The following is a 133245-nucleotide window of genomic DNA, read 5'->3' on the forward strand; positions in this document are numbered from 1 at the left end:
TTGGTGGGAGTGTAACTGTCGCCACTACATGTTGCCAAGTTCATAATTATTTGATTTATATATGACAAAGTTCATGATTGTTATTTTCCAAGTTCATACAGTAATTAAGAAGGTTAAAAGGTCAAGTTCATAAGAAGGTTAAAAGGTCACGTTTATGTACAGTATTTCATGTTGTTTAAGTCAAGTTGTTGTAATACGTTTACTTTGAAGTGCTAATGTTGGTTTCATGTGTCTCGTTTGGTCTGTTCTCACTAGCCTTACTTAAAAGGGTTTACACAGGACTTTTGCATTAGGCAATTAAGCACTCGAGCCACAAGCAGCAAGAGCAGTGTTGCCAGACGTACGATAATTATCGTATTTGTACGATAATTTAGCCCTCTGTACGATGTACGATCAATAATTCTAAAAAGCCCCAAATGTACGATAATTTCGACCTTCCCGACCAAATGTACCACAGCGCTGTATACACCCGTTTCCTGGCTAGACCGGATGCAAACGGCAACAATAAATGACCCAGATCACCACGAAATCGGGGCCCAACCACGGTCGTGTTGTATATTTCCGTTTCCGCCGTTTCCGCCTGTGTCGTCACTTGTGCCGGTCTGCTCTGCACTCTGCACTCTGCAGAGGCATTATGGGTGGCGGCGTGGCGCACACTACACAGCTGTGTGTACACTGATGAGCATGAGCAAACAAACAAACTAACATAACATGACGGCAGACAACCTGTCCTATACCGAAAGAAGGTTTGTTTAGATTTTATTTTGTTAAAAGAAACACAAGTAATCAGAATATATCTTAAACTCAGGATTAACACATTAAAGGTAATGAAACTCTATTGTTTATTTGTTTCCAATATTGTTAGGCAAGGGCTTCTACCTCGACTGCGCCTGTAGCAGGGGCTCAGCAACAGGCAGACGACAGCGACTCTGAGGTTGAATTCATTTAGGTAAGCACTACGTAGCAATATTACTACAACACTTTATTTGTATTTATTTAGATACGCCTAGCAGTGGGTATTTATTAGCCTAATGGTGGCCTTTTATTCGTTTTATAGGGCCAAGAAATGCGGTCCAGGAGGGGAAGTATAGCCATGCTATGAAGATCATCACAAGAACTGTCTGCGTAAAAAAAAAAAGAAGAAAAAAAAAAAAGACTTTAGCCCACAATACCGCAAACAGAGACTCTGAGACACTGCGTTAAAAAAAAGAAAGAAAAAAAAAAGAAGAAAAAAAAGACTTTAGTCCACAATCCAGAGACTCTGAGACACTGTTGACGGTTTATTTGTAAGAGTCAATACTTTAACACGTTTGTTGTTTACAGTACAGTGTACAGTCAAAAAATGTCTTCTGCGGCCTTGCATTCTGTTAGCAGCGTTCAGCAACACTGGCCGTTACCAGTCGCTTTTTGAGCCTTTTGAAGCGACTGAAATGCTACAAGTTCCCATGGAAATCCTGGAGGATTGTTGTTTACAGTACAGTGTACAGTCAAAAAATGTTATGCTTAAAGAATAACATGAAAAGCCCCTAAGGGAGGGGATCGTTTACATTGTGTAGATATTATTTTGTATTTTATTTAATTTTAATTTATTTTAGATTTAATTTATTTTTTGAAACACAAGGTATTGTTTTATTCTTGAATAGCAATAAACCCTTGTACTGATTTATGGACAGTTTTGTACGTATATTTATTCAACCTGTATAACAATACAATAGCTTAGACTTGGTGGCAAATCCACAGGCTAGTTGTTGTTGCCCTCTTGTGGTTGGAAGTATTAACAACTCATATAATGATCACAACAAGAGACCAAGCACACAGCACACTCGGCCACGGCCACAGAGCGATCTACGAGGCGACATAAACAGCTGGCTGTACACATATTGGCTGCTTCACGGTTGGATTTAATGTACGATAGTTTGGGCCAAAATACGATAATTTTGAGGCCCCCGTACGACCATTTTCAGCGTCTGGCAACACTGAGCAAGAGAGAAGCAGCAAGGTGCAGAAGCTCTGTGTTCTGTGCTCTGGTTACAAGAAGAGACTGTCTAAAATTACAAGTTATAAGTAAGAGTCATAAGGACTGAAGACTAAGTAAAGTGTCATAAGGACATGAAGACTGAAGAAATTCCCTTTTGTGTTGCACGCAGCCAACGAGGTATTTGTTTGTCTGTATTTTACTTTGGTGAAATGTTTGTATTTACATGCTGTGCATGGTGTTATGTATATTATTGTGATGTGTCTGTTTATGATTGTTTTATTTAGTTTTCACGGTGGATTGGAGGACCAAGCCTTCCAATAAATCAGTATCAAGGAAACTGTGTCTGTCCGTGCCTAAAGGGAGTTACAAAACCTGAAGGCCAAATTATCATGTGAAGCTTGACCAATCCTCAAAGTATCCATTCATCTGACCGGGAGGGACACCGCACACATATTCTGGACGTACAGGACAGATAAAGCCTATTCATTCTGAACTGAAATGACCATAGACATGGGACACACATTTTGCTTTTTGAAAAAGCCTATTCATTCTGGACTGATATTTTGCACGTACGGGACAGAAAAAACCTGTTCATTCTGGCCTGGAGTGACCATATATGGACATGAGGTGACATACATTGTGTTTTTGAAAAACCCTGTTCATTCTGGACTGAGATCACCATATGGTAATTAAACGGACATTCTGTTTTTGAAAAAGCCTGTTCATTCTGGACTAAAATGACCATATATGGGCGTGATACACACAAAGCCACTCATAGGAAGCGGTTTTCACTGCTTCAAAAAGAAAAGGAAGTGAAAGTAAGCATGCAGCAGAACACAGATGCTCACTGTGGTAGGCTATGTGTACCATGGTCCAGTGCTATACACAGAGAGAGAATACACTAACTAACACTACATATAGGCCTGCTGCCCTATAAGCCAGAGTGCAGTAACTACCATCTTTGATTTGTGTATCCCAAAGGTCAAATTAGCCTTTATGATATTGGAGGATAAACAATTACAATGAGTGTAATATCACTTGTATTCCTAGATCTCGTTTGGCTGAGCTTTTTTCAGACGCCTTTTTGTTCATAGTTACTGAACTCTGACTTTCTAGGGCAGTATTGTATACTAATGTGGCACTGGAACATTCAAGATTAAAAATAAAAATAAAAATACAAAAATAGAAGACTTTTGATAGCATACTATGGTTACAGCAAACTAGGGCTTTCACATGTTATTAACATTAATCAAATGACAATTTGATGAACACTATCTGGGTTTATACTGTTATGATGAACAGTACCTGAGTTACTGTTATGTGTTATCGTCCCATTATGACAATCATTTACCATGTTATCCTCTCAGTCAGTGTGGGTAGGAGTGTTCACCCTCACATACAGTACACACACACACGCACGCACGCACGCACACACGCACACACACACACACACACACACACACACACTGTTATGGCAGATATTAGGACTGTCATTGACCTCATGATTGCGACCGTCAGGTCGCAGTTACTATCAAAACCTTCACCGGCTAACTGTCTGTCTGTCTGTCTGTCTGTCTGTCTGTCTGTCTGTCACGTCACGTCACACTTTTCCCCTACTATATCTCTGCCCCTCATTTATCACATGGCCCACTTCTAGCGCCACCATGAGGCCGATTCTTGCAAAACACATTTTTGGACACTGCTCCTACAGATTTTGCCCTAAAATCACGCAAATCGGTGTATACATGCGACCTGACGGTCGCTTATCTCCCGATTAGGGAGTCTTACTGGTTATATGCATATTAGAAGTTGCCACTGACAACCACTGTTGTCGGTTTCCTGACAGGATACCAGACCCGACCTGATAAGACTGGCCCTGTGGCGAGACACACACACACACACACACACACACGCACAGATGTGATATACAGTATTTGCACGTCGACTCCCAAACATCTGCTTTACGTCACATCAGGCCATATAACACGTGTGTTTACAGTAAGTGAAAGTGAAAGTATTCAGAAGCGGCGTTTCCTGGTTTGGGATGCAGACGTACATGTCGTGTATTTGAACAAAAGTCTTTATTCTGTTTACTTTTGAAGTTATAAGTGAAGGGAAAATAATACACAAGCCCACACATCTTGTGTACACGAGACAGACAGAAGGTTCAAGGTTCAAGTTCAAGGTTCAAGGAGAAGGAAGGACAGAAGAAGACAGACGGACAGTGAGCAACAGAGGGACAGAAGACATTTTGTTGAGCGACTGAGTGATTGAGTGAGTAAAAAGAAAATATCTTTCAAAACTAAAGCATGGGAATCTCCCTGAATACACGAGAGTCCACTGAGTCCACTGATACTTTTTAACAAAGCGTTTTCTTAATTATTCTTGGGCCTTTTCTTTGTTCTACTGTGTGTGTGTGTGTGTGTGTGTGTGTGTGTGTGTGTGTGTGTGTGTGTGTGTGTGTGTGTGTGTGTGTGTGTGTGTGTGTGTGTGTGTGTGTGTGTGGTGTGTGTGTGTTAAATTATTCAAATGTGTCTGGTGGATTAATAACACACTATTCTGTGGTGTGACACAAATTGAGGATGCATACGTAGGCCCCTATGGTATTATGACATTATGTATTACTGTTTTACAGTAACTAGAAGCTGGGCCGCCCTTCGGGCGGCCCAGCGTCTAGTCGGCGACCTGGCCAACTCGGAACAATGTAAATAGGGAATGAATGCCCCGCCCTTTAATGCAAACCCCATTATACCTGTTGTCATAGGACCCGTTTTGACCATCTGTTTGCCTGTGTCCATTTATGCCCATATATGGAGATATCTGTTATCTGTCTGTCTGTCAGCGTCCATTTTATGTCCATATATGGAGATCACTGCAGATATAGTTCTGGGTCCATTTTATGCCCATATATGCCCATATATGGAGATATCTGTCTATTTGCGTCCATTTCACGCCCATATATGGAGATCTCTGAATCTGTCTGTCTGTGTCCCTTTATGCCCGTATATGGAGATCTTTGTGATTCTGCGTAAATTTTATGCCCATATATGCCATTTGCGTCCATTTTATGCCCATTTATGGAGATCTCTGTATCCGTCTGACTGTGTGTCTGTCTGTGTCCCTTTATGCCCGTATATGGAGATCTTTGTGATTCTGCGTAAATTTTATGCCCATATATGCCATTTGCGTCCATATAGTTCTGGGTCCATTTTATGCCCATATATGCCCATATATGGAGATATCTGTCTATTTGCGTCCATTTCACGCCCATATATGGAGATCTCTGAATCTGTCTGTCTGTGTCCCTTTATCCATTTTATGCCCATATATGGGGGCATTCATTTTATGCCCATATATGGAGAACGCGCGTGCCCGTGGGACGAACGGTTCTCATATGGGGGCATTCATTTTATGCCCATATATGGAGAACGCGCGTGCCCGTGGGACGAACGGTTCTCGAGATACGCGGATTACCTACATACATACACACTCAGAGATTTTTTGTTGACTCATGTGGCGTACGTGATGTCAGAGCCTTTTATGAAGTGATGTCACAATGAGTCAGAGCTTTCGCCGATTTCCTCAGAAACAGCCTGATGTCAACAATCAACCCCGCATAAGGAGATTCCGAACGTTTCGCGCCGGTTCGGGAAAACCGCGCGTCGGGTCGGGTCGAGACCCGGCACTGCACTCCGTGCCGCGGCGGGGAACGCGCGTGCCGAATCTGAAGCCGGTGGGACGAACGGTTCTCGAGATACGCGGATTACAGACACACACACACGCAGAGACTTCTCGCATTTATAGATAGATGTAGGGTCTGTGGGTGTGTGTGTGGTGCATATAATTATGCCAGATGTGGACAGTATGTGTTGAAGAAAGGAGGACAGTAGTTAAAGATGCATTTTAGACACAGCCTATGTTTCAACTTTAGATTCTATCACAAACACTGTTTTCCTGGGTCAGTTTTATATTATCAAACTCTTAAAGCATGGAGGAATATGCATGTGTACAGAAGCTACAATAGAACATTAATATTGTCACAACTAGCACCGCTAGAGGAGACATGCAGTCCAAGGGTTTTATTTACTCTACAAGGGCGGGAAGGGGCGTGGAGGCGGTGTGGAGCAAAGCTAATGTAGCTGGTGAGGAAGAGATTAGCTATTAATTATAGTTTATCTTTATTTCTCTTTCTCTTTATTACACACAGAGGTCCATATCACAAAATTAAACATACATAAGAGACAGACAGCATGGAAAAAGAAAATATAAAGTACAGATTAAATGTTGGGAAGATAATAAATGGTTTATTGAACCACTGACTTCAAATAAAGTTTGTGTTCTAAAGCGTTAAGAGAACGAAGATGTGATTTTAACCTCCTGCATGTGTTTGTACCATGCAGGAATCAACAATGACGACACTTAGAGAAAGAATCAACGATACACTGCAGGAGCTGGGAGAAGAAGAACTTACGAGCTTCCAGTGGCAACTCCAACAGCCTAACCTTGACGGACAGAAACCAATAAAAAGAGCCATTATGGAGAAGAACAAGACCACGATGCTAACCGCCGATCTAATTGTGTCTTCATATGCCGGCAAAGCTGAGCAGATGATGGTGATCGTTCTGGAGAAGATGCAGAAGCCTGAACTAGTGGAGGCGTTTAAGAAAGTAGGTAGATATGTTTACAAGTTAACACCTGCAGGGGACCTCTGACAGTGTGGGGACAAAATAGTAGGTCCCCACAACGGTTAGGTTTAGGGCTAGGGTTAGGTTTAGGTTTAGGGATAGAGGTTAGGGTAAGGCCACAGGACTTGCATAAAAATGAATGGATGGAAGTCTATGTAATGTCCCCACAAGTGATGTATATATAGAGTGTGTGTGTGTGTGTGTGTGTGTGTGTGTGTGTGTGTGTGTGTGTGTGTGTGTGTGTGTGTGTGTGTGTGTGTGTGTGTGTGTGTGTGTGTGTGTTAAATTATTCAAATGTGTCTGGTTGATTAATAACACACTATTTTGTGGTGTGACACAAATTGAGAATACATACGTAGGCCCCTATGGTATTATGACAGTATGTATTACTGGTTTACACTCCTATGGTATTATGACATACAGTATGTATTACTGTTTTACAGGGTTAGTAAACATAGGCTATAGGCTCCTATTGGTATTATGACATTATGTATTACTTACTGTATTATGGGTTAGTATACATAGGCTCCTATTGGTATTATGACATTACGTATTACTGTATTATGGGTTAGTATACATAGGCTCCTATTGGTATTATGACATTGTGTATTACTGTATTATGGGTTAGTATACATAGGCTCCTATGGTATTATGACATACAGTATGTATTACTGCTTTACAGGGTCTGTGATGTTAGACCACCAGGAATCAGCATAGTCGATGAAAGTGTTGTATGCCTCTTCAACCTTCACAGAAGTCCAGGACAGGATCTGCAAGCGCCTACAACATTCTGCTTCTGTAACACTGAATTGAGTGATGTTAATTTGTCATTTGTGTACACATTTTCTATACGTATTGCTGCAAGTGAGATTTATTTGTGAAAATAAGAATTTAAATGGCTCTGTATTCCCATCTCTCAATTTCCCTCTCAATGTGTTAAAATAAATGTCCATGAATGAGCGGATCTTTGTGGGGTTCTTGGATTAAATTTGTAACCCAACTGATAATGTATGTGGGTATGGGGACCCCCAGGGTGGTTCCCATCATATTGATTGATATTAAAACAAATGGACACACATTTTTAACTCTGACAGTTGTCTAAAAGACTGGGCTTTTAAATCAGCGTTTCAACCCTGTTTTCCCTTAATTTTAGATCAAGCAGAAGTACTGCTTAACACATTCCCCGCCATTTAACAATACCTTCGTACTCTATGGTGCCTCTGGTCCCCATAGACTTCCATGTAATTCATAGTGCACGGATCATGCACACCCATGCCTAGATAATGCACCACGTGTGTCCACATTGCTCACAGCTTTCAAACAAAAAAATCCGAATGGAAATCCGTTCAGGCATTCATGAGATACAAGCCATTGTGTTTTCCTAAAATGTAAACAAAGATGGCTGCCATGTTTGATAGATGGGGTTGCTATGGGGGTTAAACATGCAATTTCGCGATTTCTATCATGCCTACTACATTTTTTGGGGTCCAAATTTTTTTTTGAAAAAAACTTTTTTTTTTTTTTTTTTTCAAAATGGCGGAAATTCTCGGGACTATCGGGCCTGGCAGGGAAAGACATTAAAATAATCTCGGGACTATCGGGCCTGGCATGCAATGAGTTAAATGCTGGATGCAAAATATTATTTGTGGGTTGTTGAGGGCAGTTTAAGGCTAAAGGTGAAGAGAAATGTACAGACAGATTACCACACACTTGCATCCTGTTATGTAGAGACACCCAATGACATGGGGGAAATTTGGTTGAAATGGAAAACAACAAATGCAGAAGTAACTTGGGCACACTTATGGGGAAGTGAATTCAGACAGTTGTCTGGCAGAGGTGTATATTATATACTCTCCCCTTCAGAAGGAACATTGGGCTCTCTACCCCAGCAAGAGGTTGCACGCCCAAAAGACCTCTTGCAGCAATCTGACAGAGAGAGAGCCTCCAGGATTAACAATTTTAATTCTGTAAAAGAAAGTATGGAATGGAAATGATCAACCGGTTGGTGCATCTCTAACCTTTGAAAGGGTAATAAGAATTTATTCTGCTTTCTTATTCTTACTATGATGATTATTATCGTGTAAAAATGGAAATGATGATTTAGACTAAATTGGGAACATTGAAATGTACTTTGAATGCTTTCGCCTTTTTCTATTTCTGTAAAAGCCTTTATTTCTTTAATAAATTTACCTGTAAAATAAATCATTCTAAAATCAGATTTTTATAAGCATCATTATGAAATGTATAACCATAGAAATCTGCTTAAATATGGTGTGTTGAACCTATAATCTAAGTGTGGCCTAACTTGTTGGGATATTGATTAGAAGGTTTAGTTAATATTCAAAAACACCTCCTTGGATCTAATTATCCTAGATTCAAAATAACTACTCTGATATTATAACCAACAGTCAGATCCAGCAGCGAGCTACAGTTAATCTCAGGTTACAGAGGAGGACCACTGCATTGGGTCATAGGCAGAGGTTTCTGATGTTGAAATTAGGAGGGACTGAGAGATGGATGTAGTTAGATTTCAGAGCGAGTCATTGCAAATATACGCTTAAAGAGGTCTATTGTTATTTAGACTTCTAAAACCTATTGAAATGGATAGCGTAACGCCATCCTGTATGGGATTGCGTGGATTAATAACACAGTTACTAGTGGAACCAAATTAACCCTTAAAGGTTTGGTTCCATTTGTACACTGTCAAAGTTATGGGGGTCCTTGAAATTAAAAACGTTGGACCACTGCTCTAGCAGCAATGGGTTCAAGTTATGCACTGGCAGCACCTTTATGAGTTTGATAGCATAAGTAGCTGATAGATACAATTATTACTGAAGGATTTGAATAGTTTAAATCACTGCAATAGTGAATTAAAGTATGACTTTTCCTGCACACTGCTTGTTTTTATTAGAAACTGTTAGACATAACTTCATGACATGAGTAATATAACGGCTCAAGTGATCAAAAACAGCAGTAGAACTGAAGATTAGAGTTAAACTGACTCACCGTTGTCATTGAAGATACTGCGCTGATACTGTACTGTTCCAGACAGCAATCGTGAATTTACTCAATGAGTAAAGGCCAGCTAGCTGCTGGTTAATTCACAGTACACAGTGCTATGTTGTTTACAGTTCACACTCATCCAACGGGGGGGGGGGGGGGGGGAATGTGGCGGTTTGGGAATAGTGTGTGTGTGTGTGTGTGTGTGTGTGTGTGTGTGTGTGTGTGTGTGTGTGTGTGTGTGTGTGTGTGTAGTGTGTGTGTGTAGCCACTGCACCTGTAAACAGAGCTAAACAAATTTTAAGTCCTTTTTTATAGTTCTTAAAATCACTTTCAGGAAAAATGCTGCATTGGTATACTGTAGGTTTTCTCATGTCTCAATAAACCTAATTTACATAGGTCCAAGCCATGCCCATCCACACACCCACCACAGGCGAAGAGGCGGGCCATGCCGGAAATGAAACGCAGCGGCCGGATTTGAAACGATGGGCCCAGGCTTTTCAATATCCGGGGGCAGAGGCCGTTCACGGGCACACCGGGCCGCGCCGGTGCACCGGGCGCTTTTCCCGGGCCTGGGGCGCCAGTGGTCCGGGGGGGCTGCAAAAGCGGGCGCCTCGGAGGCCCCCGGGGGGGTCATGCGGGGGCAGGGGTCAAAAACCCGTAGAATGAGCGGGGTCCTTAGAGCTGGGGTGGCCAATGATCCGTGGGTTGGCGGTTCACATCCCGGCTACTCCTGTCTACATGTCGAAGTGTCCTTGGGCAAGACACTGAACCCCACGTTGGCTCCAATGGTGTTAGCTTGTCAGTTGCCACCATTGGTCTGTGAATGTGGGAAGCGAGGACGCTGGCGTTGACTGTTCGCCGCTTCACTTCCCAATGTATGAATGAATGGACCATTGTAAAGCGCTATGAGTTTGCAACTTGCTTATAAAAATGCAATCCATTATTATTATTCTACAATACTCCACACACTGTAAGTATAGAGTTCTACAATCCTCCACACTGTAAGTATAGAGTTCTATAATCCTCCACACTGTAAGTATAGAGTTCTACAATCCTCCACACTGTAAGTATAGAGTTCTATAATCCTCCACACTGTAAGTATAGAGTTCTACAATACTCCACACACTGTAAGTATGAGTTCTCAACGAATTAGCATAACAAAAGAGTTATGGTGAAATGTACGTTTCACTGGGGTCATGTGGGGGAGGGGAGGGGAGAAAGGTGACTTCGTTTGCAAACGGGTCTGAGCTGCGTGTATCTATTCTGCATCTAGCTTAATGCAAGACCCAAATGCAAATCTTTGCGTCTAGGGGTCCCTGGAACAAAATATTTTAAGATGGGGGTCCGAGGCCAATTACAAATCCTTTTGGGGGTCCTTGACATGAGAAAGTTTGAGAACCACTGTAGGCCAATTCTACAAATGTCAATTTTCTGAGTGTTCTCAAACCCTTTTCATGTCAAGGACCCCCAAAATGTATTTGGCCCCTGAAGCAAAGATTGGAGTTAAAAATGTTCACTCTGAATTTGGGTCTTGACAAATGCTAGAAGCAGAATAGATTCACATGTTGCCAGCATAGCTTTCTCTGTAATTACCTTCCTGTGAAAACATGTGTGTTACAAATGCTCAGGTATTGTAGTTCTGCATACAGCATCCTGCACTACAACCACAGATCAGAAAATGGTGTGTGTTGCAGAGCTTGATTAATGGAGCAATCTATCTTCTCTCATGGCCGTGGGCAGATGGGTAATGGTATCCAAGCATCCAACATACTGTTCTACGTACAGGTCCCTAGGACCTGGTACAACAACATACTGTTCTGGTCCATATTAAACACACAGGGCCCCTATAGGACCTGGTGGTGGTACAACATACTGTTCTAGTCCTTATTAAACGTACAGGTCCTTATAGGACCTGGTGGTACAACATATTGTTCTGGTCCATATTAAACATACAGGTCCCCTACGAGTTTCTGGTCCACGTTACACTGATAAAACTAGATGCGTGCGCAGGGTCCGTACCAAAATTAGCCAATGAAACCAGCGCTCCCCAAAACAACAGGTTTGGGGATCTGCTGTCTGTCAATAAAAGCATAAAAAGCCCCCAAAATATCTTAAAAGAAAAAAAAGTGAGAGTAAGCAAGCAGCAGAACACAGATGCTCACTGTGGTAGGCTTTATGTGTACCATGGTCCAGTGCTATACACAGAGAACACACTAACACTACATATAGGCCTGCTGCCCTATAAACCAGAGTGCAGTAACTACCATCTTTGATTTGTGTATCCCAAAGGTCAAATTAGCCTTTATGATAGTGGGGGATAAACAATAACAATGAGTGTAATATCACTTGTATTCCTAGATCTCGTTTGGCTGCGCTTTTTTCAGACGCCTTTTTGTTCATAGTTACTGAACTCTGGCTTTCTTGGGCAGTATTGTATACTAATGTGGCACTGGAACATTCAAGATTAAAAATAAAAATAAAAATACAAAAATAGAAGACTTTTCATAGCATACTATGGTTACAGCAAACTAGGGCTTTCACATGTTATTAACATTAAACAAATGACAATTTGATGAACACTATGTGGGTTTATATTGTTATGATAAACAGTACCTGGGTTGCTGTTATGTGTTATCGTCCCATTATGACATAATCATTTACCATATCCTCTCAGTCAGTGTTCACCCTCACATACAGTACACACACACACACACACACACACACACACACACACACACACACACACACACACACACACACACACACACACACACACACAGTTATGGCAGATATTAGGACTGTCATTGACCTCATGAATGTGACCGTCAGGTCGCAGTTACTATCAAAACCTTCTCCGGCTGTCAGTCAGTCTGTCTGTCTGTCTGTCACGTCACGTCACGTCACACTTTTCCCCTACTCATATCTCCGCCCCTCATTTATCACATGGCCCACTTCTAGCGCCACCATGCGGCCGATTCTTGCAAAACACATTTTTGGACACTGCCCCTACAGATTTTGCGCTAAAATCACGCAAAGCGGTGTTATACATGTGACCTGACGGTCGCTTATCTCCCGATTAGGGAGTCTTACTGGTTGTATGCATATTAGAAGTTTGACACCCACTGTTGTCGGTTTCCTGACAGGATACCAGACCCGAGCTGATAAGCCCTGGGGCGAGACACACACGCACACGCACGCACGCACGCACGCACGCACACAAACACACACAGATGTGATATACATATTTGCACTCCCAAACATCTGCTTTACATCACATCAGGCCATACACACGTGTGTGTTAAGTGAAAGTGAAAGTAACCGTTTTCAGAAGTGGCCCCTCCCTTTGCCGTTGTAGTTTGTACTTCAGTTGGTGTTTCCTGGTTGGAGATTCAGACATACATGTCGTGTATTTGAACAAAAGTCTTTATTCTGTTTACTTTTGAAGTTATAAGTGAAGGGAAAATAATACACAAGCTCACATTATCTTGTGTACACAAGACAGACAGAAGGACAGAGGACAGACGGACAGTGAGCAACAGAGGGACAGAAGACATTTTGTTGAGTGACTGAGTGAGTAAAAAGAAAATCTCTTTCAAAACTAAAGCATGGGAATCTAAGAGTAATAATACTAATAATAATAGCCCACGATGGCTTGTAAAAAAACACATAATACAGTCCACTTCTGTGGAATGCCCTCCCTGAACATGAGAGTCCACTGATACTTTTTAACAAAGCGTTTTCTTAGCCTTTTCTTTTTTATACTGTGTGTGTGTGTGTGTGTGTGTGTGCGTGCGTGCGTGCGTGTGTGGGGTGCATATAATTATGCCAGATGTGGACAGTATGTGTTGAAGAAAGGAGGACAGTAGTTAAAGATGTATTTTATACACAGCCTGTTTTCATGGGTCAGTTTTATATTATCAAACTCTTAAAGCATGGAGGAATATGCATGTGTAGAGAAGCTACAATACTGTAGAACACAAATTTTGTCACAACTGGCACCGCTAGAGGAGACATGCAGTCCAAGGGTTTTATTTTCTCTACAAGGGCGAGAAGGGGCGTAGAGGTGCTGTGGAGCAAAGCTAATGTTGCTGGTGCCTTGCATGGTTTCCTCTGCCACCGGTGTGTGAATGGGTGAATGTAATGCACAAGTAAGGCGCCTTGGATAAAAGCGCTATATAAATGCACCATTTACATACAGAGGTCCATATCACAAAATGAAACATATAATAAGAGACAGACTGCATGGAAAAAGAAAAGATAAAGTACAGAATAAATGTAGGCTACTACAGTGCAATCCTACATAATCAGCAGGCCGCTGAACCAGTGCTTTGCCTGGAGGTGAAGCTGCTAACAGCTCTTTGTAGGGTGTGTTAGTCCTACTATAATGAAGCAATAAGCCACAAGAGGCGAGTGGTTACCTGGTATTTTACACCGGCTGAGAGGCGTAGGGAGACACGATCGAGGCACAACACTGTGGAAAGAAATAACACACCTGGGTTTGATATAAACTGATTCAAGGTGTGGGTTATAGTCTCATATACCACAGCAATTAAGGGAAACCAGCCAATCAGAATCAAGGAATGGAACTAGCCGTTTTAGACTGTGTTATTTACCTGCTAACAGATCTTTGTAGGGTGTGTTAGTCCTACTATAATTTGTTATTTGACACCTCCCAGCGCTGCATATAATTGTACATGAGTTGCCTTAACAGTGATTCACAAGTGGGCACACCAACAGAAGTGAACAATTGACTGGCACTATGCCACCTAGGAACACAGAGAAGTAACCTCATGGCATTGTTGCCACTCTATGCCTTTGCCCTTTGCATGGTTTTCACTCTGTAATAGGACCATAGATGAGCTGCATATGATTGATTGAAAACACTTTCCATTCATTCATTCTCAGCTTTCCAACTGTCTGTCTCACCTACACAGTCTCTCAGCTTTCTGTCTGTAATGTTTCTCCCACTCACTCTCTCTCTCTCTGTATCTTTCTCTGTATCTCTCTGTATCTCTCTGTCTCTCTCTCTCTCTCTCTGCTGTAATAATACTGTCTGTCCCTCATCTGTCTCTCCTACACTGTCTTCCTCTCAGCACATCTTATCTTATCTTTCTCCAATAAGCCTAAGGGCTCTATTATGATCCAGGTCTTATGCCTTAACTTCTTTGCCTTTTTTTTACTATATAGACATATTTTTTTTAAATATTTCAAATAGCTGATCTGCAAGCTCACAACGTGCAGATGTAGATCAGCATTTGAAGTATTTAAAAATGTTTTTCAAAATAGTAAAAAAAAAATCAAACCTTGTTCGAAGTGGAGCGGTGAATTTAAGCAGTTCCAGGTCTATGTTTTAGATTCTATGTGTTCTAGATATCTGAATTCTGTGTCTTAGATCTATATAACGCAGTATGTTGCAGTATCCCATCAGCCTCCATGCATCCGGGCGGAGGGGAACTCAATTCGATAGGTACCGAAATGTTGTGTGTGTGTGTGTGTGTGTGTGTGTGTGTGTGTGTGTGTGTTTGTTTGTTTGTGTGTGTGTGTGTGTGTGTATGTGTGTGTGGGTGGTAAAATCGCGCATGTGCAGATCCTCTTCAAACTTGACTGGACAGACTCGTACTAGTGAGGACAGACACACTCGTACTAGTGAGGACAGACACACATTACTGCCTATAGCGGAGCTGCTGTGTTACACACACCGCTCCAAAAAAGGCAAAGCAGTTAAGGCATAAGGCATAAGACCTGGATCATAATAGAGCCCTTGTCTTTATTTGTCTCTCTCTCTTAATGTTCTCTCTATCTCTCAGGTGGTTTAGGTGCGCTCTCTAGTGGACATTCAGTGGAACTTCTCAAGCTTTTTTTAAAGTCAATTCCAATTGAAAATCCAATTATTCTAAGATCCCCAGACTGATTTAATGCACTGTTCCCATTCTGATGCTACATTGGGATAATAAATGGTTTATTGAACCACTGACTTCAAATAAAGTTTGTGTTCTAAAGCGTTAAGAGAGATGTGATCTTAACCTCCTGCATGTGTTTGTAGCCTACAATGCAGGAATCAACCATGACACTTAGAGAAAGAATCAACGATACACTGCAGGAGCTGGTAAAAGAGGAACTTGAGAACTTCCAGTGGCAACTCCAACAACCTAACCTTGACGGACAGAGACCAATAAAAAAGGCCATTATGGAGAAGAACAAGAGCACGACGCAAACCGCCGATCTAATTGTGTCTTCATATGCCGGCAAAGCTGAGCAGATGATGGTGATCGTTCTGAAGAAGCTCCAGAAGCCTGAACTAATGGAGAAGTTTCAGAAAGGAGGTAGATATGTTTACAAGTTAACACCTGCAGGGGACCTCTGACAGTGTGGGGACAAAATAGTAGGTCCCCAACGTTTAGGATTAGGGTTAGATTTAGGGATAGAGGTTATAGGGTAAGCCACAGGACATGCATAAAAATGAATGGAAGTCTATGTAATGTCCCCACAGGTGATGTATATATATAGAGAGAGTGTGTGTGCGTGTGTGTATGTGTGTGTGTGTGTGTGTGTGTGTGTGTGTGTGTGTGCGCACGCATGCGTGCGTATGTGTTAAATTATTCAAATGTGTGGTTGATTAATAATAACACACTATTCTGTGGTGTGACACAAATTGAGAATACATACGTAGGCCCCTATGGTATTATGACATACAGTATGTATTACTGCTTTACAGGGTTAGTATACATATAGGCTCCTATGGTATTATGATATACAGTATGTATTACTGCTTTACAGGGTCTGTGATGTTAGACCACCGGGAATCAGCAGGTGCTGTCCCACCACAGACGACTTCAACAGGGAGTGGAGTCACTGCTGCTGAAGGTGAGCTGACGCTATATGAGCAGGTTCTGATGACATGGTCTAATAGTCTGTTCACACTGGGTTTACCTGCACTCTGTATAGTTTCACACTATTGATTACAAGGGGTTACAAGGTGGTCTTTCATTGTTATGTCTTGTGTACAGGTAGATAAGAGAAACATATTAGTTTGGCTGCTCAGACATTGTAGCATTAGTAATAATAATTGGTCGGCTCATACACACACACACACACACACACACACACACACACACACACACACACACACTAGAGTTCTCAAATTCTGCCCGAACCCGACCATACCCGAACCTGACCCGACATTTAGGGTAGGGTAGGGCCTAAAATGTATGCTAATTAGTCGGGCCGGGTAGGGCCTCGGGCTCAATGAAAAAAGAAAATATATATTTTTTATTATTTTATTAACATTATTCTGTGATAGAGTAATGAGAACCCGACCATACCTGAACCTGTAGGGCCTAAAATGTATGGTAACTAGTCGGGCCGGGTAGGGCCTCGGGCCGACCCAGTTTGGGCCCAGTTAGGGCCGGGCCTTAATTTTCAGGCCCGTTGAGAACTCACACACACACACACACACACACACACGTATGTGTGTGAAACACACACGTATACAGTATAATCTTTATTTCCTGGTATTAATACCCGTATATATTCTATGTCTCCTAGGCTCTAATATGGTCACAGAGCAGCAGCTGAGGCAGGTTGCTAATAAAATTGGAAGAACATGGAAGAAGATCGGCACAATGCTGGGTATCGATGACGTTAAGATCCAGCAGATTGAGGAGGACTATCCACGGGACCATGGGGACAGAGTTTACCAAATGCTGCTCTACTGGAAGAAATGCCAGAAGAAAAATGCCACCGCTGCCTACTTACACTCCCAGCTTGAAAAGTTAGACCCAGACCTGGTACCTGATGACATAGACTTCCTACTGGAGTAGGATTGAAGGCCTCAGTGCCCGATACCAGCTCCTCATGGATTTAAATCAAGGCTTTTGGACATTTATCTATATACAGGGTTCCCACGGTCATGAAATTCCTGGAAATATTTTGAAATTAGACAAATATTTTTCCTGTACTGGAAAAGTTTTGGAATTGATCAAGGGTCCTGGAAGGTCCTGGAAAAAAATAGCTATGCATCGTCTTTGGTTATTGAATTTGTTAATACCTCTGAAATGACAAATTAAACATTGGCCAAATTGTCAAATATTAGAGGCAGAAACTGTGAAAATAGCCGATCTACATGCTCACAACGCCTCGCAACGTGGGTCATGGCCAGAAAAGGTTGAGAACCACTGCCATACACTACCTGTCTTTGGGCATTGCGCATAGGAGTAAGCGACTCGTTATTGAGCTGAATTATTGTTATATAGGCTTGGAAATCGGGTTAAATATTCTGGAAAGGTTTTGGAAAAGTTTTGGAAATTAATTGGTAAAGATGTGTGGGAACCCTGTATATATAACACAAACACATGCATTCCAGAGATACTTCATTCCCCATTTAGGGTGGAAGTATTTCTTTATACCAGCGTTTTTTATGGTTGCGCGACTTGCAAGTGAATATCCAGTTTTTATTTTTATTTTTTTAAACGTCCCAAAAATAATTCTAATAATAAGCTCACATGGATTCAAATTCATTATGTCTTTTTGGAAGATGGGGGAGACACCAAATGTATCTTTTTGGTCTCCAGCTGAAAACCTTATACTATTTCTACAGCTTCATTGATGTTACTTATTTTTCTTAGTTTTTCATGGAATAACTTGTATGCTCATAATTTACATTGTTGTGTTAAGGGGAGACAGGTGAAAACATGTAAAAATTCAAAATAAAAAAAACTGTGATTTTTTACTATTTTGCTTCCTAAATGTCTTCTTTCAAACTAATGCAAAATAAACGTTCAAAATACACATATAGATGTTCATTAAATTTTCATACGTGAAGGTGCCGAGTTAACAGCATTTGTTTATACATTTTTTATAAAATAAAGATATATGTAGACAATAAAAAATAAATAAAAGATGAATCAAAGAAACATGGCCCCCTCACGAGGGCAGTATGAGTCACCAGAACCGAGGACAGGTGTTTTTGATTAATCTAACATGATTAAAATGGAGTTTGAAGTTACAATTGGTTTCTATAGGATGGGTGTCTGATCTTTAAAGGCTGTTTTTTTCCTCATACTTAGGTACAAAAATCTCCACTTCAGTTGCACAAACATACACCAAACCTTCCAGTTTTATTCTTATCTATATCTCAAAGATGTTTACAGAAGGATTTGTTGATATATCATTCATAGCCTGATTTACATATTTATTCCTAAAAACATGGCGATTTTTCTTTTGATTTTTTTTTATGCCTGTTGACACTATTTTATGATTTATGGAGTGATAAAAAGAGATATCTAAAATCCCCTCTGTAATTTGTTTTGTCTCTAATATGTCAAGAAAAGGAAACAATAGTTTTGAATCTGGCATTATCTAATCTTCAGATTTATGTACCTGAAAAGTATGCAAATTGGGCATTATTAGCGCATATAATGCCTAATTTGCATATCTAAACATATAATTTCAGAAAACTTGTAATTAAAGAATTCTTAGTCTTGATGTAAGTAATCAACTGGAAAAGTTTCATTGTGGTATAGCTATTATTATTATTATTTTTATTTTACTCTATTCACCTGTGTCTCGTCTTAAAATCCTCTGCTTCTCTGATATCTATTGATTCATGCTGACTGTTCTCACAGCCATAGCATCAGTTCCAGGCTAAATGAGTTCTCACGGCCATAGCATCAGTTCCAGGCTAAATGAGTTCTCACAGCCATATAGCATCAGTTCCAGGCTAAATGAGTTCTCACAGCCATAGCATCAGTTCCAGGCTAAATGAGTTCTCACAGCCATATAGCATCAGTTCCAGGCTAAATGAGTTCTCACAGCCATAGCATCAGTTCCAGGCTAAATGAGTTCTCACAGCCATAGCATCAGTTCCAGGCTAAATGAGTTCTCACGGCCATAGCATCAGTTCCAGGCTAAATGAGTTCTCACGGCCATAGCATCAGTTCCAGGCTAAATGAGTTCTCACAGCCATAGCATCAGTTCCAGGCTAAATGAGTTCTCACAGCCATAGCATCAGTTCCAGGCTAAATGAGTTCTCACAGCCATAACATCAGTTCCAGGCTAAATGCAAGACTGCAGCATTTTAGATTTAGTAAAGCCCGGATCATAGTCGGGTCCGCGGTGGAACTGGAAGGCTATCTACCGCGGTGTAGTCTTTTCGAGTCTTTTTGAGTCATGAAACTACAACATTACATCATTCCTCGCGGTGGAGAGCTTTCCACCGCGAGTCCCAACACATCTCTCTGTTTTTACTATCAGACAGACAGGCTCTACACCCCGTTCACTGATTGGTCGACCTGAACCGGTCTAGACGGGGTAAAGGACTTCACCATGGGCCGTGACTATGGCCTGCACTTATTTTCTGACTTGAGGTGGAAAGCTTTCCACCTCAAATTTGCGGTGGATAGCTCTCCACCGTAGACTCTGATCCGGGCTTAACATTGCATTGTTCTTGTTTTGATCATAAGACCCAATAGATTTTGGACAGTGGCTCTCAAACGATTTCACTTTATTTTCAAGGACCCCCATAAATGTCAGAGTTCACAACATCGACCCTATATGGCAAAATAAATAATTTTGAAAATATGAATTGAGGGTGAGTGTTCTACTTTGAGAAATGTGTAAATATTTGTTTGGTTTATTTTTGCTGGAATTGTGTATCCTACGTTTTAAACTGCAGGGGAGACAAGGTGTAATGTAAAATATGTTATCACATGTTGGCCTCAAGAGGGCGTCTGGAGCCTGGTTAAACAGCAGGACTTGCCTCAGGTTGAAAATCCCTGCTTGCATAGAATACATCTGCCAATTTAAATTAATTCACTTTTGCAACTTTTTTGTTTTTCTAAACCAAAAACATTATAGTCCATGTGGTGAGTGAGTGCACGTACATAAACATTATAGTCCATGAGGTGAGTACACTATTTAAAGAGAGAAAAATAAAATAAAGAAATAAGCGACTATTCGACTTCGGTGAACAATGTCGAATAGTGACTTTGATAAATTCAAATGCTCTGTGAATGCCCTTATCTGAACACGATCGACTTGGCCTCAAATAACAGTTGGCTAGACCAGTGGTTCTCAACCTTTTTAGGCCGCGACCCCCAAAACAATCATATTTAAACAGGGGACCCCCACATCCCGCACAAGCACTTGATATTGTAGGTGGTGGCATTACATTTAGTTTGAAAATAGCCGATCTACATGCTCACAACGCCTCGCGTTTTGCGAGGCGTTGTGAGCATGTAATTGCGAGGCGTTGTGAGCATGTACAGTAGATCTTCTATTTTTACAATCTCTGCCTCTAATGGTATATGCACATATGTCATTTTGTTCTACTTTCGGGTGTCTTTCGACTTCCTTCACAGGTGTTTCTGATGATACTAATGAAGGCTCTGTTCCATTCTGGTCAAACAGAGTCAGGGTGCTGCAGCTGCTATTGTGCATGTTGGCTCACTGGAAACACTCTGCTACACCAGTGGGTCTCAAAGTGTCCTTGAGTGGGTTCCAAATGTCCCCATACAGGTGTGTAACTCTGAGAGTGTACAAATGGATGCAAATGGACCTGCAAGGATCCATTTGCTTCCATTTGTTGATTCCGTTTGTACAGAGTTTATGGGGGTCCTTGAAATTAAAGAACCACTGTACAATAAATCAAACGGAGCCTTAATTAGTATCATCAGTAACACCTGTGAAGGAAGTCGAAAGACACCCGGAAGTAGAACAAAATGGCGTATACTAAAAAGTACCATCTGAAACTGTTTTGTGCCAGGGACCCCCATCTGAAACTGTTTTGTGCCAGGGACTCCCAGATACTAAACTGGTGTTAAAAATGTTCACTTCATACATAAATATTCAACAATTAACAAAATAATTTTAGATTTTTCAAAAATAGCAGATATATATATTTTTTTTTTGCCAAAGTGTAAAGCATTCACTTTCCCCCTGTGTTCTATCAAATACTGTTCCCATTGATTCACCCCCTTAAGCCCCATTTTATTTAGTTTGTAGCTCTGCTGTTTTGATAGTTTTTAATTATTATTTTTTTGGCTATGATGACACGCCCAAGATAGTGTATTTAAACAACGGGGGGAAATTGTACGTTTGCCATTTAAAGCCTCACTGTGTAACTTTTTATTATACATTTAAATTTCCTGTGTAATCTGTATGGCAGATGGTAGCGCAACAATTAATCATCGATAATTGAATTAGTTGCCAACTCATTTAGTAATCGTAATCTAATTGGTAACTAATCACTGGAATTTGTAGTAATACCGTGCAGGATATAGATTTTTAAATGACCTTTTTGAAAAGAGTACCGTCACCCTTTATCCTGCCAAATGTTTGTAGCTATTCTCTAATCAAATTTAATCAGTCAGAAAAGGGTATTAGATTGTCTTTTATTAGCAAGCTGAGCAAACTGTAATAAATGATGTATTCTTTCATGTCTAAAAGAACCTCAAATCTAATTTATAAGGGTTAAATAAGTGCAATAATACCATTAATCAATGAATTAATCGTCAGATGAAAATATTTGTTAGTTGCAGCACTAATGGCAGAGTATGCTATAATACAATATAGACTTATGGTCTCCTTGCTACGCTAGAGACATTTAGATGGTTTCCCACTGAAAAAGCAGCTCAATAGTAAAGAGTTCAGCACTAGCAGGAAACCAAACCGGGTTCAAACCTAGGGTAGACGAGGTAGTTTAACTGTTAAAACTAAAACCTATACATGCTTCACAGTTCAGTTTAATTTAAACCCCTGTCTATACATGCTTCGCAGTTCAGTTTAATGGATAAAACCTGTCTATTAGGGGTGTAACGATACATTTTAATAGCGATTCGATACATATCACGATACATGGATGACGATACGATACATGGACGATATTGGTTCATTCATGGCGATACGATTCGATTCTATGATTTAAAATCGATATAGTAACTATTTAGCAAAGACATTAAATCTGTGTGAAAGGTGAGGATAGTGCATGTTTTTAAGGGAAACATGTATTATTATGTATATAAATAAGTAAATACTGTTATTATCTGCCAAATACATGGTCATTGTATATTGACAAACCTGCACCTTGACATTAACCCAGAGATTACACACATTTATCGATAGACCAGTGTAGCTATATGGAAAGGAAAAGTAATTAAACACCCCCTTTTAATTTTTTCTTCTTAAAAATGCTAAATAGTATTACAATGCACAAGTAGGTAGTATCGATACAATCGATTCTTTGCACTGCCGATTCGATACGATACAAATTCAGACGATACGATTCGATTAGCTGTTTTCATTGCGATATACTTAGATTTTTTAAGTTAACAACGATATTTCGATGTAGTTACTATAGTTACACCCCTGCTGTCTATACATGCTTCAGTTCAGAAACAAAAACAAAACAGAAATCACTTAGAACTGATAAAACCTTTTATTTCACTTTAAATGATTTTACATTTTTGTTTTTCCTGATTATAACATGAAAGGTAAGAACCTAGAACTGGATTTTTTTTTTTTTTACCTTTTATTTATTTTGTACTTTTTTTTAAAGACAACACAAATCTAATATTACGGCAATAAACAGGTAAGAGGTGTGGGGGGGATGGGTATTCTTTTGTGTGTCATTTTATTTATTTGTTTTTTGTCTTTAAGCTAACTCTAAAAAATGTCATAACCACGTGGCGCTAAGCAATAAAACCGTCACAGAAGATGCTTTTTTTTTTTCATTTGTTTTTCTTTTAAGCAGAGTACTGGTCAGTATAAACAAAAACAAAACAAAAAGAAATTAAGAAAGAAAGAAAAAAGCAATTCTAGAGGTACCAGATATACAAACATTCACTACTGCATGGGACTGCTGAGTTTCCCCCTCTTATCAAGCTAGAAGAACACAAGAATGGCCTTGTTGTTTTGTTCGGCTAAAGAATAAAAAGTGTTTTCTTTTTTTTCTTTTTTTGTGCGTGAAAACAGTTGTCCTCAACTAAACAGAAATGACAGAGACAAATGATGAGGGGCTTTTGTCTAACACACCTCAGTGTATGGCGGAATGTTCCAGGCTGGAAAAACAACAGGATATTATTGAGACACTGAGTACGTTTTAATATTAAAAAAAGAAAAAAAAAAAGGAAATGCATCGACTGCATCTAAAATTCAAGGCTCCGTGTATGTCTCTCTCTCGAAACCACAACTCACGACACCCCCGTCCTCTCCCAGTTAAACCCTACAGTATTTAGACCAGAAAGACATCTTGTGGTTCAGCTTTGCTCAGGATTTTGAAAAAAAAAAGAAAAGCAGCAAGAAAAAAGTCAATGGTTCTGTGGTCATTCTTAAATGACCACAGAATGAGAAGAGCATGATCTGAACCAACCAGACTTCAACCATCATGTTCTACACCAGGGTTCCCCGATTTGTTTTCCCCAAGGGCCAAATTATGTCTAGGGTATCAAGCCACAACATTGAAGGGGGCGACTGTGGCGTTCCCTCTACTCCAGTGACAGTTCAGATATTGTCGTTGTCGGGTGAAAATCCTGTATGTCCAAAACCGTTCGTTTTGCATTTATCATTTTTAAAATGATTTAAACTAGTGAAAACAGCCGAGGTGCGGTGCGAGGCGTTGTGTGCTTGTAGATCTGCTGTTTCCACTACTTTTGTGTGACGGCCTTGTTTGATGAAGCAGAGCTTTACTTTGCGAAAGAACGTACACATTTTGAGATACAGGTTTTCCACCCGACAATGACGTTATACTAGTGTTGTTGCTGCTCTTATACCACCATTATTACTGGGGTTGGTGTGGGCCAGACAGTAGCCCCTCGCGGGCCGCCTATATTGGGGAACCCTGTTCTACACCATGTGCCCAGTGGTTACTTTGAAATGACTGTACTTTCAAGTTCAGCTCATGGCCGCTTCTATCATCTGACTAGAACTCCATATTTGGTGGTTCTACCATCGGACTAGAACTTTTCTAAAACGCTGTGGACAAAGCACTCGCCCTCAGTACGTAAGTGAAAATATAGATAGTCCTGGTCAAAATATTATTGAAGATTTTGAAAATAGCGGATCTACAAGCTCACAGATTTGTAACCCATTCAGTTTTGGGGGCTTAAGGAGTTATTCCATAAGGTTTGGATCCTGAGAGTCCCTTCCTAGCAATGCAGTGGAGTCAATAGTGCAATATTTGTCTACGAAATGTAAAATGGACAGCTTGTAGATCGGCTATTTTCACTATGATTGAAAAGAATACTTGTGTATATTCTCTGTTCACCACTGTTCAGAAGGCTGTGGAGGAGCGTTGAGTCCCGGGACCACCAGGGGTCAAAACGGGACCACCAGGGGTCCAGACGGGACCACCGGGGGTCCAGACGGGACCCCCGGGGGTCCAAAAGGGACCACTGAGGGTCTCTGTATGAATGAACACTGGGGGGTTTACACTAATATTGGGGTCCCAGAGAGGTCTGTGGTCTAAGTCTAACTGGGGGTCCTTGAAACGTAAGGTTGAGATTCACACGAGCAGCGTTCTAGACTTGTGGGTTTGGGATGGACTCGTAAATTAAACAAAACAAAAAACAGATGAAATGCAACCGTTTCTTTGCAAGCAGGGTCGGAGCTAAACAACATCCAAAAGGTATTTTTGTTTTTCATTTCCAAAAAGGTAAGTTTTACAGTTAGAATTCTAAAATGTTTTACAATTTTACAGTATTCAAGAACAAAAACCTAATTGTTAATTTTCTTGCGTTAGAAATGACAAATTATATTAAATAAAAAGATAAACATATGATGTGGTTAACAACATGGTTGAAAGCATGGCGGGTTCAATGGAATGTTTGGCCTTTTATTCTAATTCAACCAATCTTGATTTCCAAACTGGAACGGCAGACAAAAGAACTGTTGGGTCCTGTTTATGATCCAAAACATCCATTTAAGCACGCATTCTGATCCCACTTAAGCCGGATTTATACTTGGTTGCATGCCTCAAAGCATAGCCCATCTATAAGCGCACTGATAGCTTATAGATGGCCTATTTCTGGCACGCGACACCACTACACACACACACACACAAGTAATATCAAACTCTTTATGAGCTCTGCCAAATAAACCAAACCACACCCACAAAACCATGAGAGTTGATGACCGACTCCACAGCCGACGCATAATCAATTCACTGCGGGTTCATTTGGTCAGTGTCACAATACAACCTCGTATCGACCGATCCGTATTATTAAGCTCAGCAGAATGGCACTGCCACTCAAATAAAAAAGAAAGAAAGTAACGTTTTGACATTGTGTCCCCCTGAAACGTTGAAAACCCTCCCACGTCAAATCAAAAGCAATTTATTAGTCTGGGTTTGATCCAGACTCAAGATGGGTGGAGAATGAACTAAACATCACAGTGTTTCGTTTGAAAATAAATGAAAATTTAATCAACTTTTCTTGAATGTTTTCTTGTAAGTAGAATAAAACCAGACATTTTTTATTTTGCCAGTACACTAAGAAAAAGCAGAGAGGAGAAGAGGGGACAACGCTATGAGTCACTAGAGAGAGAAAACAATGGATTCCAAAATGTTAGGAAGGAGGAGGAAACAAGGAAAGGTTTGAGAATCCAGAAGCGAAGGTTTTTTTTTTAAAGGGTGCACTGGACAAAAAAAGAACAACAAAATTAACAAATGTATCGATATTATGTCTGGCTTTAACCGTAAATGAACAGAAAACAAGCGCCCCCTCCCTGGGTATCATGTATAAGACTTATGCTGAATTTATACTTCGTCTGATTCAAACATTTGTCGTAGGCTTTTGACAAACTTTTTCCATATGATAGCAGTTGTTTTGTTGCGGCCATTTGTTTTCCGCTCGGTTTAAGTATCAACAGCAGCGCCTCAGATGACTGAAATAAAAGTCTCGAGAGAATCTCCCTGCTCATTTAAAGCCTGAATTATTCTTAAGTCGTGCATCGCAGCGCTATGCCTCGTGAGCTTGTAGAACAGATTTTTTTTAACTAAATATGAAACGCTTCCCACAACTGAAACAACCGTATGCAGCAACAAACTGCAGTTTTACTGGTGCTGCCTCTCCTTGACATTGAATGACATGACATGAAGGGCGATCATACCATGAATAAATTAGGCTTTAGGGAAATCGATAACGGCCTTCCCTGGACTGACAGAGAAGGAAGGAGGGAGCGAACGAACAAACGAACGAAACAAGGGCGGTGGGGAGAGGAGTGGGATGGGGGCGGGGTGGTGAGGGTCAGGCATGCTTCATGCCGGTGTTTCATACAGAAGACTGGAAGGTCAGAAAAACAAGGAAGAATGGAGGGATGTATGGCAGGGCTGTGTGAGGAAGAGGAGAAGAGAGAGAGAGACAGAGGGGAGGAAGAGGAGGTTAAACAGTGAGGTCTAGTTCTCTCCCTCGGCGGGGTCGGCCTCTTCGCCCTGGTTTTCTGACGTCCACAGCTGGAAGAGACACACAGGACCAGCAGTCAGTCAGTCAGTCAAATAAACCAACAATTTGATGTGTCAGTTCTCTGGTGTCAGACAGAGGTTAACATACAACGCTTTCTATATTCGACTATTTGAATACTTTGAGGTCGAATAATTCGAATACTAAAAATCACTATTCGTGAATGCCCTATCTCTCTCACACACACACACACACACACACACACACACACACACACACACACACACACACACACACACACACACACACACACACACACACACACACACACACACACACACACACACACACACACACACACACAAGCTTTATGACTACTTCCATTAGACTCTTTCATGCCCGAGCTAGCTCGGGTGCTTAATCCTATTTATTACTTTATTTATCTATGGACATTTTAAGTATACTTTCACATTCATACAAATTAAGTTCTTAATGGATAAATGAAGTTATTTTGAATTTTGAATTGAATCTGTAATGTCCGACCCGAATCGATGTCCGACAATTAATTATGAAAATGCGTCCGGCCCGGGCCCGAACCCTCGGGTTCAGACGGGCCTGCGGGTTTTCGGTCAGGTATCCCAGTGTGTGTGTACACGTACATACAGTCAGGTTATCTCTAAGTAACTGCATGATAAGGGTTCTGTCTGTGTGTGTGTGTGTGTGTGTGTGTGTGTGTGTGTGTGTGTGTGTGTGTGCGCGCGTGCGCGCGCGCATGTGTGTACATACATACAGTCAGTCTCTTAGTAACTGCATGATAAGGGCGTTTGTGTGTGTGCGTGTGCGTGTGTGTGTGTGTGTGTGTGTGTGTGTGTACATACAGTCAGGTTATCTCTTAGTAATTGCATGATGTTTGCGTGTGCGTGTGTGCGTGCGTGTGTACATACAGTCAGGTTATCTCTTAGTAACTGCATGATAAGGGTGCTGTCTTTGTAGGAATCCTCGTTCAGGGTGTCGAGCTCGGCGATGGCTTCATCGAAGGCCTGCGGGGAGGAAGACACAAGGACGTTTAGTTGGCTCACCGGACAGACGTTGCCTGGTCAAACAAGGAACATTCCAGACCTGGGCTACAACACTTGTTCTTCAATCCTTCAGAATGGGCTCCGTTGATGAACAGTAAATGCAAACCATTCACCAGCCAAGCCAACATTAACACATCAACCAGTTTTCATAAATTAACAAAAAAAAGAAAGGAAACTTCAATTCGGTCCATTATATCTCCCCTTTAATAATACCAATTTATATTGCGTTTTATATCATTTTTATCGTTGATTCGTCACCTTTACAACGAGGTACAGTTTGTAAGCATCGGACATTCATGGAATGAGCACAACAGCCAAACGTGTGGGTAGCGCCTAGGGATGGCCAACGGCTAACCGTTACCGTTAAACCGATAAGAAATTGGTTACCGGTAAGCACTAACGGTCAATTTTGACCGATAAAAAGAAAAGAAAAAGGAAATCAACCCATGTGTCACACCAAAAGCCCCGTACACCAATATCTACGCAACATCAAGTCATCAACCAATGACAACCATGCAACTATACGCGCTGTGGTCACACATTTCTGGGACACAAATGTCTGTGTAACATCCATGCATTCACTTCACGCAACTGCGAGTCTGCGACGCGAGTCGTACACGCTGACTTGTTCAACAAATGCTCCGTCGTCGATTGGATTTTACAAAACAGACCCCGTCACATTGAATCCCGTTTAAGAAGAGCTTAAAACACAACTTTCTAATGTTACATGTTGATGACGTGAGGAACGCTAAAGTCGTCTTGGTTACAGAGTAGGATATGCGAAAATAACAAAGCTGAGCTCAGAGTCGCAAATTCAATGATCGCTGCATCAGCACACACAAAACACGGACGAGAGAGAAGAAAATGAATGAAATGGACATCACGTTTAGCCGATTCAACCATTCCAAAAGTCATACGATTGAAAGTTATTGCTCTACATACGAGCATCTCGCTGCGGCTGTTTTGTTAGGCGAAAGCCAGGGAGTGCACAGAATGTTAGAGAGGCATGGGCTGAATGGCATTTTGGTGGACAATTCTGTTGATAAAAGTTAAGGGCTCCAGCCCCCTTTGCTGTATGTGCGCACGTGCCTGGCGAAAGCGTATCACATTACAGACTGATCATTTCAATGCCACCGTTTCTTTGCAAAAACACATTTCTTTTAGAAAACATTTGTATTCTTGTTTCTCCTAGTTTTATTGTTTGTAATGTGTAAATATGGCACTTTATTATGGGGAAAAACGGGTGTATTTTCCTTTTTTAAATCGCTAAAATAGCGCATTTTTGAACACATTTCCTTAACGCATTTTTGAAGACATTTCCTTAACGGTTAACGGTTAATTAACTGATAAGGCCTTTCGGTTATCGGTTAAGAAAAAATCTCCATTTGGCCATCCCTAGTAGCGCCGACCCAATATTTGCCAACATTCGGTCCATTATATCTCCCCTTTAACTCATTAGAGGTTTACAACGTGCCAACGCACCAATCCCTTTGATGTCCCTGTGTGCCCGTAACGTGCCAGTAAACTATACTGTACTGTAGCTACTGAACCAGGCTACTGTGGTGACGAAAAACACTCCATTTCCCAAAATGCTGTGCAAGATCACGTGAACGGGAAGTGCCGTCTCCCTCGTAGACATGCATGTTACGCTGCTGCAGAAAAGTGCATTTTTCTCCTAATCTAGATTTTAAATCACCTTCATGTTTAAAACACAGCCTTTTCTACCGGCCGTTACAAACGCTCTGTGACCCACGATTGTTTAAATACTTGGATTACATTTACTCTGATTGCTTTTTTGCCAGGAGGACCTCAAAGGTATGTAAAATGGCGGGTTGCCATGGGCACCTGCCGATTAAATGTTGAATAATCCTGGGCACCCACTGTGTTAATTATGCCAAATGTGTATGATATCATTATCATCGTTGATTCGTTACCTTTACAACGAGGTACAGCTTGTAAGGAACTGGCACTCGTGCAATGAGTAACACAGCCAAATGTGTGGGTAGCGCCCCTCCAAAAATTGGCCAAATTGGCCTGGCAGGCCTGCAATACTGTTCTTTTGGTGTTCACCTTTGTTGCACCCATGTTAGCAATACCCTAAATGCATTTACTATGGGCAGCCATTGGAGGGCAGTATAGCCTGTCCAAAAGAAATATGAAAAAAATAAATACATATATGTATTTTTAATAACACATTTTTTATGCTAAAACGACGAGTCATGCGTGTACGTACCGACTTGGCCAGGCTGCAGGCCTGGTCTGGCGAGTTGAGGATCTCGTAGTAAAAGACAGAGAAGTTGAGCGCCAAGCCCAGCCTGATGGGATGTGTGGGCTGCATGTCCTTCTTACTGATGTCAAACGCCTCCTGGTAGGCTCCCTGGGAGTTCTCCACCGTAGCTACAGGACACACACACACATACAGAGATGTTTAGCTTGGAGATCTGTTCTTTTAGAGCAGTGGTTCTCAACCTGTGGGTCGGGACCCCAGGGGGATTCCCACATGATTATCTTATTGTCAAATAAATAATATAAGAAAGAGGCATAAAGTGTAAAAACATCTCGCAATACGAGGCGCTGTGAGCGTGTAGATCTGCTATTTTCACAACATGTATCTTGTCAGGGTGTTGGGGGGGGGGGGGGGGGGGGGGGGGGGGGTTAACAGTTTTACTGCCATAATTATGTATTATTTATTTATTTGTGCTGCCATCAAAAAGTAGCTTACCTTTGCGATGTTATAGAAAATTATCTATGGATGATTTCCAGACAATCGTTTTTAGTGGACACATATATGTGTACTGTAGCCAAACTGACGGCAGGGGGAAGCCTTATGCAAGGAATGGATGTGAAATGGCCCTCTCCAACTTTCCGTCATTCAGAGCATGGAAATGCATAATCTAGATCAGGTCCACAGAGAACAGCCAGGAAGTGAATTGGACATGCATTGATGTTTACGTGTGGTGGAGATTTGAAAGCAGCATTACGGGAGATGTTTTTACTGTACACACCCGCGCGACCTCTCATGAGCTTACAGTCATCAAACAAGGTAAAAGAACGGCCGTTCGTATTGGCAACGCGCTGCCGTCAGAATTGAGACGAGCGTTAACATTCGAAGCGGTAAAAGAGTTCATGATTAATTTCTCATGAGGGACTAATTAAGCTTCAGGTGGAGTCAGACCTAAAGCGCATGCATTCCATTATATGTCTTCTAGCGTTCCTCAGGAGTCTGATTACAGACAAGCAGCACTTATTCAAAGGATGCTTCAAAAGACTCTCCCATCTACCAATCCATGCAGACATAAACAACTTCCATCCAGACCACCCCCCCCACCAGCTGACTTCACCATCCAATCAGCTTGGAAAAAGGAATGAGAGTCCAAGGAGATCCCAAACAAACACCTGGTGTCAGACCCCAACCAACACGTTTAGGTCCCTGGCACCAACCTCCCAAGGAGACAGTGGTCTAAACTCAATCCATTCAGGACTGGACATCATGGCCCTCTAGGGCAGGGGTTTTCAAAGTGGCACCCTGGGGTGCCGCAACAGCAGTCCAGTCCAAAATTATAATGTAGGGGTGCCTCGGATTAAAAAAATATTTATGAGGTGCCCTGAGACAAAAAAAAAATTGGGAACCCCTGCTCTAGGGTAGGGTTAATGCATAACAAACTGGGGGCCCTTGAAATAAATTAAAACATTACAAATTCACTGTTCTACAATAAAAAAGGTTGTGAGCCACTGTTGGTCTTCTGGTTAATAAAGCTAGAGAGACGCTCCTGAGTCATCAAAGAGACAAAGTGCTCTTTCATTCTTGTGAACATGAACACGTCGTCTGTTGAAGACATGTTTATAAATAGAGCAGTGAAAAGACTTCTCCACAAACAGAGGCAGCTTCTACTCCTCCTGGGAATAACAACACAATATCCTTCTGTTTAGTAATGGATTTATTCCCCTGTTTACGGTTTAAGCGTGATTACCAGCACTTTATTTAAGCATAGTGTGTTGGGTGTGTGTGTGTGTGTGTGTGTCTCCTTTGAAGTTACTGAGACCGTGTGTGTGTGTGTGGTTTGCGGCCCAACAGGAGCGGAATGGGAGTGGAGGACAGTCTTCGCTCAAATGAGCGTTGCGCTCGTTCTGGCGCATTTTAAAACTACTTTTTTTTTAAAGGTCACCATTAACTGTTAGAGCTTGCCGATAACCAAATTCCTAACGGTTAAACAGTAACGGTTAACTGTTGGCGATCCCTAGTGTAGAGTAATGGATGTGTAGGGTAATGGGTGTGTAGAGTAATGGGTGTGTAGGGTAATGGGTGTGTAGAGTAATGGGTGTGTAGGGTAATGGGTGTGTAGAGTAATGGGTGTGTAGAGTAATGGGTGTGTAGGGTAATGGGTGTGTAGGGTAATGGGTGTGTAGGGTAATGGGTGTGTAGGGTAATGGGTGTGTAGAGTAATGGGTGTGTAGGGTAATGGGTGTGTAGGGTAATAGGTGTGTAGAGTAATGGGTGTGTAGAGTAATGGGTGTGTGAGTTACTCACTCTTCTTGGAGTCTCCCGAGGCGACCTCTGACAGGTATCTGTAGTAATCTCCTTTCATCTTGAGGTAGAACACCTTGCTCTCTGCCTGGCTGGCGTTGGCGATGAGGAAGCTGTCAAGAAGATGCTGAGACACAGACACACACAGACACAGACAGACACACACACAGACACACGAAACTGTAAACTGTGGTGTCATTGTTCAACTCTGTTGTCATGTGACTGATGCTGAGCTGTCAGTGTCACTCAATGATACACCTCCATCCCTTCTCTCTCTCTCTCTTTCTGTCCTTGAGGTTCATGTCCTCCGTCTCCTCCCCATCTCACATACTTCCAGGTCAAAGGTCATGCATCCATTTATGGATCCTGGGCCTCTCTGTCTCTGCTCCCCCCCTCCCCCCTCACCCCTCCCTCCTTGTGTGTCTCAGCTCATGCAGGGCTCCAGGACCACTAGTCCATCTTTCAAACATGGCAGCTAAGGCTGGGAAATATATATCGAAAATGTATCAACATGCGAGGTATACATATCGGCGAAGACCGACATATTGGTGTATGTGTGTGTGGTTATTTCAATAAAACCATTGTTGGAAATAAGACATTTAATGTCTTTATTCTATGTGTACTGTGCAGTGTGCATGCATGGATATGCGGTATGCTGTTCATTATCTAGGTTAGGCAGGCAGTGCACCTAAAGCAGAAAAACATTAAAAACCATATAATGCAATCTATACCTCGATCTCATGCCTGAACGGATTTACAAGCAGATTCTTTGTTTGTTTGAAAGCTGTGAATGGCGTGCAAACGTGTGGCGCATAATCCGTGCACCATCATGCACTGCACATTAAAAGGTAAAATGTTGGCAATTGAAGACATAAGTTGCTTTTTAATCCTGGCAACAAGTGTATTAAGATGTTATAAAAAGCTCTATCATGTCTCTGTTGAGTTCTCCTTGCTATGCCTTCTGACCACAACGCTTTCATGATCTGTCCTGTGCATCATTCCATAGTTGACTTTAGGAACATGATCTGTCCTGTGCATCATTCCATAGTTGACTTTAGGAACATGATCTGGGTTGCGATGTTGAAGATAAGATCACGTTAAACGGAACATAAACCTGTTTTACTTTGCACCAAGCACAGACATTTTCTTTTTACAAAGGGACTCGTTTGAATAGAAGACGGGAAAGGGAAACAATTTGATGTATTTTTTTTGGCCATATCACCCACCCTACAATCAATAAAAAGTCTATCTCTGATTTGAATCAACTCAGCCGGAAACGTATCAAAAGGCCTTCACGTCACTGATGCTTTCCTAACGCCGCCATGGTTAGAGAAGCACAATAAGGAAATGGTAGAGAATGCACAAAGCTAGCTGACAGTCAGTCAGTCAGTCAGTCAGTCAGTCAGTCAGTCACCCACAGTCATCATTATACGCTCGTCACCAGGGGTGTCACACCAAATTCTGGGCTCTGGGTACTTTAACTACCGGTATTGAAAAATAGCAGATATACACGGCGTGAGCTTGTAGATCTGCTATTTTTGAAAAATCGTGAAAACTTGAATATTTCAAATCCTAAGGTTTTTTTTTTCCTTTTTTTCAAAAACCTATGTTTCTATGTCAGTGGTGCTCAACATTTTTCACGTGAAAGACCCCCAAAATGATATGCATTTGGCTACGGACCCCCATCTCAAAATATTTACTTCCAGGGATACGAAAATACGTATATTCAAAGATTTGCACACATTTTCACGACTTTTCAAAAAAAGCAGATCTACAAGCTCGCTTGTAGATCAAGCTCGCTTGTAGATCTTGTATATCTTGTATATCTGCTATTTCTCAATAGCTAAAGTATATCAAATAATTAAGGTCCCTCCACGTTGGGCCCTGGGAACTCAGTCCCATTTTCCCCTCCCCTTGTGACACACCCCTGCTTGTCAGACCCTCTCTTCTCCTCATCCATCCATCCTTTGCCCTGAAAACTAAGCTCCAAACAGCCCAAAACAAACTAATTAGGGTCCTGCTTAACCTTCCCTATCAGACTCACCTCACCGCTACTCACCAGTTAAGAGTGGGGTGACTCAGAGTAGATGACGGAGTACAGCAACTTGCAATGGGCCTGGTGTACAAGATACACTACACCACTATGATACCCAAGTACCTGGCAAAATACTTTATAAACGTTAAGGACGTCCACAATTACAACACCAGAGGCAGCGCCACAGATCACGTTCAACCCAAAGTCAACTCAAACAAAGGGTCAAACTCGTTCTTCTGCTATACAACCAAAATGTGGAACGCCCTACCGAAGGCCTTAAAGGAGTGTGGTTCCCTAGCATCCTTTAAAATCGCCCTGAAAAACCACTTACAGGCGGCAGCCGTTCGCAACTGGCAATAACGAACCTAGCCCAGCCTCCCCTGACCCCTCTTTGTATTTACCTACTGTATATATTTTTTGCACTGTTTATTTTATTTTTATTTACTTTTTTTTTTACTATATCTACTGCATAGTACTGTGTTCTATCCGTCTCTCATTCAATGTTATATGAGATACTTTAAAGGACAACTTTGTTTTTTTACAACAAGGGTTCATATTTTAGATTGTAATTAGAGAAAAGAAAGTGTTAAAATGTTTTCATTTGCTTCGTTCTATTGTTTTATCGCGTTTACCATGCTAAAATGTGGGGCATGCGTACGCATGGGGGCATGCGTACAAGTGGCTAAATATGTCTTTGTAGACACAATAAGCCAGCAGTTTCTTTATTGCTATTTACAGTAACACTTCTAGCCCCCACAAGTCACATCCAACCATGAAAGGTTGCGTTGTATCTTGGGAATGGGCTTATTCTGTGTAAAATGACATATTTAGCCACTTGTACGCATGCCCCCAACCACTGAAATAATAATCTCTAAAACAATAGAAAGAAGTAAATGAAATCATTTTAACACTCATCTTTTATATTCTTTAATTACAATCGAAAATATGAACCCTTGTTGTAAAAAACTAAAGTTGTCCTTTAATGGTTTCCTATGGAAATAAGCTTAGTCTTTTCTAGGATCTCCTTTTAGTTGACCTTGTACCAGTGATTTGTACATGTCATGAAACTGTACCTTTTTCTGTGCAACCTTCTAATAAATTCTTCAATCAATCAATCAATCAATCATCATCATTGTCTATCCATATCCATGCACTCTGCTCACCAGCACGTCGTTGCAGATGTCTTGTAGCTCTGTTTCGATCTTCTCTCTGTACTCGCGGGCCATCTGCTGCTTCTTCTCACTGCCCTCCGTCTTCTGTTCGATGCTGGAGATCACACGCCAAGACGAACGCCGCGCACCCACCTGACGCACGCACGCACGCACACACACACACACACACACACACACACACATCTGCAGCTTAGATCATGTGCACGCTATGCTGTAGCGGGTGGAAATGTGAGCAGTGAAGTGCTTGTACAACAAGTGTGACAAAGAATGAAAATACAATAGAGGACAATCAACGAATTGCAGTGGTCTGGATCAGTGGTTCTCAACCTGTGGGTCGGGAGTCGGGACCTCAAATTATTTTGGGAGGTCCCCAGGTGATTAGCTTAATGTGCAACATTGTTTTCTCACTCAACAGTAAACAAACCCACATAAAGTTTAAGTTGTATAGAGGGTATCTGCACATTTCTAAAGTGACAATTTAAGGACTTTTTATTACCTCTAAAATCACAAATTAAACATTGGCTAAATTCTCAAATATTAGAGGCAGAAATTGTGAAAATAGCAGATCTACATGTTCTACATGCTCACAACGCCTCGCGTTAGATCGTCTATTTTCACAATAAAACCGTCAGGGTGGGTGGGGGTCCCCAGTTAAAATATGATTATTTTTACCCCCCAGGATTACATAGGCAATTGGCACTGGGTGAAAAAATCACACCCGTGTGAACTGAGCGGTGGTTTACCCAACCAACCCCCCCCCCCCCCCCCCCCCTCCCCTTGGGCCGCAAAAGTCTAGAGTTCAGGCCGCTTTGTGTGTGTGTGCCTGGTCTGGCCTGGCCTGAAAACAGCGCCCCTCCCTTAACATGTGTGGTCAGAAAAGGTACTACACCACAGGCTTGAGGCTACATACGGACGGACGCACCCACCCACATACATACACGTACGTCTACACACACGGCCACGTATAGGAGCGGCGTGACCACCGCTCAAAAATGGGTTGCAAATTCGTGGGATAAAAATTTGAGAAAAAAATTAAAAATAAAATATGATTATTTTGGGGGTCGTGGTCTGAAAAGGTTGAGAACCACTGATTTAGATCACAGCCTGTGTGTGTGTGTGTGCGTGCGTCCCCTACACACCACGTTCTTGTAGGCCACAGACAGCAGGTTGCGCTCCTCGTTGCTCAGCTCCTGACCCTGTTCCGTCACCGCCTTCATGGCGGCCGCCATGTCATCGTAGCGCTCCGCCTGCTCCGCTAGCTTAGCCTTCTGGACCAGATCGTTCTTATCCATCTCTGCACTGGACGGACAGACAGACAGACAGTTGGTTATGTTAGATACCAGGGTGTAGATAGAGCAGGGGTTCCCAAACTTTTTTGTCTCAGGGCACCCCATGAATATTTGTTTTAATCCGAGGCACCCCTACATTATAATTTTCACTCCCAGCACCTTATATTTATAGCATATCGTCGTTGTCGGGTGGAAACCTTGTATGTCCAAAACCGTTCGTTTTGTATTTATCATCTATAAAATGTAGTAAACTAGTGAAAACAGCAGATCTACAAGCACACAACGCCTCGCATCGCGAGGCGTTGTGTGCTGTTTTTGTGGGCTGTTTTTACTATTTTTGTGCGACAGTCTTGTATGATGAAGCAGGGCATTGCTTTACCAAAAGACGTACACATTTGAAACTTGGAGATACGAGGTTTCTGCCTGACAGTGACGATATTTTAGTGATTATGTGCGAGGAAAACGTTGAGATAATAGCCATTTTGGTTAGAACTGACTGAAAATAACTTTGTACTTCAAGTTTAAAATGATACTAAATATTTTTTCAAGTGTCCAAATCAAATGATCTCGCGGCACCCCTGGACTGCAGTCGCGGCACCCCTGGGTGCCCCGTCACCTACTTTGAAAACCCCTGAGATAGATATATGTGATCTCTACAGTAATGACTAGATAGATATCGTCCGATGCCAGATTTCTGACTGCCATAGACCAGAGCTTCTCAACCTTTTCAGGCAGCGAACCCCCAAAATAATCATAATTTGAACTGGAGACCCCCCATCCTGACGAGAACTAAGAGTTGAGGCATTACATTTTAACACTGTTCTATTGTGAAAATAGCAGATCTACATGCTCACAACGCCTTGAAATGGCTATTGAATTTGGCCAATGTTTAATTTGTTTAAAGGTATTAAGAAAAGTCCTTAAGTTGTCACTTTAGAAATGTGCAGATACTCTCTATACAGTATACACTTAAACTTTATGTTGGTTTGTTAACTGTTGAGTGAGAAAACAATGTTGCACATTAAGTTAATCATTTGGGACCCCCCATAATAATGTGGGGACCCCTCTGGGGGTCCCGACCCACAGGTTGAGAAGCACTGCCCTAGACCACCGATTTGGTTAACACTTATGGTGCCAACCCCGAGTTTCCCAGACTTGGCAGTTTTTTGCACAAAAAAAAAAAAAAGGAAAAAGAGTAGGCTCTCCCAACTCTCTTTACTTCCAACTTCCGGTTTTGCCATGATCGCGATCACAAAATGCATGTTTGACTCCCAGAACAGCCCATGGCAGCTCCCATGGCATCCCTGTTTGTTTACATTTGAAGAAAACACTATAGCCTGTACGGATGTCCGAACGGATTTCCAAGTGGATTTCTTTTTGTTTGAAAGCTGTGAATAGCGTGCACACGTGTGGCGCATCATCCATGCATGACCCGTGCATGACCCTAGCTCTGGTCCATCGCGTCACCTCCAGTGACGCTCTGACAGACCCGTCGGCAAATGAATAGACCGCGATTTCTCAGCCCCTACGAGTGCTCAACTTCAGTCTAAATAAACAAGACTACTTCACTACTCACCAAACCAAAGGTAGTTTTGCGTTGTTGAAAGTCTATTCTCCGCGGTGGTGAGCTCGACCGCCACTTATTTCCGGGTTGTGAACCATTGTATCTGCGGTGGCCGCTGGGTGGCTCAAGGTGGGTGCGTTTTATTTCATGACAAAAATAGTGTATTTTACAGAGTGGGTGGGGTGTTGAGGGTCTCACCACCGCGGAGAATAGACTTTCAACAACGCAAAACTACCTTTGGTTTGGTGAGTGGTGAAGTAGTTTTGTTTATTTTGACTAAAGTTGAGCGCTCATAGGGGCTGAGAAAACGCGGTCTATTCATTTGCAGACGGGTCTGTCAGAGCGTCACTGGAGGTGACGCGATGGACCAGAGCTAGCATGACCTGTGCACATCGTGCACATTGAAAGGTAAGAACCTAAAGATTCTGGCAAAGGAAGACATTGAAGATAATACATTAATATTCTGCCCAAAAGTGCCACATTTTCTAATCATATAGAAAAACAAATCAACTACTTTCAACCTGGAATTTCTACAAGCTTGCAATGTGAGCGACATGTTGTGGGCTTGTAGATGTGCTAGTTTTGAAGGTTTTTGAGTAGGGTTTAATTACATACACTTTTACATTAGAGATGTCTAAAACCTCAAAGAATGTCAGATAAATAAATGGTAAAGCCAGGCCTCCATGGCTCCATCACCGACAGACCAACAGATACAAGGAAGTGACAATCTGACAATGTTAAGGAAAAGGGTGATATAGATTTTTTTTTTTACAGGTGAACTTCTCTTCATTTGAATGAAAACCACACAAGGCAGTAGAGATATTTAATCACATGGGCCTGAGCATCCCTTTTCTAAGGGCAAATATTCTAGGCAAACTACTGTAGCAGATTCATAAAACTAGACGTCAGTGGCTGGAAGGTGGGACTGACTGGGGTTCATTTTCTTGAAGAGTTCAAGTAATATTTAGTGTGTGGTTTTCTAAAATGTAAGGCACCTGTCACTGATGTATTGGCCATTAGAAGAAGCACTATCATTTCATCATGAGTTACTCATGTTATAGTGCACGATATGAGACTGCATATAGAATATATTTTTAAGTTACTGTTACGCGACCGCATATTTCCCGGTGAACCTGTGCGCAAAGGTGGGGGCCGATGGGCAAGGAGGGTTGCGAGCTTATGAGAAACAACTAAAATAAGACCTTAAAACCTGGCAAAAACAGTTGAGTGCATTAGCGCAAGATTAGATGAGGATAAAGGAAAAACATTAAATGGAAAACATTAAATTAACTTCTGAAAAGGCTTCTAAGCCTACACTATAATAGCCTACTAAAAACTAGTGAACCGCGATCTTGCCACACGTGAATAATTGTGGTTGTAAACAATAACACAGACAATATAAATCCTTAGTCTAGTAGTGGGAAGAAGAGGTTATCATGCCCCCAAATAACTTTTAAATATCTTGCAATTGGCGACGAGTCTCTTACTAAATCGGCAAGAGTGCCTCTCATTCTCAATACATAAAGGCCTCTCCATCATCAGCAATAGTCAGTGGCAGAGCTCACTCTGGTCAGTGGTGCGTGTTCCCCACACTCCCAAGCCCCCACCGTTGCGCTCAGGTTCACCGGGAAATACTTGGTCGCTACTGTTACAATTGTGATTTAAATAACACTGTAAACACAAAGGCAGTGATAAACAACCATGGATCATCAGAAATGAATAATGTCAGGCCATTCTTAACTCAGGGAAAACAGAGCCAACGCAGCAGCCTCTTAGCCCTGCCTTAAGACTGCTTATACTAGTTGGTTATACTAGTTGCCCTCCAGTATCGCACACTGAAAATAGACGATCTACAAGCTCACAACGCATCATGCTGTGTCGTGTGCTTGTGGAACAGCTAGTTGCAGGGAGCTTTATACTGCCTTGTACCTTTGGATAAATTGACGATAGCGTTGGTTCTTTCATTGTGTCCAGATAAGCGGTGGCAGTGTGTTTGTCTGACTAGACTCCTATCAATGGTTCATGCAAATCTGGCACAGCCACACCTGGCTTAGAGTTCCTGCCACTTCTTCTGGGATGGCTTTGGACTTGTCAACATTTACCACTGTAGCAGCAGTCAATCGTTTCATGAATAGCAATTTCATAATGTATTTATGACAACTTTATTTACAAGTGGATGCATTTTAGATTTCAGACAAGAAACAAACAGACTTAAAGATATGATTCTTAATAACTACAAAATGAAGGAGGCAAATTAACCAAATGAACCCTAGTGTTCCTACTCTCAGGAGTGAACAAATCTACAAGCTCACGAGTCATGTTGCGAGCCCAGAAAAGATATTGCGATGGTAGTTTGTGTAGACCAGGGGTGCCCAAACTTTTTTCAAAGGGGGCCACATTAGAACATATTAAAACACCCTCGGGCCAACTATCTCCTGACCATAATAAAGTCACATACATATGCATCGCAATTACAATATTTTATTTAACTATCATCATCAATATTTATTTAATATGTGTGTCAGGTGTGTGACTCACATTACCAAATGTAACCAGACGTGCAAGGTAAAAAATACTATAAAATAAAAACTTTTTATGGTGCTGGCGGGCCGTTTATAGGCCGCATAAAATTTGTCATCTGGCCGCATTTGGCCCCCGGGCCGCACTTTGGACACCCCTGGTGTAGACTGTAGAATAGATTATTAACGTCCTCTGGGAACCTCTGGTCAACTCAGTATATAGGGTTTAAGTGGCTCAATCTCTGGTGCGTACTGCGTTGATGTATGGGTGTGTACATTAATCTCGGGTGTGTACTGCGTCAATGTATTGCTGTGATTTCTACTCAATAGCTGGCACGGAGACTCAAGATTCATTTCTTTTTTAGCTTGCTTTCGTTTGTGTGACAGAATAATCACGGAAATCCGTTCCCAGTTCACAACCCTTAACAGGTAGATCAACAACTGTGCCCAACAATCACACACACAAACACCCACGTATTTAAGACCGGCGATTTTCAACCTTCAGAATTTCAGCGATTCTCAACCTTCACAATTTCAGGGGTCCCAGTTTGAGGCCACGGACCGCTTGTTTGATACAGGTTTAATGTCTAGTAACCCAATCTAAACTGTAACACATTCATTTAAATCTCAGAGTAACATCCACCTGGACCGCTGAGTCTAGACTCATATGTTGTCGGTTATCATTTTCCTGTTACCAAGCAAACACTTCATTACCGATCACCATCCTGTAAAACATTACTAAAGGTCACTTCAGAGTTTCAACGACTCTCTGATGGGTGTTCCCTCCCCTCCCCTTCCCAAACAAGTCTATGAATCTATCTATTAAATCAATTTCATACATGGGGGTCCCTGCTGTATCTCCCTCTGAGCTAAGTGGTCCTTGGCCTGAAAACATTGAAGACCCCTGATTCACGCCTAAATACACCCTATGGTTATGGGAAATGATGTTAGTATTTAGCATAAATGTTACGCACAGCCCATCTATGCGCTTAGCCCTGATTGATGTGTGTGTGTGTGTGTGTGTGTGTGTGTGTGTGTGTGTGTGTGTGTGTGTGTGTGTGTGTGTGTGTGTGTGTGTGTGTGTGTCTTATTTTTTTCTAACATTACATTAACTGTTCCCGTCAGCCATATTTAGATCATGGGAACATAGCGTCTAGTTGTTGTGCCCTGTGCGGGGAATGTAGTTAAGACGCGGTGACAGCTACCACACGACAGGCTGCTCTGATTGATTGAAGACTTTATCAAAAGTCTGCATAGAAAAAGGTACAGTTTCATGACAGTACAGTTCACCGGTACAAGGTCAACTAAAAGGAGATCCTAGTACGCTTTTTGGCTTATTTACACAGGAACCACTTTATGTATCTCATATAACATTGAATGACTGATGGATAGCTACTAACGACCCATACAGTGACTGACAAAACAGATCCCGTTACCATGCCAGACCCCACCACCCACTCCACCCAGTTAGCAGCCCTAAAAACTAAGCTCCAAACAGCCCAAAACAAACTAATTAGGGTCGTGCTTAACCTTCCCAATCAGACTCACCTCACCGCTACTCCCCAGTTAAAGAGTGGGGTGGCTCAGAGTAGATGACAGAGTACAGCAACTTGCAATGGGCCTGGTGTAGAAGATACACTACACCACTAAGATACCCATGTACCTGTCAAAATACTTTATAAACATTAAGGACGTCCACAATTACAACACCAGAGGCAGCGCCACAGATCACGTTCAACCCAGAGTCAAGTCAAACAAAGGGTCAAACTCGTTCTCCTGCTATACCACCAAAATGTGGAAAGCCTTATCGAAGGCCTTAAAGGAGTGTGGATCCCTCACATCCTTTAAAATCGCCCTGAAAAACCACTTACAGGCAGCAGTGGTCCGCTCACTATCCCGATGGGCCGCTGTTCCGACTAGCGTCGGCAGGTTAGTTACTGAGGTACGGTTACTGAGGTTAAGTTTAGGGTTAGGGGTAGAGTTAGGGTTAGTTTTAGTGTCAGAATACCGGCCCGTCGGCACACTGATGCGGACCCCAGGCAGCAGCCGTTCACAACTGGCAATAACAAACCTAGCCCAGCCTTACCCTCCCCTGACCCTTCTTTGTAAATATTTACTGTATATATTTTTGGCACTTTTTTTTCCTGACTATATCTACTGCATACATAGTACTGTGTTCTATCTGTCATTCAATGTTATATGAGATACTTCAATGGTTTCCTGTGTAAATAAGCCAAGTGCTTTCTAGGATCTCCTTTTAGTTGACCTTGTACCAGTGAGCTGTACTGTGACTGTACCTTTTTCTATGCAAACTTCTAATAAAGTCTTCAATCAATCAATCAAAGCCAGACCCCTCCACCACCACCCAGTTAGCAGACCCCAGCACCACCCAATCATAAAGGGGAAACGGCATCGCCTCACGTAAAGCAGCTACACCCAGCACCACCCAGCCCCGTCCCAACCATGTAAGCCAGGTTCACCTGCTTTGGCTGCCTCTCCCCATTTACAATCCATCAATCCATCCAACAATCTATATGCTAACTGGGCTAGCGACACGGTGCCATGGCATTGGTCCGAAGGTTCATTATGCAATAATGCAAAAAGATGTCATTTTAACCTAGCCTAGCGCAGCTAGACAATCCAACCATATTAAAACAAAGTGCAGTTAGGGAATGTACGTTAATTATCCACTAGGGGGGGCTGGTTGACAAGTTATAGCATTTAATTCTTTTTCCTTGGCCCCCCCCAAACGCTTCAAAAAAAATTGTGACCCCCCCTGCGTGACTTGAGGAAAATGCATGGCCCCCCCTCCCTCCCAATAAACAATAGGCTTATGTTTTAAATTCACACCAACAGTAGCAGGCAATAACATGAATGCTGACCTATTAATATAGCACCCTATTTGACAATTGATTGATTAATTGAGGGTACAGAACAGTACAGTTCATTGATACAAGGTCAACTAAAAACGACCCAAAGAAAGCCTTTGGTCTTAAATTTGGGTCCCTTTGTACTCAACTCATACAGAAAGGGTCCATTTGGTTCCATAGGTGGCCTCTTGGGGTTACAACAACACCCCAAACAAAAGAAAGATTGAGCAACTGTGAACTATTTTCCATGATAATAAATCTAAATCATAGTTTAAATATGCTGTTTCTCCTACCTCCTTCCCAGCCGGCAGCCTCCAAATCAGTGTAACCAAATGGACCCATCACCCTGATTCACCCAGCCTCGAGCTGGAGGGTCCATTTTGTGCCTTCTCTGGGTACAGAAACTCCCAAAGCAGTGGCTAGTTTCAGAGCCACCTGCTATTCTCGTTTAACATAAAGTGATAGTTCGCCTATGTTTTAACCAAAGCTGTATGAAATACTTGCCAGACCAGTAATGTAGTTGTTGGAAGGGCATGAATCGGTTATGATTCCCGTGGTCAGACTTAGTCATTTTTGTGCTGAATAAAAGTAGTTCCATTGAGTTGGCTGGCCCTAAATGTTATAATAAACTAATCCACAAAACTGCCATCATTATCATTGTTGACATATTTCTACTATAGAGCGAGTTTCGTTCAACTTTGACCACTCTGTCACATGGTACTATTTCTTGTGTCGAGTAAGATCACTGCGCCCTATCACGGCGTGTGCTTGTTGTGCTGTGCTGCAGCACACGCCCCCATAACAAGTGGTTGCATGCAAAGTTGCAAACCAGCATGGAATAGTCTAGCGCAGCTGCTCTATCTGACGTTGCTAACACAAGGGAGATATATTATCCAGAATATCCACGCCTTACTGGATAAAGGAAAAACCTCTTCCACCGTTTCCCCAAGGATAAGGACACCAGACAAGTTTGGCTTTTTGGAGCCTGTGGGTTTTCCTGTTCTTTTTAGCTCTGGTCCCGTAGCTAACGCTACGCTATGTCACTGGTGAGCACTTGCGCACAGAGCCGCGGCAGCCCAGGCTGCTCAGCCTCTCGTCTGTAGTAAAAAATAAAATATATACTTTCACTACTCACCAAAACAAAGACGGTTCTAAGATGTTGAAAGCCTACTTTCCTTAGTGGCAACACTCGTAGCCCCCCACCTCACGTCTAAAATACACATTTGGTGCAGAAAAAGAAATATTTCACTGGAAGTTTTAGCTACTCCACACCGCCCTCTACAGATATTGTCAATAGAAAAGTCCATTGACCAGATTTTGCCTTCCGGTGAAATATTTTCTTTTATGGCGAAAAGTTAATTTTTAGAGATGAGATTTAGACACAGATTGCCCCCACTACGGAGAGTAGGCTTTTTACTCTATGAAGATGTCTTCGTTTTGGTGAGAAGCGAAACTGTACTTTGTATTTTTACTACAGACGAGAGGGTGGGCAGCCTTTCCAACGGCGCAAGGGCTCATAGGTGACATAGCACTACGCACTACTTCAGTGCACTACGCTATGGACCAGAGCTACTGTGTTCTTACATTGACGATTGACGAGGGTAAAACAACGTAGGACTAATACTAATACATAACATATATTGTCTGTACCATTGGTTCTCAAAGTGGGATCCGGGGACCCCCAGGGCAGGGTCTTTGAGGGAATATAAGGGGGTCCCCAGCTAAAATTATAGTTAGGACCGAAGGCGAGATTTTGTTTTTCGCCCGGTGGTGCACTGCGCCGGCTGCGCCCAATGAATGCGCTCCTTGTGAGGACTACAGAAGCGGAATATACCAAGTCAAGTCACCATCAGGGGGAACTTGATAAAGATAGGGGAGTAAACACGTATGGAAAATAACAAAAGAAAACATTTTTTTAATACAAAATTCAACAAATTAAAGTTGCATGACCCCCCCTCCAGCCAAAATAAAAACGTAATGGTCCCCCCTATTGCTCAGATAAATATTTGATATCCCCCCCCCGCTATGGACCATACCAACCTTAAGTATTAAACGAACAGTCCCTTAGTTAGCTGCATTAGTATATAGGCTGGCTATGCCAGGCTAATTTTAACCCACAGTACACACACACACACACACACACACACACACACACACACACACACACACACACACACACACACACACACACACACACACACACACACACACACACACACACACACACACACACACACACAGTGCATGTTAACTTGAGAGGCTGAGCTGTCAGAACATGGACAAACTTCACCATCATCACACAACACCACCTTCCTTTTAACTCAACATCAAAGCCTCCTCAACGCACGGTTTGTCGATATATCGCAAAAAGCAACGATATAATGACGATATGAACACCCTGGCCTACACAACAGAACCTCCTTCCTACCCAGTGCTCCAGTACAGTAACCAAGTACATGTTAGGTACAAATCCAATGTAAAGTATCTACAGTACTTCATCTGTTCTTTAGCCTATTTACCTACTGTTTTTTTTATCCTTTCATTTTTATGTAAGTTTCTCCAGACTATATCTACTGCATATTAGAACTGTGTTCCATCTGTCTGTCATTCAATGTTATGTGAGTTACATATCTATCATAGTACTGTGTTCTGTCTGTCTGTCTGTCTGTCTGTCTGTCTGTCTGTCTGTCTGTCTGTCTGTCTGTCTGTCTGTCTGTCTGTCTGTCTGTCATTCAATGTTATATGAGTTAAATATCTATAATAGTACCGTGTTCTATCCGTCTGTCATTCAATGTTATATGAGATACTTCAATGGTTTCCTGTGTAAATAAGACAAGTGCTTTTCTAGAATCTCCTTTTAGTTGACCTTGTACCAGTGAACTGTACCTTTTCCTATGCAAACTGACAATAAAGTCTTCAATCAATCAAACTGGAGCGTTTCAATCCTTTCACTTCTACTCCACTACATCTCTGATCCAGATTATTTTACTTGTACTCCTCTAAGAAAGGTTTAGTTACTAGTTAGTTACATTTGGATTAGCCGCAAATTGCAACACTAGATTTTTTTATACTCGGATGAATCTAGGGTTGCAATACCTCCCATAGGCAGCCAATGCATCAAAACAGTTTTTTGCTATCTGATTGTATTAAACGGCATCAAACTCACCAATATTGGGGCTGTATGGAAAGCCAAGTTAGGAGCTACTTTCTATCAAGAAATTGGCTTCAGGTGATAATTTTTTCTAAGTGCTGGAGTTTGGAAGCGCTTGTGGGAAGTCACTCAGCGGTCATGTGTTCCACCTGGTTCTAAATGTCACATAATGCAGGTGGCAGCGGGACGCTGCGTAAATAGAAGACGAGCGCTTCCGAAGTTCAACACTTAGAAAATAAACCATGTCTGCTCGGATTTCTTGACAGAAAATAAATCATAACAATTCTACGGTGGATTTTTCTGAAACAAACACTTTGCAGATAGCAAGACAAGAGTAAATTCAAAGCTTTCCATAGAGCCACAATATTGGTGAGTTTGAAGTCGTTTAATACAATCAGATAGCAAAAAAACGTTTTGATGCATTGGATCCCTATGGGAGGTATTGCAACCCTAGATTCATCCGATTAAAATAAAATCTAGTGTTGCAATTTGCGGCTACATTTGGATTAGTATTTCAACCACTTCAGACCTTTTCAAAACATCTGTACACTTTTGAAAGCTTGAAATGACACATTCTGCATAATAATGAGTACTTTTACTTTGTGTACTTCCAAGTACATTTTGACTTGACTTTTACTCGAGTACATTTTGCATTCCGGACGTTGACTTATTGTTAACAGAGTATTCCAATACTACACTGCAGTATTGATGCTTTTACTCAAGTATAAAAGATGAGTAGCCTACATTTTGCTGCTACCACAAGCACGCACGCGCACACGTCAATTGGGTATATGGCATTTGGCTACAGCGGACAATAATAAAATGTACTGTAATCGTGTGCTTGTTGCTAAGGTATGGCAACATGACTGGAGTCATGTTGCCATACCTTAGCTTTTTCTGAACTGACGCCACACACACACACACACACACACACACACACACACACACAGTAGCTGCAGCTATGCCATCATCCACCCATGTTAGTTAGCTAGATGCATTAGTATCTAGGCTGGTTATACCAGGCTAACACACACATGCACTTCCATCTACCGCACACAACAGCAAACCTTTCTCAACGCCCTCCTAAAGCCCGCCTGAAGCCCCGGTCACAACTCGGGTTGTTTAAACTAACAGTTTCGGGGTGTTCAGGGGGTCCCCGGTCAGACCTAAAGGGTTTAAACTAACAGTTTCGTTTCGTGGTGTTCCGGGGGTCCCCGGTCAGACCTAAAGGGTTTAAACTCACAGGGTGTTCTGGGGGTCCCCGGTCAGACCTAAAGGGTTTAAACTCACAGTTTCGGGGTGTTCAGGGGGTCCCCGGTCAGACCTAAAGGGTTTAAACTCACAGTTTCGGGGTGTTCAGGGGGTCCCGCTGCTGTTTACGCTGTGAAAGATGTGAAAGATGGCAGTTTAGTTGATCAAAGCACCGCTCCTCCTTCCTTCTGTTCAGGGCACAACCACTTCCGCACAAACACTTCCGCTCAGTGCTGGCGTTTTCCAACGGGTCTGAGGCCTTAAAGCAGGGGCACGCGACCCCTGGGGGGTCCGCGGGGGTACGGCAAGGAGACTACGAAATTGTTAGAAAAAAATATATATATATTTTAAAAAAAAAATACATTTTGAAAATGTCTTTAATATAAAAACACATATTTCCATCTCTTTTGAATAGCGTGTACAGGATTATAACTCTATGGATGGAGAGGGAGTCGATATATTGTTGTATATATCAGTGGTTCTCAAACTTTGTCATGTCAAGGACCCCCAAATTAAAATCATATGTATTTGACCGCGGACCCCCTTCTCAAAACATTTTGTTCCAGGGACCCCCAGAAGCAGATTTGAGTTACGCCCTAAGCTAGATGGAGAATATCTATTCTGCATCTAGCTTAGGCCTCAGACCCGTTGGCAAAAACGAGCGCGCGGTGGAAAGTAACTAAGTACATTTACTCAAGTACCGAAGGCTACTTTAAGTACAATTTTGAGGTATTTGTACTTTACTGTGAGTGTTTCCCATTCTGCATAATGAGTACTTTATACTTTTGGTACTTTACGTACATTTTGATACCAATACTTTTGTTCGTTGGTTTACTCAAGATTCAAGAAGCCTTCAATCCCAGACTTTTACTTGTAATAGAATATTTTTCTATATTGCGGTATACTTTACAAATAAAACATTTGAGTATGTCTTCCACCACTGCTTCCGCTTCCTCCTTTTTTACATTTCAAGGACCCCCAGTTTGATCTGTTTTAATTAATTATCTTTCAGACTCCAAATCGAAACTATTATTTGAACTCTGGGCGCTTACTGACGGGGATCCATTTATTTTCTACACTCTCAGAGTCACTGACCCTGTCCTCTGGGGGTCCGCGGACCACATGCTGAGAACCGCTGCCCCACCCCCCCCGCCACTACTATCCATGGCGACGGCGCTCCGGGGTTTACTAAGCGCCCACGCAGGGGCTTTGACGTCAGTGGGGAGGAGGGGGAGGGGGAGGAGGGTAACCATGGCAACCTACATACACTAGTTAGACTAGAGGATGGGATGACGTGCGCCGGTTGCCATGGCAACTGTCTCCATCCGCGAGGCCCGCTTGTCAGTCAGTAGTAGGCTATGTGAAGTTACACTACAAGCTGAAGCTATCCCCAGAGAAATGTAGGAAATTTCAGTACTTAGAAATGTAGTTGATCTATGTAGCTCAGCTACTTGTAGCTCACTGCTACTCAATATAGTTTAGCTATATTATATCAGAGTAACTCAGGGTTGTCAACATTGGACTGTCAGAATCCAGGAGATTTATTTTTGGGGGGTGCGCGGAACTCCCCAACCGGGGTCTGGGGGGTCCTCTCCCCAAAACATATTAGATATATTTTCCTGTGTTCTGTTGAATTTTGTGCATGTTTGATACATTTATCAGGCTTACTTTACTAGCATGTGTACAATTTCAGCCTAATATGCCAAATGTAGGTGTACAGATCTGATGACAGAAGCAAAGTAAGACATCTTTAATAATGACGTCTCATCAGTAGTCATTACTTAAGTGAATATCTGTATGATCTTTCTTGCATGCATTGCCCCCACCCCTAAAGCGGGGGGTCTGGGGGTCCTCCCCCAGAACATTTTGAACATAGTAGATGTCATTTCCTGTGTTCTGGTGAATTTTGGGAGTTTGATACAAAATCCAGGAGAAATCCAGGAGATTTGCCAATCCAGGAGACTCCCAGGAGAGGGGTTCAAAATCCAGGAGACTCCTGGGAAATCCAGGAGAGTTGACAAGCCTGGAGTAACTAGTAATGTAGCGTACTACATTTTCCAATCATATGATACGACCTTAGCTCAACATGGAAAAAATGGGTTTCATACAATCAGAAGGGGGTCCTAATTGAGTGGGCAGTGAATAATACACGCAGGCACGCACGCGCACACACACGCGCGCGCGCGCACACACGCACACGCACACACACACACACACACACACACACACACACACACACACACACACACACACACACACACACACACATACACAGTCGTTAGGATCTCAGAATATTGAACAACATTGACATCTTGTGGTCATTCTAGCTAACTTCACCCTAGCCCTTTCCCCAGCTGAAAGTTAATTGTGGGTGTGTTTCATTTACTTTTTCTGTGTGCCAGCGGGAAGATAACAGTACAGGTGCTTGGATGCTGGCACACATTAACACCTAAATGAAACACACTTAACTACTTAAAAAGCTTAGAATGCTTTCCCTTGCTCACGCTTCAACATCCATCCACCCTGCCTGAACCTACAAGTGGAGTCAATTCTTCTTATGAAACTTGTGCCAGTTTGAGGTAAGAAAAGGTATTAGGCCTAGTTTGATCAAATGTAAAATTCTTCACTTGTTAGCAAACTATGCAATGTATTGGTCAGAAACTAGTGAATTTTGATAGGGTCCAACTGTGTGATGTGGTAGGAGTGATTTTATCAGCTAGTGTGTTTCCATTATGATAATGAAGAATGGAGTGGATAAGTGGTTCTAAAAGTGAGTTACAGGCAGTGGTGGAAAAAAGTAGGCTACTCACATTTTGTACTCATATTTTCTCAAAAGTATCAATAGGCTACTGCAATGTAGATGTACTACTACAAGTAAAAGTCCAGAATTCAAAATGTACTCAAGTGAAAGTGTTGGCATCAAAATGTACTTAAAGTACCAAAAGTAAAAGTACAATGTTTGAAAATGGCCGATCTACAAGCTCACAACGTGCTGTGATGGTTGTGAGCTTGTAGATGGGCTATTTTCAAATGGCCTAGGTATGAAATGGGGCTAAAGTGGTTTATGTTTTATATCTGCAAAGTAACTAAAGTTTTCAAATAATTGTAGTGGTGTAAAATACAATATTTGGATCTGAGATGTAGTGGAGTAGAAGTATTGGAAATCGGAAATACTATAAATAAGTACAAATACTTCAAAAGTGTACTTAAGTACAGTACTTAAGTAAATGTACTTTGTTACTTTACACCCCTGGTTACAGGAACTCCCATGGAGTCCTTGAGGGAGTTCCAGGGGGTCCCCAGCTAAATTAGGGAGTTCCAGGGGGTCTCCAGCTAAATTAGGAACAGTTTGAACAATTAAAGCCTAGGCCTACTTTATACTTTATTTTTTATTGTCTATTTTGGAAAGACTGGTTGAGAAGCCTTGGGATAAGGGACGTACACATGACAGTATTGTTAATAATGTCACATCTTCATTGGCTCTAGGAAGAGTGTCGGCTGCACAGACGGAACCTTTGAAGGCACGTTATTCAGCTGCCCGCCCAAGAAGGCCCTGTTAAACCAACTCAGTGCTGCCGGCCTGCTTCTCCTCTCTCCTCCACCACTCCTCCTGCTTCTCCTCTCTCCACCACTCCTCCTGCTTCTCCTCTCTCCACCACTCCTCCAGTCCAACCCCATCCATAGAACGCTGCAACTCCATTGGTGAGTCACTCGCTAGTCTAGCAAGGATTAAAGGAGCAGTTCACCGCCACTGACTTCTTTTCTATTGATTACTCACATTTAGACTTTAATTCAGTATTTTTTTGTTGCATTCCTAAGACAAATGTAATTCTAGTAAATGTATTTCTATTGATTCCGAATCCGCAATCAATGGGGGTACATTTATTGTAATCCAATTATTGTTTTAGGAATGCAACAGAAAATATATAATATTGAGCTCAAGACTCCATGGTGTGAGTAATCAATAGAAAAGTCATTTTGGGGTGAACTACTCCTTAAGCTCTGCTAATGCTGTTGATATTGGATAGAAACATCCCAGTTGTTGTGGGAACAATGGTGTTATGGGAGTCCTTAAGTGTTTTAAATGTATCCAACTATTCTCATAACTATGTTTTAAATGTATCCAACTATTCTCATAACTATGTTTTAAATGTATCCAACTATTCTCATAACCCTGTTTTAAATGTATCCAACTATTCTCATAACCCTGTTTTAAATGTATCCAACTATTCTCATAACTATGTTTTAAATGTATCCAACTATTCTCATAACTATGTTTTAAATGTATCCAACTATTCTCATAACCCTGTTTTAAATGTATCCAACTATTCTCATCACCCTGTTTTAAATGTATCCAACTATTCTCATAACCCTGTTTTAAATGTATCCAACTATTCTCATGACCCTGTTAACTATAGGATACCAACAATGAAGCTAGCATCTGTCTAAATAACCTGCTTCTAAATCTAAGAAACAAACAGGAGAACAAATGTATTTTCAAACGGTATGCTATGGGAAAATGCATGAAGTGTTTCTCTTCTGGGGCAACATTCTGCAAAACTAGCAGCTCTACAAGCTCGGAACTGTAGAACTGCTATTTTCAAAAAAGGGTTTAGTGCAGATTGAAATGTTTGTAGAATCTGGAATAAAACTTTTACTTGAGTAAAAGTACATGAGTATTGGTATCAAAATGTATTTGTTCAAAAAGAAAGTACTCATGCCGACTGTCCCAGTACTCATGCCGACTGTCCCATTTCACAAGTTGTCGAATGTGTAATGCGATTTCAAAGGCCAAATGTGTATTATAGGGCTGAAGAAGTTAATGTATGTTTTGTAAAAAGAAGTCTACAAAGTAACTACAATTTTGAAGAATTGTAGTGGAGTCAAAAGTGTATTTTGTAGTAAAAGTACTGAAAATTGGAAAAGCTCTAGTAGCCTACTTGAGTATATGTACTTTACACCACTGCCCTGGTCAACTACACTTACATGTTTAACCATAAACCTTATACGTAGTTGACCTGAGTCCAAAGGGCTCTATACTTGTGCTAAACTAAATATTGTTTCTGAAAATGGCTGATCTGCGAGCTCCCAAGTGTTGAAGGTCTAGAGGTCGGATGGCTTAAGATTCAAATTATAAATGCTTTGTTTGTCTTATTCTCTCTGTCCAGATATGGCGACCTCCAGATTTCTTCTTGCAGACGACTTTCTCTGTGCGGTCTGTCTGGACGTGTTAACTGAGCCGGTCTCCACACCATGTGGACACAACTTCTGCAAGGCGTGTATTCAACGCTACTGGGACATGCAGGTCATTTACAAGTGTCCTCTGTGTAATGCAGCCTCTCTAACCAGACCTCTAATGAAAGTCAATACGGTCTTGTCAGAGTTGGCTATAGGACTTAAGAAGTGGGCTCAAGTTCTAGACCAATCTGCTGCTGGTGTTCTTTGTGACGTCTGTACTGTGAGGGAGGACAAGGCTGTTGTGTCTTGTCTAGAATGCCTAACGGCTTTCTGTGAGACGCACCTGGAGCCTCACATGAGAGTTGCAGGCCTCAGGGGCCACACCTTAACTGCTCCTGTTCCTGTATTAGGTCATGCCTTGGCGCATCAACATGGCCATGATCGCAATGGCCTTGTCCTGTTAGGGAGATGTGCAGCTCTTCTGCAGAGGCTGAAGGCTTTTGCAGTGGATGTGACCCTTGACCCCCACACTGCACACTGCAACCTCATTGTGTCCCCGGATGGGAAAGCAGTGATGCTTGGAGCAACGCCACAGAACGTTCCTGATACTACAAAGAGGTTTAAATATCATGCCGTGTTGTCAAAGGAAGGGTTCAGGTCAGGGAAGTTTTACTTTGAGGTTCAGGTAAAGGGAAAGACTAGTTGGGCTGTAGGAGTTGCAAGAGTGTCTCTTAACAGAAAGAAACCTGTCAGCATGTCTGTCAGGAATGGATGCTGGGTCATGGTGCTGGATGCTGGCCAATACCGAGCATATGGCCCAGTGTCCTCTGCGTTCAATCTGTTGGCAGAGAAACCACAGGCTGTGGGGGTCTTTGTGAACACTGTCACGCAGCAGTGTAAACTCAGAGATATACTATGTGTGTCATCTACATTGTATGTTAAGCAATTAGGCTAAAGCCTCAGAACAGAATCAAGCAAGATACTAATGATATCTGATTAGGTACTTGGTTATCTTGTGTGTAATATTATCCACGAGGTGTCGAAAGGAAAAATATAAAGATCACATGCAAAAAAAAAAAAACATCTTTAAAACAAACTCCAGATACACCAACAACCATTGATAAATACATCTCCAGGGAAAATTCCAGGATCTGCAATTGTCTTCAATTCCATCTTGTGGATACTTTATTCTGAACTCTTAACACTTGAAATTGTGTTTATATTGCAGACGAGAATGAGAAGCTGAAGGACACTATGGCTGACATAAAAGAACAGAATAAGCAGACAACTGAGGTCAGGATTTAAATGATGAATCGATTGATTGAATGATTACCCATGTCATGAGAAACGTGATACCTTCAAATTGATTACAATACCAAAACTGTAACTTTAGCGACATTAGATTCAATGTGGATCAGGCCTGGAATTTTGTCATTTTAGGGGCAAGCAAGGCCACTTGGCCTTTGGTGTTGTCCATTTTTGAGGGCATAAAGGCCAAATGCTAGGGCAGGAAGGCCATTGAAAGAATTTGTTACATTTAAGGACGATGTCCTAATCAGCAGTGAAATAGATAAATGATGGTATTTATAAATATAATCTGGTCCATGCTCAGCCCTGGACCAGTCAAAGTCACTGGATTGGTTTAAAGATGGGGACTCGGGGGAGTTAAGATTTCAGAATCTCAACAAAAGACACTGGTGTCTACATGACAAGAAAGAGACACCGGTGTTTACTGTCTGTCTATTGACAAGAAAGAGACAGAGGAGAAAGTGGTACAGTAGCTTGGGCATTAAGGACACTCTGGCCTCAAGTCACGCCATTGGTTTGAGGGGCACAAGGCCAAATTGAGGGGCAATGGCAGCCATGGCCTTCATGGCCTCCCTGAAATTCCTGCCCTGATGTGGATGCCATATGACTTTGTTCTGTGGTCTCCCATGATGTCCCCAGTTGCAGCAGATGCTGGTTGCTGAGATGAGAGCAGAGGAAGAGACACAAGGGGGAGCTGGAGGCTCTCAGACAGCAGTGCAAGGCTCAGATTGAAGAATGTCCTCCATCAGTGTAAGGTGGAAGGAAATGCATGCAGATTGATGATCCCCAGCTACTGAACTGTATATCAAGTCAATCGGGAAAATTCTGATTTATAGAGCACAACAAAATTAACCGGTGTACTTAAAGCTGCACTTTGTAACTTTCCTCTTATTAGTCGAGTCGCAGCCTGAGGTTGTGTGACCATCCTCTGGGAAGGATGGTTTGATGGTTGATTTGACCTCTATGGACCCTTTATAAAAGATTTAGCCCCACAGTCCCCTCGCCAAAATCCCGGCATTTTTTTCTAGAGGGCCTAATTCAAAATGGCGTCCGGCGCCATCTCTAAAAATGAACTTTTTACCGAAATACCCTAGAATCATGTATGAAGACACTTTTCTATACAAATCAACCACAAGGATTGTCCCCTTGAACTATTGGATGTGTGAACCAAGATGGTGAGTGGTTCCTGGGCCGAGTTATAGGAGACGGAAGTCCCCCCCAAAAAATACCACTCCATATGTCTGATCAAATTTATCAAAATCAAATATCTAAATATTGAATCAAACTAACTGTCATCTAAATCTGTGTTTTAGATGTCCTAATGATGCCAAAAATACAGATAAGTAGCAAAGAAAATGAAATCAGGAGGATGCCTATGACCCCTTTGAGTACTAAACCGTTTTCTGTAATGGTGGCCTCTAATTTGCATATTTAGGAGTAAGCTTACCACTAATTACATTAAAATACTTTACACACATTGTCTAACCTTCAGAATATAGATATGAACATTTTATTTGTCAGTTTTGCATGCTTTTTTATAGAGTTATTGAAGAAATAGTGCAAAATCTGTGGCCATTTTGACATACAAATTAGAAGGTTAAAAACTTGGAATTTTGCTTGGGTACCCAGTTTTTCAGATTCAGCACCCTTGAATTATGTAAAATGGCCTGGTACCCCACTTTTACCCCTGAATGCCTCTAACCTCCTCAGGCATTGACACTAAGGCTTGCCCACCTCCCCCGGCAGGTAAATAAAACCTTAGGGCAGGTGGAGTTTGCTTTCAGGTTGCCCGACCGGGCAAGTGCTTGTTTGGGTTTGCGTGTGAACCCATAGTCATATTCAGTCATAGCTATTTACGTATTTGGATAAAAGATTTGGTATCGCACAGCCCCAGAAAGTAAAACAAAATAAGTGTTAAATTGAACCATAATTACATTTTTACCTATCATTTTATAATGCACAATTTACTTTTCGGACAAGTGGGCTTGACTTTTGGGCAAGTAGAACATGACCTGTACTTGCCCGACAGTCAAGTGCCTCTGAGACCTTAGTGTCAACCCCTGCTCCTTATAGAAGGCCTTTTTTCTGAAATCCCACCCGACTATAACCAGAGTTTGGCACACACTGAGGTATACGGTAAAGTGATACAAGGCAGACTTATAGACTACTCTTTGAGGTTTATTCTCTTTTATATCAGTGCAAATAAAGCAAATAATCAATCGAGCCTTTAAATGTACATAACCACATTTGCAGGCTCTTGCAAGACATCTGAAATACAGTACATGACGAACATACAAACACCTCTATACAGATAACACAATATCAGTTATTTGCGAGCACCTGTGATTCAAAATATCAGGCATTGGGTGTAATGTCCTTTTTTCTTTCCCCCAAGAGGAAAATGATGTGGTGAAAACAAAGGCATAATAGTTGATCTTTTAACTGTGACGATCAGATAATATCTTCACCAGAATCAGGCAACATATGGCATGGCGTCAGGTCGGATGATGATCAATTCTTTTGGCAAACTCAGATAAGAAATAGAGCAAAACTGGGGACGCTGAAGTTGCTGAATTTAAGCTTTTTCCCGTTTAACAACCATATGTCAAAAATAGTGGAAATACTGTAGCAGATACAACCACGTGTGGCATTACAACAGGTTGAGAGCTTGTAGATCTGCTATTTTCGTAATGTATTTGCCTAAAATGACATGCCCAAAATAGGGAAGCCAGGTTGAAACCACTTTAACCCAGGCATCCCAATTTGGGGCAGGTTTTTATAGGCAAATATAAAAATGCATTTTGACAACTGCAGATCTACAAAATCACAAGGTTGGCTATTTTTGAAAGAATGTAGACTTTTATGTGGTTAAGTGGTTAATCAATGTGTAAAAAAAAACCAATTCAAATCAGTGAATAAACATCTCATCCACCCACTCACTTTGAAAATAATTCAGCTTTCCAGGGATTTAAGATGAGAAATCCAAGTTGATCAACTTCAGGGTGGAAATACAGGTCACCTTTGTGGAATTCTCCAGATGGCTACATATCTGGGCCAACACAGCTCTCTCCTGACTCCCAGCATTATAGTCAGGGAAAATTAGCAGAATACCTGTCAAATCTGTGAATAAATTCCTTACCAAACAATTTCTTCACCAATGTGTTCGTAAAGGTGTCTAGTAACATATCCAACAAAGATTGAAATTCAACATCCCTAGGAAAATCTTTGACAGCTAGGGTAATTCTGGGTTTAATTCACTATACTATAACGTATAGTGAATGGACCCCCATACCACTGTGAAAAGTGATGACTCACCACTAAACCATCATTTTTATGGGCTGTTTTTAGCCCAATGAATGTTTTTCGTGCAAAACAAATGCTTGCAATGGATTCAGAATAATTAAAAACACCTAGTTAGACCCCTCTCATCCCACTTAAAGCATATTTTTGGGAGTCATTTTTTCCCTTATAGTATTGTATAGTGAGTGAATGAGACCCAGAATTACCCTAGCTGTCAAAGATTTTCCTAGGGATGTTGAATTTCAATCTTTGTTCGATATGTTACTAGACACCTTTACGAACACATTGGTGAAGAAATCGTTTGGTAATGAATTTATTCCCAGGTTTTTATTAATATTTCCTGACTATTACACCTGCTGGAGGAGAGCAGTGGCTTCTTGTAAACACTGGAGGGTGACACGGCAGAAGTAGGTGATCGTGTCCCCTCTCCAAGAACACAACGTTTTGCTTTCTTCAGATAAGTGTGGCCATCAACAATATCTATATTCATCTTGTCCTTCAGATTCAACTTTTCTTGTCACATTCAGGTATTAGCATGGCGGGGGAAAAGAAACGCCAGAATAGGAAAAGGCAAAAAAAGTGAGCGATGGGGCTTTCTTTCAGTTCCATGTTCAGCAACCGTTGCTATAAAACTGTGGCTTCTTCCATGGCGTTTACCCACCTGTGTGAAGAAACAGATTGAATCATATTATTGTCATGACTTGCATTTATACGTCAGTAATTCAGGCAAACAAAAAGTAGTACAGCTGTGTGGAACCCCACAGGACCTGGGGTCTGTCAGCACAACAGATGGACCTGATTCAGCCCGGGAAAAAGAGTTATAGAGAGAGATCTCTCTCTATAGCGCTGCTGCTACTCAAAGATTTGTCATTTCAGATCATGACAAGTGACCAATTACATGAGTTATATTTCGTCGTTGTCGGGTGGAAACCTTGTATGTCCAAAACCGTTTGTTTTGTATTTATCATTTAAAAAAAGATTTAAACTAGTGAAAACAGCCGATCTACAAGCACACAACAACTCGCACCGCGAGGCGTTATCTTGTAGATCTGCTGTTTTCACTACTTTTGTGCGACGGCCTTGTATGATGAAGCAGGGCTTTGCTTTGCGAAAAAAAATACAAATTTGAAACTTGGAGATACAAGGTTTCTGCCCAACAGTGACGATTTACTTTGTTGGCCGCCCAGCCCCCAAAATGGAACGATTTTTTTTCCTAATGGAATGAACCGGCCGTTCGGGAGTTGTCCCGCTTTTCCCAATGGCTAGCACGTGTCCCTGCATGTGGTCCTGAATTGGAAAGAAATTGAAAATGTGCTGTTATAACTGGAGTACCCTGCAGCACTGCCTGGGTTTGTATGTAGAAGACCTGGCCCCATGGAGAGGACTCTCCAATAGAGGGTTCTGCATAACACCAGCATGCTAAAGGACGGAGGAAGTGAGAGGGCCTAAAATGGAGAATTGCCTGGAGTATTGACATCATTAGTGTGATTTCAGTACTGGGACATCAGGGAACTCCATATAGGCCTATGAGCATAAACGGGACATAGGTAAACAGAAAGAAACATACAGAGATCTCCAAATATGGGCATATAAGGGACACAGACAGAAATTTGAATAACCTGCAAATCCCCATATATGGTACCCTGATGTCACCAATATGACGTCATAGTGATCAGTCGCACACTCACGCAAGGGCTTGGGGACGACTGCGATTTAAACGCGTCCCGATCACAAACTAGTTTCACTAATACGATGGCAGCCAGGTTTCTCCGTCGCTCTCTCCCCGCGCTAAGGCACGCGTGCTGCTACGCGGAAGCAGCCACAACAACAGGCTCGCCTCAGCAGATGTCCTTCACGTTGGCCTCTCCCACCCAGGTGTTCTTCAGAGAGGCCAGCGTCAAACAGGTGGACGTGCCCGCACTGACGGGCGCGTTGGGCATCCTCCCTGCCCACGTGCCCACCCTGCAGGTGCTCCGGCCCGGGGTCGTCACGGTGCTCAACGACGACGGTTCCTCCGCCCGGTACTTTGTGAGCAGCGGGTCGCTGACCGTCAACGCGGACTCTTCGGTGCAGCTGCTGGCGGAGGAGGCCGTGCCCCTCGACCAGCTGGACGTGGCGGCCGCCAAAGCCAACCTGGAGCAGGCCCGGCTGGACATGTCCACCGTGTCCGAAGAGGCGGCCAGGGTAGAGCTTCAGATCAGCATAGAGGCCAATGAGGCCATCGTCAAGGCTCTGGAGTAGACCTGTGGTGACCTTTTCTTTTCATTTTCTATCCCACGATTTCTGTACCCATTTTTTGAAGCCGTGAAAGCCGCTTCCAAGGAGTGGCTTTGTGTGTCCCGTACGTCCATATATGGTCATTCCAGTCCAGAATGAACAGGCTTTGTCTGTCCCGTACATGTCCCGTGCATGCAGAATTGAGGATTGGTCAAGCTTCACATGACAATTTGGCCCTCCAGACAAAATCATTCATTCATTCAGAATTCATAAAAATATAGAACTAAAGCACATAGAAAGTGTAGATCTAGAACACAGAATGTATAGATCTAGAACACAGATTTCATAGCTCTAGAACAGTGTTTCTCAAGCTGATTTTTGAATCCAAGTACCCCCTTTACCCGACAACAATATTTTTCCAATTAAAAAAATGTTTTGCAATTAAAACTATATAATTAATTATAACTAGCGGTATATGATAACCCCCCCTTTTCAAGAATATAACATCACAAAAAATAAATAAGGAAGTGAGAGTTTCAACACTGTGGCCATAACATTTCAGTCCAGTTTTCATGTCAATAACTTACATTCAAACAACATTCAAACTCATACCAGTTGCCTGGTACCATGTCATTTGGTTTGGCAACTATCAGGCTCACAACAAGTTTATCCAAGTGTCATAATTAAACATAACTCAATTGTAATTCAATATTTAACTATTAATAATAGTATCATGATTTATACTTCTATTTTCTTTTTTGGGGGGCATCATCTTGAGTACCCCCTGCAGTACCTCCGCGTACCCCTAGGGGTACACGTACCCCCATTTGAGAAACACTGCTCTAGAACACATAGAATAAAAATTCACCACTTCACTTCGAACCGAGGTTTGATTTTTATCCCACGATTTCTGTAACCCATTTATTTGCTCTCCCTCTGCCATGCCGGGGGAGGGCCCCGAACTGAGCTCCTGCTTCCTTCAGTGCATGAGGAGTGAGCAGGCCGCTTCTTTTCACCTGACAGGGGGGAGTTTCCCCGGTAGCGTGTGCAAGGAACATGTTATTCCAACCAGTTCCTTTCCCCTCCATCAGGCGCCCCGGCTGACCAGGGGGAGGCATTATAGAGAGAGACCAGGATTACTGCATGTTTTTGTGAGGGTATCTATCTACCCTAGGAGACATGGGGAGAACATGCAAACTCCACACAGAAAGGCCCTTTTGCCAACCCCACCTAGGGTATGGGCTCTGATGACGCGGAGGAGGGAACACGCCCCCCAACGCCCACAGCATCCCCCGGCGGGAATCGAACTGTGGTGGTGATGTTTTGGTTTTAAGGAACTAAAAACAGTCCATATTTATAGAAAAATCGAAAAATCCCATTTAAGCCCTTTGCACACAGGACAGTTAAGTTTTTTTCGTTTGCGGCATGAATAAAACACATTGGATTTGGTGTGCAAGGCTGTGCGGAATCGGCTGCGGATCCAAAAAGGAGTCATAAAAGGAGTGATGAGTTTTTTACCGCATGCGACAAGACGTACGAATCGAACTGGTTTCGATCGAGAAAAAAACGCAAGGCGGCAGCCACTCGTCGCACGGCTAATTCGGAGCCGGTGGGCATGAGGTCATAGAGAATCATTGTTTTCTTTTCAAAAAATGATATTGTCCGTTTTATCCGTGCGGTTAAACGCGCCTGTGTGCAAAGGGCTTTACTGGATTTTGCCTTTCAGTGAAGTATTCTCTTTTCTGGAAAAAAGAAAGTGTATTTTAGACGTGAGGTGGGGCCTCAGAGTGTTCCCACAAGGGAAAGTAGGCTTTCAACTCCCTAAAACCGTCTGTTTGGTGAGTAGCGAAACTGTATCTTTTTCATTTTTTTACCAAAGACGAGAGGGTGCGAAGCCTTTCTTGTGAGCGCAAGGGATCATTGGTACCATAGTGTTAAGGAGAACTCCTAACGCTTTGGACCAGAGCTAGAAGTAAGACCACTTCCGTAATTCATGGGATTTTTTTATACTCTATTGCAGTGGTTCTCAACCTTTTCAGGCCGCGACCCCAAAAATAATCTGGGGACCCCCCACTCTGACGAGCACTAAGAGTTGAGGCATTACATTTTGTATAACACAGTTCTAGTGTGAAAGTAGCAGATCTACATGATCACAACGCCTCACGTATTTTCACAATTTCTGCCTCTAATATTTGACAATTTGGCCAATGTTTAATTTGTCATTTTAGAGGTATTGAAAAGTCCTGAAATTGTCACTTTAGAAATATGCAGATTTACCCTCTATCCACAACTTTCCAACATCCTATCGTGCATTGTGCAGAAGGTGTGCGGCAGCTTCCGGCGCCGCAGCCGAGTGTGATCTACAAGCTCACAACGGCTGCATCTGCGACGCGAGCTTGTAGCCTATGTCTGCTGTTAACCGGAAGTGTCCCGCAGATAACGCTACAGTAAAATTCTTGTGGAAACAGGTTAGGGTTCCCACACATTTTTACCAATTAATTTCCAAAACGTTTCCAAAACTTTTCCAGAATATTTAACCAAATTTCCAGGACTATATAACAATAATTCAGCTCAATAACAGGTTGCTTACTCCTATGCGCAATGCCCAAAGACAGGTAGTGTATTTTAACTGGGGACCCGGGCACCCTGACGAGCACTAAGAGTTGAGGAATTTTGTATAACACTGTTCTATTGTGAAAATAGCAGATCTACATGCTCACAACGCCTCACGTTGTGAGGCGTTGTGAGCATGTAGTTCTGCTATTTTCACAATTTCTGCCTCTAATATTTGACAATTTGGCCAATGTTTAATTTGTCATTTCAGAGGTGTTAACAAAATCAATAACCAAAGACAATGCATAGCTATTTTTTCCAGGACCTTCCAGGACCCTTGATCAATTCCAAAACTTTTCCAGTACTGGAAAAATATTTTTCTAATTTCAAAATATTTTTCTAATTTCAAAATATTTTTCTAATTTCAAAATATTTCCAGGAATTTCATGACAGTGGGAACTGGGAACCCTGCATTTCACACAAGCTACTCATCTGGGGACCCCCCCATCATTTCCACAGGTTGAGAGAGAACCACTGCTCTATTGTTGTTGTTGTTGTTGTTCTCACCTCTGGGCGGTGTGGTTGTCCTCGGCCTTGAAGCTGTAATACAGAGTCTTTTTGTGGTAGAGCTGAAACTCGGTGGTCTCCTGCGCTCCGTCCTGTGTGTCAGTGTGCTTCACCGTGAAGCCCAGCAGGGGGAGACTCTCAGACGCCACCTGCTCCTGGAGCCAAGAGCAGACAAATGAAGAAACATTGGTGATTAGCTCCATGTGTCAATTTGTCCTCTCATACCAGTGTTGATTTTGTCGACTAAAACTATGACGAAAAATGTTTGTCGACTGCGTTTTTTTCACTGACGAAAACTAAATAAAAACGAAATAAAAACTAAGCTGTGATGACTAAAACTAAGACTAAATATATTCACAATTTCATCAACAAAATAAAAACTAGACTAAAACGTTAGGGAGGAACTAATGCTGAAGAGAGTCATTTTATGTTTGGTTGCTCTCAGGTGTTGCGTGTTGAAAATAGCAGATCTACAAGCTCACAACGCGTCGCAGCGTGACGCGTTGTGAGCTTGTAGATCTGCTATTTTCAACACGCAATCAAGTGTAAAATCAGTCATTACGATGCCATCAAGGCCCGCCAAAATACATTTTAGTTGACTAAATCAACTGTATATTTAGTCAACTAAAATCTTATGATATTTAGTCGACTAAAATTAGACTAAAACTAATACTTTTCAGGTGACTAAATTATGACTAAAACTAAATGACATTTTATTCAAAAGACTATGACTAAAACTAAATAAAAAATTGCTGTCAAAAACAACACTGTCTCATACATTTTGTAATACGGAAAACTGTAGGAATGTGACCAAATGGACACAGCTTCACTGAGGATTTTACCCGTGGTGGGTTTTTTTCTCCATGCAATTAACCCATTAAGACTGGGAACGCATCTGTCACGTAACCACTTTAACCATTATTTGTTATACTTTGACTATTTAAAAATAGCAAATGTGTGCAAATCTTTGAATACATGTTCTTTTAAAGCGAACATTCTAAACTCGAATCTTTGCTTCTGGGGGGTCCCTGGAGCCGCGTTCAATTACATACAATTCTAGGGGTCCTTGACTTTAAAAACTTTGAGCACCACAGATAAAGAAATATAAGTAATGGGCTCTCAGGGAACTGGTGCTTTGGCTAAATATGTGAAATAATTTAAGCTTCTACATTGGCTAATCTATCACTCCCTACAATTTAAGATAATAAAAGCCCAGCTGCATCTTGTCAATTATGCTCGTAATATCTAATAGTGTTATTAGAGGGTCCAAAATTAACTGCAGAAGCAGGAACTGTTCTTACTTCTGCTGCTAACTAACAATTTTCAAAACATGTTGTACTTTTACATTTGGTATTTTAAGTACTTAGTGACTTTTACTCAAGTACATTTGTAATTCCGTAATTCTACTTGTCACAGAGTATTTCTACATTGCAGTATTGATACTTTTACATAACGTCGTTGTCGGGTGGAAACCTTGTATGTCCAAAACCGTTCGTTTTTATCATTTAAAAAAATGAACTAAACTAGTGAAAACAGCCGATCTACAAGCACACAACGCCTCGCACCTGTGCTTGTAGATCTGCTGTTTTCACTACTTTTGTGCGACAGCCTTGTCTGATGAAGCAGGGCTTTACTTCGCGAAAAAACGTACACATTTGAAACTTGGAGATACAAGGTTTCTGCTGCCCGACAGTGACGATAAGTAAAACATTTGAGTAATTTTTCCACTACTGGCGTGCGTGCATGTGTGCGCGCGTGTGTTCAGGTATAAGGGGAGAGGACATTCCCCCTCACCTCTCGGGCCCGGTAGGTGTAAAGCACCTTGTCTTTGAGGAGGAACCACAGCCTCTTCCAGTTCTTTTTGCTTCTCTTACTGCGCTGCAGGTTGCCACTGATGGAGCCTTCCTCTGACACCGTCACCTGGCCCACAAGGAGAGGAACTGTAAGCACTTAAGTGGTTCATTCCCACTAACTGTACAGTAAACATATTGAATCTAGTCTCCATCCTAAGGCCATAGAAGCGTTGACTTTTAGGGTTCTACCTGGGTCAGGGAGGCGGTGCCTTTCCGATGTCTCCACAGGGTAGGAGTGTGAATGTTCTGGAAGACAGCGGAGAGAGGACGACTGGAGCGGTTTAACCGAGGACTGTTCTTAGCTGTCAATGCAGACACGTCCCCACCTGCGGTGTAAGTGATATTTCTTTGTTAAAAAAAGTGATAATAGTTTATGTTTTCTATTGCTGTGGTGTCAAACAACCACTGGTGTCTCACCATCTCTCCAGCTCTTTAGTAAACAGAAAATACATTTTCAGGTCGGAATACCAATGGACCTTTTGCACAAAGCAGTGCAATGCAAGATAGAGGGTGCCAGATCCCTTTGAGTCACACTCTACCACTACTTCCTGTTCATCCACAGAGCATTAATTCTAGTTGTTTTCTCCATTAGATTAAAGTGCTTTCTTTTCACTTTTTTCAACTTTTATTACTTGTCAAAATACATTTTATTTGTCTGCCTCATCTTTTTTACCATCCCAAGTTGAAAAAAAGTGGAAAGAAAGCACTTTAATGTAATGGAGAAAATTATTAGCATCAATGCTCTGTGGATGATCAGGAAGTAGTGGTAGGCTGTGACTCAAAAGGATCTGGCGAAAACAGCAGATCTAAAAAAAAAACAGCAGATCTACAAGCACACAACGCCTCGCGGTGCGAGGCGTTGTGTGCTTGTAGATCGGCTGTTTAAATCGGCTAGTTTAAATCATTTTTAAAATGATAAATGCAAAACGAACGGTTTTGGACATACAAGGTTTTCATCGAACAACGACGATATGATGTCATTCAGAGGTTCGGGGCGGGGGGGGGGGGGGGGGGGGATTTTGTGACTCAGCGAACCGAAATAAATTTGTCTCTAAAAGTGGAGTATGCATCATCGGCCCTAAGGCTTCACAGTGCTGCGGATGCAGGTTCAGGTGGAGCAGGGGACAGAGTGAGCAGTGTACCTTTCTTCTTGAGCTGGTTGTAGCAGTGGTCACACACTTTGGCCATGCGATCCCTCATGTACTTCAGGGGGTAGCGGTTCCGGCAGCAGCTCCTGCAAACAATCTGAACATCATGCAAAAGAAAAGGACGATTCAGGGTCCAGTCACAAGAGAAATGACAAGAGAAGACAACAATATTACCAGAAACATATAAAGAGATAGTCCTGAATGACCACAACAGGTCTGTGTAGCTCTGAGAGTGTACAAATAAAACGTTTGAAAATCACTAGTGCCACAGTGTCGTGGTAAATCAGTGTCACACATATTTTGAAGAGAAAATGGAGACTTGACATTCAGTAACTGGGTCTTATGATCAAAATAAGAACATGATAATGGTGTATAAAATAGGGCATTCACGAATAGTGAATTTTAGTATTCTAATTATTCGACCTCAAAGTATTCGAATAGTCGAATATTCGACAGGACTGGATAAACTGTCAAATATTAAGTAAGTAAGCAAGAGGCGAACATTGTGAAAATAGATCTGCTATTTTCACAATATTTATCTGTGGAACCGAGTCACATTAAATGTAATACCTACAATTCCAAGTGCTTGTCAGGGTGGGGGTCCCCAGTTCAAATATGTTTATTTTGGGGGTCACGGCCTAAAAAGGTTTGACAACTTATGACTTTATATCTAGCCAAGCTTTATAAACTATATATTTTTTAAAGAGAAAGCAATAAAAAAAATAAAAAATAAGCGAATATTCGGCTTCGATGAACAACGTCGAATAGCGACTTTGATATTTGAATATTCGAATAGCTGGTGAATGCCCTAGTATAAAACAGAAAATCTAAAATTTGCCAGTGACAAGGACAAGCCTATGCCACTGTGTGTGTGTGTGTGTGTGTGTGTGTGTGTGTGTGTGTGTGTGTGTGTGTGTGTGTGTGTGTGTGTGTGTGTGTGTGTGTGTGTGTGTGTGTGTGTGTGTGTGTGTGTGTGTGTGTGTGTGTGTGTGTGTGTGTGTGTGTGTGTGTGTGTGTGTGTGTGTGTGTGTGTGTGTGTTACTAACCCTGCCACAGGCATGGCAGTGGTGTCTGCGCAGTGTCAGGCCGAAGTCTGAGTTGCAGCTCATGCACATCATCACGTGAGACACCGGGACGAGCGTCGGAGCCTTCTCACCTAAAGACAACCACACTCTTGCCTGGAACGCACGCACGCACGCACGCACGCACGCACGCACGCACGCACACACACACACACACACACACACACAAAAAGATGCCTTTATAACAAACATAACATACCAGTAAGACTCCCTAATCGGGAGATAAGCGACCGTTGGTCGCTTATCTCCTGTCACACTGCTGACATCAGTATGACATCACACCGTACACAAATGACCCTTATATAAGACCGGCATTATCTACCGACAGATTAGTAACAAGATGTCAAAATCATTGAAGGTTTACCCTACTAACCAACTGTTTACCATAGCAACCATGTTTTTTACCTTAGCAACCAACTGTTTACCCTAGCAACCAACTTTTTACCACAGCAACCATGTTTTTTTTACCCTAGCAACCAACTGTTTACCCTAGCAACCAATTGTTTACCATAGCAACCATGTTTTCTTACCCTAGCAACCAACTGTTTACCCTAGCAACCAACTGTTTACCATAGCAACCATGTTTTTTACAGGGCCTGGGATTGATGACATCAGAAATCTCCATATATGGGCATGAAAGGGATTTTGTTTCTGGAAATATGTCTGTGGGGTGCCACATTTGGAATAAAACACTTACATCACACATCTGGATATCCATACAGCCCATCTAGTTTGCCTGTGTCCATTTATGCCCATATATCTGATGACATTGGGACAATGATCTCCATATATGGGCATAAAACCTATGTTAATTAGTAAAGCCTGGGGATCTCCATATATGGGCATGAGGGGTACCCTAAAAGGGCATCATCTGGGAATAGCAAATATAGTTATCCTAGAAAGTGAAAATCTTACATCAAAGGCCATAACTACCTACCTACCACCATACTGCATTCCTCATTAAACTACCTAACTAACTATATATGGGCGTAAAAGGGATTTGGTTCCCCTGGCATCACAGGGATCTCCATATATGGGCATAAAATGGATTTGGTTACCCTGGCAACACAGGGATCTCCATATCTCCATATATGGGCATAAAAGGGATTTGGTTCCCCTGGCATCACAGGGATCTCCATATATGGGCATAAAAGGGATTTGGTTCCCCTGACATTACAGTGATGTCAGTGGCTGGTTCTACAGAGGGGATCTCCATTTATGGGCATAAAAGGGAATGTATGTATGATGATGTCAGATATCATAGACGTCATAGGACTTTCACATAACGAATAACTGAGTAAGCATGTAAACCCGTAAAATCTATATTTGGGCATGGCTGATTTATGACCTCATCATGATGACACGAGCAAACACAGCTGAATTGTATAAATGATCAGTGCAGAAACCAACAGAAGTATTTGACCAAGACTCTTCGATTTAAACATCAACAAAGGTGTGACGTTTGTTGATGGTCACGTGTGACGTGTGACGGACGGACGGACGGACGGGCGGACGGCCGGTGGAGGTTTTCATAGTAAACTGCTCCCTGACGGTCGCAACTACAAGTAACACAGTGTGTAATTACACACACAAGCAGACAGGTGGTACTCTTTCTCACCAGTGGTGGAAAAAGTACTCACATTTCGTACTTAAATGAAAGTATCAATACTGCAATGTTGAAATACTCTGTTGCAAGTAAAAGTCAGAAATTCAAAATTTACTTGGGCAAAAGTATGAAAGTGTTGGCATCTAAACGCACTTAAAGTACCAAAAGTAAGAGTATATGTTTGAAAATAGCAGATCTACAAGCTCACAACGTGTCGCATCGGGACGTGTTGTGAGCTTGTAGATCTGCTATTTTCAAATAGCTTAGGTATAACATAGGGCTAAATTGGTTAATGTATTTGTATTATTTATTAATATTATAATTTATTATTGTATGTATTATTTTATAATGTAATTTAATAGTAACTAGTAATTAAAGTGTTCAAATAATTGTAGTGGAGTAAAAGTACAAAAAATACTTCAAGCATAAATACCTCAAAATTGTACAATACTTATGGTGCCAACCCCGAGTTTCCCGAGTTTGTATTGGTACTAGTGCTGTGCCAACCCCGAGTTTCCCGAGTTGGGGCCGTTTTTGAAAAAAAAAAAAAATTTTTTTGTTTGAAAGCTGTGAACAGCATCTACACACGTGGTGCATCATCTAGGCATGGGCGTGCACTTTTTACACACTTGCACAATTACATGGAAGTCTAACCTTTTAAGGCCGCGACCCCCCAAATTAATCATATTTGAACTGGGGACCCCCCACCCTGACGAGCACTATAAGAGTTGAAGCATTACATTGTGTATTGTATCTGTTCTATTGTGAAAATAGCAGATCTACAAGCTCACAACACCTCGCAACGACTATTTTCACAATTTCTGCCAATTTGTCCAATGTTTAATTTGTAATTTTAGAGGTATTAAAGAGTCACTTTAAAAATGTGCAGATACCCTCTGTACACTTAAACTTTATGTTGGTTTGTTTACTGTTGCGTGAGAAAACAACATTGCACATTAAGCTAATCATCTGGGGACCCCCCCAAAACAATTTGGGGACCCCCCTGGGGGTCCTCCTGACCCACAGGTTGAGAACCACTGCTTTACACCACTGTTGCTCACCTCGGCTGGACAGCTGTTGAAAGCGGCAGGTCCTCTGGTGTGGTCGGCTACAGTCCTGCTCAGAGAGTAGAACCAGTCCTCTCTCTCGTTGCACGAGCTGAACACACAACAGCACAGAGCGTCACTACACAGTCACAGGGTTCCCACACATTTTTATCAATTAATTTCCAAAACTTTTCCAAAACTTTTCCAGAATATTTAACCCAATTTCCAGGACTATACAACAATAATTCAGCTCAATAACAAGTCGCTTACTCCTACGTGCAATGCCCAAAGACAGGTAGTGTATGGCAGTGGTTCTCAACCTTTTCAGGCTGTGACCCCGAAATAATCATATTTTAACTGGGGACGCGGCACCCTGACGAGCACTAAGAGTTGAGGAATTTTGTATAACACGTTTCAATTGTGAAAATAGCAGATCTACATGCTCACAACGCCTCGCGTTGCGAGGCGTTGTGAGCATGTAGATCAGCTATTTTCTCAATTTCTGCCTCTAATATTTGACAATTTGGCCAATGTTTAATTTGTCATTTCAGAGGTATTAACAAAAGCAATAACCAAAGACAATGCATAGCAATTTTTTCCAGGACCTTCCAGGACCCTTGATCAATTCCAAAACTTTTCCATTACTGGAAAAATATTCTTCTAATTTCAAAATATTTCCAGGAATTTCATGACCGTGGGAACCCTGCAGTCAAAACATCTGCATTAATTAAACTCCGAGAGCGTGGACATGTAAGGGTGCATTTATTTGGTTACATTCGTACGCTCCCAGATAGGTACCAATTAACACATTGGTGTACTGCTTACACCAGTGATTCTCAAACATTATTGGCTTAGCGCAAATTACTTTTTTCATCCACAGCACCCCTGAATGATATTGTCACTTTTTGGAACCTTACATTTATCTCATATTAAGGTACATAAATACATAAAATAAGTATGTCAAATGGAAAACTTGAGAGCTAGGATAGATTGAAAATGACTGTTTAATCAATTGAACGCCAGCATCCCTATTCTCTAGGTACCGTAAGCAAAATATAGCTGTTGCGTTTTTGGCAAAGACAAGGTCGAAGTGGTTAAATTGAAGTGATATTGATGAATTCCAAATATTATAAAAGTATTCTGCGGCTTCCACTTTGAGAAACCCTGGTTTACACAACGGTACTATAATAGAATATGAAACTGTTCTGTCGCATTTTGACAACATTTCATATGAACGTTTGTTTTTTATTTATTTTGTCTAAAAGCCACTAATGTAGGAAACAAGATATGAGACAACAGTTACACGTTGTGACGCACCTTGCTGACAACGTGATGGAAATGTCCGTCGCTTCGATCTTCAGGCCGTTCTGGACGTTGTCCATGACAGGTTTGCTGACCTGAAATATCAGTGGGTTGTATTTATGCCTCAAATATCAGACGTGACGAGATCAATCATGTGAAGAAAAAGAGAGTGGGAGCAACTGCTCTCCGAAAGCTACCTTCATCCCAGTGAGTGAGAGAGTGTTCTTCAATCTGTACTTCCCATCTTGCTGGGGGTAGGTATACAGCAACACGTCGTTCATCTGAAAGATACATACAGTACATAAATAATTGTGTGATATACACAATTATTTAACCACTCGAAAGACCAAAAATATTGCTTCAGAGGGTCCAATTTGAACAGTGGCTGCTGTGTGTGCATGCAGCACGTCGCCACTTGGTGGCACTCTAAGCTTGACTTTGATCTTCAAACGTGTGGCATGGGCTCTTGGGCAAAGGAAAACCTGACTATGTCAGTTCCTTAAAGAGAAGCTAAGTGTTTAAAATGATACAGCATGTAGCTTTGTGCAACACTAAAAGTGCAACAGTGCAACAGGGGGTCGGAAGCTCACAACGCCTCGTGCTGCGAGGCATTGTGAGCTTGTAGATCGTCTATTTTCGGCAAAGACATATGGTGTAGAGGGGAAAAAGACCAGACTAAGTAGAGAATTAAATGTCAAGTTAAAGTTATACCATGTAACTTTTTTTATAAAACAAATCTTAAAATGGTCCTAGCTGTTAAATCGCTAAAGTTTTAGAACCCCCACTCCGTTATTTTCAGCTTCTAAAGCCTTCTCTTTATATGTTTTCTATGATCCCTGCAATGTCCTTCTAAAGATAGCATATTACAGCAGGTCAACTATTTAACAATGAATCATCATTGAACACGACAGAGAAGGGATTGTTCTCTGATTGTGGACCGTTCTGTCTTGTTATGCGGAAACGTGCATCTTTTAGTACAGCCTGCCATTTTTCTTTTTGTTTCTCAGTCTTTTTGTGTCAGGGACGTGCTGGGCCCCTGATTCAGCCCGGGAAAAAGAGTTGGAGAGGCCCTCATTGCCCGCTATAGAGAGAGATCTCTCTATAGCGCTGCTGCTACTCAAAGATTTGCCATTTCAGATCATGACAAGTGACAAGCCAGTGGGCCAATTACATGAGTTATATTTTGTCGTTGTCGGGTAGAAACCTTGTATGTCCAAAACCGTTTGTTTTGTATTTATCATTTTAAAAATGATTTACACTAGTGAAAACAGCCGATCTACAAGCACACAACGCCTCGCACCGCGAGGCGTTGTGTGCTTGTAGATCTGCTGTTTTCCCTACTTTTGTGCGACAGCCTTGTAATGTATTATGGAGCAGGGCTTTGCTTTGCGAAAAAATGTACACATTTTAAACTTGGAGATATGAGGTTTCTGCCCGATTTACTTTGTTGGCCGCCCAGCCCCCAAAATGGAACGACGGCCGACATTTTATTTTACATTTTTTTCCTAATGGCCGGACTGGACCGGCCGGGAATGAACCGGCCGTTTGAGAGTTGTCCCGCTTTTCCCAATGGCCAGCACGTCCCTGTTTTTGTGTGTCTCTGGTGAGGTGGAGAATGCACTGTTGGCAAGGCTACAGAGATTTCTCGCCCCCCTGCCCGGCACTAAAGAATGTCCCGTCTCACATTGTTATTCTGTTTAGTCTTATGACTTTATAAATGACATCCCCTCTGCTCTGCCTTTCTTCTCCTGTTTTCTCAGTGTTATCTTACAGGGGTGAAGGATGATGGTCATTTGACAAAAAGAGCATGGACAGTTTATATGTTTTAACACCTTCACCATATACTATGCGCGTGGTTGTGATACGTAGGAATGCAGACTTTGATACAATTTGACAAATATGGTGAATTTTAAGAATACCATGCCTAACTCTAACCCTAACCCTAACCTCAGTAACCCTAACTAAATTCGGACTAATGAACCTTCGGACTTATGGGCAGTCCCCCAAATATTGACAAATTGTAGAACTTTAACTTGGTCCTTTTTTTCATTCCAATACTTTTGTACTTTTGAAAAAAGTACAAAAGTATATAATCACACAATTATATTCTGCATGGTATTGCAATGTATGAGTACTTCTTTGGCCACTGCTAACAAAGCGACGAGCGAACACGGTATAAATTAGGACTTAAGGAGGTTTCTCTTGACCTTCCCTGTGCTGTCAATAAAAGCCCCGGCACAGGAAGTCGACGTTCAGAAACATCCTGACAGGAAACCCTGCTCTCAATCCCATAGTCTAGACACACAAACAGAAGCGGGCCAGAAAACATCTGACTTTAGCCTTTTACGCCGCTATTAGATATCCAAGACAAACGTGTTAACTCGCATCACAAAGAAGGTGTTGAGATAATTAAACAATAAATAAGAGCATACACACAGTACGTATGACCGCTAGTTAGTGTGACTTAATTGTGTTTAGCTAATAGCGTCACGCTAGCAAACAGGAAGTGGCATTTACCAGAAACAGATGGCGAGGCTGTCTGCTCTTCCTGCTGACCTTCATCAGCGTCCCCTCCTTTATAAACACCTGGGAACACATCCACATAAAGTCACACACAGTCACACACACAGGCTGAAACAGAGCTACATACATTACTGTACCGTTCCCATGACTGAACAAAGTGCAATGTTTGTGATACTGTTTGTTCAACCATTTAAAGCAGTGTTTTCATCCTATTTCATGTCAAGGTCCGTTATTGTTTTCAGCATTTGAGCCGGGGACCACCATTGGATGAGATTTAGCCTCTCAGACCCAAATCGTAGAATATTTTGTTATCGTTGGATACGATTTTGTCCACAATTCCATGCTGTATTGATGTGGTCATAGGAGAGATAAACAGGCAAAAATAAAAAAAATCTTCTATTCTCTAATTGAGTAGACTTGTTGTAAATTAAGTAATGCAGATAATAATTTAAATCTTGAGAGCGTAAAATTAAACACTTAAAGGAGTAGTTCACCCCCAAAATGAGTTCAATAATACTTTATTGTTTGTGTCGAAATTCCTAAGCCAATAATTTGAGGGGACTCTTTGTAGGCCCATTGATTCCCGATGGAGACCCAAATGCATTTGAGTCTCCATCCGGAATCAATGGGGGTACATTTATTATAATCAAATAATAAGTGTTGCCTAAAACGACATGCCCCAAAATAAAGAGTGCCTCCCGGACCAGCTGCTCTCTCCACCAACCACCCCCGCAGAGGGAGAAGCAGGGGATTCCCGGATGACCGTTGGGATAAAGGGCAACACTGGGGTGGTGAGGGGAGGGGGGGCAGGGAGGGCAGGAGGGCAGGGCTGGCACCGCACCATGGCAGGAGAAACAATGCTGTTATCATAGCCTACCCTGCCAGGCTGCAGCAGGCCCCTCTGGCCTCGCACACTGTACTCTATGTTGACCAGACGCAACAGGTTCTCCTGGGGAGGGGAGAGTGAGAGAGAGAGAGAGAGAGAGAGAGAGAGAGAGAGAGAGAGAGAAAGGACAAAGCAGAAGAAAGCATTAGAATGGTTTTATGTTTTACAAGGCAATATATCGTCGCTGTCGGGTGAAAACCTTGTATGTCCAAAACCGTGCGTTTCGCATTTTTCATTTTAAAAATGATTTAAACTAGTGAAACAGCCGATCTACAAGCACTACAAGCACCGCGAGGCATTGTGTGCTTGTAGATCTGCTGTTTTCACTACTTTTGTGCGACGGCCTTGCATGATGAAGCCGGGCTTTGCTTAGCGAAAAATTTTACAAATTTGAAACTTGGAGATACGAGGTTTCTGCCCGACAGTGACGATATGAAACAAGCGGAATACCTTTCGTCGACTCAAACTATTTAACTGACGAAAACTAAATAAAAACTAAGCTATGATGACTAAAACTGAGACTAAATATATTGACAATTTCGTCAACAAATAGACTAAAATGGTAGGGAGGGACTAGTGGAGAAGAGGATCCAGTAGAACTAAAAGACAAGTCATTTTATGTTTGGTTGTGCTCTGGTGTTGCGCTAGGGAAATAGTAGATCTACAAGCTCACAACAAGTTGCACTGCAGTGCTTTGTGAGCTTGTCTTAAAGTGAGGAAGGCACTTGCATGGAAGGCCCTGAACAGCATGAACAGTGTATGGAACTCCAACCTCCCCCACCAAATCAAACTCAGCTTCTTCTTTGCAATGGTAGAGTCTGTTCTCCTATATGGCAGTGAATGCTAGACCCTGAAGCCAACCCTGCAGAAGTCTCTAGACGGGTGCTACACTAGAATGTTGCGTGCAGTACTTAACATCAGCAAGAGTGCACATGTTACCAACAAGAGCCTGTATGAGGGTGAGCGAGAAAATTGCTGCTAGAAGAATGAGACACCATGAGCTGCCAGCCAGTAAACTGGTGCTGTGGGAACCAACACATGGGCACCGGTCACAAGGACGTCCCACAATAACATACGTGGATGTACTCAAGAAAGACGTAGGAGCACAAAGCAAAAAAAAAAAAAAAACGAGCTGGCCGGATGTATGGAGAACCAGGATGACTGGAAGCGACGATGGAAGGCTCGTCTGAGGACGACCTAGAGAGAGTATCTGCTATTTCCAACATGCAGCCAGGTATAAAATCGGCCATTTGGATGCCATCAAGGCCTGCCAAAATAATCTTTTGTCCACAAAATAGACTGTAGATTTATCATTTAGGTGACTAAAACTGTTTTAGAATTGTATTCAAAAGACAATGACTAAACTAAATCCAAATTTGCTGTCAAAATTAACACTAGAATCATGTGCCCCTATCTGACACTCACCCCGTGTTTCAAACTGTCATTGGCTTGATCCGCAATACCAGACACTGTCACCACAGCAGCTGTATGGGAGAGAGACAGAAAGAGAAACAGAGAGAGAGATGTTATGAGGTGATTTGCGTTGTGCCACATCTTTTGTTTGACTGAATCGACCAGGACCGATGCCGGAGTTTTGGGTCCAATACCATGTCGCAGACCACCGATGTTTTGACGCATATTACTTGAAATTAATTTGAAAAATGCAAGTTTCTACTTGAACATACAACAAATAAATAAAAATACTAACTAATAGTAACTCTCCTATTTTTGAACTTTTTTTTAAAAACTATACTGAGTCTTACTGACGCAAAATAGGGATGCCATGTTGAAAATGCTTAGAAATCGTGACACATCGCATATATGCTGATATCGATCTTAAAAAAAAAAGTTAAATATATTGGCCTCGCCTACATATTACCCCTGCATTCTCCCACTGTAGTGAGCAGGGTGCCTGGGAGAACCTATAAGCATCTGACTTGGAATTCACTTCCTTACCTGAGATAATAATAATAACAATAATAATACTGTAACAACAACAATAGCTTGAATTTATATAGCACATTTCCTGAACCCAAGGAAGCATTACATCAAAAAACAATGAACAACCAACAAACAAACAAACAAACAAATAAACAAAACAATAGTTGCCATAAGTTCCAGAGATAGTGTTACTGCAAATATAAAGTACTAGAAGAGAGCCACACCACAACTAGAGCCAGAACTGTCCAATAAACAGTACTAGACCTTACCCGTTTGAAGATATGTGCTCCAATATATGTGCAGAGTGTGGGTTATGGAGAAATTAACTGTAACTGGTGCGTGTGTGAGAATATGCGGGAGCATCATAATGTAAGGAGCAACCCATGGAGGAGTGTATATTTTTTGATGGATACAAAGAATTTAACAGCTAAATTAGGTGAATAGAAGTATGGGGATGTATGCGCTTGCCATACCCGTCGGAAGATAAGACACACATCAAATGCACCCGGTGCATTAGTGACCTGTGCATGCAGGCAAACCACATATATGAGAGAGAGAGAGAGAGAGAGAGAGAGAGAGAGAGAGAGAGAGACACTGCAACATTCCTAACTGTGAGATTGGTGTGTGTTAGACTTCAGTCCGCACATCACCACCCCCTGTTGGTGGGTGGTTTGTAGTGGAAAAGCATTTACTGACTGACTGAGTGACTGACCTCCTACTGACTGACCTGCCTAATTATATGATAGATTGGACATTATATGACTTTTAGTACGACATTGGTATAGGCAATTTTCTTTCTTTTTTGTTTATTTTTAAGTATCAGCTAAAACATCAGCAGTGTCTTTTTTTTTGTTTGTTTGTTTTGTTTTATTTTACTGAATGGGTTCCCAGATTGAAACATATCGTCGTTGTCGAGCAGAAACCTTGTATCTCCAAGTTTCACATTTGTACATTTTTTCGCAAAGTAAAGCACTGCTTCATCACACAAGGCCGTCGCACAAAAGTAGTGAAAACAGCTGATCTACAAGCACACAACGCCTCGCGGTGCGAGGCGTTGTGTGCTTGTAGATCGGCTGTTTTCGCTAGTTTAAATCATTTTAAAAATGATAAATGCAAAACAAACGGTTTTGGACATACAGGGTTTTCACCCGACAACGACGATATGTTATTTGCCGTTTAGGACTCTCCAAACTTGGGATCGGCAACGGACGGACAGAGAGAAACATCTCTCTCCTGACTGTGTATCCAAGCCAAATGAGCCCTGATCAACTCCCCGTGAGGTCGTAAACACCTTGAACCAGGCCATGAATAACAGAGAATGCCGAGCGAGCTTTAATTTCTCCCGCTAAAGGCCGTCAGAGACATGATAAGTGCCCTGCCGTGAGCTATCGTACGATATGTTCTACACTACAGTGAGATGCTGCTGTACCTTGAGTGTCTTCATACTCCTTGGAGTCTGGAGAGAGGTTGTTTAGGTAATCTGGAAGAAGAGGCAAACTAAATGAGCAAATCACAGTAGCGAACCATAAAGTCAAGTCGAGGCCGCTAATGAAGTATAATCAAATATATAATGGAGTAATCAGTATAGCAGTGGTAAGACAGTGTCCAGTTAATTACTAATAATTACAATGATTCATTATTGAATAACTCAGTTGAGGCGAATCTCTCTACGCCTATTGACCAGTGGTGTAAAGTAACAAACTAATCACAAAACATACATTTACCACTTTAGCCTTATATAATGTGGGCTACATTTTGGCCGTTTGAATCTGTTGTTTTCAAAAGATTTTGATACATTTTACACATTTGAAAACGTGTGAAATGGGACATTCTGCATAATGAGTAACTTTATACTTTTGTACTTTTACACAAGTATATTTTGAATACTGGACTTTTACTTGTATTTCTACATTGCCGTATTGATACTTTTACTTAAAAGAGTACAGTAGTTCACTCCCCAAAATATTTTTCTATTGATTACTCACGCCATGGAGACTTGAGTTCAATAATATTTTATGTTTTTTTGTCGCATTCCTAAGACAATAATTTGATTACAATAAATGTACCCCCAGTCCCCCATTGATTCCGGATGGTCTATCCGGAATCAATAGGGGTAAATTTACTTTTTTACTTTTTTTTAACTTAGGAATGCGACAAAAAATATTATTGAACTCAAGTCTCCATGGCATGAGTAATCAATAGAAAAAAATATGGTACATTTTGGGGGTGAACTACTCCTTTAACACAATGCCTGCCAAGGGTTAAAAAAAAATCTATCTTAGTACTGCCCGGCTTTTTACAAAAAATTAAAATGAAAATTAAAAAAAAATTAAACATTTTTTGAAAAAAAATAAGCTCTCAGAAGATGTCCATTGCCCCCTTGCAGTTGGCAGAAAAATATAATCAACCCCAAGAAAAATCTATTTTTAGATTAACACACACTAACAATTACAGCATGTGGATGGTGGCCATTTTGGCAGCCATCTTGAAGAAGGTGTGCAGAAAGCTGATTACATGAATAACATTTTTATAATTTTTTATCAGCATCACAGGCTGCCCAAAGAGCTGTGAACACATTGCTGTCTCATATATTAGTGAACAGTGCCCCCCAGTGGCCAAAAACGGTAGAACGTACAGTAACGTGTAAGGCGGTAGATAGCTGGGCAAAATAGAACGTTTATAAACGTGTAAGGCGGCAGATGTGTTAAAGTAAAAAAATGTGAGTAATTTTTTCCAACACCGCTATTGACCAATATGTCTGTGAGGGTCAGGCCCATGTGAAGACTCACCGGTGAGGAGCATGCGGTACTGAGCCACGCGCACCACCACCTGAAGGAGCTGATGTTTGAGAGAGATGTTCTCACCGGCCGGATTCTGCTGCTGAGACACACACAAATATACAACACTTAACTCACACTCAACCCGAACCCCAGGGGTCAAAGCCATACTGGCTTGAGGTGGACATTTTGTAAAAAAAAATTACTTTTGAAAATAGCCGATCTACATGCTCACAACGCCTCACGTTGCGAGGCGTTGTGAGCATGTACCGGTAGATCGGCTATTTTCACAATTTCTGCCTCTAATATTTGACAATTTGGCCAATGTTTAATTTGTCATTAACAAAAGGTATTAACAAAATCAATAACCAAATCAATAACCAAAGACAATGCATAGCTATTCTTCCAAGACCTTCCAGGAGGACCCTTGATCAATTCCAAAACATTTCCAGTACTGGAAAAATATTTTTCTAATTTCAAAATATTTCCAGGAATTTCATGACCGTAAGAACCCTGACTTTAAATAGTTTTTGAGCGGTGGTTACACCGTCTCCTATACGTGGCCGTGTGTGTATGCGTCCGTCCGTGTGTGTGTGTGCGTGTATGTAGCCTGCAGGCCTGCAGTACCTTTTATGACCACACATGTTAAGGGAGGGGCGCTGTTGTTCAGGCCAGGCCAGACCAGGCACACACACACACACACGCACACACACACACACACACACACACACAGGGGGGAAGGGGGGGGGGGGGGGGGTAAACCACCGCTCAGTTCACACGGGTGTGATTTTTTGTTTTTGTTTTAGCATCTTGATTCTTCGCGTAGTCAGTGCACTTTGGCTTTGTAGGGCAGTATACAGTAGAGTGATTTTAGACAACCAGAGAAAGAGAGAGAGAGAGAGAGAGAGAGAGAGAGAGAGAGAAGCAGTGGGAATAGAAAATTATACAGCAAAGGGCCTTTCAGCACAAGCACAGGTCAGTTGTAAAAAGTGGAAGGAGGGACCAATAACAGAATGCTGGTCAGCACTTGTGCCTTGTAGAACATCAAGTGTGTGTGTGTGTGTGTGTGTGTGTGTGTGTGTCCTTCTCACACACACACACACACACACACACACACACACACACACACACACACACACACACACACACACACACACACACACACACGCACTCACACACACACACACACACACACACACACACACACACACACACACACACACACACACACACACACACACACACACACACACACACACACACACACACTCTCTCACACACACACACACACACACACACACACACACACACACACACACACACACACACACACACACGCCACACTTCAAGCGATCACAAATCAATGCCACACTTCTGGCAGGGCAATATGTTGATGGGACCCGTACAGTATAAAGACCATGTCCATCGTCTAATTAGCCGTGGTCAGCTTCTCTGCCCCCCCCCCCTCTCCCCAGGCCTCCCCACACGCTTCTGTGAGAATATATTAAACCACCATTTTAGCACAGAGGATAATAAAGTTGTTTATCCTTCGAAATAGGTGGCCAAACCAGTCACTCTCAGACGCGAGAGACACGCGAATGTACAAGTGAAGTGAAGTGATGAGATGTGTGATGAGTGTCATATTATGGGATTCAAGATAGCAAGGTTTCCCCCAAGTGGTTCTCAACCAGTTCTCAACCAGTCCGGCGGGGACCACCAGTGGTCCTTAAGGGCGTTCCAGGTGGTCCCCAGCTAAATGATGGAGAGTTGGTAACCAAATGGACCCTTATAGATCTGTAACTCTTGTGAGTGTAAAACGAATAAACCAAATATGTTTCATTTGGTTTCAAGAGTGAAATTGTGAAACATCTGTATTGCTTCTGCACAATTAGAGTTGGAGTTATTTTAATCAACATTGGCCTGTTATCTCTCTAGGTACCACATCAATACAGCATGGAATTGTGGAAAAAATCGTATCCAACGGCAACAACATATTTGAAGTTCTGGGTTCCAGAGTTTTGGGTGGTACAGCACGTGACTCAAATTAAGCAATATTACACGAGAGGGTGTGGGATAACTGAATTATTTGCACGACAGTGATGCGGTCAGGAACGAGCCGTAGGCGAGTTCCGCCGAGCATCACTTGCAATTATACAACTGTTGCCCTTAAAAAAAACACGTCAACTTAATTTCATTGTAATTAAGATATTCGATAGGAATTTGTAATTTTTTAATGCCACATTTAGCTACTCTGTCCCTGAACGTCACATGAAAACCGCTAGCCTAGGCTGCCTAGCCGCCTAGCATAGTGTGGGGAGAGAGGAGCGCTTGCGGTCTTTCATGACCAACGCAGCTGATTTCTTTACTTGATGAGAGACCGTGCATCTGTGCTCGTTATATGCACGGTTGGAGAGCCTGTTTTCCATTGAGAGCCCGACTACCTGTTGTATAATGCAGAATAAATAATGGACCTTGATATGAAAAGGGTTGTCAACTAGGGATGGGACGATATGAAAATTTCATATCACGATTATTGTAACAAAAGAAATCACGATTTACGATATTATTGCGATAGTCAAAATCCACTATCCTGGGGCGGAACATTTGCCAAAAAATAGCAGATCTACAAGCTTGTAGATCGGCTATTTTTTGGCAAAGACATTTGATAGAGAGGGAAAAAAAGACTGTATCGAATACGTATATTATAAGTACCTTTTACCATAGAGGGTTTAAATGGTACCGGATATGCAGCTCGGCAAATGAAAGGTGAATTGATCCCAGTTCATGACGGAGGACAAAATCACGGTAAATTAAATCTCCACGATACGATTATCGTGAGTGTTTTTTATCACAATAAACGTTAATATCGCGTATCGTCCCATCCCTATTGTCAACAGGCAGATTCATGCAGGACCAGGTACATTCACAGCCAGCCACTGTTGCTAAAGAACTTGCTATGAAGGTCAACAGAGGCGTGCTTCATCGCTTCAGGGTCCAGCATTCACAGTGAGTATAGTAGAACAGACTTCTCAACCTGTGGGTCGGGACCCCCAGGGGGGTGCCCAAATTATTTTGGGGGGGTCCTCAGATGATTAACTTAATGTGCAACATAGTTTTTTCACTCAACAGTAAACAAACGAACATAAAGTGTATGTGTATATGAGGGTATCTACACATTTCTAAAGTGACAATTTAAGGACTTTTTAATACCTCTAAAATGACAAATTAAACATTGGCCAGATTGTCAAGTATTAGAGGCTGAAATAGAGGGTATGTGCATGCATAAAGTGAATGGCAAATCGAGTGGCAAATCGAGTGGCAAAGTGAGGGACAAAGTGAGTTTAGCATTGTTTAATGGTGTTTAATCCAATGAGATAGGACTTTTCTGTTTGGATGTATGGGCTGTCAAGGCCAGAAAGTAGTTTTTTTTACACTCAGTAGGCGTTCCCACTTAACTTCCGGGTATGATGATGATGTCACTCGCATACCCTCTATCGTGATCTACATGCTCACAACGCCTCGCCTCGCAAAATATGTCTATTTTGGGGGTTGCGGTCTGAAAAGGTTGAGAAACACTGTAGTAGAACATACTCTACAGTTGCCGATAAGACACAGAGTTTGACATGTTGTGGGAGGATTGATTTCCACACTCTGGTCATGCCGCTCTGATCACTCCTAGCTAGCATACTTCCTTCCTTTAAGGTCAACGCTCTGAACTGTTTTCATCCGACTGCTGGCTTAGTGTATTTTAAGCTCACAACTCACACACACACACACACACACACACACACACACACACACACACACACACACACACACACACACACACACACACACACACACACACACACACACACACACACACACACACACACACACACACACAGTAAACAAACCAAGCCAAGCAAGCATACTGTATCTGCCTCATCTCCTTGACTAGAGCACACTTACTTTGTCTCTGTCATTATATCACACGCACGCACGCACGCACGCACGCACACACGCACGCACGCACGCACGCACACGCACACACACACTCCCGATCTGGGAGGGTGGGAACAAGAGAATATCGCTGATAGTGATCAATAATTTATGGTGGCTTGACGTTCGCTTGCTAAAACTTTAGAAGAGGTGAATTAATCGTTTTTGATTCGCTTTTAAAATTCGGGAGCAATTCGGGTTCACTTTTTTCACACTTCACTCATTGGCCTGACCCAGTGTTGATTTAGTTGACTAAAACTAAAACTAACTGACGAAAACTAAACAAAAACTAAGCTTAATATATTGACAATAAAAAAGTGACTGAAATGTTAGGGAGGGACAGAGATCCAGCAGAACTAAAAGTCAAGCCATTTTATGTTTGGTTGCGCTCTGAAAATAGCAGATCTACAAGCTCAGCTTGCAGATCGGCTATTTTCAGCACGCCACCAAGTGTAAAATCAGCCATTACGACGCCATCAAGGCATCGCCAAAACACATTTTTGTCAACAAAATCAACTGTAGCTTTAGTCGACTAAAACATTTTTAAGTCCCTGAGGGACTCCTGGGGGTCAACCAACTAGTATAGGGTTCTACGACAGGTTAAAAGGATGCCTGGCTTATAATCTTTGTATGCCTTAATACATTATACTTTCCCCAATAACTAAAGCTTTAACCCATTTAGAACGGGTACACATTATTGTGTATCATTATTTCATGCCTTAACTATTGAAAAATAGCAGATATACAAGCTCACAGCGCGGCACCGAGTGCCGCGCAGCGAGCTTGTAGATCTGCTATTTATGAAAAATCGTGATTTTGACCCGATTCTATAAGTCTCTTTTGAATCCTTCTAAGATTTTTTGAAAGACTTATGTTTCTATGTCAGCAATCTGGCTGGCCAGCCATCGTCAAAGAAAAGGTCCTTTTCACTTAACTGGAGCTCAGTTAGTCTGTTCTTGAGAGACTACTATGTCAGTGGTTCTCAAACCTTTTCATGTGAAAGACCCCCAAAATGATATTTATTTGGCCACGGACCCCCATCTCAAAATATCTAGTTCCAGGGACCACCCAGAAGCAAAATTTGAGTTACAAACATTCACTTAGAAAATACATATATTCAAAGATTTGCACACATTTTCACGACTTTTTCAAAAATAGCAGATCTACAAGCTGTGAGCTTGTATATCTGCTATTTTTCACTGGTTAAAGCATTCAATAATTCTAGGCCTAAAGCTAAATTACAAATCAATAAGATAGGAAAAAAAAAATCAAACGTTGCCCTCAAAAAGCGACAACACTGGCCTGGCTGGTACCTCGAACTGGCGTACGATGGTGGCGAAGGCGGGCGAGGTCCTGCAGCTCTCGTCCAGCAGCGTCATGCTGCGGTCGTAGTGGCCGATGTACGTGGTGAACACCAGGAACTCTGACCTCCTGGCCAGGATGACGTCTGCGATCCTCTGGTTCTCCTCCCTGCAGAGATTGGGCAGGGGCGTCAAAAGGGGGGGAAAAGTGGGACTGAGTTACTAGGGCCCAAGATGGAGGGGCCTTAATTATTTTATCTACCTGTTTCCGCAAGACTTTACTGTAGCATTATCTGCGGGACATTTCCGGTTAACAGCAGACATACAAGCTCATGCGCACTTGCGAGCTTGTAGATCTGCTATTTTGCAATAGCTAAGTGGGACTGAGTTACTTGGGCCCAAGATGGAGGGGCCTTAATTATTTTATACTTTAGCTATTGGAAAAATAGCAGATATACAAGCTCACAGCGTGGCCCTTGCGAGCTTGTAGATCTGCTATTTTTGAAAAGTCGTGAAAATGTGTGCAAATATAATACCGGTATATGTATTTTTTTAAGCGAACAAATGTTGTTTCTGGGGGGTCCCTGGAACTAAATACTTTGAGATGGGGGTCCATACATATAATTTTGGGGGTCCTTCACATGAAAAGGTTTGAGCACCACTGACACAGAAAAAAACATAGAATCGGGTCAAAAATATTCAAAGACTTGCACAAATTTTCAAGATCTTTAAAAAATATCTGCTATTTTTAAATAGTTAAAGCACAAAATGATGCGTTCCCAGTCTAAATGGGTTAAACCCCCGCCCCCTATGAAGAACATTCATGGTGGGCCCGCAGTGAATCCGTGTACCCAGGGCCCAGAATTTGGTGCGACACCCCTGGGCAGGGGGCAGCAGTGGGTGTGATTTCGTCTACTAAAACTATGAGAGAAAATGTTTGTCAACTAACTTTTTTCACTGTCGAAAACTAAATGAAACCGAAATAAAAATGACGCTATGATGACTACTAACGCTGGTGAAATGCTCACCTGCCAACGCTCCGTCCCCCCGCAGGGACACGCCCTGTCGTCCCCGTGCGAGGACACTGGTGAAATGCTAACCTGGCGACGCTGGTGAAAGCTAACCTGGTGAAATGCTAACCTTCGTCCCCTCGCGGGGACGCAACTCCGGGTCGGGGACGCGACTCCGGGTCGGGGGCACTAGAAGAGATCGCTCTTGCTGGATATATGGGCATTCCCAGATATGGGCTTAATATATATATTTCTTTATAACTTTGTCTTTATTAAAGATTGCATGAAATGGGCTTAATATTGATGACATCAGGGATCTCCATATATGGGCATAAAAGGGACAAGGGTGGGCATAAAAGGGACAAGGACAGAATTAATTTACAAGTGTGGTTACCGGGTCGCAAGTCACACTTCTGAATTCTGTCTTGGCCATATATGGAGTGAGGTGTCACTGTAATGCTCTGAAAATAGCAGATCTACAAGCTCACAACCCGTCACTCTGTAACGCGCTGTGAGCTTGTAGATCAAATCAGCTATTTTTGGCACGCAGCTAAGTATATTTGAGGCATTATGACGCCAATCAAGTAGACGAAATCAACTGTATTGTAGCTTTGGTCGACTAAAATCTTATGATATTTATAGTCAACTAAAACTAGAATAAAATTAAAACACTTCAGATGACTAAAATATGACTAAATCACAATTTGCTGTCAAAACCAACACTGGGGTGAGGGCCAGGATGAAACGACGGGAGAGTTTCAGCAGTGCACACTTCGCTCTCATGCAAAAAGATGGATTGCAGCCGTGATGGGTTAATGCATGTATTCAGCCAAGCACTGCCTCAATGTAAAGCAAAAGAGAGGAGGATAACTGTGGTACTGGTAATGCCCTGTCTCCCTATCTTTGATTTATGGTGTGTGTGTGTGTGTGTGTGTGCGTGTGTGCGTGCGTGCGTGCGTGCGTGCGTGCGTGCGTGCATGCGTGCGTGCGTGCGTGCGTGCGTGCGTGTGCATGCATGCGTGTGGGCACTCGTGTGTACAGTATGTGCGACATCCGTAGAGCCAGATTTGTAGTTAATTGCACACCGGTGTCGTCCATTCAAAACAGATGATCTATAAGCGCTGTGAGCTTATGGATCGCCTATTTTTAGAGCATGACGCGATGCACTCGTGAGTATAAATCAGACAATAGAGCTACTGTAGGGTGGGACATTGGTGACAGCTCACCATTGGTGTTAAGTAACTAAGTAGGCTACATTTTACTCAAGTACTGTACTTAAGTACAATTATGAGGTATTATTACTTGAGTATTTCCAATAATTTTACTTCCGCTACATCTCAGAGGCAAATATTGTATTTACTCCACTACAATTATTTGACAACTTTACTTACTACGGTAGTTACCTTGTAGATTTGAATTATTATTTCTAAAACATACATTACATACATTAACCACATTTCTATACATTTTAAAACGTCTGCATAACAGGTACTTTCTACTTTTGGTAATTAAGTAGGCCTACATTTTGATACCAATACTTTTGTTCTTTAACTCAAGTCAAGACCTTTTTACTTGCAACATAGTATTTCTGCATTGCAGTATTGATACTTTCACTTAAGTCAGGGGTCTTCAACAGGGGGTCCGGGACCCTTGGGGGTCCTCAGAGTTTGTACAGGGGGTCCTCCAAATCTTTGTGTGATAGAAACTTATTTCTCCTTTTTTATATTAACCACTTGAACCCTAGCGTCCATATTCGGAGAACTTTAGCCAAAAATAGCAGATCTACAAGCTCACAACGCCTCGCAGCTTGTAGATCAGCTATTTTCGGCAAAGAGCTTTGGTGTAGAGGGGAAAAAGAGCAGACTAAGTACAGAGTGAAAGGTCAAGTTTTTGGAGTGGTGAAAGCACTCCCAATAGACAGGTATGTCCGTGGGTATGTCCGTGGGTGGCTGGGTGGGTGGGTGGCTGGGTGGCTGGCTGGCCGTGTCCGTAGCCTGGCAATACCTTGAGTGGCCACACACAACACACTAGTTAAAGGAGGGGCGCTGTTTTGTGCAGGCCAGGCACACTCAACACACACACACACATACACGCACGCACGCACGTACGCACGCTGCTCAGATTCACCACTCCACTTCGAACCGAGGTTTGATTTTTTAAGTATTGACGGTTCAAGTGGTTAGTTATCTGAAAACACAAATTGCCATGAATCCAAAATACACTGATGCTTGTGCTGTCAAACAATGAAACTATAGAATCTATGAAAAGGTTGTGGGGGTCCCTGCTTCATCTCTCACTCTCTGCCTGAAAACGTGGAAGACCCCTGACTTAAAGCAGTAAAGCAGGTGAGTACTTTTCCCATCAGTGCGTCTCACCAGTGTCGGATGCGGTTCTCCAGCTCGGTGAGGATCTTGCGGTGCAGGGAGTAGACGTCAGGCAGCTCGTTGAGGATCTCCCTCAGTCTCTCTTCGTCCAGCACCGGGTCCCCCTCCTCCCCCACCGCCGCTCCCACCGATTCCCGGAAATCCTGTGTGGGGAAAATGAATGTCGCTATGATGGGATTTGTCAGCGTGTCTCCTGTTTGAAATGCAGGGCACACTTTCACTGGGGCAGGTAGCCCGCACGATGCTGTCCCTGTCTCTAATGCAGGGGTTTTCAAAGTGGGTGACGGGGCACCCTAGGGTGCCGCGACAGCAGGCCAGGGGTGCCGCGAGATAATTTGATAATATTTGGAATTTATTTGAACACTTGAAGAAATATTAGTATCATTTTAAACTTGAAGTACAAAGTTATTTTCAGTCAGTTCTAACCAAAATGGCTATTATCTCAACGTTTTCCTCGCAACATAATATCGTCACTGTCGGGCAGAAACCTCTGTCGCACAAAACTAGTGAAAACAGACGATCTACAAGCACACAACGCCTCGCGATGCAAGGCGTTGTGTGCTTGTAGATCAGCTGTTTTCACTAGTTTAGTACATTTTATAGATGATAAATACAAAACGAACGGTTTTGGACATACGGTACAAGGTTTCCACCCGACAACGAAAATATGCTATAAATATAAGCTGCTGGGAGTGAAAATTATAATGTAGGGGTGCCTCGGATTAAAAAAAATATTTATGGGGTGCCCTGAGACAAAAAACGTTTGGGAACCCCTGCTCTAATGCATACTTGGGCAACTGGCGGCCCGGGGTACGCATGCGGCCTCCACCTTCACTTAATGCAGCCCACAGGTAAATATCAAAATACTGATATAATATTGATTTCAGCTGTTCCAATTCCAAACATGCAGACATGACCCACTTTAATTACTTCAGTCTATATTAGTAGCTTAACAGTTTTACTGCCAGATGTTATTATTTATTTATTGGGTCTTGTGCCAGCAAAAGCAGCTTACCTATTCTGCAATTATATTATCCCTGCTGGGATAGGCTACTGATAACTTGGAAATTAATAATATTCCTGGCAGTATAGGCGCACAAGCATATTGTAAATGGCTGTGTATGTGTATACTTTCACATTCATACAAATTAAGTTCATAACCCATTTAATGCCTCAGACATGAAATGGTTAAAAATCCAAGCTGCCGGCCGCCTGCTCCGTCCACGGCCAGTCTCTTATTTTGAAGGACGGAAGTAGATCGAGCTAACTAAACGAATTCCTACTTGACGGAGATTCTTGTGGTCCAGATGTAAACAGGAGTGGAAGATGGATCCCTTAATACTTTTGCTATTTTAGCGAGAATCCAATGCCATCCTTGGCATCAAAAGTGTTTTTTGGAGAAAATGGACTATAAAGATGAGAAAGACCGTTGGCTTCCATGTTATGGGCACACTATTGTGTGCACGTGGATGCGCGATGATGATGAATCGGCGAGTCCACCCGTGCCAGCACTTTCCAACGGACGGTACGTAGCCCTTGCCAGCTTTACTGTATACAGTATATATCGAGCGTATACGCGGGATCGGCACAATAGATACCTAGTATACAGTTAATGGATAAATGAAGTTATTTTGTTATTATTATTTTTTTAACAAAGGACGTCAAACGAATCAATCAATCAATCTAATCTGACTACTTTTGAAGACAGTCTACTTTTGAAGACAGTCAAAACATATAAACAGACAGAACGGTTCATAAGTCAGAAGAGATAAATGATAAATGCTCTCTTATTGAATAACTGTACATCATATGAACTCACTGTTCAGGTTGGAGCGTTTCACATGCTCTACAACAGTGGTTCTCAACCTTTTCAGGCCGCGACCCCCAAAATAATCACACTTTAACCCCTCCCTGACGAGCACTAAGAGTTGATGTATTACATTTTGTATAACACTGTTCTATTGTGAAAATAGCCGATCACAACTATTTTCACAATTTAAGCCTCTAACATTTGACAATTTGACCCATGTATAATTTGTCATTTTAGAGGTATTAAAAAGTCCTTAAATTGTCACTTTAGAAATGTGCAGACAACCTATACACTTAAACTCTATGTTTGTTTGTTCACTGTTGAGTGAGAAAACAATGTTACACACTAAGTTAATCATCTGGGGACCTCCCAGAATAATGTGGGGACCACAGGTTGAGAACCACTGCTACAACTGACCTCAGCTGAGCACAGGAAATGACCTGCCAAACTGAAAGTGGTGCATGACTATGTTTAGCAAAGGAAAAACACCTAGAACAGAATACACAGCTAAGCCAAAAAAAAAAAAAAAAAAAAAACACACACACACAAACACAACAAATGAGTAAACAGTACTCATATACCATATTGTTGCTGTCAGACAGAAAAGTATGTTATAAAGTAAAATATAAATGAATGATTTGTCACTTACTTCCTGAAGAAGCTTGAGAGCTTTCACGTGTCTGTGGACAGAGGTAGATCAAAATGTAGTTCAAAATGACAGTACATGCACGCACAACATGGTAGTAATAAGACTTGGTTAACAAGTAGGCAAATTATGTTTTATTATAGAACCATACTGGTGGTCTGGCATGTTTAACTCAATGACAACTGGACATACTGTAGAACATTTTCCAAAGCAGATAGCCATTGGATTCTATTCATTTCAGTATGTATGGAAATCTTACCTGAAGAGAATGGAAGATTAACATGCTAAATATTCATACGCGGTTATTTTTGGTGAAAATAACAACTAAGTTATCATTGCATTTTAATGCCTTTTATTTTAAAGCATGGACTTGACTGAAAAGACTAGCCATAAACAGTCCTTGGATTTTTAATATACAAATCCAAATTCAAATGTCTGTGATATAGCCAACATTGACTCAATTATTCAGGTAGATTTGGTAGCATTTTAATGACTCTGTAATGACACTGTAGGAAATGTAAACAAATTAACCTTCCTTGTGTACTGTATGTTAATATGGTGAAGCTGTGAACATAGACTGTAGGCTGTGAACAAACAATAACATGACCGGTATGGAATTTCAAGTGATAATGGACGTTAATTGAAATGTCACTCACAGTCTCTCTGTATCCACCAGCTCTTTGGCAATGTAAAAGGCTCTCGACCGGCCATCAGGCTGCAAACAATAAAATGACAGTATTCACTCGAGGTGCATCTAGATATGAAATCAATGGTTCTCAATGTTGGTCCCAATAGACCCTTACGGTTCTGTAACTATGAGGGTGTACTGTATAAATGGACCCGTAGGAGTCCATTTGGACCATGAAATGAAAAGTATAGACCTGTCGCTTTAGATTTGAACCACTTTAACCATTATGTGCTTTAACTATAAAAAAAATAGCAGACCTACAAGCTCGCAGTGCGGCACAGAGCTTGTAGATCTGGAATTTTTGAAAAATCGCGAACAAGTCCATTTTTGACCCGATTCTATAAATGTCTTCTAAATCCTTCTTCTAAATCAGTGGTTCTCAAAAGTTTTAATGTCAAGTACCCCCCCCCCCCCCAAATGACATGTATTTGGCCGCGGACCCCCATCTCAAAATATGTTGTTCCAGGGACCCCACCAGAAGCAAATGTTTGAGTTAAAAATGAAATGGAACGTTTTTTTCTTCTTTTTTCAAGTCAAGGAACAAGACAACAACTCTAATTAGTTTTTGTATTATTTATGGTTATTTATTATTTAATTTGAGTTATTACGTCGCACAGTTAATATGAAAACCTCCACCGGCTGTCTGTCAGACAGTCAGGCCGGCTTTACACAGCCACTGAAATCTAGCCTGAATCAGATCTGAGTCACTTCAAAAGTGGAATCCGATTTTTTTTAAATAGTCTAAATCCAAACATGTCACATTCAGGTCACATGAAATCCGATTTTGAAAAACCACATCCAGAGGTAGTTTCAAATCCGATCCATATCGGATCTGAGGACATCTGACACAGTCTGAAAGCAGCAACCACATCCACCCCATTGAGTTATATGCAGGTCACATACAAGCCACTTCAAACTGGCCAAGCGTCACCGTGCGCGGCTGTAAATTACATCATTACAGAGCGCGAGTATTTACTATTTGATTACAGCGCATTGAGCACATGAGAAAAACAAAAGAGAAGAGAGAAAACACGTGAGCTAAACAGTGAAAACGAGAGAGAAGAGCGAAACACAAGAGTAAAGAAAAGAAGAGAGAAAAACAATATTAACGTGTGTTTACTATGGTCTATTATGTCGCATTTCCTGAACGTAATCAGAACGTAATCAACCAGCGTCGCCGTAGTGACGTAACGCCATGACGCCTACGTCGTTACCACGGTAACCAAAGCATGCATGTCGCCGCAGAGCAGCTTTGGGCTAACACTGTCTGAATGCACAGATCAGATCTGTGTCACTTGCAAATGCTGTGTGAAAACTCTGGCCAAAAGATCAGATTTGAAACCAAATCGGATTTGGGCTGGATTGGACTGCAGTGTAAAGCCGGCCTCAGTCAGTCTGTCCGTCACGTCACACTTTTGGCACTACTCTAAGGCAAACCACAACCTCCGCCCCTGATTTCTCACATGCCCCTCTTCTAGCACCACCATGAGGTTTCTTTTTGCAGTGTGTATACATGCGACCTGACGGTCGCTTATCTCCCGATTAGGGAGTCTTACTGGTGGTTTACCAGTAAGGTGGTCGCATGACAGGCTTGTGTGTGTGTGTGTGTGTGTGTGTGTGTGTGTGTGTGTGTGTGTGTGTGTGTGTGTGTGTGTGTGTGTGTGTGTGTGTGTGTGTGTGTGTGTGTGTGTGAGAGTGCTGTCATTTTGTTTTGTTACTGTTGGTAGTCATGGCAGCCAGTTCCCACCTGATGTCATGTGGGAGTTCAGACAGCTCCAGACCATGCTGGATGACTGCTAGCTTGCATAACGTCTTCAGGCTAGGATTTAAGTCCAGGATGTACAGGTCACCAGAAGTGTGAGGATATTTGTATCCTCCATGGATGATAACACAATCTCCCACAATGCAACAGATACTCCCATCCATCCTACTGGGGTATTTTTCCTTGATCTCAACATGCCTCCAGGAAAAGGCCTCCGGACTGAATTTCCACAGCTCTCCATTGTAGGCAAAGGCTGAATAACATAAATGTCCTGGGAGAAGGTGTCCAGAAGGCTTGTTCAGCCAGCACTTAGTCTCTGTGTCAAAAACTGTGACCTGGTTGCTTACGTGGCCTGCCCTGCCCCAAAATACAAACATCTTTGTCGCGATGATGGTGGCAGAGTGACCTGCTTCTGAAAAAGGTGGTGGAGTTCCTTTGGTGTTGATTAAAGACCAGACCATTATGCTGGTGTCCAACTTGAACATGTCATTAGTCCATCCAGTCCGCAGTGTGAATCCTCCATACACATACATGACCTTCTCCAGGACGCAGGCTGAGTGGCTTATCCTTGCTCCTGGAATAATCCCAGAATTATTGGGTTTGAACCAGCTGTGGGTGTCGACATCAAAGGCATAAAGAACATTACAGTCATGACACCCTCCCCAGATGTAGACAACTCCTCCTACCAGCACAGCTGTGTGGCCCCAGCGCTCGGTGGGAACTTCAATGGGACTTTGTCCTCTTCCATTTGTCACCGGGGGCAACCTCCTCCAACGCAAAGACACTGTGTTGAAGATGTGCACTTCAAACCGATAGTAGCTGCGCAGCAGGTAGTAGTTGTATCCTCCAAATGAGTACAGCTTGTGTCCGACTACCACAGCAGCATGGTAGGAATTCTCAGGTCCTCCTTTCAGATGCACCGTCCAGTGAAACATCTCATACAGCAGCACCACGTGAATCAGAGCAACACATTTACATATGTTGTTAAAGTACAGTTTAATTAGTTGGAATAGTTGTTGACTGACATTTTGTTTATTGGACGTTTACTTTTAAAGACCAGTACATTGGTTGTGATGACAATGCTGTGATGTCATTGCATGATAACATAGTATTTGGAATCTAGATCCATCCAGACTAGTACAGAGCCCTGGTGGATCCCAAAAACTGTCATGATTACACTCTCACACAATGTGAATAATATGCAGCGTTGAAGTGACTTAACACCTGAGGCAGATTATGTCTTCTAAATCCATTTCTGAAAAATGTATGTTGCTATATGAGTGGTGCTCAAACCAAAAATATATGGAATCTAAGTGGGCCAAAGCACACTCCTCTAAGTTTTGTGTAATAATTTGGTCTGGTGATTTTTGCGCAATCCTGGAGACAGACAGAGAGACAGACAGATAGGTGACCTTTATACTCCCGGTAAAATGTCATTAGGTCGAACACCCTTTGGATCGACCACCAAACTCTAACCCTAACCCTAAACCTAACCTCAGTAACAGGGACGCGGGTGATTATCTAACCTGCCGACGCTCGCGGGTGATTATCTAACCTGCTGACGCTGTTCGACCCAGCGGGAGTTTGACCGAGAACCGACATTCTGTCTTGGCCCTTTGTCAACAGAGGTAACCAGTAAGATGCCCTAAGGGCGAGAAGCTTAAGGGCGAGGTCGCACTGAAACAACAGGGACATACACAATATGTCCATATATGGGCATTCCCAGATATGGGCATAATATTGATGACATCAGGGATCTCCATATATGACGTGAGTCACACTTGCAAATGAATTCTTCTTGGCCATATATGGAGCGTGACATGACAATGTAAGACTTTTCTCCACAATATGGGCCATTATTACATTACTAGGGCGGCCCAGCGTCTAGTCGGTGACCTGGCCAACTCGGGAACGATGTAAATAGGGAATGAATGCCCCGCCCTTTAATGCAAACCCCATTATACCTGTTGTCATAGGACCCGTTTTGACCATCTGTTTGTCTGTATCTGTCTGTGTGTGTCCCTTTATGCCCGTATATGGAGATCTTTGTGATTCTGCGTCCATTTTATGCCCATATATGCCATATATGGAGATATATGTTTATCTGCGTCCATTTTATGCCCATATATGAGATCTCTGTCGCTTTTTGTTTGTTTCTTCTTTAACTTTTTCTCTGCCATTTTAAACATAGCTGTAGTAAGCAGCTGCCAAATTGTCCTTACCTTTTAACGTGGGCACGCGCACGCATCGTGCACAATCTGTGCGCGACTCATCTAGTAGACGTGTAGACTCGGTGACAAGCTTTCGAATACAAAAAACCCCATTGAAAAAGACATATCCGTTGCCACGCTGTATCTCTGCTTATCAGCCAGTGTTTACATGAAAAAGCATTGAAAAAAGCCAACTGTGCGCTATGGTAACACGTGGACACGTTCGCGCACAAAACGCACGATATGTGCGGGGATCATAATCCAGGCGTGTAGAGACTGGATCAAAGTTTCCAAACGCAAAAATCCGATTGAAAAACGAACGTTCCATCGCCCAGTAGCTTCCACTTCTGTTACACAGTAAACCAATGGAGGCGGGACTATGGCCCAGGCTCAGACTGGATACGGAAAGCTGGATCCGGTCCAGACCGGAAATGACCGGATACAGTTAGGGGGGCGGGCCTAAAGAGCCAGAATCAGCGAAAATCTGCGCTAATACTTTTAATCCTTTCATAATGATTAAAGCTAATTAAACTTTGCGGGCTCTACGGGCATGGCAGCGCGGTACAGCGGGAAATCTACGGTCTCTACGGGGATCGCGAGGTATGAGTTAAGCAGAATACGCAGCCTGCTTAAATCTGCATCATTCAAGTCATCCTCCCAGATCTTGTATTGTCTCCGCCAGGCCAAAAGGTATGGCAGAGATTGTGTTTTGCACCCTGCAACGTCTGTCCGTCCATCTGTGTGTGTGTGTGTGTGTGTGTGTGTGTGTGTGTGTGTGTGTGTGTGTGTGTGTGTGTGTGTGTGTGTGTGTGTGTGTGTGTGTGTCCATGAGTGTGTGTGTGTGTGTGTGTGTGTGTGTGTGTGTGTGTGTGTGTCCGTCCTTCTGTCTGTTACCAGCTAACAGTTGCTACATTTGTCAACAGAGGTAGAAATAGGACAATGTAAGACTTTTCTCCACAATATGGGCCATTATTATTAACCTTTATTACATTATGAGCGGCTACGTGTGGTTCTTAATTTAACACATTATTACATTATAACATAGAAAACTTATTACGTTATGCGCTCATTTTTTTATTACATTATGAGCTGTTTATTACATCATGAGTTTTTATTACATTTAAATTATTACATTATGAGCCGTTATTACATTATGAGTTGCTACAAATGAAAAAAAAAGAATAAGAGGGAGAAACCCAAAACTGCCCGTGATGCAATCTCAAAAAACACTGTAATTACCCTAACCCTAGAAACCATGGATTGACATCTAAACCTACTGCACGTATACAGTATGAAACAGAGCTGCTACCTTTAAATGCATTTTCATTTTTTTTTTCTTATACAATCTAAATTGTATTGAGAAAAAACAATGCTGACATTTTTTCTGAAAGCTTTATACCCTTTATAAAATATACATGTATTTTGTAAAATGACACAATGCGACATAGCTATGTTTACACAACGCTGTACCCCCTTCAACTGCATATATACTGTATGTTCCCCATTTTCAACTGTTTTTATTACATTTTTGACACTTGCTTTGGCAATGTAAACATATGTTTTCTCATGCCAATAAAGCTCCTTGAATTGAATTGAATTGAATTGAATTGAATTGAATTGAATTGAATTGAATCGAATCTTAACCCATTTAGGCCTAGGATTGTTGACTGCTTTAACAATTGAAAAATAGCAGATTTACAAGCTTGTAGATCTGCTCTTTTTGAAAAAGTCGTGAAAATGTGTGCAAATCTTATGTATTTTTAAAGCGAACGTTTGTAACTAAAATTTTGCTTCTGGGTGGTCCCTGGAACTAAATATTTTGAGATGGGGGTCCGTGGCCAAATACATATCATTTTGGGGGTCCTTCACATGAAAAGGTTTGAGAACCACTGACATAGTGGTCTCTCAAGAACAGACTAACTGAGCTCCAGTTAAGTGAAAAGGACCTTTTCTTTGACGATTGCTGACACAGAAACAGAAGGATTCAAAAGACACTTATAGAATCGGGTCAAAATTCGAATTTTCACCATTTTTCAAAAATAGCAGTTAAAGCATTCAATAATCCTATGCCCTAAATGGGTTCCCCACCTGTTTATCGTAAGTGTTCTCCAGCCCTGCCTCCTCTTCCTCGGAGGTCCGCCCCTGGTCTTCCTCTCCTGCAGACTCCTTCCCTGCCTCCGCGGCAGCGCTAGCGGCCACAGAGCACACTGTGTAGGCCTCTGTGTAGGCACTGAGGAGGACAAGGGCACGTCACGTTAGACCAGTGTTGATTTCGACGACTAAAACCATGACGAAAAATGTGTGCCGACTGTGTTTTTTTTCACTGACGAAAACTAACTAAAAACTAAGCTGTGGTGACTAAAACTAAGACTAAATATATTGACAATTTCGTCGACAAAATAAAAACTAGAAAATGTTAGGGAGGGACTAGTGGAGAAGAAAGTCATTTTATGTTTGGTTGCTCTCAGGTGTTGCTTGCTGAAAATAGCAGATCACAGCGCGACGCGTTGTGAGCTTGTAGATCTGCTATGTTCAGCATGCAACCAAGTGTAAAATCAGTCATTACGATGCCATCAAGGCCTGCCAAAATACATTTTAGTCGACTAAATCAACTGTAGATTTAGTCGACTAAAATCTCATGATATTTAGTCGACTAAAATTAGACTAAAACTAAAACTTTTCAGGAGACTAAATTATGACTAAAACTAAATGAGATTTTATTCAAAAGACTAAAACTAAAACTAAATCAAAATGTGCTGTCAAAAACAACACTTTCAATCTTCTGGCGTCCCCTTTCAAAAACAGGGTTGGGACGATTTCATGTCAAGATTACTGTGACCAAAGAAATTGTGGTATATTATCGCGGAAATCTAAATATACCCCCAACATCTATTATCCTGGTGTGGAACATCTGCCCAAAACATTTTTTTGGCAAAGAGATTTGGTAGAGAGTGAAAGAAAGACTGTATCGAGTATGTTATTTTCAGGTCTGTTTTACCAATTATAGAGAGTTTAAGTGGTACTGGATATATGCAGCTCCGCAAATACAAGTTGAAGTTTAAATCTCCACGACCACGATACCATTATTGCGAGTGTCTTTTATCACGATAAACGATAATAAACTGTTATCGTCCCATCCCTATTCAAAAATGTTCAATTTTTCAAAACACTGTCATACAACTAAGTGTAAAACAGGACTTCAGGGGTTAATAAAGTTTACTCGCACTTGTGAAGACAGACATACAGACAGACAGACAGACAGACAGACAGACAGACAGACAGACAGACAGACAGACAGACAGACAGACAGACAGACAGGCAGGCAGGCAGGCAGGCAGGCAGGCAGGCAGGCAGGCAGGCAGGCAGGCAGGCAGGCAGGCAGGCAGGCACGCACGCACACACACACACACACACACACACACACACACACACACACACACACACACACACACACACACACACACACACACACACACACACACACACACACACGCATGCACACAGAAATATAAACAGTACTACACGGTTTAGCCTGTAGTATAGTCCTGATGAATGCTAATACGGTTCAAGCAAGCACTGACTGAACATTAACGTTAAATTAAAAGCATCTGTTATGGAGAAGAGCAATGTAAATTTAAGAGTGATTCTACCGTCTACCAGCAAATCTATCTTCCAACACGTGGCCTTGCCCTTGTATTTCAGTTTTCATCAAGACATCATTTAAATTAAACCATTTGGTCCTAGAATTATTGAATGCTTTAACTATTGAAAAATAGCAGATATACAAGCTCACAGCGAGCTTGTAGATCTGCTAATTTTGAAAAATCATGAAAATGTGCTCAAATTTTTCTATATATATATTTTTCAAAGCAGACTTAATCTCTGCTTCTGGTTGGTCCCTGGAACAACATATTTGGGGGTCTGCGACCAAATAAATGTAATTTTGGGGTTCCTTGACATGAAAAAGTTTGAGAAACACTGATTTAGAGGAAGGATTTAGAAGTCGGGTCAAAGATCGAGTCAAAGATATTCAAAGACTTCCACACATTGTCATGATTTTTCAAAAATAGCAGATCTACAAGCTCGCAGCGCGGCACTGAGTGCCGCGCTGTGAGCTTGTATATCTGCTATTTTTCAATAGCTAAAGCATAAAATAATGGTTGAAGTGGTTAAAATCTAACGAGTTCCAGGTATTTGAGAGTTAATGGCTTGTAACGTGTGAAAACCTTGTTCTCTCTGTGGGCTTTTATCTAGGAGAGGGAAATCAGAGAGATGAGTCTCATTCTACCAATGAGACAGCATTTATGTTCCTAGGCTGCTGATATAATGCTATAATAATCAAACAAATGTAGTGTTAATGCATGCAAATAAAAGAACAAATAAAGGAAACAAACAAACTGCTTCTGTACAGTATGTACACTGTACACTACGGACATGCAGCAACAGTCCCCCAATCCAGGGACACGTTTGTGTCACATGCCAGCAGATTTTTTCATAAATCAATGCCCTACTTCATCAGACCAAAGTAGCAAAAATAACCAATGTACAATGTCAAAACACGTCACTGATCTGCTATTTTTGAATTTGAACCCTGAAAGTTACATTTTTGGACACAATAAGGTTTCTGACCAATACCAATGACATGCTAACGGTTGTAGCTCAGTGGGGTAGCAGTGCAGTCGTCATCTATGTTGTGATTTGGGAACAACCGGAGCGGTTGGCAAATCCAAACCGGCATGTTTCCATCCAGTTCCTGATGTTATGAGGCCCCACCCCACCTGTGTCTGATTGGCCTACCAACTTCCGTTTCTGTGTGACTCTCGGGAGCCTGCCCTCCTGCCCATAGAGCAGGGTTCACCAATTAGTTTTCCCCAAGGGCCGAATTATGTCTAGGGTACCAAGCCGAGGGCCACAACATTGCAGGGGGCGACGGTGGCGTTCCTGCTACTCCAGCGACAGTTCAGATATCGTCGTTGTCGGGTGAAAATGTCCAAAACCGTTCGTTTTGAATTTATAATTTTTAAAATTATTTAAACTAGTGAAAACAGCCGATTTACAAGCACACAACGCCTCGCGTGTGCTTGTAAATCTGCTGTTTTCACTACTTTTGTGCGACGGCCTTGTATGATTTGCGAAAGAATGTACAAATTTGGAGATACAAGATTTCCAGCCGACAACGACGATATATATAAGGACAATATAAGGTGCCAATGATGGACAGAAGTTATCAAGTATGTTGTCATTTTATCAACTGGCCCCTGGCCCTTTGCCATTTTTGTAATGTGGCCCACAGGTTCAGCTATTTGAGTATCCCTCGTATATAAGGCCTTGCTGTATGTTATGGTCAGGCCTCGCAGTCAGGACGCTTTCTCTGGACTTTCCTCTGCCACTATACCTGTGATGCGAGAGCCTGTGAATTTGAGCATTTGTGCAACAGTGACAAAGAAAGATGTGTTGTTATTTCATATACACATTTTTATGGTCTAATGCAGTGAGCAGAAACGCATCTACAAGCTCATAATATAACGCCTCATCATCTCTGCTAATCACTATGATGGCATTCAGGCAGTATAGAATTATATTTTAGGGCCCCCGAGATAAAATTCATGTGAAATGGGAGTCTGCATGGCCAAGAGCTTATACGAGAAAAGTAACAAATCGAATTGAAAATCTATCACTGAATGCCATGCCAGTATGATTGCCATGCTTTACTGCTAATGGATTTAGCTGCACATGATCAGCATATGCGTGCAGTTCAGACCTCAGTGTAACACATATTGGTCCTTCATGGGTCATTAATGGTAATGGGATCCAGTTTTATTTGGGATACCAGGGGGTCTTTGAACAACTTTCACCAGAATCTATGTTGAGTTTCCACCTTTTTTAGCCTTCAAAATAGTTCACTAGAACAGGGGTTTTCAAAGTGGGTGACGGCAGTCCAGGGGTGCCGCGAGATAATTTGATAATATTTGGAATTTATTTGGACACTTGAAAGAATATTTAGTATCATTTTAAACTTGAAGTACAAAGTTCTTTTCAGTCAGTTCTAACCAAAATGGCAATTATCTCAACGTTTTCCTCGCAACATAATCACTAAAATATCGTCACTGTCGGGCAGAAACCTCGTATCTCCAAGTTTCAAATGTGTACGTCTTTTGGTAAAGCAAAGCCCTGCTTCATCATACAAGACTGTCGCACAAAACTAGTAAAAACAGCCGATCTACAAGCACACAACGCCTCGCGATGCGAGGCGTTGTGTGCTTGTAGATCTGCTGTTTTCACTAGTTTAGTACATTTTATAGATGATAAATACAAAACAAACGGTTTTGGACGTACAAGGTTTCCACCCGACAACGACGATATGCTATAAGTATAAGGTGCTGGGAGTGAAAATTATAATGTAGGGGTGCCTCGGATTAAAAAAATATTTATGGGGTGCCCTGAGACAAAAAACGTTTGGGAACCCCAGCACTAAGATAAACTCCTTATAGCTTTCAGGCCATTCCAGCTTTTGGCTTTCAGGCACGGCTATTGAATCATGGCCACTGCCACTCTTCTTTTTGGTGTGATGTCTTTTGAAGCCCAAAGGATATATAGAGAGTGATAAATTACAAAGAAAGATAAGAAAGAAAGATATTGTTTTCTCTCTTTTTTCCCTAGGCTTTCTAGTGAGCCAATTTGTTCAGATGATACCACTGAAGCAGAGATGTGTCCTCTTATTGTGTCTTGCGGGCGGCAGGGGGAAACATGCCACGAGCAACCACTGGCAGTCTAGAAGATATTGCTTCACTATATTCTCAAATAAAATATGCATCGATGTATAGAATGATGCTCCTTCTGCCATGAAAAAGTCAACTGAGAATGTAATAAAAGGAATATTATTATAGCGGTGGATTATAATATAAGACTAATTATGATATTAGCCCAAGTCCAGAAAACGAATACAGTGGCCAGGGGGTATTCCCCACTGTCTGAGTGGTGTTTTGGTTCCCCACACATAGGAGACCAAACCGAAGTGGTATACTATGTACTATAAAGGTTAGTGGAGCAGAGACAAACGACACCACAGCCGAACAGTACTGTACTGCAGGGGTCTTCAACGTTTTCAGGCCGAGGACCCCTTAGTTGAGAGAGAGATGAAGCAGGGACCCCCACAACCTTTTCATAGTTTCATTGTTTGACAGCACAATCGTCAGTGTATTTTGGATTCATGTCAATTTGTGTTTTCAGATATTTGACCACTTGAACCGTCAATACTTAATAAACTTGACCTTTCACTCTGTACTTAGTCTGCTCTTTTTCCCCTCTACACCAAAGCTCTTTGCCAAAAATAGCTGATCTAAGCTCACAACGCCTCGCAGCGTGAGGCGTTGTGAGCTTGTAGATCGGCTATTTTTGGCTAAAGTTCTCTGAATATGGATGCATAAACGCACTTGAAGACACTAAGGAACAACACTTAAACACACAAGAAGCTGCAACAGCCTTCTTCTAAAACAGGGTTCCCCAATAGGTGGCCCACGGGCCATTTGCGGCCCGCGGGGGGCTACTGTCTGGCCCACACCAACCCCAGTAATAATGGTGGTATAAGAGCAGCAACAACACTAGTATATCGTCGTTGTCGGGTGGAAATCTCGTATCTCCAAATGTGTACGTTCTTTCGCCAATCATACAAGGCCGTCGCACAAAAGTAGTGAAAACAGCAGATCTACATGCACACAACGCCTCGCACCGCGAGGCATTGTGTGCTTGTAGATCGGCTGTTTTCACTAGTTTAAATCATTTTTAAAATGATAAATGCAAAACGAATGGTTTTGGACATACAAGATTTTCACCCGACAGCAACAATATCTGAACTGTCGCTGGAGTAGCGGGAACGCAGCCGTCGCCCCCTGCAATTTTGTGGCCCTCGGCTTGGTACCCTAGACATAATTCGGGCCCTTGGGGAAAACTAATTGGGGAACCCTGTTCTAAAATATGAGTAAAAAAAGAGGATCTCTGCTGATGAATCAATGAGACAGCCCTACTTCAAGAGTCTTTTATCCTGCGTAACAGCTCTCACTCAGGCTGTCACCTGTACGTCAACCAAGGTCCAACTCACTCTCATCACCTGCAGGCACATACAATCACACAGATACCCAATATGCCATAACCAAACCTGTTGCAACCTCAAAGAACCTGTTAGCCTAAATTCTATCAAAGCACAACAACAGCAAATATTGCCCAAATCCTGTCATATCTCTGCAAACATGAAGAACATTTAACATGGCATCCCGGTATTTTGTCATGGCATGTCATCATTATAAGAGAAAAACGTATTAGCCGATCTACAAGTTTACAATGTGATGCGTTGTGAGCTTGTAGCTCAGCTATTTTCACTGTATAACACTGAGAGAGAGGCTATAGATGCTAGTCTGTTTCATATGTTCGTGTTCTGTTAAACATTTACTGAAAATCGACATGCCGGTTAATCATATTGATCAATGTGAAATTATGATTAACATGATTCAAATAAAAATCATTATTTAATTATCATATTCATATAGGCTAGTTTTTACACAGAACAGTATTTCAGAGTTTTTTGGCCTAAAACCAGCGAAATGGCGAACATGCTCACAGAGACAGCCTGGTTGTAAACAACTGCTGACTAGAGTACAAACCAACACTATGATTGTATCTCAGCACTCCACTTCTCTCTGATTGGCTAAAGGGAAGAGCAATGACTCCAAAATGCTCCGACTATTAATCATCCTGAGAGGTGCGTATGATAGGGGCCGTGTCTGTGTGTGTGTGTGTGTGTGTGTGCGTGCGTGCGTGCGTGCGTGCGTGCGTGCGTGTGTGTGCGTGAGCAGCGATCCAGGGGGGATGGGCTCACGTTATATGCACGGTATGGGAGATCACAGAGAAGGTATACGACACACTCACATCAGTTACAGTAACATTCAAATGAACACTCCAGTCTAGATTATACTGGTCACTTTAAGAAAGGGGAGAGAAAAATTACTTAGGCTGCCCACACAGCATACCTGAGTGTTATCATTTCCGATTCAATTCAATACAATGTATTGAATCGGAATGTACTGAGTTATTGCACACACACACACACACACGCGCACACACACACACACACACACACACACACACACGCACACATGCACACATGCACACAAACACACACTCCTAACATCTGGTCCCTGGGAGCCTAATATATCGTCACTGTCGGGCAGAAACCTCGTATCTCCAAGTTTCACATTTGTACGTTTTTTCACAAAGCAAAGCCCTGCTTCATCAGACAAGGCCGTCGCACAAAAGTAGTGAAAACAGCAGATCTACAAGCACACAACGCCTCGCGGTGCGAGGCGTTGTGTTTTCACTAGTTTAGTTCATTTTATTTAATGATAAAAACAAACGGTTTTGGACATACAAGGTTTCCACCCGACAACGACAATATGTTTGAGTACAATACAATAAGGAAGGTATACTGTATTTCACTCTGCTTACACCCTGCCCGCTCATAACACTAACACACACACACGCACCACACACACACGCACACACACGCACACCACAACCCATGTGTGGTGTGGTCACCGCAGCAAGGGACCGTCCATAATAAATAGCCGTAAATCCTCTGCCCCGTGGGCATAGTATACACACACCCAGTGGCCAAACAGTAATAAAAAAAGACTAGTGCTCAGTATAAAAGGTGGCAGGGATCACTAATATTACTGCTAGGAGCATCCATCTATGTCAGGAGGAGGTACTCTCACACGTTCTATCTTCCTTTCCTCTTCCCTCAAACACACATACAGCACACACACACACACACGCACGCACGCGCGCACGCACGCACGCACACGCACGCGTGCGCGCACACACACACACACACACACACACACACACACACACACACACACGGCAATGATAGTTTTAGGATGTTTAAAGTTTAAGGACTTCCAGCATTTAGAACAGTGACCAAATCTAACATTGGCCAAATTGTGACATTGTGAAAATAGCAGATCTACATGTACATCTACTCGTTAGGGTGGGAGGTCCCCAGTTAAAATACAGTATGATTAGTTTGGGGCGTCACTGCCTGAAAAAGATGAGATCTGCACTGATTTAGAAGAGTATTGTGTCCATACCTTTCGGGCTCCTCCTCGGTTTTGCTCTCGAACCCCGGGAAGCTGCTCATGTCCACATAACCGTCAGTCTCGTGGGCGGACGACAGCCCCCGGGTGGGGTGGTCAAAGAACTCAATGAAGGCCCCCTGCTGCACGGGCCTCTGGCGCGGCACCTGCACATTCTCGTAGTCGGAGCTGATGGCGGGGATGTTCTCGTAGTCCGAGAGGTTGGCGTTGGGGAAGGAGATCGAGCGGGGCTTCGTCAGCGGAAGAGGAGTGTAGGACAGGCGGTTCGAGCGGTCCTCGAACGACTCCACGCGACCAACGCCCCGATTGAGAAAGGCGACGGAGCCCCCTTTTCTCTTGCCGTCCTTGTAGAACAGGAAGACGGAGGGGCTCCCCGAGGCCGGCAGAGGCTTAGCAGAGGAACGGCCATCGAGCTGCGGAGAATCTCTGGCGGCGCTGCGTCTGTCCGAGGCCGCCAGCCTGCCGGGGGCGTGGTGGAGGCCGGGCTCAGACGGCGGCCTGCAGGAGGAAGAAGAAGCGTTGACGTCCACCACAGGTTTACTGCCCGTCTTCCTCCTGAACTTGAGCATCAGGAAGCGCTTGAAGGAGGACTTCTTCTTCTTGTTTTCCTCTTCCGTTTTCGTCTCGATGAGAAGGGACGGGGAGCTCTTGGTGATGGGCCTCTTGGTGATGTAGGCCAGCTCGAAGGGCGGAGGGATGTCCACCACCGACGTGGGCGTGGACAGCCCGCTGGACGGAAGCGGCGAGTGCTGGGAGAGGCTGCCGGAGGAGCTGATGACGTAGTCGTCGTCCCCTCGCTCCCGGCCCACGCCCACGCCCAGGGCCGTGTCCCGTCCCTCCATGGAGAAGGAGCGGGGGTACATGGACAAGCCCAGAGGCCTGGAGTAGCTCTTGCTCCTGGGCACGTTCAACAGAGGACTGCTGCTCATCGCCGGCCCCATCCGGTCGAATCCCCCCAAGCAGAACTTCTGAAAGTTGCCTCGGTCGTGCGGGCCCCGCTCGGTCACGTAATACGGCACTTTGCCCGACAGCGACCGGGAGCGCATCACCATGGCCCTCCTGTCGAACGGGAGGACGTTCTCGCCCTCGGAGTCGTGCCCCGCCTCCTCGTAGACGTGCTCGTCGGCGCTGAGGTCCTGCTCCGTGTCCGTGGTGTCGTCGAGGAACGGCACGATGTGACCCTCCGGGTCCTCGTCGTCCCGGAAGACGTCCGAGTTGTTCGGGGAGAGCAGCCGGCTTTCTGACCGGGAATATGTCTCCCTGGGCACCGAGACAGAGACCAGCCTTAACCTCGACGACTGGGAGCTAGAATGAACCAACAAAGCCTCCGCCGTGTCATTTCCTACGTCCACGTAATCTTCAGAGGACATGCATTCTATCTGAGCATTGTCCACAGATTCCTCCTCACTAATGGCCTCATATTCACAGAGCGATGCTGGATTTCTGTTTGCCAGTGAATATCCACGCTCATTTTCAGGTAGTTCATAACATTTGTCATCTGTTGTTGGGCTCGACAGTGTCTCTATAATGTCCTCAGAAGAGATGTAATAAGGCTCAAGAGGAGGAGCAACCTCAAGGCAGGGATGTCCATCATCTGCGCTTAAGAGCATTTTTTTCTGCCCATGAATAATGGAAGATATATGCGCGTGCTGTTCATCTTTGACAGAGTACGTCTTTAAGCCTCTGGCTTTTTCCTTGCTTTCGTGGCTCACGCACATCACCTTCGGGGCATTGCAAGTGAAATCATCAGGTGATCTCTCTTCTGCCTCCTCCTCTCCCCCCAAGACCGATTCCTGCCTGGGGTTTTTATTCTGGCCGGGAACCACAACAGGTTCCTCCTCTGTGAGAGACTCGGCTGAGACAGCGGCCGTAGACTCTGCCTCCTCGTTCAGAGTCTCTCCCTTCTCTCTCGTCTCGCCGTCCTCCCGCCTTATAGGTGCTTGATCATAGGAGCAGCAGCCTGCCTCGTCCTCCTCGGCGCTGATGACAGAGAGGTCCCCGACTGAGAGGCCATCTGCGTCGGCCAGTGCCTCACCCGCGTCACAACTCTCAGCATCAGTGTCCACGGCCATCGTCTCCGTGGCACCGGCCGAGTCAGCGGTGAATCCAGCATCGCTGACCCCCATTGCTTCCAGAGAGTTCGCCTCCTCTGTCTCCTGAACTGAATAGTCTTGCAGTGGTACACTCACCTCCTCTTCTTCTTCCTCCTCCTGCTGCCATGAGCCAATCTGAAGGTGTCCTTGTCCTGAGCTGAGCCTGTAGATGCCAAATTGTAGCTCCACAGGTGACTTGGCGTGGATAATCTTGTTGAGAGAGTCCTCTGGTTCAGTCTCTTGATCCAGCTCCTCATCCGAGGGCAGTAAAGACCCATTAACGCACTCGTCCTGGGTGCTTAGATCCACAGGGTCCCGTCCATTAAAATCGTGTAAAACCTTGGGTTTGGGGGCTATAGGAGGTTTGGGACCCCTAGCTGCAGAGAAGGCTCTTGACATGAGAGGGGAAGGCAGCTTGAGGCTGGCGTGACAAATGAGTCTTGGCTTCGGTGCAAGAGGAGGCTTGGTGTAGTCTAAAAGAACAACAGGAAAAGGAAATTGTAAGATTGCAGTTTAAAATAACCTATGGATATTTTGTGCTATTGGATCTATCAAGCTCTGCAACTGTCTAAATATCGTCACTGTCGGGCAGAAACCTCATATCTCCAAGTTTCAAATGTATACGTTTTTTCGCAAAGTAAAGCCCTGCTTCATCAGACCAGGCCGTCGCACAAAAGTAGTGAAACCGCGAGGCGTTGTGAGCTTGTAGATCTGCTGTTTTCACTAGTTTAGTTGATTCTTTTAAATGATAAAAACGAACGGTTTTGGACATACAAGGTTTCCACCCGACAACGACGATATTCTGAGCTACTGTATACTGCCTGCCACAGATAAGCTTGCCTTGAATTTAGAGTATGATGTGCAATTAGGCCTACAGTATTAAGATAAACAATTGCGTTAAAAAAAATGCCATGATTAACAACATGTTAAAATGTAGGTGTTAGAATAATAATCCTAAATGCATATGTTGTAACAACACAATAATATGGTAAGCCTTTGCCTATATGACCGAAAGGGCTACTCTAACTTGTGCTTTTCTGGAGTCCCCAATTTCCACACATAAAATAGGATTATAGTACCTGGGAACTAACTAAGGATTTTTAACTGTGCACTCTTTGAGAAACACAACCTTCAACAATAAGGGTTTCCCTGACTCACTTCCTGTGATTCACTGGAGAGAAACCCTTTTTTAGACCAGTCTTTACCGATACAAAAGACAAGGACAAAAAAACAAAGGACGTGATTTGTAAAGTATGCATACATAAGATTTAATTAAATAGTAGGCCTACATGTATTAGTCCTGAATCAACTGACATCATCCAAGACAAGACCAATACTTCTTGGTTCAATAATTCATTATAGCCAGAGGACACACAATCACTTGACATGATCACGATTTAAAACTGGACGAATGAATAGAACTTTGGTTTCAGGATGCTTTTTGCATTAAATTAAGTGGGATTACACACACACACACACACACACACACACACACACACACACACACAGAGAGAGAGAGAGAGAGAGCGAGAGAGAGAGAGAGAGAGAGAGAGAGAGAGAGAGAGAGAGAGAGAGAGAGAGAGAGAGTAGCCTATAGACTACAAACACGCACGCATATTCTTTATAGAGCTTGCTGTCGCTGTGGCTTACTTGACTTTTGCCTCATTGCAATATCAATAATAAATCAATATGTAGTCCAATTCATTATCGTTCTGTCTGTCTTTCTTTGACTAGCAGAAACTAGGCTATCTGTTACTTTCTGTTAACTCTCAATTTAAAAAAATAGCTACCTAACATCAGCAACATGTCAAAATGTCTCACACCATTTCAAGTAGGCCTATAGGTTAAATCGTCTTCTTACCTGTAGTCATTTTAGAGTCGCAACCATGTCCAGCCTCACAGTTGTTCCCCCAAAAACTCTGATAGTTACACTGACGACCGATCTGCACTCTCCTCCCTGATTCCTCTTGTTAAATGAAGTAGTTCATCTGTAGCAGCAGCAGCAACACACAACACTTCGCTTCTTTCCTCTGTAGAATCCGTGCTCCTCCGCTGACAGCGTGTGTGCGTGTGTGGTACAGTATGGATGGAGGGTGCGACCAGGGGCGTCACAAGGGGGGGAATTAAACGTGGGACTGAGTTACTAGGGCCCAATAGGTGGAGGGGGCATTAATTATTTTATTCTTAGCTATTGAAAAAATAGCAGATATAATCATATACAAGCTCACGCTGCGAGCTTGTAGATTTGCTATTTTTGAAAAAACGTGAAAATGTGTGGAAATCTGTGATATTTAGACTATATATTATTATTTAAAGTTGTACTATGTAACTTTTTTTATAAAACAAATCTTAAAATTCTCCTAACTATTAAATCACAAAAGTTTTAGAAGATCCGCGCCGTGAATTTCAGCCTGTAAAGCCTTCTCTATATGTAAACTGAGATCCTTGCCGTGGACCGGATCTCGCGCGAAAATTGCGTCATCATACTACCGGCCAATCACAGCGAGGGTTATACAACTGCCGGCCAATCACAGCGCATCTTGAAGTGGGGTCGCTATGGCAGCCATATTTGTTGTCGCCCGTTTGTACCATCCCTTCTCTAGGTAATTTCGCCTACCAGGCAGGGTGAAGGAGTCCGTATCTCTGGAATTACTGAACGCACAGGAACAAGGGACCCCTTAAAAGATAGATCTCAGCGAGGTGGAGGCAGACGCGGGGGTCTGAAGGTACGAAAAACGGACGAAAGACGCGGACGCGACCGCGGTTTGCTATAGGGCTAATGACCACTAGTTGGGCAACTTACACAGTATGGCTTTAAGCGAACATTTGTAAATTTTGCTTCTGGGGGTCCCTGGAACTAAATATTTAGAGAAGGGGGTCCGTGGCCAAATACATATCATTTTGGGGGTCCTTCACATGAAAAAGTTTGAGCACCACTGACATAGAAACTTTATTTTTTTATTTTCTTTCAAAAAAAAACTTGAAATATTCAAAGACTTTTTTTTTCTGCTATTTTTTATCAAAAATAGCAGATCTACAAGCTTGAATAGTTAAAGCACAAAATAATGCGTAAATAATATGTTCCCAGTCTAAATGGGTTAAACCCATAAAGTATGGTTAAACAACCACCTCCCCCTATGAAGAACATTCATGGGGGGCCCACAGTGATCCTTGTACCCAGGGCCCATAATTTGGTGCGACACCCCTGGAGGGTGCGACTGCAGAGCAGAGCCGCTCCTCTGAGTTTCCTCATCGCTGGAGATGGAAACGCGCAGAGAAAAGTCTTCAGTGAGAGGAAAACCTGAGAGAAAACAGGGATAGGATTGGAAACAAGCCTATACAGCTTTGGGATCATGTCATGATTATAGCCTTGGACCAAGACTATCATAGATGTAGCCTATTTGATCGATTTCATAGACATTTGTCTTGATCAAATGTAGTCTTGACTCTTGATCCAATTGGCTATCATGATGATTCTATTTGTCTGTCATTCAATGTTATATGAGATACTTCAATGGTTTCCAGTGGAAATAAGCTTAGTCTTTTCATGGATCTCCTTTTAGTAGACCTTGTACCAGTGAACTGTACCGTCATGAAACTGTACCTTTTCCTATGCAACCTTCTAATAACGTCTTCAATCAATCAATCAATCAATCAAATGATAATTATCACCACCGGCTGATAGGCTATGTCATGTGATGTGGCTAACTTCAAAGTTCAAACACATATCTGAGGTTTGTGATCTTTTTGTAACGTTTATTAATATTTGGCAGCTATTGGTTTACACTACATGGATTTCGTTTAGCCCATGTTACACATATGTATTTATTTATGTTTAAGTTTGAGTTCGAAAGCCGTATTTTTCCTTATTGTCCTTGATAGCCTACTCTACTGATCTATCATGTTCTATTAATAGTAATTATTTATTATTTTACTTTCATATTTGCAATCTTGTAGCTTTTTGGAAAGTACAAATGTTCTGTTATTCTGTGGTGTACTTTATTTATTTATGTATTTATTTATTCACCTGATAGATAACAGTTACACTAGGACTGTGTAATTATGGTGGGTGCAGTGATAGGTTATCATAGGTAGGCTAATAGTTCTCACATATAATACACCTGATCCAGTTAATTGTTGAGCATCTGAAGGAGAATCAATTATCAACAGATAACTAGCCTGTTTAGGCCTAGAATTATTGAATGCTTTAACCATTGAAAAATAGCAGATATACAAGCTCACAGCGCGGCACCGGGTGCCGCACTGCGAGCTTGCAGATCTGCTATTTTTGAAAAAGTTGTGAAAATGTGTGCAAATCTTTGAATACCGGTATATGTATTTTCAAAGCGAACGTTTGTAACTCAAATTTTGCTTCTGGGTGGTCCCTGGAACGAAATATTTTGAGATGGGGGTCCGTGGCCTAATAAATATCATTTTGGGGGTCCTTCAAATGAAAAGGTTTGAGTACCACTGACATAGTAATCTCTCAAGAACAGACTAACTGAGCTACATTTAAGTGAAAAGGACCTTTTCTTTGACGATGGCTGGCCAGATTGCTTACATAAAAACATAGGTTTTTCAAAAAAAAATCTTAGAAGGATTCAAAAGACACTTATAGAATCGGGTCAAAATTCAAATTTTCACGATTTTTCAAAAATAGCAGATCTACAAGCTCGCAGCGCTGCACTCGGTGCCGCGCTGTGAGCTTGTATATCTGCTATTTTTCAATAGTTAAAGCATAAAATAATGATACACAATCCTAGGTCAGTAGTCCAACACTGTGAAACCTGACAGTAGGCCTACATCCAAGCCTTGTTTTCCTGCTCTCATCTGACAGCTGATTGGTGTATTAGCGGTCCCTTAAAACCTTTACATAACAGGAAATGGTTCTCCCCGTTTCCTGCACTACCCAACTTCACTTCCTTAGCAACTGATGGACATCGCAGCCGCGTTTAACCCGTTGGTGTGGCGGCGAGTTGTTCCTCAATGAATGAAGTGAAGTAATCCGGGTTTGTCTGAAGAGTCTTGGATGGTTGAAAAGACTCTCAAAAGAGGTCTCCTAGTTCAGTGGTTCTCAACCTGTGGGTCGGGACCCCCAGGGGGGTCCCCACATTATTTTGGGGGGTCCCCAGACATAATGTGCAACATTGTTTTCTCTCAACAGCAAACAAACCAACATAGTGTATAGAGGGTATCTGCACATTTCTAATGTTGACAATTTAAGGACTTTTTAACTCATTGACTGCCAAGGCCCGAGTTTCCCGAGTTATTACAGTAGTCCCAGGCTGCCAGAGCCCGAGTTTCCCGAGTTGGAAGCCATTTTGAAAAAAAAAATAAAAAAAAAAAATCAAAAATTTTTTTTATAAAAAAAATTCTAAAAATGCCTCAGATGTATTAGGCATGATCGCAATTGTGAAATTGCATGTGTAGCCCCATAACAAACAAACACATCTTTCAAAATGTCAAAAATGGCTGTTTTGTCTGACTTTGAAGGCTTGTAACTCATGAATGCCTGAACGGATTTCCAAGCGGATTTTTTTGTTTGAAAGCTGTTAAAAAGTACTACACATATGATGCATATATGGTGCATGGGCGTGCACGATCCGTGCACTAAAAATTGATCCGTGCACTAGAAATCTAGGATAGTGGCAGTCTGGTACTTGGGGGCCATCTTGAAATGGCATTCAATGAGTTTTTAATACCTCTAAAAAATGAAACATTATACATTAGTCAAATTGTCAAATATTAGAGGCAGTCATTGAAAAATAGACGATCTACATGCTCACAACGCCTCGCAACGCGAGGCGTTGCGAGGCGTACCACTGTCGTTGCGAGGCGAACCACTGTCCTAGTTGGCACTTTAGATCACTGACTTACAGCTATTTCAGCTGTCACATGGGGAAATAAACTTGACAAATTATGGGAATACTTTAATACTATTGCCAGTTTGTCTGTGGCATGACAAATGTACTGGCCTCATCCCTCCCGTCTCCCCATCTGTAAAACAGTGATTCCTTAACCCTTTTCATTTCATGGACCCACACAGTTTGAAGTGCTTTAGTCCACGGGGAAGAAAATTTAAAAGACAAACATATACAAATAAAGACAAGAAAATGCAACGGTCAGCAATGACACAAAATGCACACAATTACATATGATTAGCATATCAAAATGGATTAATAACATGGAAAGTCCAGTTAACTACACTCTCCGAACCTAGCTGAAAGCTTGTGCAGAATAGAGGTTTTGCTTTGCTTTAAAAAAAAAAGAAGAGTGTGTGAAAATGGACCCAATAAGCGTGTCAGTTTGGTTCCTATAACTACCGGTATCAATCATTTACCTGGGGGCCCCTTGGAACCCCCTCAAGGACCCCTGGGGGTCCCCGGACTCCGGGTTGAGAACCAGAGCTGTAAAAGACCAAGTTACATGTGGCTCAAAGTAGCGCATTCACGAATAGTGATTTTTAGTATTCGAATTATTCAACCTCAAAGTATTCGAATAGTCGAATATTCGACAGGACTGGCCAAACTGTCAAATATTAAGTAAGCAAGAGGCGAACATTGTGAAAATAGCCGATCTACATGCTCACAACGCCTCGCGTTGCGAGGCGTTGTGAGTATGTAGATCTGCTATTTTCACAATATTTATCTGTGGACCCGAGTCACATTAAACGTAATACCTACAATTCCAAGTGCTTGTCAGGGTGGGGGTCCCCAGTTCAAATATGTTTATTTTGGGGGTCACAGCCTAAAAAGGTTTGAGAACCCCTGGTATAGAGCATTAAGAAATGCATCCACCAGGGGCATTGATAACTCATTCTTATGACTTCCTAAGCTATAGACTATATATAGACTATATATATTTTAGAGAAAGAAAAAAAAACAAGCGAATATTCGACTTCGGTGAACAACGTCGAATAGTGCCCTAGCTCAAAGTGAGGTGAACAAGTCAGACTCTTCCTGAGGAGGACGCGGGGGACACTCAGAGAGCTGTGACCAAAGCATTCCCCAGCAGCAGAGGCGGGGCCGCCCCGCTGTGGCCGTGGACACAACACACGCCGGCAAACAAGGACAAAATGTGTTACAACAAGTCAGGGACGTGCAGAGAATGTTAGAGAGGCAGGGGCTGAAAATTCAAAAAAGGGCCTTTTGGTGAAAATATCGATAGCGTGTGAATAGTGTCGCACGCGTTGTGAACTTGAAGGTTGGCTATTTTCGGAGCTCGATCCCACACTGAACTAAGCATAACCAAGTGAATACTGGAGATGTGGCGTACGCCGTACGGCATAGATTTCTACACAGAGAGGGCAATTCTTTCAACATAAGATGCTGCATTCAAGTTAAGGAGATTTTGGAAAAGGAAATTATCTTGAATGCCGCCTTCGGGTATGGCAATGGAAAGGGGGGCATTTGCATTTCTTTCACTGCATTCATGGTCTGGAGAGGGCAGTTTTTACAGACGGATAAAAGGGCAGGGGCTCAAGCCCCCTTTGATGTCTATGTGTGCACGTGCCTGCAATGAGTCCTCGCTCTTGAAACACTTGAAGGTCAAAAACCAAAGTGCCAGCTGTGCAGTGGGATTACTCCAGACGTCAACATGTGGGAAATTAATTCTGTGTAGGCAAACAACACACACCATGCATGATGGCTCGCCAGACAAGACATGTACCTATTAAAAGAGTCGCAACATCTTACACCAGGGGTCTTCAACAGGGGGTCCGGGACCCCTAGGGGGTCCCCAGAGTTACTACAGGGGGTCCTCCAAATCTTTGTGTGATAGAAACCTTTTTTCTCCTAACCACTTGAACCCTAACGTCCATATTCTGAGAACTTTAGCCAAAAATAGCAGATCTACAAGCTCACAACGCCTCGCAGAGCTTGTAGATCGGCTATTTTTGGCAAAGAGGTTTGGTGTAGAGGAAAAAAAAGAGAATACTAAGTACAGAGTGAAAGTTCAAGTTTATTAAGTATTGATGCGGCTCAAGTGGTTAAATATCTGAAAACACAAATTGACATGAATCCATAATACACTGATGATTGTGCTGTCAAACGATTAAACTATATGGAATCTATGATAAGGTTGTGGGCAATGTGGGGGTCCCTGTTTCATCTCTCTCTCAAACAAGGGGTCCTTGGCCTGAAAATGTTGAAGATCCCTGTCTTACACTGTTCAACACAGACCACCACAGAACCTTGAAGAACGGTCAGATGTAGGGAAGAAAACGTTTTGTGGCCGCGTTGCAGCCTTCTAAACGCCCATTCATCAAGGGAGTGTTTTGTTGTTTCTTTCCGGCACTGTGCCACTCTTCTTGCTGGGGCAGTATAACAGATTGTTTAGCTCATTGAAAAACATCAAATGGCTCTGCCTCTGACCCCCTTTTGTTGGTGGAATAATTGTGTTTTCATATTGAGTCAATAAAGGGGAGGAAGGAGGGCGATGTGGTCTGCAGCACGAGAGAACCATGACAGATCTCCTGACAAACAAACCGCTGTAAGGCAGATGTTTCAAATGCATTTAAATGTTTCGGGACGTGCGTGCGCGCGCGCGCGCGCGCGCGTGCGTGCGTGCGTGCGTGCGTGCGTGCGTGCGTGCGTGCGTGCGTGCGTGCGTGCGTGAGAGTGTGCACATCGGTATAGAAGGAAGAAACTGAGGGAACTAAACCAGTAAGACTCCCTAATCGGGAGATAAGCGACCATTAGGTTGCATACACAAAGTTCACAAACCTTAGAAGGCAGTCGTAGCCAATCAGGAGGGAATATGGGAAATGGGACCGATCCATGTTGATGACATGACTTTAGAGACAGTGTACCGCTTTGCGTGATGTTTGCGTGAAAATGTTTTTGAAAAAATCGGCCTGATGGTGGCGCTAAATGGGCCAGATCCATGTTGATGACATGACTCATTGCACTGAAACAGTACAAAAATATGATGTCAGTACATTCTTGGTGTAATTTCCAAAGCACTATGATTACAGCAGTATATCTATGAATTAAGTGAGGGGACCTGTGCTCAAAACACGTGTAGTTTGAGTGTTTGGGGCCCATCTGTCATTACAGTATCTGTCTCCTGTTTGCGTCAGGCTAGTAAAGAGTGCTTCTCCCCTCTCCTGTTTGGAGGTAAAACAATGAGACTGTGGCTTAAAAAAGGAACTCTATCTTGACGCACTCCTTCCTGTGACTGTTTTCAAGTCTTTCAGCGAAACCAGAACAAGGGGAGTGGAGTGACCGAACATATGGACATTATTTTTCTCTCTGTCTCTTCCCTGTATTTTACCCAGTGTTTAATTCATTTGGGATCCATGAAGTTTCTTTAAGTGGAATGTATTATTATTATTATTATTTGTCCCTGCTTTACACAGTACAACAGTCAAATAATCTGTGTTAATCTGAGCACACATATGTTATCTTCATTATTTATCTATCAGTCAAGTTCTCCTCCACAGTACAAAGGCCAATGAGGTGCAGCCAAAGTTTGTTTATGCTGTTTTGTATTTTAGGCACTCATGTTATTTAATATTCTAGGTGTATTCTTCATCATCATCATCATCATCATCATCATTCTTCGAGAGTGAGGTCTAGCCAACACCAACTCGGGATTCCTGGATCGCTGCCGTCCACAGTCTCCTATCCAACATCAGGTTCTTGAGCTCTGCAGTGTTGTGAGCAGAGCTGTCGCGCCGCAGCACGTCTACATAGGTGGTTCGCCTTTTTCCCCTCCTGGCTTTGCCCTGGATTGGCTCCCATAGGGTCAGTTTATTAGCCTCCAGCTCTGGGTGCCTGACACAGTGTCCTGCCAGCCTCATCCTTCTTCCTCTGACCTTGTCCGTGACCCGTGGTAGGTCTCCATAGAGGTCCACATTTCTGATGCGGTCCGTCCATGTGACACCTTCTTAAAGGAGTAGTTCACCCCCAAAATGACTTTTTTTCTATTGATTAGCCTACTCATGCCATGGAGAGTAGAGTTCAATAATATTTTTTGGTTTTTGTCACATTCCTAAGACAAAAATTTGATTCGAGTAAATTTACCCCCATTGATTCCGGATGGGGACCCGTTTCGAAACGGGTCCCCATCCGGAACGAATGGGGGTAAATTTATTGTTATCACATTTTTGTCTTAGGAATGCGACAAAAAACTAAAAATATTATTGAACTCTACTCTCCATGGCATGAGTAATCAATAGAGAAAAGGTCATTTTGGGGGTGAACTACTCCTTTAAGACCAGTAGGCCTGTGCCTATTCAAATAACGTACAGTACAATACAATTCACTTGTACAGAGCACAAATAATAAACATAATAATCGTTCCCATTGATGATGTGCACATTTACACACAGATGCCAACATGTACACAAACTCATCCACATACAGTACATCTGTGGAAAGTCTACAGTATATGGCCTGCGCTGCCTTTAGTAAGCCAGGATCTTGTCACCTTTCAAGTTTATGGGCGGACCAGGCAGCAGGAACAACTCTTGTGTCACAGCAGTGTAAATATAGCTTCACATCACATCATGGCCAGGAAGAAAACACTGCTGGAGGCTTGTTTTTCTGCTTCTGAGACACCCTTCCTGTAGAATGACAAACAATCCCTAAATCTGTTTATGGCAGGTTCTCAAAATGTCATTAAATAGCCATCTTCATTTACAGGCTTCTATTTGGTTAGTAGATTAAGAATCCATTCAGAATGGGTATTGTGTAGCATTATTTTATGCTTTAACTTTTGAAAAATAGCAGATATACAACAAGCTCACTCGGTGCCGCGCTGCAAGCTTGTAGATCTGCTATTTTTTTTAAATCGTGAAAATTATAATTTTTACCCGATTCTATAAGTGTCTTTTGAATCCTTCTAAAGTTTTTTGAAAAACCTGTGTTTCTATGTCAGCAATCTGGCTATAGCCATTGTCAAAGAAAAGGTCATTTTCACTTAACTGGAGCTCAGTTAGTCTGTTCTTGAGAGATGTCAGTGGTTCTCAAACCTTTTCATGTGAAGGACCCCCAAAATGATATTTATTTGGCCACGGACCCGCATCTCAAAATATTTAGTTCCAGGGACCACCCAGAAGCAAAATTTTAGTTACAAACATTCGCATTGAAAACACATATATTCAAAGATTTGCACACATTTTCACGACTTTTTCAAAAATAGCAGATCTACAAGCTCGCAGCACGGCACTCGGTGCCATGCTGTGAGCTTGAATATCTGCTATTTTTCACTGGTTAAAGCATTCAATAATTCTAGGCCTAAATGGGTTAATTTAGGAGTGGACTGCCTGTGGAATGCATTGCAGACTGCCCATTGTTCATCTAATACATTTTTAAGTCGTTTTTCATAATTATATTTAAAGCATATCTACAGTAAACTAAATCATGGGACACACAAGGGGATTTATGAATTGAAACAGTATCAAATAATAGCATGTTGCTTTGACTCAATATAAGTGTAATAAAGAAGGACACAGACAGACCAGTAGGTCTACTCCTGTTTGCATTGTGAGGAAATAATTCAGCTTTAGGTAACTTTATCAATCCCATTAGGGGCCAGTTAGTTTTATACAAGTACTCCAAAGAGTGGAATGTGGAATAATGATCTTAAAGGGGAAGACCACCCATTTTCAATATTGAACTATGTCATTAACACAGCCATTTACAATATGCGTTTGCGCCTATACTGCCAGGAATATTATTAATTTTTCAGAGTCACAGTAGATCTCCCTTATATGCATGACATTTTGGTAGGCTGTAGTCTATATAGTGTACACTAGATGTCGCCAGCGATTAAGGTCTCTGGCGATTGCTAGAAGGCCTCAAATTAGCAACCAGTCCATTCACTTAGCATTAGCGTTAGCATGGAACGGCCCGGGACCCGTGCACGCCATCCGCGCTCTTAAAAAAAAAAAAAAAGTATCGACTATGTGCCTTAGATGCCCAATTGACGCACAGAGCCTTCAAACCGGATCAAGATCCGACGTTTAGAACGTGAGATAGAGCTGAGTTGCTGTAATGGCTTCCAATGTAAAATATATGCTCGGGTACATGTTTGACACGCTCGATTTCCGGTTTCCGGCGATGACGTCACTTCCATCGCAGAATCCTTGCTGAAGCTTATATGAAGCTAGAATGGTCATTTATAGCTCAAAAAATGTCAAAAAAATACCAAAATCATCAGAAAATGATCCCCAAGGCGACGTTTGGCGATCTGGCACGGTTTGGCGTCCTCAAAATGGCGATGAAAGGCGATTTGGCTAAGAATGAACTCATCTGGTGCCGATCCCGAACTAGTTCGGCTTTATTTCAATCCAATACAATCTTTTTTTTATTAATTCACTTACCCCGAGCTGCTTGTAGAGTCGTGGGTGGTCCTGGCTCGCTAGCCGCTAGCCAGCTAGCCGTTCTACTCTGTCCGACGATATATTCCATTAAAAATGGTTTAAAATACATTTTTGAGCTCCCCAATGTTCACCCGATGTTCGGCGCCGCTTCCGATGAGTACACGAGTGTGCCGATCCCGAAGTAGTTCGGCTTTATTTAATTAAATGAATAAAATGATAAGAGGCCTTCTGAAGCCTGGCTTGATTTTTGTAGCTACTAGCCGAAAGCTAACAACGTCCCGGCCGGCCGTAATTTGCGAACGCAATCGCCAATCTCCGCCTAATCCAATGAAAGACCGCATCTTTAAAGGCTTATATCTCTTTTTTGTGTTTTAGGAAAGCGGCGCGAGGTTTATTTACGGCGAAATCGCCCAAAAATGATCTTTTAGATGACAAAATGGGAATAGCCATTCTGTCAGCATCTTCATCCGGGACATTTCCATGCCGTGCATCAACGTGAGCACGTCAGGTCCTGGAAGCTGAAGTCCTGGAAGCTAAAGCGCTCGCCTATGAGAGATGCGCTGGCATTCTTTGGCCCCTAGAGGGCGCTGGCACGCAAAGAGTTAATGACATAGATCAATATTGAAAATGGGTGGTCTTCCCCTTTAAACATTCAGTAAGTAACAAGGTAACAAAGGCAAAACAAATAAATGGGATAAATATCTCTGCCAGGCCGGATGGCCTACCCAGGGCTGTGCAATCTCCCTTTCCCACTGCATATCGTATCGGCTCTACCCTCTATACTTGATCCACAGCATCCCTATTCTGGGAGAAACATACTGTAACCATATATGGGCATAGCAGTCGGCTCAAGACAACAATGCACAAAATATAGACGCTAATAACAAGTAGAAGAGATTGGAAACATTTCAATGTTGACCCAAAGGGATGAACGATTTAGAACGAAGGTTGCTTTTGCAAGCAGGTAAGACATACAGTACAGTAATGACACCCTATGGCAAAAGAGAAAATTGTCCTACTAAAACATGTCCTGGAGAAGTCAAAATGCTCGCAGCTTTCTGGAGGATTTGTTGGCTATACTGAAAGAACTCAGGTCGTTTTGTTTTCACTCCGGCAATCTTAGAACAGATCTGTTTCTATCTGTTAACTGTGAGGCTTGCGAAACCAGCAGATAAAAGAACAGATTATGTTTTGCCGGTGAAAACATTAGGAACACAAGCTCGCTGCTGCCTGAGATGGATTTACCAGGTGACAGCCATTACAGGTTATTGATTTCACCAATTAGATCCTCGTCAATCACAGAGCAAAGATGTAGGTCCTACTGTAAGAATGATGCGGGGATGGGAGACACATGCCAGGTTAAAGCTATGGTGTGTTATTGATTCAGGCCAGGGTATTAAATACATGTCAATCATGGGATGTCTTGAAGAGCTGGAGACGGGTTGAGGATGTTTTTTTTTAAAGACATTAGATATTAATGTGCCGTGCCTATTAGGATGGTGCTTCTTATTTGTTGTAGCCTGTGTCTGTATTAACATGGAACATGTCATAAGCTGAAGTGAAGCGACGGTACTGCACATGATAATATCTCAGCTGAGACGTAATGGTATTGACTTTCAGCAAATGAATCACTGTAGATTGAAATGACAGCTAGTAATTGAAATGGAACAGCACAACCTCTGTGTTGATCTTGTTGTGGCCAATAAGCATAATGACTAAATTTATGGGAGCATCGTTAACCTCTCTTCCATAAAATCACGCTGGATTAACCTGAATTGACCCGCTGTCATGAGTGTTATGTGTGTGTCTTCGATAATAATAGCGTGTGCACGTGTGTAAATTGGACAGATTTAAATGTTGAGGTGAAAAATGCCTGTTCGACAGTAGCATGAAAAAACACTGCAGCTCAGTAAAGGCCTCATGACTAATTAGAGCGATGGAACATGGGAGATGTTTAGGATTGATGTTGTCGTTGATGTTAGTATGTTCATGGGGAAGGTTTTAGGCCATGGCTACACGGAGCTGGATATTTCTGAAGCTAGACATTTTTTTGTGCTGTTGGGGCTTGCAGCAACATGAAGCTGGATATTTCGGCCGCAAAGCTGGATATTTTTTAAACCGGATAAATAAGTGAAGTGACATTGAAAAATATCCGATTCACTGGATCCGTGTAGACATGGAACCCGGATATCTCTGAAGACTTTACTGTGTGTGTGCTCGTTAGACCTAGATATCTTTGTCGTGTGGACCTAGATATTTTTCTATGTGAATATCCTATGCCTTAGACGCCCTGATGGCAGAATGAACATAGCCTGGCATAGCCAGACAAGGTTTCTCACAACCTAAATCCCGCCTACATTTGCATACTGGGTCACTGGTTGGTTCCTCACGACTTGTGAGCCGTGAAATATTTGAACCCCTGAGCGGGGCCGGAACTCCATTCAGAAACACCCCCACTTAGAAACATCCCCATTCAGAAACACCCCCACTTAGAAACAGGGATCGAGCATTCACCAGGTTAGCATTCACCAGCGTTGGCAGGTTATCATTTCACCAGGTTAGCATTCACCAGCGTTGGCAGGTTAGCATTTCACCAGGTTAGCATTCACCAGCGTTAGTTTTACTGATGTTGGGGTCAAGGTTAGGTTACTGCCAAGGGCATATTTTTTTTGCAATGGCAGATTTGTCTGGCTATGCGACGCTAGAATGAACACACATTTTTCAGATGAAAATTAATCAGAGACATTTGTTTTCCAAGTACAATACAAGCAGAAAGAGTTAACAGCACATGTGTTTTAAGCCCATTCATTTATCTTACTCACACAATCACACTCTCAGTTAATGTTGTTGCTTGCACCGGGTAACTTGATGTTTCCTGTTTTAATTGACTCTATAATTAATTGAATCAACAAAAGAAGAGTTGTTTTCAAGATGATTACCAAACATTTCTATGTATAAATGTATTCCAGAAAATGCCATTATAAACCTATACTGTATATACTTATACTGGAGCCAGTTTTATGGCACTTTACAAGTGTTGCTTCTTTTACCTGCTTTATGTATTTATTTTTATGCATGTATTTGTTTCTCTTGGGTTGGCAAATCACCATGCACATTCAATGTGGAATCAAGGGAAATGCAGATGGACTGAGTCTAAAGGAAAAAAGGGAGAGACAGCCGCTGATTGCTGAAAAAAGGTCCCATCCTAATTTACAGTAATGACAGAATAAGACATAATAAAGCCATCATAAGAAATAATGTGTTGGTAATTAGAACTAATATGTTTTATTAGATAGAAACAAAGACAGAATAGCAGAAAGAGCGAATGCATTCTCTGGCACCGGCACCTGCCGACCGGCAGTTCGACCGTCAGTCGTGCTGCATCGCCGGCGATATAGGACCGGCGGCCGCCGCACGGAGCTGTAGGTAAGACCGGCATCACTGGTAACTGCCGCGGCAGCCACCACCGCACGGACCGGCAGTTTCGAACTGCCAGTCCTATCGCTGGCGATTGCAGTGCGACTGCCGTTCGAACTGCCGGTCGTGCTGCGGTACCTGCCGCGGCAGTTCCGCGGCAGGTGCCGGTGCCAGAGAATGTATCCGCTCTTTCTGCTATTCTGTCTTTGTTTCTGTCTAATAAAACATATTAGTTCTAATTACCAACACATTATTTCTTATTATGGCTTTATTATGTCTTATTCTGTCTTAAAGTGTACTGTAAATTAGGATGGGACCGGAAAAAATATGCTTCAGTGTTTTGTTTTGTTTTGTTTTGTTGTAATTATTTTAATTTCTGAAGGACACATTGAGATGCAAGTGGCCTCTTAACAGTTACTGGAATCTTAAAAGATCAATATTGGCCCTGTGTGAGTTTATAGCTGGAGTGTGACATCCGTGCTGCCAGGGGACATTTGTCCCTTGCTATCTTTCTCCACAGCGAAGTCACTGATGACCATGAATCACCATCACGTCCAGGCCATTAAACTGATTCTGCAGCGCTAAGCCTCATTTAAACCCATTTAGGTCTAGCATTATTGAATGCTTTAACCAGTGAAAAATAGCAGATATACAAGCTCACCGAGTGCCGCGCTGCGAGCTTGTAGATCTGCTATTTTTGGAAAAATCAGTGAAAACGTGTGCAAATCTTTGAATACATTTTCAAAGCGAACGTCTGTAACTCAAATTTTGCTTCTGGGTGGTCCCTGGAACTAGATATTTTGAGATGCGGGTCCGTGGCCAAATACATATAATTTTGGGGGTCCTTTACTTTACATGAAAAGGTTTGAGAACCACTGACATAGTAGTCTCTCAAGAACAGACTAACTGAGCTCCAGTTAAGTGAAAAGGACCTTTTCTTTGACGATGGCCAGCCATATTGCTGACATAGAAACATAGGTTTTTCAAAAAATCTTAGAAGGATTCAAAAGACACTTTCAGGTCAAAATTCAAATTTTTCACGATTTTTCAAAAATAGCAGATCTACAAGCTCGCAGCGCGGCACTCGGTGCCGCGCTGTGAGCTTGTATATCTGCTATTTTTCAATAGTTAAAGCATAAAATAATGATACTCAATAATGTGTACCCGTTCTGAATGGATTAAACTCCAACTTGTCTCGCACTCTCGGGCACACACCGAGCAGAGTGCTGTCATTGCTGAATGCAAGACTTAGCATACCATTAAAGACAGGTCTGGCATACAAATGAATTTGTTTGCGTGTTTTAATTAAGATGCTGAACGTATGCTGAACTGTGTGTTCCTCTGTAAGAGGAAACATTGGCTTTTAGGGAAAGATACATCTAAATTATAAATGTGCTCTCAGGATCTAGTTTTAATTTGACCCTTTAAGGTGGTTGCACACTGCTGCTTTTTTTATTTGCGTGCTCCGAAATTCACTCCGATATTCGGCCCGAAAAACGCAGCAGTGTGCAACCACCTTAAGTCTAGCCTAGTTGGGTCCCATGTAATTGGTTGGTGGCCTACAATATATGCTGTTTTTATGCCATGCTTTTAACCCTGTAGCACTTTGAGATTCGCAAGAATGTAAAGTGTGTTATAAATAAAATGCATTATGACTAATTTGAAAAATGATCAAAAAATTGAAATATAAACAGCAGGAACAAATGTGACTCCCTACTATATGTCACACAACCAACAAGACTTCTGTGTACTCTATGCCAGAGGTCTTCAACAGAGGGCCCGGGACCCTTAGGGGGTCCTCAGAGTTACTAGAGGGGGTCCTCAAAATCTACCAATCCTTTTCATATTAACAACTTGAACCCTAGTGTCCATATTCTGAGAACTGTAGCCAAAAATAGCAGATCTACAAGCTCACAATGCCTCGCGCTGCGAGCCGTTGTGAGCTTGTAGATCAGCTATTTTCGGCAAAGAGGTTTGGTGTAGAGGGGGAAAAAGAGCAGACCAAGTACAGAGTAAAAGGTCAAGTTTATTAGGTAATGACGGCTCAAGTGGTTAAATATCTGAAAACACAAATCGACATGAATCCAAAACACACTGATGATTGTGCTGTCAAACGATGAAACTATATGGAATCTATGAAAGGGTTGTGGGGGACCCTGCTTCATCTCTCTCTCCACTAAGGGGTCGTTGGCCTGAAAACGTTGAAGACCCCTGCTGTATGCCATGTTTTGATATTATCTCTTGATGAAGAAACCCAATCCCAAGTTAAAAGTTGACTATGAATTTGCTCAACCACTTTCATCCTGGTGTCCCTGTCATTATAGGCAAACATTGTCAAAAACAATTAAGCATTGGAACGCTTGTGAGCTTGTAGATTTGCTATTTCTGAGCAACACTGTAGTGCTTCCAGGTAAACATACACACAATCCATAGAGCTAAGTTAACACTGAGGGCATAGCTGTGTATAGTATACTACTGGAATATTATTGGAGTGCAGGGCCTCAACACCAAGCCCCCAGAACCCAGGGCTAGACTTGAAGCAAAAGGACATAGTGGCCAAAGCTGGAACTGCAGGCGGGGTGAAAAATACATGCACAAGAAAAAGAGTGCACCGCTGGGGTCTACAATAGGGTTCAATGGACGTTGAGTGACGTTCGTGACGTAATTGCGTACTAAAACAGTGTATTACATGGGTATGCAGTAGGGCATTCACCAAATATTCGAATATTCGAATATCAAAGTCACTATTCAACGTTGTTCACCGAAGTCGAATATTCGCTTATTTCTTTCTCTCTTTAAAAAATATATAGTTTACAAAGCTTGGCTAGATAGGAAGTCATAAGAATGGAGTTGTCAATGCCCCTGGTGGATGAATTTGTTAATGCTCTATACCAGGGGTATTTAGGCCGTGACGCCCAAAATAAACGTATTTGAACTGGAGACCCCCACCCTGAGAAGCACTTGGAATTGTATGTATTACATTTAATGTGACTCGGCCAGTCCTGTCGAATATTCAACTATTCGAATACTTTGAGGTCGAATAATTAGAATACTAAAAATCACTATTCGTGAATGCCCTAGCATGCAGTACATAATTATACTGCAAGCATGTTAGTCAAAAGCAGAAAATGTACCACGTTGAGGAATAGTGAAACCAGAAATTTAAAGTGATACTGAGTCACTTTCTTTTAGGAACGATACTTCCTTGGTTTTGTTTTGAATTGAATTCTGGGTAGGCTATCACAGTTCTAACAGAGCATAGATAGACCATACGGAGGTGGGAGAGTGTTTCCTGCTGGTGTTTCAGTCAGAGTGTATCAAAGGGTGCGTTCGGAAATGCGCACCAGGTGTGTGCTCAGTGTAGTGAGTGCCTAAACGCAACCCTAATCCTAACCCTAACCTCAGTAAAACTATGCCTAATCCCAACCCTAACCCTAACCCTAACCTCAGTAAAACTATGCCTAAAACTAACCCTAACCAGAACCGGTGCGCATTTCCGAACGCACCCTTTGATACACTTGGACTGAAACACCAGCAGAAAACACTCTCCCATACGGAGGTGTCCTCTGTAAAATACTACTAAAAATGTTGGCTTTAAGACTAATTACGCTCAACTAAAATAGGATTTTCAATCGATGCAACTCAACTTTCACTTGCAACACAATTATTTTCAGAAGCAACAAGGTATAATTAGGCTTCTATGAAGCAGGTCGGTTCTGAAACAGTGACAGATAGTGTCGACTATACCGATGACGACCACGTTCGCTTTGCTCTAGCCTCCTCTCTTTTTCATCCTGCCTTCCTCCTTTCACACGGGGGCAGAATTTATGAGTCCATTACCAGTGAGCATGCAGTGTCAACAGCACTCAGCACTTGGCTAATCTCTTTATCCACCACCGAGAGGAGCGGGCCGTGGCAGGCGACTGCCCAGGTGACAAATAGCCCGCCCGCCGCCGATTTCAGCTGAACACACGCGGATGCGACATCAGTGGCAATTTGATACGTCTCTGTATTTAAAACACCTTTGACTGCCCGTCTTGTAATTTAGAGCACAACTTAAAACAATCAATGTAACCTTTTCCCTAAACTATGCGCTGTTCTCTTTATTAGGCCTAGAATTGTTGAATGCTTTAACCAGTGAAAATAGCAGATAGCAGATATACAAGCTCGCAGCGCGGCACCGAGTGCCGCGCTGCGAGCTTGTAGATCCGCTATTTTTGGAAAAAAGTCGTGAAAATGTGTGCAAATCTTTGATTATATGTGTTTTCAAAGCTCCTGGGTGGTCCCTGGAGCTAGATATTTTGAGATGGGGGTCCGTGGCCAAATAAATATCAGTTTGGGGGTCCTTCACATGAAAAGGTTTGAGAACCACTGACATAGTAGTCTCTCAAGAACAGACTAACTGAGAAGGACCTTTTCTTTGACGATGGCTACCAGATTGCTGACATAGAAACATAGGTTTTTTTCAAAAAATCTTAGAAGGATTCAAAAGTCACTTAAAGAATCGGGTCAAAATTCTAATTTTCACGATTTTTCAAAAATAGCAGATCTACAAGCTCGCAGCGCGGCACTCGGTGCCGCGCTGTGAGCTTGTATAACTGCTATTTTTCAATAGTTAAAGCATAAAATAATGATACACAATAATGTGTTCCCGTTCTGAATGGCTTAACTGCCCTCTGTAATTTAGAGCACAACTTAAACAATCAATGTAACCTTTTCCTAAACTATGCGCCGTTCTCTTTATTAAGGAAGTTAACTGACCAAGCTGGCCGCCAAATGCAGGGAGGATTGAATACGTTGAAGCCCAGTGCAGTGGTGTTGCCATTTAGCCTTTTTCACGCATGCATCGTTGCAGTTCGTCCATGACTGTCCTCAATTTCGCATCGTATGCCATGCGGGAAAGAAACATTACCAGTAAGACTCCCTAATCGGGAGATAAGCGACCGTAGGTGGCTTATCTCCACAAATAGGGCAAAAATGTGTTTTTCCCAAATCTTCCTGATCCATGTTGATGACATGAGTGTAGACATGCTGTGTAGTGATATTCGTGATTTTAGGGCAAAAACTGTAGGAGCAGTGTCCAAAAATGTGTTTTAAAAATCGGCCTGAAGGTGGCGCTAGAATAGGGCCATGTGAGAAATGAGGGGTGGGGTCTCCGCGTTGCCTTGGCGGACGAATAGGTACCGGCCCCGGCTCTCCCGGACGCTCCTAGCCCGAGTTACGGCATTTTATGTGCGCTGCAGTGGCAGGGGGTCCTCCACTGGGGGCGCCACCACTTTTGCATCCGTTCTGGAGCAGCAGGAGTCGGTGGTCCCCGGGAATTCCCCGTGAGCAGGCCCGTTGGGGTGGTCATTTGGTCATTTTTGCACATTTGGTCATTTTTTACATCTGGGGGTCCCCCAGGGACCCGGGGGTCCTTGGAAGTTGTAGTTTGGCAGGCAAGGAGTGTGTGTGTAAAATCTGGCATGGATCGGGTCAACGGGTGCGGAGATATAAGCAGGGAAAAAGTGTGACGTGTGACGTGTGAGCACATTTGGTCATTTTTTACATCTGGGGGTCCCCCAGGGACCTGGGGGTCCCTGGGGCTCCGGGGGTCCTTGGAGGTTGTAGTTTGGCAGTGAAGGAGTGTGTGTGCAAAATTTGGCATGGATGGGGGCAACGGTTGTGGAGATATGAGCAGGGCAAAAGTGTGACGGACTGACTCACTGACTGACTGACGCACAGACAGCCCGTGGAGGTTTTGGTAGTAAATGCGACCTACGGTCGCAACTATGCACCTTGCTGTGTGCCACTGCACTGAAATACCGGATTTACAGAGATGGATTAAAACTCCAAACAGCATGTCTCTGTCAGAGAGCGAAAGCGTTATTTACAACGTCAATTTAGCGCTTCAGTGCTGTGAGTTGCATCGCGGCCAATGGTATAGTCATCAAAGAATCCACAGGGTCCTTGTCAGGGGACGTGCTGGCCATTGGGAAAAGCGGGACAACTCCCGAACGGCCGGTTCATTCCCGGCCGGTCCAGGCCGGCCATTAGGAAAAAAATTAGAAATAAAATGTCGGCCATCGTTCCATTTTGGGGGGCTAGGCGGCCAACAAAGTAAATCGTCACTGTTGGGCAGAAACCTCGTATCTCCAAGTTTCAAATGTATACATTTTTTCGCAAAGTAAAGCCCTGCTTCATCACACAAGGCCGTCGCACAAAAGTAGTGAAAACAGCAGATCTACAAGCACACAACGCCTCGCACGGCGTTGTGTGCTTGTAGATCGGCTGTTTTCACTAGTTTAAATCATTTTTAAAATGATAAATACGAAACAAACGGTTTTGGACATACAAGGTTTCCACCCGGCAACGACAAAATATAAAAAAAAGAAAAATTACGAGGGCCTCTTCCACTCTTTTCCCCGGGCTGAATCAAGGGCCCAGCATGTCCCTGGTCCTCGTCCCTGTTTCTCAGGCCCATCTGCTCCCGGGGAGAGACCCCCCTTCAGCCCACCAGTGCCGGTCTGTTTTACATGTGCCTGTGTCACACAAGGCCCAGCAGGGGCGGCATTATGGCCTGGTGGCACATTAGCTCTCATTACGCTCCCGTAGCTTGGTTATAGCTCACTGTGGGGTGATGTGGAGAGGGGCCTGTGTGCCACCATCTGAATCACTATCCTCTCCATAATGTGGATGGCGCGGTACCACATGCCCAGTGACAAATCGAATCACGGGCGAACCATTAACCCATTTAGGCCTAGAATTATTGAATGCTTTAAAGGACAACTTTAGTTTTTTACAACAAGGGTTCATATTTTAGATTGTAATTAAAGAATATAAAAGGTGAGTGTTAAAATTATTTCATTTACTTCTTTCTATTGTTTTAGAGATTCTTATCTTAGTGGTTGGGGGCATGCATACAAGTGGCTAAATATGTCATTTTACACAGAATAAGCCCATTCCCAAGATACAACGCAACCTTTCATGGTTGGATGTGACTTATGGGGGCTAGAAGTGTTACTGTAAATAGCAATAAAGACACTGCTGGCTTATTGTGTCTAAAAAGACATATTTAGCCACTTGTACGCATGCCCTCATGCGTACGCATGCCCCACATTTTAGCACGGTAAACGCGATAAAACAATAGAACGAAGCAAATGAAAACATTTTAACACTCACTTTTTCTTTTCTCTAATTACAATCTAAAATATGAATCCTTGTTGTAAAAAAACAAAGTTGTCCTTTAACCAGTGAAAAATAGCAGATATACAAGCTCACAGCGCGGCACCGAGTGCCGCGCTGCGAGCTTGTAGATCTGCTATTTTTGGGGAAAAGTCGTGAAAATGTGTGCAAATCTTTGGATATATGTGTTTTCAAAGCGAACGTTTGTAACTCAAGTTTTGCTTCTGGGTGGTCCCTGGAACTAGATATTTTGAGATGCGGGTCTGTGGCCAAATAAATATCATTTTGGGGGTCCTTCACATGAAAAGGTTTGAGAACCACTGACATAGTAGTCTCTCAAGAACAGACTAACTGCGCTCCAGTTAAGTGAAAAGGACCTTTTCTTTGACGATGGCTGGCCAGATTGCTGACATAAAGAAACATAGGTTTTTCAAAAAAACCTTAGAAGGATTCAAAAGACACTTATAGAATCGGGTCAAAATTCTAATTTTCACGATTTTTTCAAAAATAGCAGATCTACAAGCTCGCAGCGCGGCACTCGGTGCCGCGCTGTGAGCTTGTATATCTGCTATTTTTCAACAGTTAAAGCATAAAATAATGACACACAATAAGGTGTATACCCGACGTTCTAAATGGGTTAAAGAATCTCGCAACAGCAAACATGTGCCTGCTCTCTCGCTGTGCAGCGTGGGATGTCAGAGGCAATAACGGATTTTACGCTTTTTATGGCGTGCCCTGTGGTCTTATCGAAACACTGGAAAGCAACGGTGATAAAAAACTGGAACTGGAATTCCTCAGCATGCTTAATATTAAATGCTAAAACCGCAATCTCGTGTTAATGAATCCGTATGAGAATATATGAAGTCCCAAAGGTCACTTTTTTGTGGAAAAGGGAGATCTTTGTATGCTGTATGTGTGTATTAACCCCAGTTATCTAGCCCAGGGGTTCCCAAACATTTTTGTCTCAGGTCACCCCATAAATATATTTTTTTAAATACCCCTACATTATAACTTTCACTCCCAGCACCTTGTATTTATAGCATATCGTCGTTGTCGGGTGGAAACCTTGTATGTCCAAAACAGTTCGTTTTGTATTTATCATCTATTAAATTATTTAAACGAGTGAAAACAGCAGATCTACAAGCACACAACGCCTCGCGATGTGTGCTTGTAGATCGGCTGTTTTCACTAGTTTTGTGCGACAGTCTTGTATGATGAAGCAGGGCTTTGCTTTACCAAAAGACGTACGCATTTGAAACTTGGAGATACAAGGTTTCTGCCCGATAGTGACGATATTTTAGTGATTATGTTGGGAGGAAAACGTTGAGATGATAGCCATTTTGGTTAGAACTGACTGAAAATAACTTTGTAACCCCTGATCTGCCTATACTTCTGAGGCCAGGTATTACAACCCTGAATTAATTTGTATTCTGCTCTCTACTGCTTATCAAATATCATATCGGGCGGCATTTCCACAAAGTTAAAGGTCACCATACCTAACCAGATAACAACCTGAACTTTTCCAAAGCTCTGTAACTGCAGTTAGGCAGGTTTACAACGTCAAAGCTCAAGTTCTATCCAAAAGAATAGATCTCGTTAAAGGGGAAGACCACCCATTTTCAATATTGAACTATGTCATTAATATACCTTAGAGGAGTTGTGTGGAAATAGAAAAGAAGTGCCCCCCCTTCTGTGTTGCCTAGAACTGGAAGATTTATTTTGGGATTTGTATTGTAAAGTACAATGTGTGATGTTATCAAGTTGTACTTTACAATACAAACCCCAAAATCAATCCTCCAGTTCTAGGAAACACAGAAGGGGGGAACTTTTTTTTTCTATTTCCACACAACTCCTCTAAGGTATATTAATGACATAGTTCTATATTGAAAATGGGTGGTCTTCCCCTTTAAGCCAATCTCATCATGTATGTAAAGTAAAGGAAATGAGATGAGAGGTGGAGGGAATTTTTGAACACTGACAGCTGTACGACCAGTAGTGACAGCTAAACACATATAGCTGTCACTACTACGTGCATCTCAGCTGAACCGCCTGATGCACTGTGGGTAAGAGGGTGAGAGTTAGCTCGTAGTGAATGAGAATGAACGTGAAGTGACAGACTGAATTAACTTCTGTGGTAGATAGCAATGTACAACATCTTGACCTCTAAAAGAACTGTCGCAGGCTTAGCGCACACACACACACACACACACACACACGCACACACGCACACACGCACACACGCACACACGCACACACGCACACACGCACACACCCTTCTTTAGCCGACTCCATAATATTGAGTTCCAAAGGTGCTGAAGTGTTTCTTGCCAAAAGCACACATTTTCTCCTCAATCTCCTTAAACAAAAAACTAAAAAAGAGCGAATAATCAGCTATATTGAAGGCAAGGCTCCAGTAATGCCATTAACTAATTAAAGCCCACTCAGCAATTCAGAAAATCAAACAGAGATTCCAGACAATCTATAGCATTTCTGCAGCACAATGAG

At 42.3% G+C, this 133245-nt stretch overlaps 4 protein-coding genes and 1 long non-coding RNA gene across 9 annotated transcripts; 3 read left to right on the forward strand and 2 right to left on the reverse strand.

Annotated features, from left to right (window-relative positions):
* Positions 1-4019: 4019 nt before the first annotated feature.
* LOC308287825 lies at positions 4020-8803 on the forward strand. The gene is made up of 3 exons (XR_013962157.1): positions 4020-4252; positions 6379-6645; positions 7346-8803. It is a non-coding gene; the product is annotated as an uncharacterized lncRNA (long non-coding RNA).
* Positions 8804-13076: 4273 nt separating this feature from the next.
* On the forward strand, positions 13077-18397 carry LOC308287583 (uncharacterized protein). The gene is made up of 4 exons (XM_080728809.1): positions 13077-13236; positions 15710-15989; positions 16444-16530; positions 17212-18397. Exons 2-4 carry the CDS (start codon positions 15716-15718, stop codon positions 17484-17486), a joined length of 636 nt encoding a protein of 211 aa, XP_080584935.1. The 5' UTR covers positions 13077-13236; positions 15710-15715; the 3' UTR covers positions 17487-18397.
* A 4733-nt stretch (positions 18398-23130) lies between these two features.
* On the reverse strand, positions 23131-48728 carry LOC308286725 (14-3-3 protein beta/alpha-1). 4 transcript variants are annotated; one of them, XM_080727836.1, is made up of 7 exons: positions 48604-48728; positions 37007-37166; positions 35859-35999; positions 32664-32787; positions 30369-30532; positions 28001-28096; positions 23131-27109 (listed from the first exon to the last, which is right to left on the reverse strand). In XM_080727836.1, the coding sequence occupies exons 2-7, from the start codon at positions 37157-37159 to the stop codon at positions 27053-27055; spliced, it is 735 nt and encodes a 244-aa protein (XP_080583962.1). In that variant the 5' UTR covers positions 37160-37166; positions 48604-48728; the 3' UTR covers positions 23131-27052. The 4 variants fall into 4 exon arrangements, with proteins under 4 accessions (XP_080583962.1, XP_080583964.1, XP_080583965.1 ...); XM_080727838.1 differs by having other exon boundaries at positions 37007-37161; positions 48604-48707; XM_080727839.1 differs by lacking the exon at positions 48604-48728 and adding an exon at positions 48393-48414 and having other exon boundaries at positions 37007-37161.
* Positions 48729-57866: 9138 nt separating this feature from the next.
* fgd5b (FYVE, RhoGEF and PH domain containing 5b) lies at positions 57867-109773 on the reverse strand. 2 transcript variants are annotated; one of them, XM_080727518.1, is made up of 21 exons: positions 109693-109773; positions 105733-108304; positions 97679-97820; positions 91587-91645; positions 90934-90964; positions 88466-88617; positions 85093-85249; positions 79811-79898; positions 78451-78501; positions 76506-76564; positions 75072-75143; positions 74189-74257; positions 71869-71952; positions 71687-71766; positions 70385-70481; positions 67682-67813; positions 66630-66732; positions 65677-65813; positions 65456-65554; positions 63635-63789; positions 57867-58958 (listed from the first exon to the last, which is right to left on the reverse strand). In XM_080727518.1, the coding sequence occupies exons 1-21, from the start codon at positions 109700-109702 to the stop codon at positions 58922-58924; spliced, it is 4386 nt and encodes a 1461-aa protein (XP_080583644.1). In that variant the 5' UTR covers positions 109703-109773; the 3' UTR covers positions 57867-58921. The 2 variants fall into 2 exon arrangements, with proteins under 2 accessions (XP_080583644.1, XP_080583643.1); XM_080727517.1 differs by having other exon boundaries at positions 65429-65554.
* On the forward strand, positions 60050-60538 carry LOC308286483 (ATP synthase subunit delta, mitochondrial-like; the record flags this gene model as incomplete). The annotated part of the gene is made up of 1 exon (XM_080727519.1): positions 60050-60538. One exon carries the CDS (start codon positions 60050-60052, stop codon positions 60536-60538), a length of 489 nt encoding a protein of 162 aa, XP_080583645.1.
* Positions 109774-133245: the final 23472 nt, after the last annotated feature.

This window comes from Nannobrachium achirus, assembly GCF_963921795.1.
Source record: "Nannobrachium achirus genome assembly, chromosome: 6".
In the NCBI taxonomy this organism is placed as follows: Eukaryota; Metazoa; Chordata; class Actinopteri; order Myctophiformes; family Myctophidae; genus Nannobrachium; species Nannobrachium achirus.

Bases quoted from the DNA above. Each gene is read 5' to 3' on its own strand.
- LOC308287583 (XM_080728809.1), top strand. From the start codon at position 15,716: ATGCAGGAATCAACCATGACACTTAGAGAAAGAATCAACGATACACTG. The intron at 15,990-16,443 runs GTAGATATGTTT...ACTGCTTTACAG, and splicing joins GGAGAAGTTTCAGAAAGGAG to GGTCTGTGATGTTAGACCAC. The intron at 16,531-17,211 runs GTGAGCTGACGC...TATGTCTCCTAG, and splicing joins TGGAGTCACTGCTGCTGAAG to GCTCTAATATGGTCACAGAG.
- fgd5b (XM_080727517.1), bottom strand. The intron at 78,502-79,810 runs GTGAGTCTTCAC...CTCTTCTTCCAG, and splicing joins GTACCGCATGCTCCTCACCG to ATTACCTAAACAACCTCTCT. The intron at 67,814-70,384 runs GTGAGCAACAGT...CGTGCGTTCCAG, and splicing joins TCAACAGCTGTCCAGCCGAG to GCAAGAGTGTGGTTGTCTTT.
- LOC308286725 (XM_080727836.1), bottom strand. From the start codon at position 37,159: ATGGATAAGAACGATCTGGTCCAGAAGGCTAAGCTAGCGGAGCAGGCG. The intron at 32,788-35,858 runs GTGAGCAGAGTG...TCTGTGTCTCAG, and splicing joins ACATCTGCAACGACGTGCTG to CATCTTCTTGACAGCTTCCT. The intron at 28,097-30,368 runs GTACGTACACGC...TCCTCCCCGCAG, and splicing joins CCTGCAGCCTGGCCAAGTCG to GCCTTCGATGAAGCCATCGC.